General features: G+C 44.2%; 2 protein-coding genes across 2 annotated transcripts; both read right to left on the bottom strand.

Annotated features, from left to right (window-relative positions):
• Nucleotides 1-13,207: 13,207 nt before the first annotated feature.
• LOC142590429 (uncharacterized) lies at nt 13,208-25,683 on the bottom strand. The gene is made up of 3 exons (XM_075702529.1): nt 25,390-25,683; nt 14,537-14,698; nt 13,208-13,392 (listed from the first exon to the last, which is right to left on the bottom strand). The coding sequence occupies exons 1-3, from the start codon at nt 25,530-25,532 to the stop codon at nt 13,332-13,334; spliced, it is 366 nt and encodes a 121-aa protein (XP_075558644.1). The 5' UTR covers nt 25,533-25,683; the 3' UTR covers nt 13,208-13,331.
• Nucleotides 25,684-30,158: 4,475 nt separating this feature from the next.
• Tbc1d8-9 (TBC1 domain family member 8/9) lies at nt 30,159-143,369 on the bottom strand. Its single transcript, XM_075702528.1, has 29 exons — nt 143,157-143,369; nt 133,289-133,400; nt 129,339-129,390; nt 127,022-127,099; nt 126,180-126,356; nt 124,609-124,742; nt 121,461-121,526; nt 120,223-120,299; nt 115,690-115,815; nt 113,602-113,734; nt 102,361-102,471; nt 101,034-101,122; nt 97,164-97,207; nt 94,391-94,520; nt 93,495-93,603; nt 92,032-92,232; nt 83,950-84,085; nt 83,296-83,407; nt 77,282-77,342; nt 73,958-74,128; nt 69,996-70,106; nt 68,308-68,418; nt 64,242-64,380; nt 62,075-62,311; nt 60,678-60,893; nt 56,561-56,631; nt 52,810-52,900; nt 49,279-49,376; nt 30,159-41,920 (listed from the first exon to the last, which is right to left on the bottom strand). The coding sequence occupies exons 1-29, from the start codon at nt 143,198-143,200 to the stop codon at nt 41,687-41,689; spliced, it is 3,471 nt and encodes a 1,156-aa protein (XP_075558643.1). The 5' UTR covers nt 143,201-143,369; the 3' UTR covers nt 30,159-41,686.
• Between the last annotated feature and the right edge of the window lie 810 nt (nt 143,370-144,179).

Genomic DNA, 144,179 nt, shown 5'->3' with positions numbered 1-144,179 from the left:
AAGCTGCCAAGATCTTCTAAGTCCTGCAATCCGGTTAAAATTAATATCGGCACGCTTTTTGCGCCATCGCTACCGTTTGACAGGGCGCCAAACACGCAGCGCGAGCTGCTGACGCCGTGAGTAATCCTACCACATTCGTGCAACTATTCGTCAGATGGCGCTACAGGTCGGAAAGACAGGGCGCCGCCTTGCAACGCATTTTTAGCACTTGCAACGTGCCCATGGGCACGTTGCAAGTGCTAGGCGGCGCCCTGTCTTTCCGACCCCTCAACGACACTAATGAACAATGGCGCATCGGCACCATGTAATGCTTTGCCACTAAAGTCATCCGAGAAGACACCTCACTTCCAAACGTATCTCCCTGCGACTATAAAAATTTAATATGCTACCGGCGCAACAAATAGCAACAGACACACTTTGGACACGGCTTCTTCGCCTTGCCGGCCACGCATTCTGTCGATTGTGTTGCCAGCTCGGTTAGGGACGAATGGAGCTAACAACTTTCTTCTCCGTAGTACCTAGGCGAAGAGAAATCTCAAGGACCCAAAGTCCCCACATTTCTCTCATAGAGTTACTATACTGACTCTTGAGGACAAGCTACCTATAGGGCTCATGCATTGAAATCGGGAACCGCAAGAGCGCCGCCATGTTGCTACACGCCGAGGTTGCCAGCTCCTGAGACGCTTGCTAGACTTGGTGACAGTAGTCAGTTTTAATCCGGCAACAGTAGCAGCGTAGCAGCCTATGGCGCCCCGGTGCGCACCGGTGCGGGTGATCGAGGACGCTATTAAGGAATACAGACAGGAAAGGCGCTACTTGCAACTGTTTATTGAAGTCACAGGTGGCTGATTATATAGCCATGAGGAGCGGGGAACGAAAAGAAGAGGGACACTGACTATGTGAATGCACACGTGCGCGAACAATGAAGATATATATGAAGGGAATCACGCTTAATCTAAATCTAAAACTTATCTAAAAACATGCTTTCATCCGTGTATATATTCAGAGACACGGTGCTGACACAGTTTTCCCCTCTTTTCTTAATCTCGTTGGCCTCCAACAATTCACGCGCCACAGAATCTTTACTTTTAAACATGATTGTTGTGTCATAAAGCCTTGCTTGACATACTTGTTTACAGCTTACCAGCAAGTATGCGGCCTGTATGGTGTGCAACACAGCGGAAAGTCCGACAGGCTGAAATAATCTCGTGGGTGGTGAATGGAAAAGAAACCTGCCATGAGTAGCTACTAAGAGAAGAAGAAAAAAGAACGACATCAGGAAAGAAACAATTTATAATAACTCAAAGGGAAGCTCATTACTTCACCAGAATGCCCACAGAATACGCACCTGTAAAGCGAGATATAAGGAAGAAGATGCATGTGCTTGTTGTGGTAAAGCTGGGGAAACGATGGAGCATGTTTTATTAGAATGTGAAGACACCTGCCCAGCGGTCAATTTAGGCACCACTGGCCTCCTTGAAGCCCTTGGATTCAGCGAAAGCTGTGGAAAAGTAAACAGGTCCGCAATAGAGATTGATAAGAGGCGATTGAAAGATTGGTGGGAGTAGGGAAACAACAAAAAACCGAGACGTACAAAAGCAAAGTTCGCAATAGGGGATAAAAAAATTTGGTTGTGGGAGTTATAATAGTGCTTTTTCTTTCCTTCTTTAACCTAGTTAGGACATTAAGCAATATACTAGCAAGAGCTTAGGCGCGCAACCCACCGCCCCGTTCCACAGGGGACGCTCATAACATCCACCCATCCATTTATGAGATATGTATTCTGGAAGGGGAAGGCTTAGGTGACGATTGTCTACAGCTTTTGAGAGAGATTTACCTAGAAAATACCGTTTGCGTTGAATGGGAAGGGATGAGGAGCGAGGAGAAAGTTGATATAAACAAGGGACTGAGGCAGGGGTGCCATTTATCCCCACTGCTGTACATGGTGAGGATGGACACGGCCGGTCTCTAGGGGAGCGCGCTTGCGCGCCCACCCCTCGAGCCCGGCCGTGGCATAGAGTTTCTCACTATAACACCTAGAGGGTAATCTGGCGCCACCGTCTATGGGAGTTTCTTAAGGGGGCACCGTGCCGTCATGGGAATGACGGTATATGTGTCTGCGAGGCTCGTGTTGGCTGGTGTTGTAAGAGGCTTCGTCTAAAACGTGGATATGGCTACGCAAATAACGCGTTCTCAAAGTAAAATATTCATAAAATGTTTCCAATCACGCATATTACATCTTCACTCACCCACGATGCATGACCAAGCGAAGAAAAGCAAGAACAGACGACCAACTGTTTCAAAGCGAGCGCGAACCTTGTCGTCTTTCCTCCAACTTTAGCGGCCCGCTGATACTTTTTACGTAACATGTAGTCGTACACACAATAACAAGTTCTCATAGTTAAACAAAACATGTTTTCGCGTAATAATAAAGCTAAAACAGCTTTTCACGTGCTGCTTTAGTAGAAAGTGAATCATTGTGACAGACGGAACGGTGCTTGCCAAGCGCGTCTTCATGGTGTCCTGTCTCTACGAGAATGATGCCAATCCCAGTCCACAATATACTGGCATTCCCATGCATACCACTAGAGTTACTGTATGTGCTACCGCAGGTAGCAGAGTTGCGCGTCTGTTTTATCTAGGCTTACTGTATATGCTACCGTAGGTAGCTACGGTAGCATATACAGTAACTCTACATACCACAGCGCAGCAGCGCCAGATTTCCCTCTAGATAATGTAGTGAGCAACTCTATGGGCCGTGGGATGGAGAAGGTGCTATTGGCCTCGAGCTCCACCACTGGAAAAGCTGGCGCCACCGTCGGCGTGACGTGCTAGGAGGGATCACGTGGACAAAGCGGCCGCGTCGACTGCTTCGAGAGCGCCGAAGCGAGCTGAAAACGAGAGTTTAAATTCCCTCGTACGCTGCGGTCCTCATTTAGTGGCGAGACTTTCCCGCTTCGAGTGTCTCCCTTACAACGCTTAAAAGCACTGGAACAGGTAGTGGCTGCCTTTGAAGGCGCGCAACATGGTAGACTACTGCTCGGTGCCGCAGTGCCGGACGTACGCGACGGAGCCCCGTGTCAGCCTTATTCACACGTAGCCGCAGGACAAGAAGCTGCGTGAAGCTTGGCTCGCGAAATATAAAACCGGCAAACAGTCATCGGCTACAACTCGGGTATGCAGCAAGTACAGACGCGAGGAAGATTTCTGCTACGGCGCCGGGTCTGCGATGTTCGGAAAACGCGCGCTGAGACGCTCGCCCGAGGCCGCTGCCCGAACAATGTCATGACGGTCTGGTCTATGAACTTGTCGATGCTATAGATACTGGCAAGTTCACTGGAATGGAAAGGGAGCAGTAAGACGCACATTAAAAGAAAGGCTTGGCATATGGTCATGTTTGTGTTATGAATTAATGCACTGGATTACAAAAAAGGAGCAGCGGGAAATTGCACGCTGACAACACCGATAAACATACAGTGCGACGCAACTCGAGAAATAATATGGAAACGTCCAAGAATTTAGAAGGAAAAAAAAATATTGAATCGTCGCGATGGCACGTCACAGTCCCCGTAGGCGTCGAAGTCTCTACAATAAAATTATTTTGAACAGCTCTGATAGCACCCACGCAACAATGGTTGCTTGCATACCGTCAAATGCTCACATTCTGCAGCCTAAAGCTCATGGCACGGTGCGAAAACGCGCTCACAGCGAAAGCAAAACATTGTGCGCGGACATGCATGCAGACGCGCAGTCGGTCGCTGCGAACCCGTGCGATCGCTGCATTGAGGCTCCATTCTGTTATGTCCCATTTGGTTATACAGACAGCCCACTCTAACTACATATTTCACATAGTTTACCCTCAGCGTTTGGCTACCTTTCACGCAAGAAGCCGGTTCGGGAGACTTCGTCGCGGCGACCGTGCGCAGTGGCGTTCACTGTACGTATTCGGTAAAGTATTCGGTATTCGGTAAACGATTCTGTGCTTTCAGTTTGCCCAAGATTATTAGACAGTAAAAAACTTCTCTCGTTTCGAAAGTACTTGCAGAAATGTCCGGGAGAGCTCGCGCGTGGTGTTTTCAGTGAGCGCTGACAGCGAAACCTATGAGGAGCGCGCCGCGCGATCCCTCATACTACGCCAGCGAGGCGCTTCCGATAGATGGCGACTCCGTAACTCCTCACCGCCAATAAAAGGAAGTAATATCAGGTGTATTCTCTCAAACAGACGGGTACAGTATTAGAGCAGCAGCTTCTATGTTTATTTTGTGCGGACATCGTGTTGCTCGCTAACAAGCAAAGTGACTTGCAACATCTGGCTAATATCTAGGGGCAGGAAGGCAACAATTTAGGTTTGAAATTTAGTGTTAGAAAATCAGGTGTTATGGAATTCAATGAAAACAGTGAAGAGACAATGGCAATACAGGGCCAGGAAATACCTCGGGTTAGAGAATATGAATAGCCTCGTGTATGTATATATATATATATATATATATATATATATATATATATATATATATATAAATGAAGGCAATAGATATATAGAAAAACAGGAAAAAACAATAACAGCGAAGGGGAAGAGAAATGCAGCCATAATGGAAGCACAACGTGCTATGGGGATACAATAGGTATGGAGTGCTCCGGGGTATGTGGAAAGGTGTAATGGTTCCAGGACTCTTTTTTTTTTTTTTTGGAAATGCGGTTGTTTGCTTTAAGTGAGGGGTACAATCAGGACTCGACAGGAATCAAAGGTCAGTGGGCCGCCTCGCGTTGGGCGCTCACGGGAAGACCACAAATGAAGATGTGCAGGGTGATATGGGCTGGACTAGTTTTGAAGTGAGGGAAGTTCGCAGTAAAATTGATTACGAAGAACGGCTGAGGAATATGGAAGAATGTAAATTGGCTGGGAAAGTGTTGAGTTATTTGTACAGGAGAAACATTGATTCACAGCGGAGTAAAAAGAACTAGGAAGCTTGCCAGCAAGTATGCGGCCTGTAGGGTGGGCAACACGGCAACAAGGAACGTCAAGCGGAAAGTCAGAGAGGCTGAAATAATCTCATGGGTGGCGGCAATGGAAAAGAAACCTGCCATGAGTAACCACTTAAGAGGAAATAACGAAATCTGGAAAGAAACAATTTATGATAACTCAAAGGGAAGCTCATTACTTTTCAATGCGAGGTCGGGATGCCTTAGAACACGCTCCTATAAAGCGAGATATAAGAAGGAAAAAGAAGCATGTGCTTGCTGCGGTAAAGCTAGGGAAACGACGGAGCATGTTTTATTAGAATGTGAAGACGTCTGCCCAGCGATTGATTCAGGCACTACTGGCCTCCTTGAAACCCTTGGGTTCCGCGAGAGCAGGGGAAAAGTAAACATGTTCGCAACAGCGATTGGAAGGAGTAGAGAAACGACAAAAAACGGAGACGTACAAAAGCGAAGTTCGCAATAGGGAGTCAGAAAATTTGGTTGAGTGTGTTCAGTGTTCTTTTTTTTTAAAACCTAGGTACATGCCTAGGTAGGACATTAAGCCGTGTAATAGCAAGAGCTTGGTAGCGCAACACATCGCCCCGTTCCAAAGGGGACGGTCATAACGTCCATCCACCCATCCATTTTTTTTGTTACGAACTTTCTCCTACAATTATACAGAAGCACTTTTATTGCATAAGAAGGAACACAAAATTTTCATTGCTAATTAGATATTGTACTCTTTATTAGTAAGTTTGTTGTTCTTTGTCATTATAAATGCAAATAGCGCTCAGCATCATAGATCTTCCGGACCATGTGACCTCAGGCACGAATTTTAAAATTTTGCCGGTATTTCCGAGTGCAGGGTAGCATGGATTCATTCGTTCGTACACTAGACTGGCGATTCTTTGTTGCTAAAACTAGTTTATTGTGCTTCAATGTATCGCATTATTTAACTTGGGGTGAAGTGATGCATTTGCCAGCGGACATGCAAGCCCGAAAGCTACGTTTCAGTCGTGAGCCATGCGTCTGCATCGAAACGAAAACTGTATTCTGTGACTGAGGACAGCAGTACCGGCGAGTCGTTTATTAATCGCTGCACGAATCCTTATGTAATATTGCTCTCGTTAACCTATAGGCGGAGACAAGAACGAACTAGATGCTGCATTACATATGGGCAGTCAGGACCCTCCGTTGCCGCTTCCAAAATAAACATTATTTGCGAGGCCATCATTATGCACACACGCACGAAAGAGAAAGAGACATTGGAACGCGCGTCACATTTTTCATCTCGTACCGTAGCTATGGGTGACTGAGTGACCTTATCAATATTTTTCGAGTCCACCTGCAATTTCTTTCGCCCGCAGAACCTAATAACCCTTTGATTAACCGAACCTAAGGTACTGAATTTAATGTATTAAACAGTTGGACGCTTAATTCACCCATATTTCGTACCTATCGGTTCCAAATGTTATTGCTGTTCAGTTTGGTTTACCTGGGGGCATTTATTTTTTGTAGTAGTGAAGCGGTGCACCACGTTCATGCAGAGAAAGAATGCAGCATTTGTAATAGCTTCATGCTTTTCATGCATTTGCTTGTGAAACCAGCGGCGATTTCTTCTAGTGTATGAATGAGCGCACAAATGTTCTCATTTGTGATCTTAATAATACTTAGGCTGTTGACATGCATTGTAGTTAGGCAGACATCAATTTTATGGAGTAGCAATATTTACTTACCATGCTGCTGAAGCACCCTAGAAGTGCACATTTGCATGTGTTCTGTAGTCGCACCTTTTCGCATTTCATATTGCAAAATTGTGCTTATTCAATTTCTGTTGCAGCCAAAATCTGTTCCAGACATGCAGTAATGAGGACGGCACCAGTATAAAGCAACACACTCCACGTACTAAAGAGAAGCTGCTGCCTGCTACAAGGCCATTGTGTGGACTTTGGCTGCCACAAGGTAAACAAAACCTGGTTCAGAAATAAATCTGCTTGATATATATTGCATTGGCTTGGTAGCCTTGAGATACATGTCGTTTGTTTGTAGCAGATGATATAAACGTTTGTTCATATTTACAGTTCAACATAATTGTTTCGAACATGAAAAAAACAAAAACACTACATGAGTTTGGATAATCTCTGCTGTATCTCATGTCACTGTTCTGCCCCAACAGTCCGTGCCAAGCACATCTTGGTTATCACAGGAGCCCCCATCTACACCAACAGAAAGGGGCTGCAGCCAAATTCGCAAGGCTTTACACCACGAACGAAGATGCCATTTTAGAAGTATTTAGATCAAGAGTGAGAAGAGCCTCTGCCATCATTAAACCAGCACGGATATAGGCCGAGTCATCCAGCTACCTCAGCAACGAAAATTCTGCGTCTTCAGATGTACCTACAACCTCTGAGCAAGCACAGACGACGCTGGCCAAGAGTTCAGTCAGCTTGCCCTTCCTCAATGAGCTTTCTGGCCTTGCCAAATACCATTTGTGCCAATTATAAAATTTTTTTCAATGGATGCAAGCTTTTTCATTCCATATTCTTGTTAGAGATCATTCCTCTTTCTCATCCAAACACTACAAGTCACCAGATTCTTTGCTCATACATAATACCAGTGACTACCTTGTAGCATAACATTGCTGTAGCAGTATTTTCTAGTGTACATGGCCATATGCAATTCCTCTCCTGAAATAGCTGATATGGCATTGGTGTGCGCCTTTGCACCGTGTGCTATGTAGCCTTGAACTTTTCTTAAATGTTTGACTTTCAGTACTTGCAAGGTAGAATGGATTCTTTCTTGAATGCAAGCTTTCTCATTCCCATATTTAATTCCTAGTCACAATCAGGATTGCTATTCTTGCTTGACAGCATGCGTTTTTGCACAACCTACATTGAAGCGATTGATTGCGGAATCTGGTTTCTCTGCCGACTTGCTACATGTCACTGTGTTACATTTCCCGGATGTGGTGGCCTGGTCAGTTGCACTGGGTAACAGCCTCCCTGTTCCTACCTGCCAGCCCTCCAGATTTGTCCAGGAGACTCCCGATTTTTTTACTGAACTTTCCAAATGTACATCACTGTCTTATATCTCCCGAAAAGTGGTCTCTGTCCGCACAATAATGATTCTTGCGAAACCGGCACCACAGAATCCACAGCGTCTTAATCGTCAGCATCACCAACAATGGCCGCACTAGCACCATCGGTATCGACTAAGCAGCCGACTACGGTGCCTAGTAAGCCGACCAAAGCCAGAGCCAACGTAGCTCTTGTATTTCATACATGCCTTCCTCCATGGTGCATCTTGTTGCAGCTGCTTGGTTCTTTATTCTATGCTGCTTGTGTGTATTAGTGTTGGCTAGGCCGTGTGTGTGCAATGCACCGTGTGAAGTTACAATCCTCGTGTGCTTGATGCCATGGCGCTATCAAAGCCCAGGAAAAGGTATTCGCACAAGTTTTTGTGATCTTATACATCTGAATTGCCTTGCTTTTTGACATCAAGAACATTTTGCATTTTGTACAACGTGTGGATGCGACGTCAGCATGTCTCACAGTGGCAAAGGCAGCTTGAAACTGCACGTTTCCATGGCGAAGCATCAAAGCTATGCTCGCACAGCTGAGCAGCAAGACAGCATAGTGAACTTTCTCCGGAACAACTGCGACGACAGTGTCATACGTGTGGAGTGCCTGTGTACGGGATTGTTCATCGAACACGACTTGCCCCTTAGTGTCAGCGACCACGTTGGGCCTCTTCTACGTAAAATGTTTCCGAAATGCGATGAGCGAAGCGTTATGGATGTGGACGCAACTCTGAAGAATGTGGAGGTGGCCAACTTGAAATTTATTTCACAGGCATCGCTCTCGAGTCTTGGTTTCTTTATTCAGAGTTTCCCTCAGCTGCTGCCCAGAGATTGCTCTCGAAGCTGAGTTTACCACACTACAGGTGTATTCTTCAACAGGACATTCTGAATGGATAAAGGTGGGATGTGCAATGGTCTATGGTTGGAAAAATGAGAAACATGTTTCGGCGATTTACTCGCGATACTGCACAGTGCGAGAGGATCTTTAGCACAGCGCGAACTAGGACTGAATTCCGCTCGTCAACGTGCAACACAACCCTCCAACACAGGCTGCTAGTAAAGGGCCATCAGTCTGGACCATGTTTTGAGCAAAGCTACTCGGGCAAATTTTTGAAGTGAGCAGTCTGCTACAAGGTCCCTGCAAAAGGACTCAAACACCGCCTGTAAGTTTGAATGCACCCCCCCCCCCCATTGGCACGAATAAAGTCTCCCGAATTTTGATCTTGCCAGGTGGGCAGGTATGCCTGTTTACACAAACCATGATTGGTGCTCCCCGTTCAGTCCATTCCTGTTACAGCCACGTGCAAATTTTTCTTGTGGCCTTCCTCGTGCATGATTTGGCATCAACCGAGACTATCGTACGTGATTACATGGTCCAAAGTGCCTGCAAAATTGAGATCCCCACAGAACAGGCCATGTCCATATTGAGAGCAGGTGGGTGCCCCACCTGTGTGAGCGACACATTAGCAGCCACTGAAAGAACAAAAACATGCAGGTTGGAAAGGAGGTAACGCTAAAATGCCGGGTAGTTCATGTCGCTCTGTTGCCTATGGCAGCAGATGCGTGCATCACTTGATTGCTTCGGAATGCAAGCTGCTCATTTTTAATGGCGACTGTCGCTGCAACCAGGTGGGACACTGTCCAGTCTGTTTCAGATTCTGGTCGTCGCTCACTACCAAACCACCATGTACGACTTCTCAGAAGCACTCTCACTTGTGCGTGCTTTCCTCCATAGAAACAGAAAGCTGTCCGCGAGTACAGTCGCGTGGCAGGAACGATGCTATCCGGCAATCCTGTCAGTGACGTAGAACAGGCAACTTGTCATATGGCAAGAGTCACCGGCAGCCATCAGTGACTCTGTGGCATGTTTCCCTGCTGCAAAGGGAATGGCACTGACGTGCACTGGCACCGAATTTTTTGAGATACTAGCAGTATGCACCGCGACGAGGGCCAGTATGGAAGCTGAACCAAGGAGGGAATCTGGAACGGCAATCTCAGTCATGCTTGTGACAATGGAGCGATGACCGTAGTGCAGCGATGGTCTCAGCAAGTTCGTCGACCATTTTCTCAAGGCGAGACTGCTGATCTTCGAGGTGCGACAGCAGAACGGTCGTCGTTGCCACGGTACCTCTTGCTGAATAGTCAGCAATGCGGTCGGCCAGCTTGGCAAGATTGCAGGGCCACGTCTTCTGGTGTGGTAGTCAAGGTGACCACCAGATCCTGCAGCAGTTCCTGCTGCAGCGGGCTATTTGCACTGAATCTACAGCCACCAAGAAGCCACCGCATGCGACGTAGAAGTTCCAACAGTTGATGGTTACCGAGCTCCTCTTTGTTGAGAAGCTGCTGGAGGCACCTGCGCACAGACAGAAACTTGCAGCACTGTTGTTTTGGGTGGTGTCATGGGGTACATCCACAGCGTCTTGGAACTCTCCGACTACCTCTGCATATAGTGCCATGACAGCGTGGAAGAACCTCCCATGCTGCGAGGTAATGCACCAAAGGTCAGAGATCGCCCCCGCATAAATAAACCAGGCTGCAGGATTTTGTGGTCAATAGGAGAGCAGGTGAATTTGCACCGTGGCAAGGCCTTCTGTGCTGGCCGTCAGTCTTTCATTCATGGCCTCATCCATGACATCACGCTCTCCGTACAATCACGTCCGGGTCACCACATTATAGGAACCAAGGTTAGGCAGACTCCAACAATGTGCAAGTCAGCAAGCGAAAGACCCAGACCCGAGAACCGTTCGGACCGATGACAGGAGCCAAAAATGTGGTTTATTCAATTCTCTCACAGCACAAGGCACATGCACCAGTGCACGCCGTATATAAAAGGCAGCCGAGGAAGCGGACAGTGGCTGCTAGAGTACCATCATCTAATGCACCCCTGCAAGAGAATGAATGCTAACAGAGCTACATTTTGTTGTTCCTTGAAAAGTGTGCACGATTTCACCACGGTCCGTAATTTGGGCTTGTCAGTTCCATTTGATCACGCAGTTTATAAGCCACTTCACAGTGCTATGCCATGCCACCTTGTTTTATTCATTTTTGTACTTCCCTGCCTTGGATGGTGTGAATTGATACAAGAAACGTCTTAATTTCCCAATTTTGTGTGCATAGCAGCAGCGCAGTGTTGCTGCTCAATGACCTCTTCTGTGGGCATGCACTTCCTCTTGGGGTACTGAGGCATCTTGCTTATGTGTGGTTTTGCATTTCTTTTTAATTCGAGGGGCAAAATATTTGGCCTTATACTGTATTTAAAAAGAAAATCCAGGGAAAAATCGGGATTATATTGCCAGCAGCCAAAAACTTCAAGAATTTTCTGGTAACTCCCGAAAACAGCTAATGCAGACAGTGACCTCACTCTCTGGAACATATGATAAGGAGAGCTGCTCGCAAGTCGTGCAATGTAAGCATCTACGCAAATCCTCACGCTTTTCAAAGAAATGACATAAGCAAAAACAACAAACATCTGGGTGATCCCTTGGTTCTTTGCACTTTCTCGAACAGAAAAGAAAAAAAAAAATTGATCAACCTTCCACTACTGCGAAGAGGGGTGCAAGCGAAGCTCGGGATCCGTGGCTCTGTTGTCCTAACGCCTCAGCTCCGCGCTCCCTCACAGCGAGGCCGGCACGTCGACGAGCCCTTTCTCAAGCGAGTTCCCGATGGCGTTTATCAAATGCTGCCTCTTTGGCCGAACGCACACGCAAAGCCCACTCCTTCAACGCGGCCTGCTCTTCGGCAGAACGCACCAAATGTGACCTCCCCATCTATCCGACTGCCAGGCTTGAACTGGCGGGAAACGGCGACCGAACGCGCAGGACGCCTGCGATTGGCTCGCATCTTGTGCCGCGTCTAATTCTTCATGCATATAGAGCCCTGCTTTAAAGGGCGCCTATGATGAACCAACAGTGACTGAATAGGTAGCGTGGTAGTCTCGCAACCTGGAGGTTGCACGTCGACAAGAAATCTATTTTGCGCTGCTTGGGTTTTTTCGTACGGCAACACTAACATGAGTGAGGCAATACAAGCTTCGCTTGAATAGTGCACACCAGTATGCTGTGCACTACGAGTGGTTTTTCCTTTATCTTACAAGCCCTTAAGCCTTTGTTGATGTTTGTGTATATTTTCAGCATTTCTGCATCTCTAATACACCTGTCTGGCTTTTGGAAACTTCTCATAGCAACTATTTACAATAATTTCCCTCCATTCACGACCCCCCCCCTCCCCACTTCTCTTTCTGTAGTGTCGCGGCAGCCCTGGCTAACATGTTGCAGCTCATATTGAAGCTCACACAGACTAAGGCTAGCCTGTTAGGCAGAAAATTGGATGCAAGCTCTGCGCCAAGCCACCTGTGGCTTTGCATGGAACTTGTACAGACAGTTCCCATAGCAGTTGAACTGAAGCAGCTGTACTGTCACATTCAATATGAGCTGCGAGATGGTGCCCATGGTTGAAAGGGCCCTCAAGACGACACTAGAAAAATTGAGCTCTACATAGTATTAATTACTGGTATTTGTCAAACCCAATTTTGGCTACGTCGGCGCCACCATGCAATCATGAAGATCCTTTGAGCACAGGCAGTGTAGCCGCTCATATTGAATGCGACTGCACACTGCATTTTCTCTACATTTTGTGCAAAATTACTGCCGCCGACAATCTTGCATCACTTTTTCCCCTCCGACCATGCTTTCAAAAGAAAGTGCCACGCCATGATACTACATCGTCCTTTGTTCCTGCTCCAATACGGCATAACACTTGCCGATTATCACCGTTGACTGAAGACATTCAGCCAGAAACTTCATACTCTAAACAATCTGCAAGAAAAAGAAGAGCTTTCCGCTGCCACTTTCTGCAACAGTGAACAGCGCTTTCGGTTTCTTCTTACAACATTTCAAGAAACAACGGTTTCTTGGAACTGACACTGAATCAGTGTAGCTTCCACATGCAGCAGCAGTTTTGCATTTGGCCAAATGCAGAATAGAAAAACAGAAAAATAAGTCGTCAGGTTCAACCCTCGGCCATCCATTTTGCCATTGTAAAAGCAAGATCTAGATGCCTTCTGTTCCACAGCGTAAGCTAATGAGGATGCGAGACTTTTCCCAGGAGTGTTCGTGCAAGTATGGGCTTCTCACAATCGAGCACTATCCACTTTCCAGACAATAGCCACCATTCTACACAGTTTCTCAGCAAGTTTAATGCATACCACAAACAGGGGCCGGCGCTTACAGAATCCCATGATGAAACGTACAGACAGGTGGAAACAACAACTGTCCCATGATCTCAGCTGGCTTGCTCACATCCCGTTGATGGCCAAAATCTGGATCTCAAACTGCAGGTCTGCATTAGGTGGGATCGTGGAGGGAAATGGGTTAAGGACAAACATCCGGACATGCACACTGGGGCAAGCAGTACACTGATCGAAATTACTTTACCTGCTCGAGTCTAATGCACTGTCGATTGCAATAGCACACAAATTTTAATAGAAAGGGAAAACTGTAATTCACCCGACATCAGCAAGACACTACAAAGGACAACCATACGGGCTGCACAGAAAGCTTCACAGTTGAAAAATTCATCCCAGTTCAAGAATCATGCCCAGGACCGATGCGTTTCTGGGGTGCTCACTCTGCCGTGCGATTTAAACAAGAGGCCAGGTGACAGAGTGAGGGCAAATTAAGCAGCACCACGAAGCACATGGACACCAAATATGGCAAATCCATTCTGCAGACAAGTTGAACAGATTTTAATAAAAGGGAATATTGGCATCTGCCACAAAGTGGCATGTTGCTACAAAGGAAGTCTGTTTCTCAGAGAAAGCTCTCCATTTGAAACCTTTGTCCTAGTCTGGGGATCAAACTAGGGAACTTGACTACAAGTAAATCAGCACTGCTACACTAGAAAAAAAAAAAAAGAAAAAGTTAGGCCACACCTCTTGAGGTGCATCCAGTCCCCAAACAATATTGGTCTTGTCTTGCTTGCATTCAATTTCTTGAATACTTTACACTCGCTACTTTCCCGTTGAGAATGCTACGTCACACTGATACTGCGCACCCTGTTCGCGACCTGGGAGTGCTGCGAGCACAGTACTAAAGAAAGGAAAGGAACGCAAGATCGACGACTGTAGTGGGTGCAAACTTAAATTGGCGGCAAACCACCAGACCTTCGAGGCTATGCTCTATAGCGCCTAGAACGACGTGGCCACGTGGTGAAAACTAGGTGGTGGCCAAACCGCATCCTTGAATTAAAGTCAACCCTCAACTTGACTACACTTCTCGTTTAGAAAGAAACATGTCCCTGTCTGCATTAAAATAATTACGGTACTGCACTTACGTCGTCGTGGCTTGCTCCAAAAAGCTATAGGTGAAATTTATGTTGCCAACCAAAAACTTGCAGTCTGCCTAGGAGATTGTATCTGTTCTAGACAAGCTCGTTAAATGAGACAGAGGGGGAGCATTCAAGGAAAGGGCTCCATTGCGTACACAGCAACAAAAAGGATATCCCCATGCTGGAAATCCCTGTGCGCCGTATGCCTTGAGGCCGCAGATGGTGAGGCGCGACAGCTCGTGCTTCTGCATCGACAGGCAGCCTTCGTCCCAGCCGCGGATCACCTCGCCAACGCCCACACGGAATGAGAATGGTTGCTGCCCTGGGTCACGTGTGCTGTGCGCCAAAAAAGGAAGCAAGGGAACGCTTCAAGGGGTGCAAGAATACACTCGCATAGACTTGCCAAGGTAGCAGCATGGGCTTAACATTACAAAAGCCAGCAGCAATGAAGTATTGGGCTACACAGAACGACTACCTTCAGCATAGAGGGGGAGCTGAGGGGGCAGACTGTTGTTCGCAACCATGTAAGGCCGTCATACAATGAAGCCAGGGAAGGCATAGGGAAAATTAACAGTGCTTTTAATTTAAATGTACATTATATAGGAATGTATAGAATTATATAAATATTATTCCACCGAGATCAATTTCCCTCTCCTGCTTCCTTTCATATTTTCCTTTGCTTCATTGTCTGTTGGCTTTACATGGCTGCGAGTAACAAAAAACGTGTGGCGTCACTAGCACATAGCAACAGGGGTCGTTACTCGTCCAGTTCTGAATACCTAACCATTGTGTACTTGCCCTGCTGCCCTAACCATTCGCCTACGTGTGCGGCACTTGTGGCATAAAGGCAATATTGACAAGCACCATTTTAACTATAGAGTTCTTGGCTTCTTTTTATGTCCCTGTGTTGCATTGTTATATCTTTATGACCTTTGTTTTTATTATCTACCTTGTATAGGCTCCCCCTTATGTAATACCCCGACAGGGGCCTTTAAGGGTCAATAAATTATGATAATGAAACCACTGGATTTTTTGCAGGTACTGCAAGCTGCCACTTCAACCTGCTGACAGGCGTACATTAGCCATTGCCCCAATTCATCCTGAACGAACTATTACCAATATATGGCTTGAGAATGCCAATGGACTGGGTAAAACCAATTAGAGTACTAGAAATGAAATTTATGAGGCCTATCTGACAGATCTAGATAGAGGCACCACTGCTACTTAATGCGTTGTAGCCTGCTCAATATCCATGTATGCTCCATTGGATCCCTTGTACGATATTACATTCTACTACTGTCATTTTTAATATTGCAGAATACATTAACTTTTTTTTAAGCCCGTGCTACAACAAAGGCAGAAACTCCATTGCAGCTAACCAGCCAACGGGCGACAATGCAAGCTCCATGCACGTTAAAATTACCCCTGCGAACAGCACATGAACAAAAAGATTGGCAAGTTGGTACGGATTCATAGCTACGCTAGGGCAGTGCGATAAAACAGAAAAGACGAATGTCTCTTGTTTGCTGCATCTTTTGTCTGCTGCATCACTGCCCAAGCACAGATACGTGTCCATGTGAATACAAAGCACTGCAGGAACACTTCAGGTAAGTATATATATATTTCAGAGAATTTAGGCGGTACAACAAGGTGGCATTACAGAACTATAGAAATATTAAAATTTTCTACAGTTGAACAAACCTCAATATAAGGAACTGTTGGACATGACGAAGCAAATTCGAAATGTCTCACCAAATGAGCATGTAATCGGATGAAATTTTTAAGGTGGGCACAATTTCCTTCTCACAAGCTTCAACCCTACTTAAAAATTAAAATTTCCAAATAATTGCAGTGGACTAGAGATGGACACTTGATTACACAATTCTCATTCTGCAACAGAGAACCAGAATATTAAACATGGGTTGCCACATTAATGCAATAATGTGCCTCTTGCAAGATGCTTGCAGAAGCCAAGCTACCTAAGGGATGCAATCTGGCTCAGAGCTGCCGAGACGAAAAATATAAAAAAAAAATAAATAGCTTTGTGAAAGTGAATTTGTTGAAATATGCATTTTTCAGAATCTACAGCTACTCTTGCACACATAAGACTAATTTTATACTTGCAAGATTACTGCATTTTGCAGTATTACTTGCAAGATTACTGCATATTTTAGCTACAATTTTATGTTACATATACGAGTTGAATCTGAGCCAAAGTTGCTTTGAAATGGCACTTTTTCTCAAAACATTCTTTGTCACTTCACTAGCTTACTGGAGCGATATATCTCGTGATCTAGAACAGCTGCTGAAACTACAATTCCTTTCTTCTAACAAAGTCCGATCAGTGCATCATAGTGCTGGAAGCACATTCATTTTCTGCCAATATATATTAAATATTAGATTTTTTTCCTCTCCATAGTCGTGGTACAAACTATAGAATGACAATGATTTGAAAGCCGATTCCAGCTGCATAGACTGCATTTTTTCGTACCGTATTTACACGATTGTAAGGCGACCCCTTTTTTAAAATTTGAAAGGCTGAAGTTGGGGGGGGGGGGGGGCGACTTACAATCGAAACCAAAACATGGCCCCGCCAAAAAAAAAAGCGATACTAACGAAAGCTACAACGTAGGTACAATTTTATGTTTGCTCTATGGCCCTACCCGTATCTTTTCGCTATCCCGCGTGTTTGTTCGCTTTTCGGAAGGGTTTTTCAACATTTTTGAGAGTCTTACAGTGCATGCAACACTCATGGGGGGTGGCGATAGTTGATGGAAGCGCCGCTGTTCCCATTTGCGGCGGCACCCTCAGAACGGCGGCGCTTGCGGGGAGTATCGGTAGTTCATGGAAGAGCAGACACCGATCGCGGTTTTATCTCTGTTTAAGGGCATTGGTATTGGTTAGACGAACTTTTTGACGCGTTCCACTTGACTGCCGGCTACGCGCTACTTCTATGCTTTCCGAGTCGTCATGAGTGCTGCAGGCCCACTAATCGTTCGGCACTCGTTCACAGTAGCGTTCAAGAGGGCTGCCATCCTTTACGCCGAAGAAACAAATCACTGCGCAGCGGGCCGCAATTTCGATGTTTCTAAACGGGTAGTGCGAGAGTGGCGACTGCAGCGAAGCGAAATTTTCACCTTGTGACGGCAAGTGAGAAATTTCCCACGTGCCGAAGTCTGGACGCTGTCCGGAGCTGTAGGCTAAGCTTGCGGCGTACGTCGCTGAAATGCGTGATCGGTCCCTGCCATTGAAGTGTGACGTGGTCATGAAACAAGCCCGGACCTTCGCCTTAATTTTAAGGTTCTGCTCCGCCGTGAGTACAACGAGTGGCTGGCGGCAGAAGACTGCGAAATTACGCCAACCGGACCTGTCAAAAGAGCCTCCCTGACGGCTGCGTGTGGTTGGATGCATTTGGCGTGGGCTGCTGTTCTGCAATATGTCCTGGTGCGGTCGTTGGCCAAATTTGAAATTTCGCTGGACCACGACGCGCTGTGGGACCGCAGCAACGATGACAGCACTAGTGAAGACGAGTAGTCCAGTGACCATGTCAGCTACTAATAAATTTTCGTTATCGAATGCGCGCTAGGGTATGCTCTTTTTTTTCCAGTCAAGCGATATGGGGGGGGGGGGGGGTCGACTTACATTCGAGTCGACTTACAATCGTGTAAATACGGTATATCCACATATCCAATATTAGCTTTATGCTTAGGACTTTTTCTACAGTCTCCAGAAAATACCGTGGTAGCTTTATCTCCTGAGCTAGTTGACGAACAAGAATAATCGTTGCATATTTGAAGTCAATATGAACTAAAGCAGTCGATTTTCACCATGTTTGGCCAGAAAACAGGAAATATCACAACCCACGTCCTCCCTTAATGGCACCAGGGAAGCTACATACGATTGCCTATAGCTAGGAGACGAACGGGAGGGAAACCATCATTGCCTCCAGTTTGATAATAGACTTCACAGCCAACAAATTGCCGAGGCATGCTTGCCCCTCTAAATAGATCACCATGCTCAACAGTACATGAATAAGGCAACACATCAAAAGCAAAACACTGCCGATAAACATAATTTTTTAAGTTTTATCCCCATGACGAGTAAAAAAATTGCACCGTGTCGAAGTGCACACAATTATACAGGCAATGATTCAGCAATGGCCTTCCCAGTCTGCTGCCAACACATTGTGTTGTTGAGATGTGGTGGGAGCTATGAAAAACTCCCGATGACAACTGAACATCTTGCTCAAGCAAGGCTGCGTTCAAAGGTTCGCAAAGAATTATCAGGCTCGGCTCGGAACGATAGGCGACAACTTGCACTTTTCTAACTGCTCTCGAGGTCCGGTCAATCAGACGCCATTCCCGCTCACCTTTTTATGTTCGTGTGGCACACTGGTTATATAGTGCAAGCAGGGTGCCCAGTAACTTCCATAACTCAAGAGACTGGTATTACCTTCGCTATAGCATTGGAAGAGGATGCCTACATTATTCAACCAACAAGGCAATAGTGTGTAGACAGTAAACATGCAAATGCAAGCCTGAGGGTCTTGAACAGCAAACACATTCACTTCTACGATTAGATTTAAAAAGCCGAGAAATGTGCAAATGCCTGTTAATCTGAAAGACATGAAGAGAGGAAGAACAAAAAGAGTCTGTTCGAGTCTGTTCATGCAACATGCAAAAGAAAAGGCTGTATTGTACTACTGTATGCCTAACTTAGAGAACTTCAGTCTGACAGCTGTACTTGCAATCACAACTGCAGTGCCCACTTAGTACAGCAATTGAAAGCACAGAAAAATGGCTGCAGATTCTTGCAATACAGGGGAATACTTTTTCTCGCTCTTTCCCTCATATCCCTGGAAGATTTTTTTTTTTTTGCTAAGTAGCAATAAAATGCTGCATCTAACCTTTACAATTCACAGGTGCACTGAGAGTGACAACGCTTTATTAAAATACTTAAAGAGGTGATAAACAACAAAATAAATAGTTATACTACCCTTGCCTTACCGTCCTCTACCCGCCTTCCGAATTTTCTTTCATGCAATAACTTCGGTGTACGTTCTAGAAAAGAACTTGCACTGGGTCTTCAAATCTGACAGTGTTTCGATATGCATCCAGCAGTCTACATCTTACCAATTACCCCACTTAGTTTTGCACAGAAAGCAAGCATCTTTTTTCCTGCCCACCTCTCGTTTCCAAGAGCTTCTCTGTACACACGAGATCTATACATCTCGCCAACTCAGCTGTTTAGCGAAACCTAGGGGTTGTGCCAGCCAACCAAAAAGAACCAGAAGAAGGGGTCATCCATTGTCCAATGCTCACTGCACTCTGCATGACTTGAACAGAATGGAAGCTTCAGAAGTAGTGCACAATGGACAAGCCCTCCTCTTCCATTCTCTGGAACATGCAGCTGGCTATAGTTATCGACTGGCTGACACAAGCCCTCGGTACTAGAAGAGGGCCACAAAGTAACACGAAGTAGACAGGACGAGCGCCATCGCTCCGAGTGTTCATTGTGCCTCGTAACCCCAGTAGCGATGCTTCACTAACTAGACCACTCTTGCAAGCCCCATGCTACGCTCTGCTGCACAGATTTACCGAGGTGGAGTACATCGCCAACCCCAATTTTTATTTTTTGCTGGTCGAACACGACTGCTATTAAACACAAGTACCATGGCCCCTATATTTTCTTAAAATAAAATAAAGCCATTCACTGTCAAACACATGCACTCCGGCAGTAACAACGCGAAGGAAACAGCACTGCAAGTTGAACTTAAGAGCACGGCAAGTGTCGTTAGCAGCGAGCAAGTCTAAGCCATCTGTTTAGTGCTTCCGACCCCCTATAGACAATTTCAGAGAACTGCCACAATTGCTTAATTTTTTACTGAAGTCCGGGACAAACACCTGGGCTCAGAAAGATATTGTGAGCGACTCTGGATAAATTTTGATTACATTTGTGCATAATTATATTTTGCCCAACCTGAAACAGTCACACCCGAGGATCAAACGTACGAACTATAGCCCCTGAGCTACACTAGAGTCTTCACGAGCTCTTAATAAGGGCATCTTCTTCATTGGAGATCAACAATGTCATGAACATAAGCATGCACACGTACTGAGCATTACAAATATGCCTCACACCGTACTGAAGTAAAATGTGCACGTACTACAGCCCAGGACGGCAGAACCAGCGTCATCAAAAACTGAACACATTCTATGGAGGGCCGAAGCTAAACAAGCAGTCCAAGGCCATGCAGGGCAACGATACTTACCCGCTCCCAAAACACCACCGAGCATTAGCAATATTTCACAGCCGTCACAGGGAACGGGCCCCTATAACCTTCAAAAAACCCTCTGAAGAAAGGAAAAAAGGGGGAAAAGAAAGGAAAAGAAAACAGGAAGGCCATTGACAGGCAACTCACAGGCAACTACACATTGAAGGCAATTTCATGCAAGCCCAAACGAGGGCCAACAGCAATACATACTTGCGCAACCTGGAAACATACACTCTGCTGTGAGCAGTGCTAGCCGAAATTTAGTGGGCTTCAAATTTTCGGCTACAGGCACATGGCAACAGTGACCGGTCGAGGAGCTGAAGTGACATTTCTTCCACAGTGAGAAAATTTCCCCATGCCCCCAACAGCTGGAACTGCCACTTTAGACATATGCCGCAAAAAGCGCAGCAGAATACATTTAAAATTTTGCTACAGCCTAGGAACAAAAAAGAAGTGTGCCCAGAAGCTCTGGAAGCACGCTCCTGTACTTTGGGTGCAGCCACATTACGATATGCCAATGCAACATGTCCTGTGGTTTGCCATCTCTGCCAGTCTTTTGCACTGAAGCTTGAAGGGCCCCATACTAGACCCCTTTGGAAATGTTACACCAAAAGTTGTAAAGCGTAATTAAAGAATTTGTTTAAATGGCTTAGTATGGATGAAGACAAGGGCCAAATAAAATGCTGGAAATTTTGTCGGTTGCACCTGCCTATTTGGCATAGTTACCTATGCTACCTTGGCCGTATTTTGTTCCTTAAGTGGGAGGAAACACCACAGCGCTTACACACACACTTTTTTTTTTTAACTGTGGTGGAAGCATGCAAGCATACTCTGACTGAGGACAGTGGTGAGGATTCGGCAGTAGAAAATAAAAGCGATGGCGATTTGAGAGGTTACGAGCATTCAACTCCTTTCAGCTGACAGCTGCTCGAATCAGCGGTATCGGGAGCACATTGTCACCCTCAGCAATACCAGTCAGCAGTATTTAATTACTCTGAAAGATGCACGAAAAAAAAAAATCAGATGAAAATAGCTTAGCATTGTCTGAATTAAGCGATTTGTTTCATCAGGTCTAATTTTAAGATTCTGCTCTCGGAACACGACATTTGTAATGAAGTGGTCTGCATAAAGATATTCCAGATCCCAGCAACTTTGTTATGAAGGTAACTGACTATTTGCTGAAATATTACCACACATCAGAAGTATCAGTGCTTCTGGTTCCAAGTTTTCATAGCAATACTGAAGGTGCCATTTTACTTTACCAGCTCGAGCTTAATTTGACAAAATTGGACAAGTACGCTCAATGACACGACTGCTTTAAATAGGCATATCAATACGTTTTAACTATATTGCTGGCACTTTCAACCAATAAGCAGTGCTTTTTTTATTTTGTGTGGAAACCTCGCCGCAAACTTTCCACATTGACAGCAGACATTTCCATCGTGCTATTTAATGAAAAATACGCGTGGCAATGGCTTCAGAAATGACGGCAGTAATTAAGGAGCCAAAGGCCTTAGTCTTCCAAATATCTGGCCCACCTGATCATGTGTTGTGGCGCAACAGCTTTACGCACTTCACAGTGACACCTATGCCTGCACTATACACCGTAAGAAAAGGCTATCACTAACACAAAGTTTTCATCATCACGTTAGGTGCATGCCATAAGGGCAGTTTGCAACACTGCCTTCTGCAACGTAACGATGCCAGAGCTGAAGTTTGCTTGAGGAATGTATAGTCTTGTGAAGAAAGCTTGAGCACCACACGCCGGACCATGCCACACGATGCAACAAAGTGTGCAGTAAAAGCTGCAAATTTGCAGGAGTGTTAGCGTAAGTGCACAGGTCAACAAAGTTCTACCACCAACATTGGGAACTGGCTGTCCCGAACTATGGCACACCTGAAAACACTGGCAACATAGATTAGACAAACTTTTACAGTTAGGCAAAAATATTCACACAATTGTCAGGCTCATCACGGCACCTAGGCGCCACCTATGGCATTGGATCTACCTTAAACATACTGAAATCAGTGGACTGCTAGCGGCGTCAAATACTTGCATGACGATTTCGCTGATAATAAATTACACCTGCACGCAACTAATATACCATGCAACAGAGTTATACCAAGCAACTAACCAAATTTGTCAGCATGACTGTATCAACACCTACACTGGCAAATTATCACCATCACAGGCTACCTTGCACTTCATCATAAAGATACGTTGTCAACTAGAGTTCTTTTCATACTTCGCAGTAATTTCTTGCTTACACTGATTTCTACGGAATACTAGAACTCCACGTAAGGCTATGTCAATTAATGCATTATTTTTTGCTTCCAGTATACGACATACTATGTTCTAGTCACCAGCGCAAACGGTGCACTGTGGCCACAAGAAAGTGCAACTGCTCGTTTGGCGGTAAATTTAGGTGCACAGACTGTTCCATGTTATTGCGCCCCATTTTGAAACATCAAAGGCATCAACAATAATTTTCCATTTGGCCGAAAAGTGCTCCCTCATTAGCAGAGAAAATGAGAAAAGTTAATACAGTGTCACAGGTTTTAAGGTACTTTCACAGGTGTGGGCCTGTTTGTGTTAAGAAGCTTCTCAAAGCTAAACAGGTTAAGATTGTATTTAACTCGAGTTTCTTGTCCTGAAATCGCGATACGATTATAGGGCACGTCATAGCAGGCGACATTATTTGATTTGAACCAGCTGGGGTTCTTTAATGTGCACCTAAATCAAAGTACACAAGCATTTTCTTTTCTTTTATGCATTTCGCTGCCAGAGCCAGGATCAAACCCATGACCTCGACCTAATACACCTTAGCCACTAGGTTGGGATGGAAAGTAAAAAGTCCCAAGCAAACAGCCTAAACTTGATATAACAAGGAGCCGGCACAGGAATTTCAAGCCTTTAGGATGGTGAGATGGCATGAGCTGGTCCAAGTTCATGGCATGAATGGAGCGCGCAAAGCACGAAAGTATGGGAAGATGGATGTGTGGTTAACGAAAAGCAGTACAAACACAGCACTTGTGTTTCCGCCTTTCCGCTGGCCACACACTTATCTCGCTGCACTTTGGTGCTCTGTGCTGAATTCATGCCATTAATTTTACGCCTCTCTTGCACATCTCTTTTGGAAAATGACTGCAGCTGGACAAGCCATTTTCTTTGCATTTTGTTTCCAATAAACTTCAGTTAAGACTGCTTTCCTAGTAAATTTCCAGGTGTGCATAATTTTTTCAATTTTATTCACACTGCAACTAACATTGACATTGGGGAAGCTAGATAAGGCGAACAATCTTTAGTACATGCCAAAGAAAGCCACTGTACTTTATATACATGAAGGATTACAAGAGTTGCTAACGAACTTAAATTATGCAGAAACAAGTGCTACTACTATTTTCATAGAGTAAGATTGAAACTGGCTAGCTGGTTTGACTTCATTGTGACTTCATAAACTGACATGGTTGAATTGGACTATTCATTCCTTGCTTGCCTTCCTTGCTAATATTTTTTCTTACTTCGTTACCTGAAGCCCCGTGTCCACATCCCATCACGCCTAACAAATAACTCATAGAAAAGTTTATTATGTGAATGCTAAGAGGCAGTATGGTGTATTGGTCACAACGTTAAGAGAAACAGTAGAAGACAAAGGCTAACACCGAGTGTGACCTTCCACTAGCATTTAAGCCTCAGTGGCGTGTTCTGCAACTAGAGAAGTGTCCGGAGATAAGGGTCTGTAAACAACGCAAGAAAACAAACCGATGTTTAAAGTCGATGACGAGGCATGCTAGTTAAAATATATTAACAAATACATTGAGTAGCGCTTGACGTCCCAAATAAGGCTACAAGCGCAGTGCCAATAGGCCCCGTAGTAGAGAGCTACATTCGGGTAAATTCTGACCACGTAGGGGGTTCCTTAAGTGCACCGAAGCGTCAGCACGCGAGCGTTTTTCGCAATCCGGCACCGCTGGAATGTGGCCGTCGCAGCCGGTAACCAGAACCAGCGACCTCGTGCAACGACACGCGAAGCGGAGAAAACAGCGCTACGATTTTAAAGCGCATTTGCGGCACAATTCACACCTCACCACACTGGGGTTGTGAAAACTAATCGCTTCGCAAATAACGCCCGAGTTTGTACTACCGAATATGACTCCGCGTTTTGACACCGCCTAGGCCTGTTTCGTCGAACCGCGCCGGTAGCAATTTTATAAGCAAGCGACGCAAAATTAGTCGAAATAATTGTTGCATCGAAAAACTAGAACTGTTACAAGCAAACGTACGCCGACGATAACGGCGGTCTCGAGGAAAAACAAGGTCATTTCCTCTGAGCGAACTTCGAATGACAATGCAATTCGCGCGCACTAGATCCAAGGGTTTATCTCGCTCACACGGCAAACTCATGTGGCACTAGACCGACGATTGCGCAGATTAGCACGAATAGCCGCCGTTTAACCAAGCTAAGCGTGCCCGAAGAACGGCTGCGGTTAACGAGCTCAGCAAAGCCGCTACGGCGAGGCAAGCGCGAAGCCTCGTTTGACGCCTCGCCGGCCTCGCAAGAGTTCACTCCCCCGCTGCCACCCCCCCTCCTTTTTTTTTTCTCTCATAACAAGCTCTACGTAACCAAAGGCCGTGAAGACTGCGATGTTTCCTCGTTCAGATCTGCGTCGCCGCATATCGAAAATACTAGGGTCGAGCGTTCGGCTCAACTTGAAAATGAGGCCGCAGGCGACGCGAATGGCAGAGACATACCTCCAGAATTTCCTGGGCGGATTCGTTAGCAGGCCGGTGCAGTGGACGGTGATGCTGTCGCCGACGTTTGGTCGAGGCCCTATGCCCGGCTGTATGACTGTTTTGAGGACACCAGGCGTAACCTGGTACGACTGGGCCATCATGTTGGCGTACAGTTTTAGGCCGTGCGGGGGTCGAAGTCACGAAAGATAAGTTCCCGGGCGCGGGAACAAAAAGCAATGGAGGCTGACAGGCAAGAACCGCGCTGGCGTTTGCGATGCGTGCGAGGGGACGGCTGCGGCTGGATTCACCGTGCGGTTGGATTGGGCTGGAACGATCGTACTGACGATGGTGACTGCTAGCGCCGCTGCTGCAGGCGCGATATTTGAAAGCAGACAGTGCGCCGTTACGAGGGCAATTGCTGAACTATATTTTTATCGCCGCTAGATCTTGTAGATGATCAGCATAGCCGAAATCTGACTAGTGTAGATGCCCAGTGACCAGCGTCTTTATCCTAGCAACTTTTAAACATACTTTTGAGCTTCCCGCCACTGCTATATGTCGTTGCACAAGTCTGAATTCTGGGTTATTACGAGCAAAAACCACAATTTGATTATGAGGCGCGCCGTAGTGGTGAACTCCGGATTAATTCTGACCGCCAGGAGATCTTTAACGTGCCCCCAATGCGCGGTACACGGTTGTTTTTGCAAGATTGCATTAAAACGCAAGTCGCTACATGGATGCCAGAACCACGTACGAAGAGTATCATAGTGTCTTCTAAACATATCACTTACGATACATATAGGTGGGCCAGTAGCGCGCTGCTGAAGGAATCACAGAAATTTCGTATTCCGTTAAAAGACCGACTAACAGCTAGGCTGAAAACCTATAGCTGTTCTCGTTGCCGGTGCCTCGCAGCTTTCCCGATGGCGCAAATGGGTTAGTTGCATTGCGCATTTCGCTATAAGTGGATTACATTGTTTTTGTTTTTACGGAGGGAAAAGGGGCTGGGGTATAGTTGGAATTGAGCACGCGCACATGTGCATCTCATCTAATCCTGCCCCATTTCACCATGTCGCTCCCCCATTTCCACTAGCCCCTTTTCAAATCGAGACAAATGGATTCAGTGGAATTTCGTTATGACGAAGTTGCATATCGCATATGAAAATACCTTTTTTACAACCGATACTTGTTATAAGCATACACGTTGATATTGGCGAAAAAAAAAAAATCGCGATCCCATATCTTGCGAAAGAAGCGCAAACGTCAGCGAGAAAAAAACAAAATGGCGAAAGTCATCGAGACGAGCAAGCCAGAAATGATTTTGATGGTCCGTCCGCGGCTCGCCGTGGCGACACGTGTGCATGAACATTAGCTTACGTCGCGTTTTGCGCCATGCGTTGGTTTGGCCACTGCGGGCCTGCGGTCCACCAGCCACCCGGCCGCTTGCGAAAATGCACATGCCCATCTTGGATGTCATTTGAAATTGATGTAGCCGAGTAGCCACCGACCGATTTTCGGACACGGCAACTCATATTTCCGCAGGCGTTTTTCGGCCGCACCCGGAGCCGAACTCTGCTACTGCTGCCGTCTGTCTAGCCTATGCGCGTGAGCTCACGCTTGCTTTGACGGCGAGCTTCCCGTGTCACGTGTCGCAGGCAGTCCGTCGGTGACATCTTTCACCGCTAGGCCTAATTCCATCTCCGCTTCGTCGGTATGGTGCCATGTCGACGTGGCGGCAAATTCGTTCACGGCCGCTATGTTTGCGCCATCGCAAGCACGGATCATGTACAAAAAATCCAGCGGCACCACCTTCATAGCGACGCTCGAAATTTCAATTGTCGTTAGTGAAGACGGGGACATGTGGCGGTGCCAAATGTCTGAAAAACGAGACGTATTAAACCTTGGTCGGCCACTGTATTTGACATTTTTGCTATCGGAATACATATTTTGAGATAACTTAAAAAAAAAATTTTATAACCGACAGTATCCGATCGCACACTTTTGGTTTCGTTATAGCGGGAGAATACTCCACTGAAGCAAAGTATGACCAACGAGATTTTGTATTTATTTCATTGTAACCTACAATTAACTACACGCGTCTTCTATCCGCATATCTGTACAAGAGGCTCAACTGTGCAACAAAGTAAATTGAACATGTTTGTACATCACTTGCGCAACAAATATACACTTATATAAAATATTGGATACAATGATGGTATTTTTGTATCAGATGTTTTACTTGTCCTTGTGAATGAGTATGCTTAACTTTCGATGAGACGGTGTCACTTAACTGATCTGACCTACGTAGACACCAATCAGTGAATACAAGCCTGTGGACATTCAACATGATGCTGCTGCCACATGATTGCAGCCACCAATGAAACATTCAGACGAGGTGGAAGAAGTCGACAATGAATGGCACTACTTAAATTTAGTAATAAGAAGTGCTCAGAACAGGTCAGAATGCAGTGCATGTTGTAGTCCTTGATTCGCTACACTTTCTTCTTGCTTACTGCAAGACTTTCAAGTAAAAAAGAATGCTTGCATTCTTCTGGCTTAGTTGCAGTTTTTTTATAACTATGTTGCATAACATTAGAAGGCAGGATAACAGTGGTGTTGATAGAGAGCAAACGGGGTAGCCAACATTTTAACGCAAGAGTGTTAAGGGCCCCTTGTCGCAGAAGATCCGGCATCTCAAGTCCAGCATCAGATGTTTCGGCGAAAATATTTTCTAATCATCCATACCCAGGCCCTCCATGTGGCGCAAGGCAGTTACTGAATTGAATTTCTCAAGCTAGAGTAAGTGGAAAAATCGTACAGGATGATTTACACACAACCTACAGACATGATAATGTTGCATTGTAATTTGACAATACGGGAAAACATAATTATGTTACATGAAAAGAAGCCCCTTTTCCAGAGTTTCTACCATTCATAGACCGGCCACAGTGTCTGCCATTTGCGTGTGGCGGCGCACACGTTTTCTTGCAACACCTCCAGATGGTGCTCGCCTTCGCTGCATTGCGGCCCATGCAAGAGGCGGCGTTTCTACCAGAAAGCCCGCCTTCGTGCATAGTGTTCACCGCCAGCGCTTCCTGGCAAACATAACGGTTACATATGCTGCAGTTGCCGGAAAGCTTGAGAGGCAGTCGGGGATCTTTGAATGCTGCCATGTTCCACTCTTAAAGGCGAAGCTTTAGTGTCCTCCATATCTTTAGTTCAGATTAAGATGATTATAAAAACTTTATATTTTAAGACGAAGAAAAAAGTTGGGCAGACCATTTGGGCAGCTGCAAATCACAGGGTCATTCCCTTATCTTCTTTGTGCGAGTTAAAAGTATGTGGACAGGAAGAGTTGCCAAACAAAGATAAAAAACAAAACTACTGGAAAAAAACGCCAATACTTCGTATAGCTGCGCAGAAAAGCACTCAATACATTGCCTTGCCTTGGAGATGCTGTAGCTTTAAGGTGCAGCAACATTGAAATGCCTGTTAGCAATACACTATCATAATATCAGAGTTGCCAAGTTGAAAAAAAAAGATAACTGAAAATAATCATTGAAGTGCTCCACGATAATTTGCCTTCCAACAATGACATTGCCTCTTGTCAATAATTTGCTCAATTGAGCTTTTTTTTATTTGTACAGAAAAGCCCAACATTTTCGCAGTGCAATTTGCAAAACATTTGGTAAATGTATATGCTAAATGAGGTACATAACTGCTGCAGTGCAGCAGCAGCAGCCTCTTTCAATCAAGGGTGTGGCTGTTCCTCGTACACAGAGATATCTGCTGTAGCCTCTGCTGCGCCCCCATACCCAACAGTTTCCTTTCTGCCAATCTCTTGCTCGGCTGGTCTCTTAGGTCGATTGTATCAGAACAATATAAAGACTGTAAAAGCTGCACGGTAATGGCTTACATGGGTATGAGCACATGGTGGCTGTACACACTGAATATGCACTTAATTGGGCTGACTTGCGATGATTAATTGCAGTCCTCGGGACGAAAAGTTTAAGAAGATTTTCCTGCAGCATTTCTCTGGTCTTTAGACAAAACTCACATTGGTGCCATCTGTCTCAACGTTGGTCACACCGTCGCATACAATAGTGATCTCTGTTAGCCTACAAGAGGTAGTTCCACGGCATCTTCACGATACATTTTGCAGTTCGTCAATCTCGCAATAGCAATATATTCCTTCTTCAACATGACATGGTGCTAGGTTCTGAACAGATGTAATTAACTGTGATAAAAAAATTGATCAGGAACCATCAGGAGATGACTGTCAAAACCAAGGGATAGCTTCGCAGTAGATCTGTCAAGATATGCCACTGGGTCACTTAACGGCCAACTTTATTGGTTTTAATGGGTGCTGTGACCTGTGGATATGTTGGAGTGCACTTGGCAGGTAGTCTTCAGCCTCGCCATGTGACGGGACTGGACACGTGCTAATGTACATACCATTCTTTTTCCCTGCACCCATCGTTATACCATCTGACATGCTGAGGCCAGCATCTCGTGAAGCACACTGGCCATGCTGCAAAGTGTTCTTTGGATCCCGCGTTCAGGTGCCAATGCTCCAGCATAGCGCGTCATGTTCAAAAGATGAACGCTGTGAGTAATGCATGTACAGTGCCAGTTCTGCAAATTGCCTTTTGCTACCCGAGGCGAGCTGCAGTCAACCCGCAGATGACGTTGATGCCACGGGTACAGCTGTAGTGTCCCTGTAATTGCTATGGCAATAAAAAGGCGCAAACAACTTGTGCCATAAGAGAATGGGGGCAAGACAAAAATAAGGTGCATGACTTTATTGGCCACCAACAGCTCTGTTCAGACAAAAGTGCAGTCGACAACATCCGACCTGCGTCATAAGCAACAAGTGCACAGCCTGACAGCTACTGCTTGTGCGATTAATTTAATCCTGCACATTAGTCGCAGTGCAGCCTGGGTTTTCCTAGGACATGTAAATCTCATACCCTGTGCACAACAGTTCTTCCAAACCGTAGAAAAATACACATTGGTTTCTGTGTCCGTGGCTGCCCTACGACAGTTTAACAGACATGGAAAGTACGAGGTGAGCCCTACTAATCAAGACGCTCCCTTCTCACTCGCATAACGTCCCGACAGTGACCTTTGTTTTTATTCTAACAACTTTAAGGGGACACTATAAAGAGAAAGACCAAATCATGTTTAGACCATTAATTATTCTTTCAAAACTCTTTCATTGATTTTACGGTAAATGGCTGGCTACTCAAAGAGAAAATGAAGGCTAAACTTCAATTTCTTGAATTTAACGTTACAACACCAGTGCAGGTACGTCAGTATGATGTCACAAATTTCAAATTATTTTCCTGCATTTGAGCCATTGTGGCACAGTCACAAGTTCCCAAAACTTGCCAACTTCAGTCCCTGGCTCCCTTACAATACAATGTAGTTAGTCTTTTCTGATAGAAAATTAACTGGGCCCTAGGATATGCTGTCAAAATCCTTGACATCATGGTGAGCTGGTGCAGAAACTTCCAAGGTGGCGCCGCCTCCAGTCTTTTGCATCTGGCTTACCAGGCCTCCTGGCACGGTAAGAGTCACGTTTTCGGAACAGTACAAGGATCAATTTACTGATAATAAGGAGAATTTACTAATATGGCTGAACTTACTTTCCCTTTAGTGCCCTTTTAAAGAGGCATTTGCACATATCACTGTTTTCATTGCACCTAAATTTCACGAGGAAACTGCACTTTGTGGGCCACATTGTTCAACAGAACTCATGGCATTGTTTTCTTGCCTGGTTCCCCTTGAAAAAAAAAAGGAAACCACCAGTGCAGTGACACGAGCAAGCTGCTGCATAGACATGGACAAGTTTCAAGTGTTGGCAACTAAACAAAACAGTGTAGATGGCAGGTCGGACTGGACAACATTGCAGGCTCGCATTGGCGCAAATATTTCATTTTGTCTTCCCGCTTTGACAAGATTACAAGACAGTTTCGCGTTATTGATATAGGATAGACATGAAAGAGCTCAGGTTGCAATGTTACCCCTGTTGCACCCCACTATCCAGTTGGCAAAACCGGATGGAACTGGCAGCTCGCTTACGTGTGTATGATGGTCTTCAATTTTTTTTCCTCCCAATGAACTGGGCAAGCAATAAAACAAAGTATCTTGTTGAACGATGTGGACCATGAAATCCTATCTCATTGTAAAACTTCAGTGCATATGAAGTAGCAGTAAGCATAATAAATTAAAAGAGAATGTTAGAATAAAAATACAAGTCACTGTGCACGAGTCGTTACTTTCTACAGCAGGCAGTGAAACACACTACAATGTCAACATTTCACACTGCATACGCACACGGTGCAAAGTCGGTAAAAACATCCACATGCCTCACAGCGCTGACTTTACAGGTGTTGGCACTAAAATGTACGTCTCCTACAAAAATCTCTACAGCAAACTCTTGCACTTGCGTCTGTGGGAGCTGTAAGCATGCCGGTTTATCCCCCAAGGGAATGTCAAGTACTACATGTACTTGCCTAAACTTCGTCCTCCTGGCTCAAAATGACATAGTGACTTTGCAAGTTGATTGCATTTGACAAACCTTCCATTATAAATGCAACAACATAGAAGGAATATGCAGATGCGCCGAGTCTTATTGCCTTTTGCTATTAGAAAGACGAGGCTCTTAAATTTCAAAAGATAAACTGTTACAAATAATGCCGTGGGAACATCTGGAGCCACAAGCTTAAAGATTAGACAAATCCGTGTACCACACTTCATTCCCATGGCCGCTGATGAATGATCGCAGCGCCAGAGTTGCCTCGACTAAATTTCCCAGGTAACTACGTAAAAATATGCGGGAAAGGCAAATGAGAACAATGAGCACAGAATAACCAAAGAATTGCACAGAATTCTTGTTTGTCTCATTACGATGTCTTTAGAAACTTTAGCAGTGAAATACCCATGCAGTTATGACAAACATTAGCCACGCTTTGTTAGACTATATGCAAAACTGGCGCATTTTCAAGTACAGCGGACTTGCAATAATTTCAAGTCCGATAATTCAGAACTCCGGTTAATTAATATACATAGAAAAGTTGCGGATGGTTCGCTGCATCTTTATGCATTTCCATTTTTCACTTCGTGAAGTCTAATGTCCTAAAGCAACACTATGGCTACGAGAGGCAACCTAGTTGAAAGGTTCACACTAACTAAGATGAGCAGTGGGTTTTTAAACTGCACCCAAATTTGAACGCACTAGCATTTATTTGCATTTTACCTACACTGAAATGTGGCCACATCACTTTCTGGCTGCCTGGCCAGAGCAATTCAGTTGAAGAGCAGTGGATTAGACGTCATTCATAAAGGCATAAAAAGCCGCAACTTGCTGATGTTTGATATTCAGGCTTATGTGCATATGAAATGATGCTGCCGACCCAGTTACTACAAATTACGCTGGGTATTGTGTATATCTGTTTGTATTAGTTCTAACAGTAATACATCTGTTCCAACACGACCAGATGTGCACATCAAATAATATACTTGTTCTGGACTGCATTTTATTCAACTTCAGATAAATGATTCAGATACTTCTAGTTCCTAGGAGCAAGTTGAATAAGTTGTATAAATAACAGAGGTTCGAGGTGCCAAAAGAAAAGCAAAAAAAAAAAAAAAAAAAACCAGGGCAGCCAATCTTGACTAGCATATTTGTCACAAAGAGAGAATTTTGACAAATGTTGTAAAGCTTAAATGCAGAAAAATACAATGACACAAGCAGGGACAGAAACGATAATTTTGAAAAAAAAATCAGTTTAAAGTGTGTTATTGAGTAGCCTGCATCACCAGTTGTGTCATCATTTGCTAGTGCATTTTAGTTTTAAAATACTTAGCTAGAGACACTTTGATGTTTCTTCCAAAAATCGGAGTGAAGTAATACCAGTAATACGGGTATGGTGGCACTGCAATGATAGCATTTCCAGAATATGTAGACCAATGTCATCGGGAAGGCCACAGAACTGGCTGAGCACTACAAACGACTAGTAAAAGCTGCATTGCAAGGCATACAATGTTCAATGCGCCACATCCTGCAGAAAATAATGTCAGCAGTGCTCCTCAAGGTGTGATCGTTATTTTTCTGCTACCCGTTTGGTATGCTCCCTTCAAGGAATGCACTGCTGTTCACTTTCGCTAACAAGCAATAAACCAGCCAGTTTCAGCGTTGCAGATACTACTCATTGTACATGCAAGCAGAAACAAACTTATCTTAATAACCATGCTAGAGTTGTACAAACAGTATATTTTCACCCGTTTAGGAGGACTGAAGAAAAACATGACACAGATATAACAGAGCACATGCTTGACCAAGAAAAAAAATCCGATCATTGCTCGCGAAACCAAAAGTGGCTTTTAGTGGTCCCATCGTCACCCATAACAGTTCCCAAACTCGTTTGCATTATGATGTAGTGCTAGCAGCTTACTATTTATGCAATCAAAAATGCTTCACAAGGAAAAACCAACATATATTCAAGAAAGACTGCGTGAGAACATGTACAGAAAGTAGACCACTGTAAGAAGAGAGGTGATCAGCAGTATGGAAAGTGCCAGTAACATGAAAATAGCATCTCAGTGTTAATCAACTGTTCCCTCTCGCACTGCTTGCCTCACAAAGCACAACAAACAAGGGCATCAACAACACTGCTAAACATGCAAAGTATCACTGTCAACAAGTGCAGTGCACATGCCTGCAGTGAAAACATCATGCACAAATGCTGCGTGGAATGCTCAAACCTTCCTATATGTGACACCACCTCTGAGAATTTCCTCATCCCTCCAGTGAAAGTGAGGAGGCGAAGCAGGGGACAGTCACATGCGTATATTTGTTCTTGTATGTACAGTGATCCACATAAGTTTACGGGACACAGGTTTTATGACAAATACAAATTTCAGTTTTGTAAATGCATGGCGCTTCTAATTTTTAATGGATCACTGTACAGGTTGCAAGAATTATATACTACAGGTTGACACTTTGAATTAAGGGCTACGAGCCTGGGCTTCGTGGGAATCAAGCTTCTTTGAAAATCCCGTGCACCTGTAAACGTTTCTGGCTGACTGTACAGTCTGGCCTGATATAACAGGAAACACCCATTTTTAAATTCAAAAGCAAGAAAACCTTGTTGCTGCACCAAACTATTAGGAAAATGCTGCTTCATCGGAGAAAGTATTTAGCATACAAAAAACAACCACCCGAGGTTGATTGTAGCAGCATACACTTGCAGCGTTACAGGCGATAATTGTGCATGCATCTGAGCATGCTCTCTCTCTCATCGCTGCTGTCACACACAATTTGTCATGGCACTACTGAATGTTGTGTCAACAAGGGAACACACTGTAAGCATAGGCTGTAGTCCCTGTCAATCCCTTTTGCGAGACTTTGTGCGACTAGCACTGGACGCACTGGAGTGGCCTACCTGGATGGGCGACAGCTTTTACTGCACTGTTCAGAACGACAACATTCTTGGCATCGTGCCAGAAATGCTGTTGCTCGTGGATGCTAGTGCATTCACTGATAGTCATGCAATATCTGATGAAAGGTGATTAAATCCCCGAAAGCAAACAACCTAGAATACGACTTCTGTTCTTCAAAATTAAACCCCCGACTCGTCTGTACTCTAATCTTGCACTGTGCGCTGAATTTTGCATAACATGTTTCAATGTAGTATACGCCGCTTGTTCTATCCGGAATGAGTCAAGAGGTATGTGCTGCTTGTGGCAATGTTGCACCAAAAACATAACTTTTCGAGTGAGAGGAACGGTGTTCAGCCCTGTTCCACAGGACAAAACACTCACGATAGGGAACTTGGAGTGAGAAGGACAGTGAGCTCCTGATGGCGCCCCTGTCCCTTCTGATGAGAAAATCGCTATTTCAAACTTTCTGGTACGGTCACAAATGATGTGAACACCTGGTCTAAAGTGAATGAGGCCGACCACTACTGCATTACTAAGCAACCACCAAATGCTGCCTGTGGGAAAAATTTAGAGGAATGAAGCCAGTGATTTAGCTGGAAGAGGTTTTTACATGGAGCTCCCTCATCAAAGCGTTATTCCATGGAATGCCCCACCGTCATACGTTGTAGCCACTGGAATGCGGTGCGGTACAGTGCACGCAAACAGTGCACTGAATTACCAAAGATTGAATGGTCTTGGTGCATGCTAAGATGTCCCGATTATGCAACTGGTGCAACGTCAGGATCAAAAGCAAGAGGGCCCGGATTTCATCCCCACTGAAGCACTTTTATTATGTACTCGTAACGATCATGCTCCCATAAAATTTTCCTTTATTAAAGAGTAAAACATAACTTTATGGAAATTCCATTGAACAAAAATTACAGTTGAACAAATTCATCTAAAATCCATCATGAGTGCTACACTGAATCCAACGAAAAAATGTTAGGAAGAATGAACTAAGTTCGAAAAAACCGAGTTCTACAGATCTCTTTCAGGAGCACACCCAATCTACTAAGTCATCGTTTGGCAATTTTGCCCAGTGACAACCTTTTTTACCCTGCTGTACTTTCCAAACCTCAAAATATGCAGCCCGTTCATGAATACTGTCCTGTTGAAAGATACATTCTTTTTTTTACACAAATGTACAGGTAATTGAAACGTACCCTAAATGCTCTGTAATTTTCACAAAACGGCCAATAAATAACCACATATTTCATTTTATTGTTCCACACAAGCTTTGGTTGGTTCCTCATATCAGTCTGTTATGCTTCAGTACGTGTTTTACAAGTCCCCAGGCCGCAGGAGTGCACTGGAAGCATTTCTATGGTTCTGTTGGGGCACCTCTGCTTCCAACAAAGTACAGTTTATAACGAATGTCACTTCCTGTCCAGATGAATTCACTATAATGAGGGGTTAATTTAGTTCCAATATCCAGGCTACACGCATAAAAAGTAACATTCTAACTCAATTGTGGAGCAATCATCAATTATATGCAGTCCAACTTCGATATAGTAAACATGGATATGTAATTTATTAGATTTAGCGAATCATTCCATATAATGAAGTCCATCTAGAATGTTTTGCTACTATCGATGTGCAACAAATACATGCTTGTAGCGAATGCCAGATAAAATGAAGGTATTTTTTAGTATATTGTAACTGTCATAACAAGGTTTCACTGTGGTTAGCTGCAATTAGACATTCATTGACAATGCTCACACGGATATTCAGAGATGAACCGCCGCAAAGGTTTCTTCATGTGGAGAGTTTAATTTTTTTAAACGAGACTGTGTTTGAAGGTGTTGAAAGCGTGCTCACTGGGACAGCTTGCAGAGTTGCAGAAGGTTGAACAGAAATCCAGATCAATACCCAGACAAAAAAATAACAGTAATAAGAAGAGATGTGCTGGAGCAGAACATTATTGATTATGACTAGATTCCCAAAATTCTAGATTAAAATGGGTGCTACAAGATTTACATCAACTTTGTTAACATGGCAATGCTGGTTGCCATGCATTAGACATGTTCTTCCTAATGCAGTACACATTAGATAAAAGACCGCTTATGCATGATCAAAGTTTAATAACTGTTAATATATGTGGTTTAGTTTCTAGGATACCTTTGCTTATGCCCACCGGACCTAAGTGAGCACTGTACTTGTCGTCCTGTTAAAATTCCTGCACAAGAACACAGATGACATGTTCAGTGTATCGTGTAACAAAATATATGCCTATAAACATGTCTTTTACTACAGTGCACAGACCGTGCTAGTCTTTTTGATAAAATATTTGATGTGAGCTATAACAGGTGCGTGCCTAAAAAGCCAAATGCATGCATGGCAAGACATCTTTGATCTTGCTTTCACCATAGAAAGCAACATCTTGGTTATAACCAGTTAACATGATACTCGCACCTACGTAATGCACGCAACTTTACGAGGCTTGTTTGCTGTAACCACACATTCATATGCAAAGGCAAGGTCAAGTACGGCTTCTGCTGATGCTTTTAAACAAGCAAACGCCTCTTAACCTGTGCTACCAAACATGCGAAAAGCACGCAGCTAGGCTTCATCAACACATGCAGCATCACAAACAGGCACTGTCACAAAAAGCGGTGGCTTTTGCCAGCTTTGCAGCGCAGGTTAGGATTTGCGCTTCGGTCAAAATGCAAGCCCAGAATCTGCCGGTAAAACAGCTGCGTTGAAACCATGCCCTTCTGAGCCGTAACAGAATGAAAACAACTAACATTAACTGGAAACTTGCACGCCACTTGTGGTTCTGCATTTCCACATGTAAGCAAGTGGTGCAATTCTTTCTTTTGTGGTGTGATGTGCAATGACGGAAACATGTTCAGGAAATGATTGTGGAACAATGTCATGCCACACATCAGAGTAATAATGCAAAGTATGTCCCTGGCATTATCTTCCAACCTGGCAATATATAGGCAAGCAATAAGTGTTCAAGAAACAGGCACATGATAATAAATAAGCCGCGGGCAAGGACAGTTCCAAGCGAGAGTGAGTCATGTACTGAGCACTGCCGAACAAATTGACAACCTGGTTAAAATAAAACTGATTTGAGCTCAAAACTTACAGACATAGCATTTGGCATTGAGTTTTGTTTAACACCCTACCCAAACAGTTAATTTCAGCAAATTTACCTGCTCGACCTGCGAGAGTTCAATCAGTGCTTAGTGGCCAAAATACACTTTCAATGGACAGCAAATTCTTTGGTGCTTTGAATGAAATCTTGATCAGCTAAACTGTGAAAGATGTAGTGGGTTGTAGCAGGTGTTGAATTTCATTTTTGTATAAGCTTTGTCGAAAAAAAAAGAAAAAGAAAAAAAAAGAAAAAAAGAGCCTGTCACGCTCTGCCAGTCAAGCCCAATGTGGCTTTGGCAGGCCTGATGAATGTATTTGGTTTAATAGAAATAATAAAAGAGTTTATTATTATTATTATTATTAAAAAATTGCAACACTGACTGCCACTGCTGTTATATTGAAATGAGCGTTATGCAATGTAAACACTGCACTTTATTCCACAAAGCACGAGCCTCTTTTTGAAAAGCTCATCCCATGACAACTTTGCTGTTGTCATCAACAAATGCCACCCCATAAAAAACATTTCTCTTCTCAGATTTGCCTGTAAAGCACAGGAAACATTGCTATCATATTATTTGATGTTTTAGCTAGCATCACTATTTGTGCAAATATATTGCACATTTTCTTCCTGTGAAACCACCTATCACTATATTCAGAACTATGCTTTGAAGATAACTAGATTCCTGCACTATGCGTTACTTGTTTACATCATATACGTTTTATTCTTTTTTAAAAGCTTTCTAATCCATCAAGAGCCTTTCTTCTTGTTACATCCGTGAATATTAAAAGGATCCGCAAAATATTTAGTGCATTCTAGCAGATATTAAATTACAGTTAACAGCACGTAAACAGAATTGAGCAACACTCTTGGAGAGACGAGGACACCACCATACTTGCCTCTTTTGTTTCAAAGTGTCTTTTCATGCCGTTAATTGTAATAATTCCATACCAACCAACGAGTCCTAATCTGCACTTTGCCAACAATGCATGTCTGTGTGTGCTATCTACCCGTCTTACCCAGAAAACATAAAAAGCGCACATCTGCAACGCGTCTAGATCAAGATATATTTTTTTATCAGTGCAACCAATGGTGGTGCAATCCATTAGCTGCGCTCAGCAACAGCCGTATTGCCCTTGCGCCTGTAGATGGTGCCGCTCTTCTTTCCGCCGATTCATTTTTCTTGCCAGGTCTAGCACTGCCATGACAGTACATACATTGCATTATATCCTGGACAAGATGGGAGAGTACTTGCCCCCATATGTAGCACTGGTAACATGACATTAGGTAACATGGCACAAGACTTGCTGTCAAATGCTACGCCGCGGTGCAACAATTAGGAGAGTGAACAAGGGAGCGGAATAACTAGTAGTGCTGTGTCTATCCATCTTTTAAGAAGACCGCAGCGCTCTGTACGTGACCACGAGCTCCTCAAATTTGGGTTGCCTTTCACCTTGGCCACCCCCCCCCCCTCAATCAACGGATACAGACAGGGTGTGCAACCAAAAATACGGATGCAATGACACGCATTTATGACACCACTGACAAACTTCACACGTACATGAGCAAAATCATTCAGCGTACGTCGAATTCTAGATGTGCGAAATTGAGCAGCGTACGCGTACCTGCCGTATTGGAGGCAACAGATAGGGCAGTATGAGCGAGTAAACATTGCGGAACGGCCCGTGAGTGATGTAGGAAGCCAAAACAGACATTTGTGGCTCCCGGTCAATTATGGTTTATGGAAACACAATAAGATTTTAAAAAAGAAATGAGAAGTAGGAAAGAAAATTACAAGAAAACCCTTCAGCTCCTCCGGCAGAAGACAAGTATTCATGCAGCGGCTATGCAGAGTTCATGTCTTCTGAATTATGGAGCAACTAAAGGAGCCTTCAAAATTCATGTGCTCATTTCCAAGTTCAAAGAGTTCTGTCAATCGGGATTCTAGGTCATGCAACAATTAGCAGGCGCAAGCACTGCAGAAGTGATAATGGCTTTGGCTTGTTGGCAAATGCATGCCGGTTAAGATTCCAATAAAGTGCGAGCAGACATCGTGCAGATAAAACCCCACATGCCGATATAAATCAAGAATGTGACTTCCACACAGTGCATTGTGTGAAAGCTTGCACCCTCCGGGACACAATTTTCACCACGCAACAATATTGTCATTCATGCACGCGTTTCCCCCCATCAACGCTGTTTGCCCGTCACTTTCCTGCAAGTAGTGCTATGCATCTCGTGAGCATCCCACTGTCTCCTCAAGAAGAAAGTACAAGGCAAGAAGCGTTTAAAGAGAACAAAAAAGCAAACACACTCAGAAATGGTCATTATCACTGCACGGCAATGTTTCAACACGAAAGGCACAATTTTACAATGTAGAAGGGATAACATCGCAAAGGGTGTAATTTCACACAAGGGTGGAAAATAGGTGCAGTTTTACACCACACAGGGTGTAAGTCTTTAAAAGAGTGTACCAGTGCGGCCTAGGGTGGCCTATTCCGAAATGCGAGCTGCTATGTGCAGGCAGCCCAATACTGGTCAGAGCTTCAATAAACATGGTCAGGCCACGCAACGCAAAACGGTACCTTTTCATACAGGCACTCTTTCTCGTGGTGCATAAAAAAATTAGAACTTCAATCGAAGGACGGCACCAGCAGAGCACCAGCTCACACAAATTACACTGCGAAATCACTTCTTGGTCCATGGCACTTTCTCCAGCTGCTGCAAGAGCACATCCGCACAATGTTCATCCGGCAAACGGCGCAATGGTGCGTGATGCAGAGGCGCCGCAGTCCACTTCCAGCAGCGCAATGCAGTAACAATTTCTGAAAAATTTTAACTTGGTTCAGCATTGAACAGGTTAACAATCATATGAGAAAGGATTTCCAGTTTTGCGATTTCTTGCCCCTTTTACTTGGCTCGTGCCTCTGGAGTTGGCCACAAAAGGAATATCAGAAGCAGGAGCTTAAGTTTAGAATGATAAGTCTCACTGAACTTCCAAGGGTGCCACAGCACAGAGCTTGCCTCAGCGAAGAAGCTGTCCGAGGTGTACAGACAACTGGAGCTCACAGTGATCTTGGCTCTAGTGAAGCATGCACCTCTTAGCATTGCTGGACAGCCATGCCGAAATCAAACTGTTATGCATCATCCTCTCCAACTGCTAATTTCACCAGCGCCCTGCAGTTTTGTTCCACAGAAAGCGCCAGCCTGTCCATAGGGTGTGGATGCATGCATATTTATCTTCCAGATGCTTCTGAAACACATGTTCTCTGCAGGGACGTTTTGCAGTTATGTTCCAATACTCAGATTCTTCAGCTATGCAAGGACGTCCATAATGAACAGCCATCTGCTTTCTTCTTCAACACTTGCTGCAGCACGGCGTTTCAGAGCATCTTGCAAGTGGGAGCTAGATTGTCACCTGCTGCAAGGCCTTCCTTTCTCATACGAGACTTGCGGCGCTGGGACTCCTACAGCTCCAGGAGACGCTGCAGTATTTGGGTTGTGCTGTATAAAGGTTGCAACATGTCAACAATGTCATAGCCACCAACAATTTACAAACAATGTTTGCTGCTGTACAGACGAATATTTATAGACCCTTTCTCTTTAAGTAGCATGCGCATCATGGCACACTGGCAGCACTCGCTTGCAGATCAGTCCCCACTATAGCGTTCAAATCATCAAATCTCCTCGGCACAGTACCGACACAACTTGGCACTCCGGGACGTAGCCTCTTCAGACCTTGACAGCACCCGTAAGCGGAGGCGTGGTGGAGGCTCGCTGCTGGAGTCGGCTGCTGCGAAGCGCCTCCAGTGCTCCGGACACAGCTGTCTTGGAGTCGAAAAAGTGTGCCAGGTGTTCGTCTTTGTGCAGGCACGCACGGAACTGCTGGAAACTGATGTGCCAGTGCTGGTCCCATATATCCGACGACACGGTCGCCGCCGTAACACTGCCATCTCGGGGAGTCTCCTGCAAGGAGGAAAAAAAAAAATCATGCGACACTGTGGCAATCAATGTTATGCAAAGCATTAGCAATGAGGACGCTGGGCCATGCTAGCCCCTAAATCGGCGACCAATTGCAACTGAATCCTGCCACCTGCCCTACCCAGCGATGTTAACGAGTGTCTTAAAGAGACACTAAAGGCAATTACTAGGTAACATGGACTGTTAAAATACCATTCCAGAAAACTTGGAGCACATGCTCCGTGCCAAGAAAAGAGTTAGGTTAAGAGAAAATCGTGTTAGAAGGGTCCGCACCCCTATAGCATAATTCCAAGCACAAAACGCCATAGAGAAACTGAGCAGAGAGAGAGCATTAGATTCACCGCTGCAGCTCTCTTGGTCAAGTGGCACAGACCGTTTGGGCATTCCATGACAGCACATAGACGTGGCATGTTCTGCTACTTGCCGTTTGTGCGAGTTTCGCGAGCCAGCGAAACCAGCGCAACACTACGTAATAATGAGTAGCATTGCTTCTGTCTTATAATGCAATGCAAGGATCTTTCTATTACGAGTGGTTGACTACTAGTGACAGAATGAGGAGCACTTACGTCATTGGGCTAGTGCTCGAATGTCCTGGGGGAGTCTCAAATTCTGTCATGTACATCAATTTCTCAATTACTAAAGCTTTGTCCGCGATAATATTGATGCTTAGACGTTCTCGAGTATTAATCTATCACTTTGGCTTGACTTAATATTTGCCTTTAGTGTCCCTTTAAGCACTGGGCCATGACGCACAACCCAACGGACAGGTTTGAGAAAGTGGATATAAGAGATATTGTTACGTGAAGGATGAGTGTGATTGAGGTGCTCCGTGAGGCCATTTGTTTGCGGATGGTATGACGTGGCTAGCTTGTGCCTCGTGGCACAGGACAGCAGGATGTCTGTGATAACTTTTGATAGGAATGCCCGGCCACAGTCTGAGAAGTTGTCGTGGAGCTCCATGTAATAAAATCACGTCGTGTAGAGGAAAATCGGCGACATCTGTGGCGCAGCTTGTAGGAAGCGCTTGAGTGATGGCATAGCATGTGGTATAATCCATGGCCACAGCTATCCACCTGTTCCCAGAGGTAGAAAGAGGAAAAGGGCCAAGTAAGTCCAAACCAACCCGAAAGAATGGTTCCGCGGGAATGTAGAGTGGCTGAAGGTACCCAGCAGGGAGCGTCGATGGTGTCTTGTGTCGCTGGCATTTCTCACACGCAGCTATGTATCTTCGAATGGAGTGAGCAAGCCCTGGCCAAAAGAAGCGTCGGCGGATCCGGTCATAGGTAGGTACGTGACACACCCAGGTGACCAGCAGTGGGGAGGTCGTGAAGTTCGTGGAGAACAGCCGAGCAAAGGTGTTTAGGGATCAAAAGGAGTAATGCAGGGTCGTCGAGGTGAATGTTGTGGCTGTAGAGTACGCCATCTTGAAGTGTGAATAAGCGAAGGGAACTGGCAGCAAGTGACGATTCCAGGCGGTCAATGATGAAACGCAAGGACAGGTCACGGCGCTGCTCGCCGGCGACATGGAGCAGTTGAAAAGCAGAGAGAACACAGGCGTCGGTGTTAGTATCAGATGTAGAGGTTACGCCTTCGATTGGGTTGCGAGAAAGGCAATCTGTGTCCTGATGTTGCGTCCCAACTTGTAAGTCACTGTGTAGGGATATTCTTGCAGTCAGAGGACCCAATGACCGAGCCGGCCAGTAGGATCCTTGAGCGATGAAAGCCAACAGAGCGCGTGATGGTCTGTGATTACTGAGAAGGGCTTCCCATATAAATATGGGCGGAACTTTGAAACAGCCCAGACGAGAGCAAGACATTCGTGCTTGGTATCGAATAGTTGTGCTCTGCAGTTGTCAGGAGCCGGCTAGCGTAGGCTATAATGCGGTCGTGTCGGTGTTGGCGTTGCAATAAGATGGCGCCGATCCCGTAACCACTGGCATCGGATCGGACCTCTGTAGGTGCGGACGGATCAAAGTGGTCCAAGACCGGTGGATTGGTGAGAATCGTGATAAGGCATGAAAATGCCTGAAAAGCCTGAGGGGATATGCCTGAGGGGATGTGGCTCACCTTGTCAACCTCGGTCATGTGCTCGGCGACTTTCCGGCAAAGCGCGAGCACTTCCTGTATGTAGGAGACATGATTCAGTTGACGACTGGACATGGGTGGGAAGCTCTTCTTGCGCAGCCTGTTGGCGACCTGACGGGTTACCAAATAGGTCACGAAGCCGCTCTTTGAAAACGTCCCAGCTGGAGAGCTCAATCTTATGGGTGCGAAACCAGACACGCGGTGTCCCGTCCAGATAAAAGATCACATTGGCAAGCATGATGGTAGGGTCCCAGTGGTGGCTTTGGCTAACATGCTCATACATGCTGAGCCTGTCGTCGATGTCAACGTCATTTTGGGCGGAGAATGTCCAGGATCATGGAGACTAGGAACCATAATGTATGTTGTGGTTGGCGCCGGAGGTGTAGGTGGCGACGGGGTGGTTCCATTGGAAGCCATGGCTGAGACGACAACTGTGCGGCCGCTTCGGAGCTCCGTGGCAAGGATGGGGAACGTTCCACCTCCACCACAATGTTATGTGAAGGACGAGTCAGTAAGACGAGCAACTATTTACAGGTTATATTTCCAACAGCGGTTGCAGCGTTGACCAGTTAGATTCACAGCGCGAGCCCAGTTCGTTCTTCTTCCTCTTCTCTTGAGTGATGGCACCCACGCGCCTCATTCAAACATTCAAATACCACACAGTTGTAGCAATATAAACCACATTCACCTCAGATAATGCTAGATAACACTGTATGCAGGGCGCCCCAGAAATAGTTAATTCGGGTTTAATGGCGCAAAAGCAACTACGGCCATGCTGCGCCAGTCACAGGACAGTATAAGATCTAATGTTAAGGCAGCAATAGCTGCGTTACATTAAAGTCAATGTAGATAACCGGTTTCATCTAAAAACTCGAACAAGTTAGTGAATGGCACTAGTGGATCATCACCCAATATTAAGGCAGGGTGTAAAGGTATATGCAAGTGATACAATTTTTTTAAATATTTCCTCCTCTGTGTTTCAGTGTGTGGACATGATATAATGATGTGGGTTACTGTAAGCATTTCATGACATTTATTGCATGTTGGTGGGTATTCGTTTCGAAGTAGAAAATTGTGTGTTAGATGCATGTGTCTAATCCGAAGTTGACATAACATTACCTCATAGAACCGTTCTTAGTGAATGCATGATTTCCACTCGCGAAGCAGGGGTTTAGTCATATGTAACTTGTTATTTACGCACGAGTTCCATTCTTGTTGCCATTTTGATGCTAGGGCCTTACGAATCGCTCGGATACTGTCTTTGTATGGAAGTGTTATGTGTGTTACGCTTCCATGCGCTGCCATGGATGCGCTTCTATCTGCAGCTTCATTCCCTGATATCCCAACATGGCTTGGGACCCAGCAGAATCGGATGGTTCCTCCATATTTCTTGTTAAATACTGTGTTTAAGATATCGCCAAGCATGGGTTCAGACGCGGAGTTTAAGTTTAGAGCTCTTAGGCCACTTAACGAGTCGGTATAAATAACGGCATTCTTCTGCTTGCGGTAGTCATGTTCTTAACTGCCATCCATATCGCATAAACTTCGGCGGTAAACACTGAAGAAAAATCATTTATCCAAATGCTATTTTCCCAATTTTTCGTTACGATCCCGACACCTACGTATTCTTGTGTTTTAGAGCCATCAGTGTAAAATTCCGTGTAGTTTTTATATTTTTCTTGCATAGCTCAGAACTCTTGTATTATGTGTTCTTGTGGAATGTCTTTTTTCTTTACATGTGTTAGCGTCCAGTCACATAGCTGTGTAAAACTGCACCACGGGGGCAATCTTGGTGGCCTTTCGGTAACCTGCAGGGCTTCAGGAGGAACATCATAAGTCTGACAGTATTCTTTGTGTCGTAAGATGAGTGGCCGAATCATGTTCGGTTTATTTGTGTAGTGTACTCGTGATCTGCCCTGTGTTACGATGTTGTAGCATATATGTTGTGGTGATGACCGAATTCTTAATACATACTAAAGTGTAAGTTGTGCTCTGCGGTGCTGTAATGAAGGCTCATTGGAGTCGATGTATAAACTTTGTACAGGCGATGTCCTGTAGGCACCACTTGCCAGTCGTAGGCCGAGATTATGTACTGGATCAAGTCGCTTAATGTAGGACTGCCTAGCTGCACCATAAAATATACTGCCGTAGTCGAGGATGCTACGTACAAGGGACCAGTATATACGTAGTAGACATGTTCGGTCAGATCCCCAGTGCTTATGCTATAAAACCTTGAGGATATTCAGCGCTTTATTTGCTTTAACTTTTGTTGCATTAATGTGGGCCAGGAAGTTCAGTTTAGTGTCAAACGTTACACCTAGAAATTTGTAGTGTCCTTTGACCGGCAGCGTTGTACCATGCAATGTGAGAGCTGGAGTGCAGTGTAACCCTCACTTCTGGGAAAAGAGAACTGTAACAGTTTTGTGTGTTGAGAACCGGAAACCATTTTTGTCAGCCCATTGTGTAAGATTATTTATCGTTATTTGTAGTTGTCGTTAGCAGGTGGGTAAGTTTGAGGCGCGGCAAGCCATTTGCAAATCGTTGACATATATTGAGTGCATAACAGATGGTGGGATGATCTTATTTACAGAGTTCATTTTGACTGTGAAGGGCGTCGTGCTCAGAATGCAACGTTGTGGAACGCCATTTTCTTGTGTGAATGTGCGCGAAAGTATTGTGCCGAGACGTACTTGAAATGTTCGGTTTGACATGAAATCACATAGACAATTTAGCATTCTTCCGCGAATTCCTATGTCAGCCAGGTCTCTCAAAATTCCATATCGCCATGTGATATAATAAGAAGCCAGCAGACCCTGACACCAAGGATAACATAGGGGAAATTACTTGTGCTTAATAAATGAAATAAAGAAACGATAAATTAATGGAAATTAAAGTGGACGAAACCACCTGCGGCAAGTTATTTTTTCATCCACTTTAATTTCCATTAATTTATTGTTTCTTTATTTCATTTATTAAGCACAAGTAATTTCCCCTATGTTGTCCTTGGTGTCAGGGTCTGCTGGCTTCTTATGATATGACTAATAAACATCGGGCCCCTCGGTTAACCCCCTTTCTTCTTGTTGATATCACCACATGGTATCATATGCCTTTTCAAAATCAAACAAAACCGCGAGGCAGTATTGCTTGTGAAGAAACGCGTCACATATTTCATGCTCTAGTCGCACGAGATGGTCAGTTCTGGGGCAGCCCTTTTTGTATCCGCACTGGTGTTTGTCTATTAGGCTTCTTGTTTCAAGGATGAATGCGAGTCTTATGTTTATAATGCTCTCGTAGGATTTGGCTAGACAACTTGTGAGTGCAATGGGTCTATAGCTGCTAGGGGATGTTGCGCGTTTACCAGGTTTTAGAAAAGGCACTACTACCACTTTTTTCCAATCTGTAGGCATTACCCCAGAATCCCATACCTTGTTGAAGAAATTAAGAAGTGCCTCAACCGATGCTTGAGATAGGTGTGCCAGCATTGTGTAGTGGACACGGTCAAGACCTGTTGCCGTTTTTATACCAGCAGAAAGAACTCTGTTTAATTCATGTATTGTGAGGGGATTATTATACATTTCAGCTGGAGCCCCAGTGGTGGGGAGTTTCTTTTTCTCCGCCGACTCTTTATATTTTAAGAATGTGTTTGAATAGTTTGCTGAGCTGGATATGTTATAAAAGTGTTCACTTAATAAGAAGATTGTTATAAGTGGGGTACCTCCATAGGATTCCCCAGGCCTTATTTTGTTCTTTTTTGGCTTCAGTACAATCGTTTGTCTACCAAGGATTTAGCTTTTTGCGCAAAAAAATCCCCAGAAATCATGCATGAAGCTTTAAAAAAAGAACACTGTTTATTCTACGCCAATATGACCAAGTGTGTATTGTTCGAAGACTTGTTGAGAAACTGTCAATAATTTTTTTTAGTCCTTGACATTCAATTAGTGAATGAAAAGTAATTAGCAAACATTTTAGTTGTTCTAACTGCTAAGAAGTCCAGGTTAGGGAGTTACAAAGAATCGCAAGAGATATTAGAGTAATATGTTTCCAACAAAGTACACATTGTAAGAGCTTACTTTTTCTAAAGAAGAAAGAAAACCTGCAATATATCAAGAATACCATGTAACTGCACACTTGTCCATGGGAAAGCAGTGCCATCAAATAGTGTAAGTGGAAAAACAAGCTATTCATCTCAGGCTCACTGTGTAGGGCAGCAAATTTTCACCAGGAGGCGTTGGTGCATCATGGAAGGTACGCATGCTGGCATTATGCAATGTTACGACACAACTGGAGGGCAGAAAAAAAGTTAGTCAGGAAACAGCCAATAAGAAAAACCAACTAGCCACCAACAAGTGTTGATATGTTACATTTCTTCTACAGTGGGCCCTTCTACGGATCCATCTCTACTAATTGCATCTATTGCCTCTCCGACATTGAAGTTCCAGCCTTCTTTGGAAGTGTCAAGCCCTCTGTTGGACATGTAAAGAGGCTCTGTCGCCTATGAAAAATGGAATTGCAGAGGCAAATTCGGCTCATATGTATGCAGGTGTTTCGCTACCAAAACAACACTGGATGGATCGCTGAACAAAAATTCAAGGTCTTCAAGCAGGTGGCTTCCAAAACTGCCGAGTTTTGGTGGTGGTGCATGCTTAATCACCTGCCAAGGGAATCCAGGAGGGAAGCGTTGAAGCCCACTTGGCTTCTTGTCCTGGGCGATCATATGTTACCTGAAGACATTTCAAACACATCGAAGAAAGGACCCAAATATTCTGTGTCTCTTGGAGTACAGGTGCATGACTTGCTGGAGCTCAATAGGAGTGTAGCCAACGATGCGGAAAGCGATGACCATGAACGATGCCTTTTGGATGGTGTGGACTGTCTTTTGAAAATCGTTCAACGTACTCATCTACGCCCTAAAGACTCAACCTATAATGCCATCAAAGACGCTCTTTCCTGTCTTGAATTTCTTTTCGCCCTCGGTTGCGTTTTAAAATTGCGTAATAAGAAGAACCAACTAGCCCAGCAACAAGTATTGATGCGCTGTTATTCTTGTTGCTTGGCCCAGTAACTGATGAACAGCTTGGTTTCCCAGCAAGACAATTGATGACGCTGCTGTCTTGCAGTAGTGCAGTCCCAGCACAATGCAGTGTCATCCCATTGCACTGTGTTATTTGTGGTAAAATAATCTCAGCCATTTCTGGTCAGAAGTCAGGATAATAGCATGACACGATAGAGGTTAAAATAAGCACTGTGGCTGAACTCACCTGATGCGTCCCATCACCGCCAGAATGCTCACCCGCTGAGCCTTCTGGCTTGGTCTTGGCTTCATGGTTCATCTCTCCCATTTGCAGCAGCTCGGTTCCTGCCCATGCAGTTGTATGGAGGGAGAGGTACAACAGTTATAGGGGCCATGACACGGTCATTCAGCTATTGTCAATTGATCATTATAACTGAGAGTAGAGAGGCCTTTGCGGTTATAGACACACAATAAACTAGGCTCTCAAGAGAACATGTGAACTCGAAATTTCAATTTGAAATTGCTGCCTCCAAGCCACTGTAGTGACCGCCATTTTGGCATGGATTGTGTGAGGTCAGAAAATGCGGGCCAACCGCAGTGTTTTCTGCTCAAAAACATTCCGAAACCACATTGCACGTCTCGCCCTGCATGCTCTGGCACCTAGTGGTGCCAAATACAAATTTCCTACTAACCAAAATGTGTTCAAATGTTGCCAGTTTGCTTTGGGATGTGTGCGGTTTAACATGCAATACACAATTCAAGCTGAATAATTTGGTGTCATGGTATCCTTTGCACACTTAAAATGCAATGGCCAAGTTCACCTTCCTTATAAATTAAGTGATTCGTTAACTAAATGAACATCGATTGCGTTTGCCTTAACATACGCTTTTGAGTTGCTTTTGACGATACAGATTTCGGATGATGCAAACATTACATGCAACCTAACATGGTTACTTTCATACTGATACTACTGCAATCTGTGTGAACAAGGAAACATCGGTGCAGTCATCTGAACGAGCAATTTAATGTTCATTACACCATTCTCAGCTGAGGGACCAGGTAAAGGAACACCTGCATGACATTTTCAACTCATCATTGTTTTTCTTTTTTGCATTAAATGAAGGGCCAAGCCTACCAAACCCTAGAATAAACAGTGGCAAGCCTCAAGGTGCCCGTGTATATCATGTTTACTACATTCTAACATGCAGCTTCTTTCAGGATAATTTACTAAAAAAATTACAAGCATGTTAGGCTCCAGTATAACACAAGAACTGTTATGGTGATAAGCTATTGTTGTTGGCATGCAGTAATACATGCTGTAATCCAAACCAATTCACAAGACGACTGAAGCTTTACAAGCGACGACATTTCTTGTGCCCACTTTGTAAGTTTGTTAGGCTGCCATAGTATGCAAGGCATTCATTAATATTAATCGTGTTTCCTCAACCGCCATTGAGGGCACCCAAGATTGGCTGTTGTTATACAGTCGCCGACCAATTTTCCGGACTCCAAAAATTCGGACATGCCCGATTATTCGGTCAGCTCCATGGTGCATGGTCAGAACCATGCACCGACTCTGACCGGTGCATGGTTCGACTTGCTGAACGCCATTTTTGTTTTGAACGGAGCTTCCTTGCTGCCCCACGAAGTGGCGCTACTGGAAATCCCCACTCATCATCATCGTTTCTGCCTGGTTCAATAGAGTGGTTTTGCAGCAGTTCCGGTTTCAGCTTAGTAAGCCATGTCAAGACAATCCAGCAGCTGATTTGTTTCTTCGCCCACGACGCTGCGAGCAGGCCACGTTTTTTCATTTGTGTGACTGGTGTCGGCACGGTGGTGTTTGCTTTGTGTGCTGTGTCGAGGTTTCGGTGATCCAACGCGGCATACGGAAACATCGCGTCAGGTCTCTAATGGTGCCGACAGTGCCCGCGCAAACTGCGCTGGGGAATGCCGGCAAGCGGGTGCCGGGAGGCTAGGATTTGTCGCCTTCCGATGTGCACGCTACTGACGCCAAAAATGTTCTGCCGAGACCTGTGCAGTGGTTCCGAACACCGTCTCATTTGACAGTTTTACAGGTGCTCACACTGCTGTACTGACATGTGCAGAACTTGATGACGGCGAGATCATTCGTCAGGTTTCTGCTGCACCGCCGGACGATGACGCTTGAGTCGGAAGATGACACACCACGTGCTACGCTGCCGTCGCATGCGGAGCGTGTACAAGCAGTGACTGTGCTTTCAGCTGCCTATAGTGACCGTACGACCCTCTCCGAGATTCAGGCTTATCTGATTGCGCGTAAACGGAACAGCGTGCAACGGCGCATTCACGATTTCTTCAAGCCTACTGCCGAGCCCGAATAGGTGCGTGGAAATAAAGGATTTCATTTTTTTTTTCTTAATCTGCTTTTTCAGACACCTGTTTATTCGGACATTTCCGCAGTCCCCGTGAGGTCCGAATAAACGGTCGGCGACTGTAGTGATAATGTGGCTTCCCACAGCGGCAGTAATGCCCAGTCTGCTTGCTACCTGTTCTTTGGATGCAATAAACTTTTTGTCCAAATGAGCACAAATTGTACAATGGAAATATGATAAGTTAACACTCAGGGCTATTGCAGTTTTCATTCTTTGTCTTGAAATTCAGGTGCATATTACATTTGAGAGTGCCTTTGAACTGAGTAAATCTAGCAATTTACTACAGCTCAGGCTACTTATAACATAACTGCTTATAGTGCAGGACTAGACATAATGCACATTTTTCTGTCTCATTTGTTATCCACAGATCTCAACGTACAGTGCGTCCGTAAAGTCATGGTGTACTTTTGACTGGTCATAGGAAATCAACAAAACAAGCTAGAAATGTGAAATCTTTACCAAAGAAAAGGAAAGCTCTTGATGTTTCACACCTGCTCAGTGCAGTTCGATGTGGCCTCCATTTGCTGCCTTATACACATCTAAATGATATTCAAGTTCTTCCCACACACGGTTAAGGATGTCTGGTGTAACAGAGTGAATAACGTTTCTGATTCTCCGTTTTAAATGATTAATGTCATTTATATGTTTGCTGTACATATGTTGCTTCACATAACCCCACAAGTAAAAGTGTAATGGCATCAGAGCTGGGGATCGTGGTGGCCATGGATTGTGATTCTGTGTCATCACCTGCTTGTGCACCCCCTTGCACATCATACTATGGAAACTTGGTGTAACGTTAAGGGATAAGAAAAGAGCAGATTGGGTCAGGGAACAAACGCGAGTTAATGACATCTTAGTTGAAATCAAGAAAAAGAAATGGGCATGGGCAGGACAGGTAATGAGGAGGGAAGACAACCGATGGTCACTAAGGGTTGCGGACTGGATTCCAAGGGAAGGGAAGCGTAGCAGGGGACGGCAGAAAGTTAGGTGGGTGGATGAGATTAAGAAGTTCACAGGGACAACATGGCCACAATTAGTACATGACCGGGGTAGTTGGACAAGTATGGGAGAAGCCTTTGCCCTGCAGTGGGCGTAACCAGGCTGATTATGATGATGATAGCCACTAAGCTATCATGGTGGGTGATGTCACAATAATGCTGATGACTCCAGGTCCTCCGTTTCGACACCAACTGTAGTGTTAAATCAATATCTCTTACAAGTGTTTTCCAACATTTACGCTTGCTAAGTGCCATCCTATTATGTGCGAGAAACATGTGGCACAGTTTCTACAACTTAAAAGATACGTGTCCACACTCCTTCAGATGCTGTAGAAGCACGAAGTGCAGTACTACAGTGTGGTGGGGTACCTGTGCAAGCGAGAGCATGGTAAAAGTCCTGCTCGTCTGGGTGGCCCACAAACAGGTTGTACACGGTCTGCCACATCTGGACAAACTGTTCCTGCACACATAAAGGAAAACAGGTAAGTAAAGAGGAGCAACGAGTTGACTAAGAATGTACTTCAACAAGAACTGCATACTGGCTTATTTGGTACTAGCCAAAGTACATATCTGCGCTAAAGAATCACCTGACAGTCCCAAGTGTGAAACACAAATGCTTGAGTATCAGCTGTGGTATGGGCTAGGCATTTTCAATCCCGATCTTGAGCTCGCCGTATCACTGAAGGTCCTACATCCTCCATGAGATTTCAGAGTTGCAATGTGGCAGCAAATGCTTGTACCGCCACTGACTCGCTAAGGGAAAGGTGAGGCGTGATTGTGCTGCAGCAAAACTTCCACGATAGTGCGGGCGCAACCAGTGAGTTCTGCCAACCCTGATGCATGGAGGGCAACATCACCTGGTGGTGATGTTGCCCGAGCTTTGCGTCGCATAACTGAACTCTTCCCTCTGCTTCCTGCAAGCACGCATGGCAGCGCATGCTTTTACACCAATGGAAGCAGCTTCTACTTGCACTGATATCCAATGATCTTGGTGCACTGCAAGCTCATATCTGTTTTGTCAACAGTGCAGAGCCACGAGAGCTGTGCCAATTTTGACTGACGCTTGTGCGCATGTGTGAGTTGCGAAACAGAAATCTGGGGACTGCGCCTAGGTACATACTATGGAGGAGTACGTGGTTTGCGCTGCTTGTCCCTAGCCGATGGCAATGCACATTACGCTTAACTTCCGTTCAAACGGGATCACAGTGGCCAATGCATAGTCTGTTATGGGGAACAACAAATTAACAGTAAGAATGTGTCATTATTCATTGGTTTGCGGCCACTAAACTGACATCTACTTAAGAGCCCGCTACTGTGCTTCGCGCCAGGTCACTTTGCTCCCTTTGGCAGAAACCCTCCGTGTCAAGCCTAGTGGTGAAGCCTAGGTAAAAAAAGCAACTACTGCAGACTTGAAAGAGGGAAACGATATAATAATGCAGATTAACCCTTTGAGGGTCAATGACGTAAATATACGGCGCCGCGAACAAGTCCGAAAATGGTCGATGCTGTATACTTACGGCGCCGTCTGTGCGTTTAAAAAGCGCGCTAATTTCCTAACTTTTTCTTTTCTGTCATGTGCTGCCACTACGGTATGTGGGAATACAGGGAATTTTCTTTGCGCGCCTTCCTCTTACAATTTTCTTTGCATGGTTTGTTTAAGAGCTGGTTTGCTCCCGCACGTCTATATACTACAGCTCGCGCACTGGTGCGCAGGCGGGCGGCGGTTCGGGTTTTGTTCCGCGGGCGGTTACGGCTTCTTGTGCTTACAAAACTGATGGCTATCTCGTTACTAATCACTCAAAGGGCAACCGCCTCTTTCTCGCTCGTTTAGCGCTCACAGCGGTGCGCATAGGATGGATGCCGCCGTGCATGCGTTTCCGTTGCTTTTTAAAAATTTTTTTGACGCTCGTGAAAACTAAATGCCTCTCGTTGGCGATAAAATGAAGATTAGCGGAAGTTTGTCACACATGCTTTTCTGGTGGGCACACAACCACACAGTTTTCTTGAGTACACGCACCTACGCAGTTCGATTACGCTATGGATGTACATATTAGATATTAGTGTAAGAGCAGGAAAATTTCAGCCTTGCGAAATATTCTCGTGTGTGCACATTCAAGGCCTTGAACTATGTGTATAAGAATGCATCAAATGTTTAATTCTTATAAGTTTATTTCCTTTTTCATTGTTGTTATTCATGAATGAAGAGTATGTATACACTAATGCAAAATATTTTTTTCTCACTTTACGGTCACCCTAGAAAAATTGCGGTAAATTTTTTTCGAACTAGGTCCCTAAGAAGAAATTGGAATCTGCAATAAAAAAATCTACCCTGGGTGGTCGCATAAGGCGAAAAAAATCGACCCTCAAAGGGTTAAGAAAAATATAAAGGGGAAAAAATGTTTTAACATGCATTTGAATGACTGACCTCCCAATCACGAGGGCAGCTCTGTGACCGCTATTCCATGAAAGACGAACAGAGGGAGAGCTTATTCCAGACTATTTATCTATGGTAGCATAGTGCAGCTCGGCCAGGGATAAACAGGTAAAAGACTGCATCCGCAGTACCTAGTGCAGTCCCCACATTCTTTTATTGCAACTCCCGCATGCCCGCATGCGCCAGGAAAACACGGCCTATCTCTCTCATGTCCGCGCCGCTGACCAAACCAAAACACATGAGCTGCAAAGGTCTGTGCTGCGGACGACAACGGCCAACGATGATGGCACAAAACTGAGGAAAAAAGCTACTGCTTTCAAAGGCACCCAGAGAAAGCTACAAACACTGATCAAGTTCATCAGTGTTACTACTTCTTAGTGTGTTGTGTCTTACAGCAGCAAGTACAGTTGAACCATAACCTAACGAAGACGAATATGATGAAGTAAATAAGTTGTACCTTGATATAACAAACACAAATATCATCATATATATCAAGTATGTCTAAAATGTTTCTCGCTGATATAAGCACATAAAGAATTTGAGCTTATAACGAATATCAAACATTCTAATGGTATTTACGTGTCAAATGCAGCTTTGTTATAACAATGTTCAAATGCATATAATGCATACGTATTTTAGTGGACTAAGTGCTTTGAGGAGTAGAAGAAAAACACCTTTATTGCAACACCCATTTCAGTGCTCCCATTGGCACAGGATCCAGGTTCAGGATTAGATGCCACAGGTAGAAATCAACTTTGCAAAGCTGCTCGAACTGCTGATCACAAAGCATTTCACCATTCATGCAGACACTGCTCATGTGGAGTGCGTGTCGGGAAGCATAGTTGCTGAGCAGATGCACCAGTTTTCAAGCTAATGTAAATTGAATTAATTGTGAACTCTGTTACTACAGCTAACTGGAAGTCGTGGGGACATTCGACCCTCAAGTGTCCCCTGACATCTGCCTTGCCTGCACGACTATCGCGTCACCTGGTGTGTGGCTTCCCCACACGACATGAGCACCATGGTGGTAGCCACTATAAGTAGGTGCACTGCTATGTCAAGAGATGGAGCGAGTGCTCCTATGCTAGTACTATCTGGGAGCGTCTACTTCATCAAGCGTGAAGGAGCAGAGGGGAACCAGGACCTGTAGCAGCTTTCGTAGATAAAAGTTGGGAGCGTTTTCGATGCATTCCGAGGCTCGGACAAAGCATTTTCAAGGATCAAAGCGCAACGACGCCTGAAAGCTTGAAAGAAAAACGCTCTTAAAAATGAGCAAACATTTTTTTATTGCACAGAGATGCTTGCTAGGCTATTTGCGGACAAATTATCACCGGCCACCAAAAACAAGATGGCTCCCTATCAAGAAGACGCTAATCAGATAGGATTAGCTTGACATTTGGCTCGCGTAAACCTTGTTGTCAGATATACAAATAAAATCCTCTAATCTTAGGTGAAAGCAACACTCAAGAATTTTCAAGCACTCCATGAAGGTTAAGGGCTTTCAAGGCCTTGTAAATAGAAATGTCAGTTCTACATTCAAGGGTTTTCAAAGGTCGAAAGGACCGCTACGAACCCTGAGTAGCAGTGAAATATGTCTGGAAATCTCACAATTTTTTATTTGTCACAACTTCCTTGTTTATGTAACTTACTGCAGTCCTTACAGACCATGCAGTCATGACAACCTACCTGGTTCATGTCAGGAAGAGTCATGTCTGACGACTTGCTGGAAGACCTAGAGGGATCTCCACTGCTTCCACCTGGTGAGAACAAGGAACGAAAAAAAAAGCAAATAAGCGCTGGTTACAGTGAACAAAGAGCATTGACAAGACAGAACAGGAATGAAGGTAATGAGAACATTAGAGCAACTCTTGCTTAAGCCAAAACTAAGCAGCAAAGAACAGGAAAAATGATGCTAAACAAGTAAGGTATACAAGAACTAAGCTGGAATAGAGAAGTAACTTTGTTAGCATACGCCACAAAACTGACCCTAGCATTTTATGCCGTAGCATATTGTTTTTTTTTATTCACAAATACTGCTCTCTCTATTTCGAGATATAGCAGGAGTGAGTACAGATTTTGGGATTGTACAGGAAAGCTAGTCTTAATTAGTGGAGTTTCTGAACTGATGAGAGTAAAAAACAAGAATTTACGGCATCAGTGCTTCCAAATGGCAGTATCAAATAACTTTTCATTGAGGTAGCAAATATATGAACACGCTAGGTGAATTCTTTTGCCGTTGGCATTGGTGTCGTTGCAAGGTTCCATATAGAGCCCAAGTGCCGTAAGGACCTATCGTGCCCCTTACGTCGTACGCTGTGGGTGCGAGGGGAAGTGTGCGAAGGTGAGCAGAGAAGGATGGTGGCTTGATGTGCATCATCCTTCTGTGTGCCCAGTGTTGGAGGTCACGTGATCAAAAGTGTGCTAGAGTTATGCAGTTATTCACTACTTAGGCAGCAGTACAGGGGACAGGTCTTCTCCCCTATCCTGGTTGTGGCCACACATGGCTGCCCGTGTGGGTGAGCCCGCGCCGCATCTCGGAGGCAATACCTGGCGAGAGCAGAGGCTGGGCGAGCCGAGGTACCTGGCAGCTGCATCTGCGCTGTCTTCCCGTGCGCCTTGTGCGGGAAGTCGCATAATCTTTAGTTTCGGAGACGTGTCGAAGGGAGTGGCAGCAGAAGCATTCGCTCTTCTCCGTTTGCGCTCCTCATGCCAGCGTTGTGACAGCAAGTGTTCGAGGTCATCGAGTGAAAGCTGTTAATGTTTGCCTCTGAGCACGTGATACTGTGCTTGTTAATTGAGTTGGTAAGTGAATGTTTATTTCAGTTTGTACGACCGATAAAACATCCGTTTACTTCATGTAGTGGCGTTTTGCTATCGTTGCTATATGTATCAATGCTTTGCCTTTCGGGTGACACTGCGGCTTTTCATTGTTCACAAACGAAAACCAAAAACATCCTGAAAGATGTCTGGCCTTATCTGCTCAGCTTAGCGATGGTCCATTAAAGTGAGATGCCTCACCACCAATTTTGTAGTGTGACTAGTAGTGACCTTAAACCCTTTGAATGTCATGCCCATATACATTTGCGTCACCGTCAATGCCCGCCTCTGAGAGGGTCCCGAATTGATTCATGGACATATATGTGGAACATGCATAGTAGCACCATCTACTCAGAAGTTGCTTAAACTAAAAATCTATTGTAAGCTTTGTTTTCATAAGACAGATGATGAAGAAAAAGCTTATTGACTGTCGGTGCAGCTTGAATCTCATTTTCTTACGTAGTGGACTGGTGCAAATAGCCTGAGTGTCTTTTAACAATGCACAACTTCAGGAACTTGAAACAATGCAGAAGTACAAGAGCTTACGAACTCTTATTCAGAGCACTTCAACGTTGATTACGAGGTAGGTTCGAGGGACAACGGAATGCAATTGTCATAATTAAAATCTACGATCAGCGTAATTCTCAATTTATGTTTGAATTTTCAGACTGGGAAATTTGCAATATGTTCACCAAAATATCCACGATTTTAGCTTGCTGCACTTTGGAAAAGCACCCTGCACCCAAAGGAGGTTAAGAATAGTTAGGCCACAGAAGAAACAGAACATGCTAAGCAGCTAATGCCACAGCTAAGCATGGCACACGCCTTCCTCACCACAAACTCCAGAGCTGGAGACCTCGTAATGGCAGTTTGTCATGAAATGCAAGCGAGCTGCTATGGGGAAAGAAAACATCAGTTAAGCTGACTGCAGCATAATGTTACCATCATACAATGATATTAAATAACTCACTTCTGTCAAGATTACAGGGCTCCGAGTTGTCAAACACTTGAGCCTCACGATGCCACCGCTAGTCCCAGAGTTCATTCATGTGACAGAGCGTGATTGTGCCGCGAGAATGGTCATTTCAGGTTTGACCCTGAACCGGGACGAATCTTTCAACCGCAAAGTTAGCTTTTCGAAAATACCAAGAAGGGTCCCTTTGTAGCATTCTGCTAAAGCCCCGCTTATGGCAATTAAAAGATTTTCCCTCACATTAAGGTTCCCCCAGCTTGCTGATTTTTGCATAAGTTATTTCAGTAAAGGGGACAGCTGGGTGAGGTAATAATTTGGTGCTGTACTCGGTGATTAATGCTGAGTACAAGGCAGAATTATGTGTACACAAAAGCAGATTAGGATAGAGAACGAACATTAACAAATTGTTGAAATTCTACTTGAAAAAGCAAAGCAAGGCAAAAAAATAAAGACATCATGTATGCATACAATCGCAACAAAACATTCAATGTCTCACTGATGTCTCCTTGGAAGTGTGAAACTGAATTGCATGCAAATGCTTAATTGTGAGTGGATAGGCGCATAGGTAGCCCTTTTTTGTAATTATTTCAAGGAAAATGGGCCGAGAAATGGCAAAGAACCAAGCACCTTTTATTTGGTTTTCTGTGCCATTTTGCAATGGCAGCAAACACAACTTGGGCTCATGCACCCGGGTGCATTGTGCTTGACCACTGAGGTCGCTGCTCCAAGGTAGAAGTTGCAATATATTCTTCGAGCGAGAAGAATAAGGGGATGCAAGTGGTTCAATCTTGTGTTAGTTACAACAACAACAACAAGGACAACGAAGCCAGAGAAAGAATGGGGGAATCTAATTGCTGTGTCCAATTGAAATTTTGAATTCACAAGGGGTATTAAAGTGGACGGGAAGATAACTTGCCACAGGTGGGAACCGCACCTACATCTTCTGCATTACGTGTGTGGTGCTTTATCGATTAAGCCAAAATTAAGCCAATCGTGGCAGCCACCCTCCCGTCGAGTTTCTTGAGTGTTCGTGTATGCCTGCAAGACTAGACCTGGAAGTGATGGACAGTGCCACCCTAAACCATGGCAGTGAATGTAGAACGTACTTTTAGCAGCTGGTGCTAGAAATTTAGGAACATGTCAATAACTTCCCACCAATAACCCCTCCTATGCTAACTCATGACCCCTAAGGCTGCCAAAGTTGAGGCCCTCGAATTTGGCAGCCATCTTTGTGTTTTTTGAAATCAACTTACGCTAAAATTTTGCTCATTAGCGCATGTTCTGTGTCACACTCCACTCGTGCATACATTTCGTGCGCTGTACTCAACGGGGAGCTCGTTTTGATGAGCCATGCTGCTAATAGCACTACAATAGAATCTCGTTCATTCGAACTCCAAGGGGACAGGAAACTTATTCAAATAAAACGGGAGCTCGAACTAAGGAGGGCCAAACTAAGGAGAGCCCCTTTAATGAGCCAGGATGGGGCTTGATGCGCTTTATCCTCCACATGTCCAGTTGTAAGAGATGACGTGATTGAGCGTGCACTAAGAGTTGGGGGGAGGCATAGGTGAGCGCACAGTAAGGTGATCAAGCATGTGCATTAGGGCACTCTTTCCTGCTCCTTTTAAGCCAGATAGGAAAAGAAGGCACGGGCCACCTTGCTTGCTTCGATTCTGTCTCGGCGCGCATCTTTCCTCCTAATTTTACGGCACGCAGCATTATGATAGTTAGCGGCGATGTCAAACCCGAGCCTTTCAGTTGGGTTTGTCCAAAAAGCGGTCCACGAGAGCGAGAAATTTTATTTGAATTATCCGTTGAGCTGTTCTTGGAGTTCGAATTCGCAGGAGCTCTTCTCTATTCAAATACACAGGATCTTGCCGGGACCAACAGTGCAGTTCGAATTATCTATCAATTCGAATTAAAGAGATTTCGAATCATCAGGATTTGATTGTTTGTGGGGCAAAATGGTTTACGCTTCTTAGTGGCCAAGGGGGGAGGTACTACCACACTCACAGCTGCTGCTCAGCGAGGTCGAGCCAAAGAATGAGTCAGTGTCTCGGTTGCGCTGGAGCACTGCGTCGAGAAGCTCCACGCGTTGCTGTAGCTGCTGCCGCTGCGAAACATGCGTGCCGCCCTCCGGGGCAGACGAAGACAGGACCTGGTCGATGGAGGATCCCTCCTCCAGGGAGCTGAAGTACTCCTCGGCCTCGGTAGCAACTTCGGTGCTCTCTGCGGTCGAGACAAAGGAAAGAGAGTTGGCAGAAACGGCTGAACAATGTCCAAATGATTGTCCTATTTGGGAAACTACTCTTGTTTGGAGGCAATGGCTCCAACAAGCATGCTGGAGGAGTCACAGATTTGCTTTAGTGTTTGCTTCCCCTGTACAGCAAGCTCGAAGACTGTGAGGGGCAGGGAATTAGGAGAAGACGTGACAGATAATGACTGCAAGTTTTTCATTTGTTGATTTCTGTGTTAACCCTTTTTGAATGGCTACAACTGAGACACTCGTAAACTTTGCTGCCAGCTAGCGGTGGCTTCGCCTAGCTATCTTGGGCTGGTGAAGGCATCAATAGGCAGGACTATGAAAGAGCCACCGCTGGGAGGCCACACCTTTTTTTCCCTCCCTTTCACTGATATTGCCTGCGAGCATTTCATGTTCAGACCTGTCCACCTCACCAACTTTCCCCAATTTACACACCGTACCTGTTCATATAGGTTTTGGTTTCTACGGGTGCCTAGGTGTAGCAGGGAAGTGCAAGCAAAAAAATAATACATCACCCATAGAAGCCGGTTATCTAAGTAAGTGAACAGCTTCTTGATCCACTGAATAAACAAAAAAACATGGTGGATAACTGAAATACATTGGACAAACAAACAAGACTATGCAATGGTGTTTTGATGATTAAAGTATAATGTAGTGTTGTGTAATGCTTTTGGACAAGTAAAGCAAATATATATAGTGGGTCAGTCAAGGATTTCATTTTGTTCTATTTAGAAGCTTTTCTATGGTTGTGCTTTAGATGTTCTCAAAGATGCACTAAATTACACAATACTGCCTGTGTTTTTTCACTACCGCGTAAATGACGCAACGCTTCTCTCTCCAGCCGTTGCGGACTGGATGTGAGAAGGAACGCTATCATCCTTGTTATGCAGTGACGAACCCTCTCATGCATGCGCACCAAGCGGAGAGGCCCCTGCAAGCAAGCGACGCCTCTTCGCAGCTCCTTGTGAAGCTACATGACCAACCCGCCACACACAAATGGGAATGCCAAAGCGCGCGCACATTTGGCCACATAAGGACAAAAAATGCATCTGGCTCCCAAAGAAAGCTATTTGCTTTGAAATTGCCGCACAGCCTGAAAAACACGCAACCTGAAACTAAGTTTAGCTCCACAGTGCTGCATACTGACCCTGCTCGGGACTGTCGTCTGCAGAGTCTCGTTGAGAATCTTCGACATCGCCTGGCTGGCAGACAGCTAAGTGAGCGCCATAGAGGAGCCGCAGCCGGTCGTCCATATCGCCACGTGAAGACATAGCAAGAATCCGGCAGAAGTCAGCCAGGCTCACCCAGCCGTCACAGTCGGCATCGGCTAGACGGAACAGACGCACGCCCAGACGACGTGGATGCTCGCCATTACTCCATGGGCCTGCCACAAAACAAGTCATATTGCTTCAGTCCCTGGAAGAATGCAGTGTTACTTTGACCTGTCCATCATATTCACACCTTCTAACCTGTATGCCTTAAAATCCAAAAAAAAGAGGAAAAAAACAAAATAACCATGGACGCAACACCAAGATCGCAGTTGCAGGGCATATTACGCATTTATTTTTCAAAGCTTGCCCTGAGAACACACGTTTTGTGGTATACATGTGAACTTTATTACCTGTGATTTGCCTCTAGGTACAGCATACAAGCAGCATGAAACTTGGAATAGCACAAATTGACAATCAACAAAGTTTTTTTAATAACAGTGACTCTTTCAGCGACTACGCTATTGCAGGTTTCGTCGGCTTCATGAACTTCTCTGAATTAACTAGCTCCAAGCGATAACTCATCTGGCATCACTTCACCATCAGAAGACCTCCAAGAGAAGCTTCAGAGACTGACAGGTGAAATGTTCTCGTGAAGAGAGCACATTTTCCAAAAAACTTGACGCAACACTCGTAAAATTGTAAAATGTGCCCAAATTTATAAACATTACGAAAAATCAAGGAGAGTTGGCAGGTATGCATAGTGCATGCTTGAAACTCTCTTGCCGTGAACAAGTGCTTCTCAAAGTCCTTTGTCCCTCGAAGGGGACAATGGACAGAGGACTTGCCACTGTATCATGCTAAGTTACTGTTGGTGCTTACCATTGTAATGCAGCACACTCGGCATTTCATAGAAGTTCTTCAACAATTATTACACACAGTGCAGCAGAAATTAGTCTTCCACAACACATCACTTCACTGATCCAGCTTGATTCCGGGACAAGGATAAATTTTCATTCAGCTGCAATCCTTCTTTTTCCGAGGTACATGCGTGAGTTTTCTTTGTAGCTTCGTAATATACTCTCAGGTTGACGCACACATTTGCTTTACAATCTTCCTCCTCTTGGTTGATTCCCACAAGACTCATTTGCCTAAGAGGGTACGTGGTTCTTAGAAAAAGGAAATGTTATTCTTTGAGATATGGTGCTGAAAACTTGTACATATATGCAATGTTAAGTGCTTATTTTAAACATGCAGTTATTTTTGTTTATCTCCTCTGGTTCTAATTTTATGCAAGCTTCCTGTAAATAACTTTCTGCAAAGATTTGCAAAATATCAGTTCCTGAAATTTCACTAAACAGGGTACCAGTGGCTTCTGCATGATTCAAGGAATGCAATAAAACCAACCTTATTGCTCTGCCATACCTGAAACAGGAGTTGCGAGACTTGAAAATTTATCACTAGAAAAACACTTTTTTGAGTTCCAGATGCAATACCTCACAACTTGTGTTCTAGGTAAGGCAGAGCAATAAGGCTGCTCTTATTGCATTCCTTCAATCACACAGGAGCCATTGATAACTTATTTAGAGATATTTAAGTTATATATGTAGTGACTTGGCAAATTCATCATAAAACATGACATGTGCTAGAGTTGAGTGCAAAACCAAAACTGTCATAGACAGTGTCGAAATTGCAGTCCCCAAATCTCGAAAGCCATGCTTTCTTGCACTGCAGATGGCAGAAGTTTGTCATCATTGATCACTACCTATAGCTGGTGCCCAAATTGCAACTCCAGCGACCTCATTTAAAAAATTTTCTTTTCTTTTTTCAAGTGAAAACAAACTGATATTTATCTCTCTCACCCTGATAATCTGGTGAGGAAACAAACAAGGGTATCATATTTCTGCATTTTATTTTTCAGGATATAAAATATACGTGGGCATTACAGCTGACGGCACATTGGAATCGAGTAGATATGGTAATTGAAGATCGCTGGGACACACTGGAACAGTTCATGTCCTGCAGCCGGCTTTTCCTGCAGACCACTGTTGACGGCAACGATGGCCATGCAACCTAACCACCTGCTCCCACCACTTTCGGACTCACCCATGGCGCCTAGGAAGCTGAGGAACTGGTCCATGTCCAGGTGGAACAGCTGCTCGCCATACGGGGCGCCAGTGTCGACGTTGGGCGGAGCCACGCCTGGCGGTCCCGTACCCCAGCTGTGCTGGCTCAGTTGCTGCTCCTGCAGGATATCAAAGGCCAGTTTCAATGAGGTCCACGGTTCCAGAAAGCCCATCCATCGTGGGTTAAATTTCTTGTTGTCCATGCATGTCAAATGGTTCTGGCAACATAACATTGCAGGTGAGGTTGAAAGCAGAAGAAAGTAACCAGAACAACAGTGTTCTTGTTCACCATTTCTGTTGACCCCACGTAACGTTATGACGGTGAAACCAATTACCCTGCGCTCTGTAAAGCGCAATGTAATGGACAAAGAACAATAATAAAAATGTTTTGGCAGAACCCATCTCATGATGAATGTCAACATTATTGCAATTAGCGTTGAAGCAACATGGCAACACACCATATTGCCACCGCAGAGATGCATCATGTGTGTGCGGCCGGGCTCTTTTATCACGCTTCCCTCTGGATACACTGTGCCACCTAGTGGCGTAGCCGCAAATTCTGTGCAGGGCGTGTGTGTGTGAATAATTACTGAGACAAGATCGTCTGAATATACATGATGCAGGTTTTGATTCCGCCCCGCACCAGAGAAATGTTTCATTATTTTTTGTCGTTGAAGAGCGGTACACTCAGTTGGTATGAAAGAGGTTCACCGAAAAGCGGCCCATACCTTGCGTGACATACCCAGTGGTCTGACGGTTGGTTTTTAGGCCTAGTTCCCTCAGCACAGCAGCCCAATGCTGTACCCATTAGACAATGGACAGTGGCCCAATTTGATGGGATAACGGTTAGAGACATAGACAGGTAAGTAGGCACAAGAAAGTGCGTGAAGTGTTCCAAGAATGCTGACTGCACTAAAGAGACATATCATATAATGAGTACAATGGCTGACACATCAGCAGTCATGTTGGGGTGGCAAAACCTTGGCACAAGCTCAACGGTCAAAGCTGCCTATTAGGGTGCACATTCAATGGCACGTACCCAGTGCCACTAACTGCTTTTGTCCTGCTTGTCTCGTTGCGTACTGTGGGGGCACTAGACTCTCACGCATCCCCTGATGTTGTTTTCCATGCATGGCTCTCGCGTTTTCTGTAATTTGGCTTCCTGTGTGCCGCCGCCGGTTGGCGTAGTTGCACAATCGTACGATAGGCGGTGAAAGTGTTGCCCTGCAAACGCCACCTAACGGCGGGGTTATTCGTGCGCCTCTTCTTTTCTGGCTTAGGGTCGGCGGGGTGCATGGACGTCTAGCACGCTGACTGGCACACTTCGTGGGACCGTCCCGAGAAAGGCTTCAGAGCGGGGCACTGGGATGGACTAACAGAAACATCCGAATGTGCCATCGTTCTCCTGACTGTACAGGTGAACAATTAGATGTTGGTGTCCGGCATGAGGCAAACATATTTGCTCAATATCCTGTAGGGGTGAGTTGGATCTCGCGTGATCTCTTTCGGAACAAGGTTCGACTAGGCCGATGGAATTGATCAAAACAATTAACAAAAGAAAAAAAAGCAGTGCCTATGAAAAGCACAAAAGCATGTGTGAAGATGGGGTCAATCAGCCACTGGAAGGCACGTAAACTGTATCAGATAATGCGCATTCAGTGTTTACGCATACACATTTGTGCAGTTTGGATGGAGCTTTCTGTCCTGGACAGACAAACTTGGCATGCGTGCTTCCAGTAGTGGTCGGCTGGTCGCTTGCAGACCTGAACGCTGAACACCACTTTGCCGGTCATCAACTTCACCCGTACGCATGATCTCACAACCGATGACCGTGTGAAGTGGTGCCGAGTCACGCGATTCGCAGTCCCTGCTTTTATCTGTGTCACACAGATTGGCCTCAACAAGCTGATGACAACCCACAGAAACCAGTTTCCATAAAGATGGAAACTCTGCCGTCTTCTGGAAGAAAAATGAAAAGCAAAACTTTCTAAGCAATAGAACATTGCCATTAAGTACAATGTGGCCCAGTACTAAACTGAAAACATCATTCATATTTAGGGCAATATAACTTCTGTATATCTTCAGCTTGAGAGATAAAAAAGCACTTGATCTTATTCAAGAGACATTCTATCAATAAAAATAATTTCCAGACCTTCATATACGAACTGAATTGTTATCAGTGCTGGCAAACTAATTTTATGTTTCTTTTTAATTAATAAGTTTAGACCATACTATACATCTTGATTCCTAGGTATCTAAGTTACTGATAGCTAGCAACATTCTCGTTGTGTAATGTGAGAATCATAAAGCCTTGTGTTAAAATTTTCCGATATTTGATTTTCGTTTGATATTCAGCTTCCTTTTCAAAAAAAGAAAAATTTTTTTCGGCTAGCAATTGCGCAGTGAGATCAGATGTTGGGATAGCAGTGTTTTTGGATAACACCAAAAAAGGCATGCGACTTTAAAGGTATTTCGAGACAGATGAGGAGGAGGGTTGCAGAGTCGGCAGAAGTGGAGGGTTCAGAAGAAGCACTCAGCCAGCTGTTCAACACGAGATGGTGGCGTGGCGCCATCTCTTAATCCCTCTTGTAACACACACTCGTACATGGTGCGCTCGCTGACACTGGTTAAGTGCAGCTGTTTTCTTGATTAGGATTCATGCACGTTTGCCACACTTCTACCATACTGCTGGAAGAGTGTTCAATGCCAACTTGTTTGTTCCTTTCGCGTAAAGGAGCAGCTTGGAACGATACCACACAAGCAAGTTTGCGGACGCCGTTTTTGCACAGGGTGAAGCTCTACCCAGGAGGGATTCATCCACGATGTTGTGGCTGCGCAGACTAAACGCATAAATTTAGCCACTGTCAAAGCAATGTACTTTTTAAATGCAAATTAGCATCTGTACAGTAGCGTTCCACTAATCTCTTTTTATTCTTTGCACATTTTCATAACAAATGGAGAACTTTATTTTCAGTATCATACAGCCTCAATCAATATTTTATTAAAGAAAAAAGCAAAATCGCACAATAAACCACCTTGCCACCTGCAAAGAAGCTTCCATTTGCCAACAAGACCACTTGTCAAGGCTGTCTAGTCATCTATCAGGTTCCAAACTGTGGCATTACATCTCGCTGCACAAGAATCCATGCTCTTGAATTGCACAGCCTTGGTTCTGCTGCACGAAACTACTGAAACAGAGTACAGAAGCGCTGTCAATAGCTCAATATCAAGTGATGTCTGCCAAGGTGTTTAGCCAGGAGCTGCCAGGAGGGAGTGTGCGCTGGCAAGTGTATGCGAGGTCTGAGCTTAAGTTTCACATGGTTTGAGTGGGAGTTCAAAACTAATCTAAATTAGTGAGAGAGACCTGACAGCTATGACTCTGATATGCAATGTGGCCAACGTTTCATTCATGCGCAGGTGGGCACAGCTGAGCCTGTGCAGATGATAGTCGGCTTCTTCCTGAAGTGCGTCATTCTTGTCAAAACTCGAAATGCAGATTTTTGCTTACTTCAGCCTGCTTAGTAAACTGTGTTGATAAACGTACACTGTAACAGCAGGAAGAAGCACACTGATTCAAACACCCTTTTTTTATTGATGTCGGCTATTGGCCAATGGCAGCTCTCTATAGAAATCTGTCCACTGAGGTCAAGGGGGCAGCCGCCAGTAGTCCCAAAAGGGTGAGGAGATGGCCTCGGATGAAAAGAAAGTGTTCGAGAAAAAGGAGACTTCGTGCTTTGCTTGCGAACCCCCCGCACAGCGCACGAGTGCAATATTTTGCTGAGATACTCACAGCAGTGTATGCTACCAGCAGAATGTGTTTTTTCACTAAGCACTAGGGGTGGTTAAGAACTCCTTTAAGAGGCCATGACTTCCAAATGATTTGTAAACACCTGCCAGAGCCAAAGCTGTTCTGGAGCAGCGTGGCATAATTTTGACCATTTTTTTTCGGCACAGCGGTCCAACCTCTGTGAATTCGGCCTCTGGTTTGGTGGCTCTTTACGCTTTATGCTGAAAAACACGTCAACATGCTTCAGCTGTGACCCTACCCTGATGAGTGCCACCAGATCGCTGAGCTCATTCTGCGTCAGGAGCGCCGAGATGCGGGGGTCCAAGCTCAGGCTCCTCAGCACGTTCTTCACACTGGCGTCTTGCAGACCCTGCACAGGACATTGTGCATGACGAGTGTTGCCATCACTTTTAGCAAGGATTACACTAAAGTGCAATTCCTTCCCCTCCCCCCCACCCAACATCTGCTAGATACTCCAACAAATTTACTAAATATATGCTATGAAGCTTGATTGAGTGATAGGGTTAAACCTCCAAATAGGACATAAGAGCTATTAGAAGTGACATAGTGAAGGGGTCCAGATTAATTTTGACCAGCTGGGGTTCACCTTAATCTATGTACATGAACATTTTTGCATTCTGCCTTCAGTGAAATGTGACCACTGTGGCTGGGAATTGAGCTCACAACCTTGCACACTGCAAGAGAATGCCTCAGTCGCATAGCAACCATGACAGGCCTGCAATGGCAAAATTTAATGAGAAAGGTATATTACGGCACAGCTTATTGACTACATATAGAAAAGTGCTCTATGTTTTAAAATACAGGGTGTGATGAAAAATTTTGATGAACAATAATTTCATTGCAATGTGTACATAATAAAAGACGAGCACTGCAGGTCACTTTGCCATGTTGTTAAAGCAAAAATTCCACTGGAAACACGAAGGGAAAAAAAGAAAATCAGACTCTGTTACAGTTTTCTAGATGTCCTTACATATACACTAAATATGAGCGCAGAAGAAATTCCTGCATAAAGGACCAAAATATTTGCCATCTTCTAAAAGCCCAATTTGCTACAAAACAAACCAGAAACTCCACTAGACTGAGAAATCTACTACAATGGCAACACTCTGTGGAGCATGTACAGATGGTGTGAAAAGCTGTTGAACAGCGGGATCTGCGAAAATGTTGAATTTCTGAGCAATTTGCGACCGTAGCCAGTAACACCACACAATACTACTATGTTGTTTGCAAATGCTAGCAGTAGAGGCTGGAAATATGAACAGCATGTGCAGAAATCTTCAGCTTTTTTTTCTGATCTCATGGCCTGTAAACTTTTGCCGCTCATTGTACTTTCCATTGTCTGTAGAGAGCAGACGAGCCCGTGGTTGGTAACGCCAAAGATTGACCTGCTCGATTCTGCATCACTCAATATGTAACAGCGCGACCTCGAACAAGGACATAAACCAAAGAGCCAACAAAGACAAGCGTTGTGGCTGGGGATATATAGATGGTTTCGCATGTGCGATAACAGCAGCTAGCCTGCGAGCCTAAGAAACTTTCGGCCATGTACCTTATCAAGCTACTACAACAAAATAAAAAGTTGTTTTCAAGTTGTTTCAATGTATGGAAAGTGTCTTTTTACATATTCAGATAAAAAAAAAGGGGGGGGGGGGTGCATAATGTCTTAAGACCAACATTTATCATTTTCCGTGTTATCTACTGCAAATGTGGTTCATAACACTGTTATTATGTACAGGAGACAAACGTTCAACATCTGCAGGCTTCACTTTTAACGCACTCCTGCTACTTGCCATTGCCTTTTTTTGTCCACTAAATTTGGTTGGCACCACCCACGGCCTGCCCATGTTTGTAAACAGCGAAAGGGTTAATAAGCTGCTGTAAAGAAAATGTCAAAACATGTATGCGTGCTGACATGTGCCGACTCACTTGGACGACACTGAGCCTGTGTTTGAGGCGAAGCTTCTCTATCATGGTCGACGTGAGGAAGCCGTACTTGCTGTACGAGTCATAGACTAGAGTCGAAATATCCACGGCTGCCTGCAGGAAATCAGAAGAGAGAGAATGTAACATTAAAGGAACACTAAAGAGAAATATATTTTGCACTTTATCAGTAAGTTATCCATTCTACAATACTCCCTAAAAAAAAAAGCCATTCTCACTGTGAGAGGAAGCTTGGAAAGCCGGAAAAGACACAAAAGAAAAAGATGGCTGGAAACGCCACCTCTATTTAAGTTCTGCCACCAACTCGTCATAACGTCATGAATTGCTACGGCGTCCGCTAGGGCCTAGTTAAAGTTCTATCAGTTAATATGGGCGCAATTCTATTCTAAAGAAGCCAAAGACTGAATTTAGCATGTTTTTAAAAAGTTTCACTGTGACACAAGAGGCCAAAATATAAGGAAATACTTTGAAATTTATGACATTCCACTGATATACAGGCGCTGATGTCTTTGGACAAAATTCTAGAAATAAATGCTTAAACCTCATTTGCTGTCCTAGCAACCAACCTGTTTCTGCAAAATGAGTGAAAATAAAGCTACGTGAAACCACTTTACTAAACTCAGCTGATGTGGTGTTTCTGTTTAGTGTTCCTTTAATTACGAGTAGTGGTAATAGGGCTGTACCAAACAGTTGTAGTTGACTTCATTGCAGTTGACTTCCATTAACTCGGCATCAGATGATCCGCATTACCGGTTAATTTGACCCTGTCTGAAAGCCTTTGTAGTTTATTATGCAGCCAAAGACTAGTAACTTCCCACATAGTACAGTCGAATCTCAATATAACAAAAAGGTACACAACAATTTATTAGATATAACAAAGTAAATCTAAAATGTTTATCGCCTATATCAGCATGTAACAAATGTATGCTTATAACGAGTATCAAATAAAATGAAGGTATTTTTGTGCTGGATACGACTTTGTTACAATGAGGTTTGACTCTATGTCAAACATTGAATAATTTGTACTGGTGGCAAGTGGCAATTAGTAGATTACGAGTATTGCACATCCACTTCCTGTCCAAGCTGCATGGCATCTGTCACCGATACCGAAAGCACGCCTCCCGACACACCCACATTGAAGTAAAAGAACTTAGAAATCACTGGACTTTAGTGACTCCTTTGGCTCTGATCTCTTTTACTGCTACCGCAGCAGGCTCTCACAATGTACACCATCGTCTTTTCAAAAACAACAACTTTGCAATGCGCGCAATGTTGTCTTTATATGTTACAATACTGTTTTCAATATCAAACCACGGTACTTAAAGAATGGCTGTTCAACGTTGGTGACATACCAGTCCATCTTGAAAGCTGTTTCCATGTGCTGTTTCTATTCTAAGTACAGTAGAACCTCGTTTGAATGAATGAAAGTTTCATTCAGATGAAAGATATATGCAGTAGAGTTGAACATTCTATCCCTTAGCGTAACTGCTAGTCACGGGCTCATGCACAGTTTATAGAAGTATAAATAACTCAAGCAAACTTTTGTAGAAAATGTTTCATCATCATCATCATCATCATCATCATCATCATCAGCCTGGTTACGCCCACTGCAGGGCAAAGGCCTCTCCCATATTTCTCCAACAACCCCGGTCATGTACTAATTGTGGCCATGCCGTCCCTGCAAACTTCTTAATCTCATCCGCCCACCTAACTTTCTGCCGCCCCCTGCTGCGCTTCCCTTCCCTTGGAATCCAGTCCGTGACCCTTAATGACCATCGGTTATCTTCCCTCCTCATTACATGTCCTGCCCAGGCCCATTTCTTCTTCTTGATTTCAACTAAGATGTCATTAACTCGCGTTTGTTCCCTCACCCAATCTGCTCTTTTCTTATCCCTTAACGTTACACCTATCATTCTTCTTTCCATAGCTCGTTGCGTCGTCCTCAATTTGAGTAGAACCCTTTTCGTAAGCCTCCAGGTTTCTGCCCCGTAGGTGAGTACTGGTAAGACACAGCTATTATACACTTTTCTCTTGAGGGATAATGGCAACCTGCTGTTCATGATCTGAGAATGCCTGCCAAACGCACCCCAGCCCATTCTTATTCTTCTGATTATTTCCGTCTCATGATCCGGATCCGCAGTCACTACCTGCCCTAAGTAGATGTATTCCCTTACGACTTCCAGTGCCTCGCTACCTATTGTAAATTGCTGTTCTCTTCCGAGACTGTTAAGCATTACTTTAGTTTTCTGCAGATTAATTTTTAGACCCACTCTTCTGCTTTGCCTTTCCAGGTCAGTGAGCATGCATTGCAGTTGGTCCCCTGAGTTACTAAGCAAGGCAATATCATCAGCGAATCTCAAGTTACTAAGGTATTCTCCATTAACTTTTATCCCCAATTCTTCCCAATCCAGGTCTCTGAATACCTCCTGTAAACAGGCTGTGAATAGCATTGGGGAGATCGTATCTCCCTGCCTGACGCCTTTCTTTATTGGGGTTTTGTTGCTTTCTTTATGGAGGACTACGGTGGCTGTGGAGCCGCTATAGATATCTTTCAGTATTTTTACATACGGCTCGTCTACACCCTGATTCCGCAATGCCTCCATGACTGCCGAGGTTTCGACAGAATCAAACGCTTTCTCGTAATCAATGAAAGCTATATATAAGAAAATGTTTAGACTTGAACAAATATAAGAAAAGAAAGAAAGAAGAAAAAAAAGAAGCAATGATAATTTTCATATATGTACTTATACATACATTCTAAAATTGAAGTTGGTTGATAGGATCTTGTTTCATATGATAAACATGACACAATACATTTACACTTATTTTTTGCCAGTTACTACATTCTGGGAAAGCATGACCATTTAGCATCAATGTTCAGTATATCGGCAAACTGCGATTCTATGATATGTTTCTTGGCTGCTAGATCCCACGTAAACAAGAAAACGTGCGAGGCATGCATGAACGAGAGCCGTCGGCACAGCAACGGCAGCTTCCATGCAGTACTTGCCTGCCATGTAAAGTGAAAGCGTCACCACGCACTTGGTTTCGGACAGCTACCGGTATCAGAAGATCTCCTCCTGGGTCATCGCACGTCGTCTTCCACAGCTATCGCCGCCAAATCATTGCAATAAGCATCTTCAACTACTTCAACCTGTTTCATAGCACGTGCGGCGTAAGAAGTGTACTGTATGCTTTTAATAAGGGATAACCCAAACGCAATGTCGCTTTCTGCTGCATGCGGCGTGAAGCGAGAGCTATTATTTACTCTGGCGGCATCGTGGCATCGTATTGCAGTGTTGCCGACCAGCTCGGTTTTGTTTAGATTTCCCATCACGGTATTCAAATGACAATGTGCCTAACTGGTTGCTCGAGCTCCACAAGTTTGTCGCACGTCAGTGTTGCGTGGCTGCTATGAATCTTGCTGAGAGGGCACGTCAAAACTTCCCGTCACAATGCTCCGCCCGAAGAACCTGCTGACACAGGCCGAATTACAGCAGCAGGAACGTAAGCTTGCCGAGGCCGCAGAAACCACAATGTGTGTCTCGGACCGCTTAGGCTGTACTAGATCGGGGTGTGTTGGCGTCCTGCGCTGCAACGATTTGCATAACGCTTCGCATTACATAGATTCAACTACAGGCAAGTCTGCCGAATTTTTTGCTGACTTTGGATTGTATGTTTTCCCGGTTAGAATGTTTCTGCTTGCATTTTTTTTCAATGCATTTGAATGAGGTTCTACTGTACCATGTACTAGCTAGCCGAGCAGCAAACCTCTTAAAGTTCTAAAGTGTTCTTATGTTCCTTTTTGGTTTGTATGCCTGACTCTTCAGTCGAAAAGGGAAACGTAAGTACTGATTTGAAAAGCGCTTATGTCCCTGAGCTATCTTTGGGTCTGAGGGAGGTATGCAGCCACCTGCTGGAAAATTTGAATCGCTGCAGCGTTGTACCTTGGACTCGGTCGCAGGTTGAGACGCTGACCGAGAGCAGATGCCCGCCTGAGGGTTGTGCACATTCTCGAGGTAGCTGCAGAGCACCATCATGGCCTCGCCGTCGTCCTTGCAGCTCAGCAGCCGCTCCTGGTTGGCCTCGAGCACAGCCAGCGCCACTTGGAACACCACCTACGGCCACATGGAGCAGTGCAAATGCTCGACCGGTCGATGGTTTGAGAAGTACTCGTCATGCTTGTCTGATAGCGAAGTAAGAAAAAAAAACCGCACCAATGCTGCGCTGTTCGCATTACATTCCCACTGACAGCTCCAGCCATAATGAAACAAACACTTGCAGTCTTGCTTTGACTTATCACATTTGCTTGGCTACCATGTAATCATAGTCTCAATGCTGTTTTTGCCGAATGCTAAAACAATATTTGTGCAAAGCATTATTTGCCTCAAACTAAAGTCAAGGAGGGGGCTATTAGATGGAAGCACACTGTGGGATAGAAGTTGTATAAACCGTGATAAAGTGCCTCAGATGGGCTGCTCAAAATTTCGATAGGTAGACCTATCTTTGTCAAAAATAGGTTAAATGTTGGCCAGCCCATCTGAGGCACTTTTATCCCTGTTCACACAATTTCTATCCTACTTTCATACCAGGCACTTTGTGGTAGGTAGCTTCTTGTCACGCCTCATTGTGGGCCTCATAAAAAAATATATATATATATTGTGTGTCCAACGGTGGAATTTGAACCCGGATCCGCCAGAAGACGATGCTCTACCTATTGGACCCCAGACACACCTCCTCTTGTGCAAACACCAACTAGCTATTTAAGACAAATGGCACGTGTGCCAGGTCACACAGAAAAAAAATTGCTTAGAAAAGCGAGACCACGTGCGCATGTGCCAGTTTCCATTGGGCTACAGATGCAGGAATGAAATGCACGAGTAACTGCCAACTTTACTCGAGTCCCTTGCATGTGATATATCGCAATAGCAACAAGTCGCTTATAAAAGAAAGAGCACCGAAGTTTTCCCCAACATTTTTTTTTATGGCAGCTAGCACCTTGAGACGCTATGTGACAAGGCAGCGCCTTCAGGGTCGACTAATGTCGCAAATGAAACAGGTTGTGACATTTCTTTGCCAGAGCACCATAAATCACTCGTAATGCCGTCATTGCTGCCCTTGTCATTGTCATCACAAGCACACTTGTATCACACCAGTGCACACCTTACACAGACACATTGCACCATTTGGTAACATTTTCTGGAGCTCCAAACGACGCTAGATAGCTAGCTACATGAGTGGTGGCATTTGTTCGCAACCGCCATGTTTGTGACACTGTGCATGAAGATCGTGTCCGAAAAGTTCAGGGAGGCACCATACGGTGTGTGAAGTTTGAGTCCCTGTTATAGACTGGTCCTGTGGATTTTGTGGCAGTGTTGCAGGGAAGTCCGAATAATTGAGCAGGTCTAAAAATATCGCTCGGTGGCTGTACTTGAATAAGCTTGAACTTGAGATTGAAAGTCAGGTCACAGAGAGATGCGAGAAGAGCACGGATGGCCGAGTAGAAAATTGGGTAATGTTCGTGTGAGCAGTATGTTTCACAGAATGCATGGGAAGCCACGGTGACAATGCATCGTTTTTCTCTATTTACGTGTTTCGTGTATGGTACAGTACTCACGGAATGAAACGCGATAGGGACCATTTGGTAGAAGCCTGCATACATGCACAGTACTTGAGAGTACCATGTGACCTTTGCTGACCGCTAGGAATCTGGTCACCAAAGGTGACGTGGCCCTCGATCTAAGTCTGTGCGGAAAAACTACGCCGATTTAACACAAGCTGCAGCCGGTGGAAATGAAAGTATACGCATTAGTTAGCCATAAATCGACGCGTTTCAGTCTGTGAGCACTGTACATTAAAGGCGTGCGTGAGGTCGGCTATGAACAACCTAGACTGCCACATAAGTATGAGAAGAGCCCACAACAGCTATTGCTGTATATAAAAGAAAGTACAGCCTAAAGTACAAACTTATTGCTGAGATTCCATTAAAACTTTCAAAACAACAACTGCAGACAGTCAGTCACAAAACAAGCTCAACGAAGCAAGTTTTGTTCTGCTGGCTTGGTTTTAAACGTGTGTAATTGCGATTTCTCTTCAAACAGAAGGTTACAACCTGCCAGTTGTAAGCTAGCTCCAGCATTCTTTCTCTGTCATTGTTTATTTTATGTCTTACAATGCAGCATTGACAAGTGCCACAACCAAAGCATAGAGCATGAATTAGGCTCACATTTGAGGTCTTGCAAGAGTTGAAAATGCTGTTAACATCTTTTGAACCCACTCCGTCACTATTTGTACACTTCAATAAGGCACAAATATTTACAGCTTTGTTGAACCTTCTGCAATACTGTAAAGTTAATTTACCCTCTTAGAACCAAATAGAAAAAGAAATCATGCTGATTCCATTCATTGTGAGAATCGGTGTAAGCGAAGCTAAGGTGAGCTAGTAAAATGAACTGGTGCGTCACAATAACAGATGTGCAGCACATTTTGGTGAAAAATGCATTCCACAACCATCCTCAGTCACAACAACTGATTTTGGAGAAACGCAACACAATACCGTCACCAACAAAAGCACGTAACCTTCTACACCACAAAGAAACCTACACTAAACACCAGTATCTCAAAGTCGCCTTATTTACCCAACAGTTTTCCATCCATCCCCAGATAACGCTAGCTAGGCGATGCAGGAACTGCCCAACTCCACTACTGGGTTATGCCAGCCTTCCGTGCACGTTGATGTTGGTTTTTCACTCAACAGTCAAAGATGCCACCATGTGCAACAAGTTACTTTTGTGCTTGCGTGTTCTGTCCGCTTCCAGGTGACGCCACTCAAGCGACGCAAAAGCCTCTTAACTCCACCACTAGGTGACGTCACCCTTCTGTGCACGTTGGGATTTTGCTCAGCTGATGAAGAGACCACCGCGTGCAACGAGCCCCTTTGGTGCCTGCGGCTGTGGCCCAATGGGTAGAGCACTGAGCTACTATGCTGAAATAACCATGGTTATAAACACAATGCCAGACATGCTTCTTTTTTCAGTGAAGAAGCATCAACTTGAGTAGCTTCTTCTTGTGACTGACCCATGTCAAACTACAGAGTGGCGGGCTAAGAAATCTTCGCTTTAAGACTAAATTATGTGACAGTGGCTGAGCCCCATTGTGTAGTGACCCTATGTTTTGGCAAGTCATTTCAGGCAAATGTGCAGCCACTAATAATGTTGGTATCCTGTATCACATGACAGAAGCCATACCATGGAAACATGAAGAAGCCTCACCTTGGCACCATCATAGAAAAAGCAGTCAACAATGTTGACAGCTGACTCGAACGGGATCACGCTGCACAACAAAGAAATGCAAGGCAGTGGTCGTATTAACATTTTGAGCTGCAGGCAGCATGTAAAAATAAGACAGCAATGTTTATGTACAAGCTCTAAAAAGGTGTGCCTGAATATGAGTAGATCAATAAAAAAGAAAAAAAAAGGGACAGCAATAACAAAGCATATTATATTCACGTTGTGTTTATACAAGTCATTATAATTAGCACAGTCAAAACCAGTGATAATGAAATCCCGTGACAATGAAATATTTTCGTATCCCCAGCGAAGCTCCATAGGATTCAGTGTATTTCGCACCTCTCAACAATGAAATGTTGCTGAACTGTAATCTTGCATGAATGTAATTTGCTGGAATGTGACCCTGTGCATTGACTACTCGCGCAACCCTATTAGACTCCAAAATGTACTTGCATGAGTTTGCTTTAGACTTAAATTGCCTAAAGTACCCCCACATCACGCTTGTGTGGGCACCACCACTTTTGCTTATGAATACAACCAAGCGCCGGAAGCGATCGCATGCGCTGGAAATGCGTCGCAGCCGCCATCTTGTTTGTTGATCGCCTGCTTGAAGTGGCACATATGTGCTACTTCAGGCAGGTGATCAACAAGGCAAGGCTGAAATGCGGCTCCAAACCAATGAGCAGCAACATTAATTATGGTCATGTGACTGAAGTGCGACTGCATCTCGCAAGAAAAAACGCTAGCTGATGAAAATCATGCATCCAATACATACGTTGCCAATGGAAACACTTGAAAAAGTACAGACAATGTCATTAGAATGAAAAATTCACAGGCTGTTTGCTTACATTATGAATAATTATGAGTACGAAACAACGCAGGCTTTCTGAAGTTTGCTTGTGCTGATGCATGCTGAGATATGCAGAGATTGTATTACCGTATTGAATACTGTAATGTTGCCAAAACCCTCTTGTGCATAGCCATGAAAAGTAATGGCTATACAGTCGAACCCACTTATAACAATATTCAAGTGCCACAAAAATTCCATTGTTATAACCGATAATTGTTATAACCGGGTTGCATGAAAAAGTCAAAACAGGGGGATGGCAGAGCTCGATGTGAGAAAACTAATGGTGGGGAGGCCAGTGCCCCTCCCCACCACCTTCCTCCATCCGGCTGCGCATTGTGCTCACTCGTTTAAATGCTTCCTGGGCGCTTCAATCGCATGTAACAAGCCGTGGCTGTCGGCATTAAATAATGGCACTGCTATAACAACTGCAAAGAGGGGTCACGGGTGACAAGCAATTTGCAAGCACCGCCGAGGCATCGCTTTGGTGGCCCTAAAAGGAGCCTTTTAAAAATTGCGAGAAGGCTGCCACGGCAACCTGTAAGCTTGAGAAATCCAGAAGAAATGCTGAGGCGAGATTGCCACAAGCATTTTGCCACGTACTTCTCGCTGGCTTGCATGAGAAGACCCTACGCCTGTCAGCCTTGCATGCTCTACGTGAAGCTTGCCAGCATCCTGCTTCAAGGCATCCACATGCTCCACGTAGTGCAGTGGAAGGCTCCTTGCGAAAACGAAGCCCCGGAGGGACTGAATCCTCTGCCAGGCCTCCTGTGAGGACAACGTTGAGGAAGCTCGCTCTACCACATCATCGCTGCCGGCGTCGCCGGCGCTATCTGATGCAAGCACGTTCGCGACGATCGCCTCATCGGTTAGAAGCACCTAGTTTCCAAATCTACAGACGCTTTCTTTTCACTGGCAACGTCGTGCATTGTCGATGATCAGCGGGCGCATCAGCCATCTTCCGCTTTAGTGGTGAGTCAAACCAACCGTTGGTCATACAGGACTGAGAAACTGCGCAGCCAGGAACAATTTCGATGCAACCAGCAAAGACGAATGCGAACTGCGCTGAATGAGGAGCCAGTGAGCAATCTGCGAGCAGCACAGGCGCAGCCCATTCGTGTTCGAAGGGGTGGAAGGACGACGGGAGAGAGGCGCATAGATTGCTGGAAAATGAGTGTGCGGCGGCTGTTGAAGTAGTGGCCCATCGTGCAGCGGCTCGAATTTCTCATTTTCTCTTTTCTTTTCAAGGATTTCGTATTTCATTACGTTTAGGCTCAGACGCCCAGCAGCCACATTTCATCGTTATAACCGATAATGCAGCATCGGGGTATTGTAGTAAGCGGGCTATTTCACTATGGAAAACATACAAAAGTTGACGGAGCAGCAGCTTCTAATCGTTAAAACTAATATACTTTTAAAACCGGTATCGTTATAAGTGGGTTCAACTGTATATATACAGTATGAACCTTATAAGATTTGACCAGTAACTTTATTCTTTAACTGCCCTTTCGTTAAATACAGTCAAACCTCAATATATCGAAAACAGATATATCAAATTATTGCATATATTGAACACTTTCTATATCACCTAGAAAATTGCATGCATTTTTTATTTTTTAATTCGAATGGAGTCAAGCATAAAATGGATGTATCGAACTCCACCACCCCAGATCACGTGTGCTCTGTCGACAGGTGGTCAGCTTTCTTGCAAGACTCTCAAAGATATCGGTGGTGCGATGGGCGTTCCCGACTGCTGCACACTATAGCTGCACACATCGATTGCGCTCTCGGCACAATTGATGTGTGCAGTCGACGTCCCCATATATCACCGATTTGAACGTAGCGGCGTAGAATGCAGCGTAGCTTGGCTAGTTCGACAACGTCAATGACGCATTGCATTTGCCGCACTAACTTTTCCTCAGTGCCGTGCTCTGCGCCTGCCGCGCCTCGCAAGGACTGGCGGTTTGCATCCACAAAGACCGCAACAATGCGCGCTTGCAGGGATCACTCAGAAACATCTGCCTTGGCAGACTCCACTTAATACTTTGTTATTGACAGTGTTTCAAAATCCTTCGATTGACGGATATGGAGATCGCAGCAGAAGTAGTGGCCAAATGAAGACGCTGCCGAGGTTGATCCCGCAAGCGCTGATGTTGCCCAACTCCCGACTTCAACTGGGGCTGCAGCTGCTTTGGCCCTTCTACGCCACTACTGTGGCACAATAGAGGGCACCGGACTATCGCGTGTGGATCATTTAGAGTATGTTGAGGGCTCTGTTTTTAAGCATGTGCTATAGAAGCTGGCTACACGGCTGCAGTACCTTCAGCCAAATATATATATACTTTGTGTGAAGCTTCAAGTGAGTATTTACTGTGCCATGATTGGGGCGTAATCAGGGATCGTTCAGAGCGCGTGTTTGCGCCGTGCGCAATTGGCCTAGGCTAATTGCATGCGGTGCAATTGACCATGCGCACTTGGCTGACGAAGTCGGCACGGCCTAGGCTAATTGCACGTGGTGCAACTGAATGCACGCTCTAAACAACGATCCCCGATCGTGCCCTTGGTTCATTGGTTTTTTTATATATAGAATTCTGGCTATATCAAACTATTTCAGAATCACTGTGTTGTTCAATATATCGAGGTTCGACTGCGTTATGTTATAGCTATGTCTTCAGTCCCAGAGAAAAACTACAGGTGGCATACATGCTGTGTTAGTGAAGATTAAAGAGTGGCTTTTGTAAATTATTTCAATGTAATGTTTATTTTATCTTAACACGGAATTAACAGATGTGCATTCATACTAAGAACACATGCATATGGTACTTTGTTCAAAATCTGGGTGAAACCATTGCTCTGAATTCATGCAAAACAATCAAGACTCACCAGTGCAATGTGAGCCATTATAGAATGAGGGCTATAAATACAAATGGGTGTATCAGATTAGATTGTGATGTGATGTTGTGGCGAATATTCTCACTTGCACTTCATTTATACTGTTGTGCGCTCTGTGATGTGAGCTGGCACAGTAGATGACTTGGCGCAACAGCAAACATTTTTTTTTTCTCCACCGAGAAGTTCGCCCCACAAAATGTAAATGGCGCTACCATGCCTCCACAAGTTACCATTGCAGGACATATGAGCTTCCACGGCAGCTTCGCTACCATGCGTACATGTACCTTGCGCATGTTGTTAATGACACGTGACATGTGAGGTGCGGGGCCAGATGCCCCACATCTGGTCGTGATTGAGCGATCGCCTGAGAATATGCGTCCCTTGCTTCAAGAACGCTAGTTTCTGCCCCACTCAACAGGCATCATTAAAAATTCGCCGCCTGGTGTAGATCTGCGTGAAGGGGCAGCAATCTCGATCGATCGCTTTGGGGACAGGGGATACGATTACTTTCGAGGTCGGCACCGGATGCGTTGACACCTACAGGCGACAGCAGAAACGCTGCTGCTACACGCCCGGTGCCGAGTTAAGTAAAATCTTGTAAAAGTGATCTTATCTCCGAAAGTGACCGACCAAGAATACCACTCCATGGCAGTGCAACCACCACTGACCTACACAAGTAGGCTAATGAAATTTTGACAGTAACATTTCATTCCGTGACGCATTCTTCATCTGTGCTGTCTCATTTTTGCAACAACGAAATTGTCGAAAAAGCACATTTTTTTACATTTCTCGCCAATTTCATTTCTGTGAGTTTCAACCATATTTCTTTACATCCATTAATATGCCTTTATCAAATCTAATGTATTTCTTTAGTTCAATACGAAATTCTTGCGTGAAGAACCACTTCAATGAAAAACATGCATAAATTGATGGTATTGCAACAAAGAGCCATATGCCTAGTCTTTAAAGCACCATGTCAGTGCCAGACAGCCTCTCTGTTTACAAACCTCTGGGTTATGAAAACTGAATCCTTGTTCAGCTATGCGCTTTGTTGCTTACACAGAGTTTGAAAAATTAACAACAATAATGCATTACCAAAACTGTCATGCTCACAGCAGTATATCCCCATTTACAATGTACATTAGCCAGAACCTTGGAGTGTCAACAGGAGCACAACTAGCTACAGCCACCAAATGTTAAAGTTTTGTTCACCGACACTGTTAACCGACACCGTTAAACCAAATGTACAGAGAAATTAATCTCAATGTATCTATTCTGCCTCTAAAAAAGCGATGCAATAGATTTGTATCATGGATTCTGTTGCCATCACAAGTTCGTGTTTGTTCTCTTTTGTTTCATTACTATAATACCCGTTTAAAAAAGATGACTTAAATCTTTCCACAACAATTTTGTTTATATAATCTGATTGTGGTTTTTATGTCTTTCAGTATAAAGTGTTCTCTTTTTTGTTTTCTTCTTAACTGCATTATGTAAAGCGTGTACCTTCGATCTACTGCTATGAAGCTGTCCTGCGTATTAGGTGGCCAGGTTGCTCTCAAGTTGCAACATGCAGCTTCTTTGCCTGGTCATTATCGCAAATTTTTTGCAGAACAAAATTCAATTCTATGTTTGCCACTTTTGTGGTTGTCAGAGCAACAGTGCCAACCATGGCTATGATGCTACTATCCTGGATCTAGATTGTTTCCGGAGTCATTCCTGTTTTTGGAAAGGCCCAGATAGAATGAGACTGGAATGGTGACCAATTCAGCGGGAACAGGGTTGAGCCTCTTTTAGTTGCAGTCGAGCAGTTTCATTTGCACAGGTGTTCCCATAGTGTTCATCCCCGAAGTACCACATGCACACAGCAGTGTTCAGGCATTTCTACCATGCCGCCTGAACAGGAAAAGCACGCTGTTACCTTGCGGTACTCTGAAATAAATAAAGGAAAGGAATGACAAAGTGAAGGAACGGAACGACAACGTGCAGCCATTGTCCAGCCAGAACCAATGTGCAGCGTGGAATGGGAATCGTCTTGGGACTTTCAGTGCCACTAAATCGAAGCGAATACAATTACTCCACCAGTTCATTCAACTGAATGAAATAGAATTGTCAGCTCCATTCCACAACTTGGCTGCTAATGTACCACTACAAGCTAAGCACTTCTGTTGCGCAGAAATGAGAGGCTGGCCTCTAGTCCTGCTCATTCAAGGTGTGCACCCAGGGATCACTGAACTCCACCCAGTTGCAATGTCCGCACCTGAGGAAGATAGTGAGGAACCAGGAGAGTGAGATCATGGACAGCACGCCCAGTGAGTCCAGCTTGGTGTACAGCTCCGGAATGTGGTCCCTTGCCAGATCCTCCAGCACACCTGTAGGCGACGGTGTAGCAATGTGCATTTATGCACATAAGTCTGGGACGAAAAATTCTGGATTAAATTTAAGTACAAAAAATGAGAGTGATAGCAATTTGCAAATTTCGCCTTAGATGCGGCTTTGCAGCAATGCTCTCAACATTTCTGTAAAGCTGTACTTGAAAGCAATATTTGCCTGGAGGTGCGCAGTGTACAGCCATACAACCGCTTCAGTAGAGAAGACATGCAAAATTGCTGATGATTGATTATTGATTGGCTGACTGATTGGGGGTTAACATCTCGAAGCAATGCATGGTCTAACGAGAGACAAATTGAAGGGGGGGGGGGTGTTCTGGATTAGTTTTGACAATCTGGGGTTCTTTAACATGCAAGCAAAGAATGGTACACGAGCACTTTGCATTTGGCGCCCATCTGCATGCAACTGCCATAGCAGAGGACCGAACCCGTGGCCTTGCGTTCGTCAGCAGAATGCCACAGTCCCTGAAATGGCCAAAGGTGCACAGCAACACACTGGTGAAGCATGGAGCAGTCCAACGCACCCTGGTCGATGAGGGCACCAACCACCTTGGTGTTGTAGTAGTCGGGGAGTAGTCGCTCGCACAGGGCCACCAGGAGCCAGAAGGCCTCCTCCTCTGAAGCATACAGCAGCAGCACCGAGGCCACAATGTTCATCGCCTGCCAACCACAAGAGTGACAGCATACAAAGGCAAAGAAATTAAGACCATCCTGTGGAATAGTCTGAATATTGCAACACCTGCTCAAGAAATAGCAGTTAGTTACAATGACTCGCTTCCAAGTGGACTTCCCGTTCTTGTTCTGTTCTTAGCGTGTTAACATAAAAAAAATTTATAACACATTCACCTTCTGTCAAGTTTTCTTTGTCTATGTTTTGATGAAGTGACTTCATTTTCATTGTCTTTGCTACTGCTGACATTATCGACTCTTTTTGTAAAGATTAGAAATTGAGCCCATTCAGATTTTATTTGCTGAAAATGCGGATGACAAACTGAACAACTCATCCAAGAAAGCTTAGGCTTTTGACACCGTCCAAATGTTGGCTTGAGCATGTCTCCTGCTCTGCCTTTTTCTGTAACAGCACCAGATGGCATAGAAAGATTGGTGACGGGCAATTCTCAAATGGAGGCATTCCTTCAAATTCAACCATTCAGCTTCACATGTCCTCTCTTGCAAAACCATTTTTGTTGCTCAAGCTTGTATACAATTTAAAAATAAATAAATAAATAAAAATGTTCAAGAAAATGCGAGAAGGATGGGATATATATAAAACCGAATGATAGTTCCTCTGGCACACATCTTTTAGCCTAACTTTGTTGGTAGAAAGGATCATAAAGCACGAAACAGGATTAATTTCTCCAGAGCAGAAAGTACCTCACTTGAAGTTCTTGCAAACAGATAAATACACTCAGCTAAAACAAATACTATTGCGGACACTTTGATGATGAGAACCTATAAAGAATACAATGTAGCTTAACTTCAAGGGCATAAGAAAGCGTGCCCATGTTTTCTTGTGTGCAAGTGACCGTTCCACTGGGTTTCTAAGCAGGGCCGCTCAGTCGCCAACATTATTGCACGGCAAAGTGGCCCACATAATTTTTCACTTCTACGCTATCTTCACAAAGCTGTATTTCTTACTGGCTTCATCAGAACTGGAACAAGGCTTCAAATGGCCGCAGTTAACTTTGCTGTCTATTTAGGCATCTACAGCAAGTATCGGAACACACCCGCAGAAACCAAACTGGCCAGGATGAAAACACCAGTTTATGTGGCAGATGACAAAAGCATGGCCAGGGTCCTTCAATACTTTTCGTCTGATCATGAAACTTCCCCGAAAATTTCATATAGGGACAGAAGGCGGCACCAGAGGCACTGGCGTGAGTAGAAGGTGAAGAATCTGCCACGCCAGATGGCCGGGCTGTGCGATCATGTAAACCTTTCACGAGGAAAGGCGCCTCTCCCACATTTAATTCCCCGTGTTTGTAGAGTGAACATGCAACAGGAACTTTTGACAAAATAATTTAATGTGCGACGCGTTTGTTTTCAAATTATACATGGCACCATTTTATGACTGATGTTGCCCCCTACCCCGAGTAACCTTCCTTGCACAAGCTGTTTCGTTTGGCTGTCTCCATTGCACTTTGTCTAGTTAGTTGCATAAGTCAGTTATATTTCGTTAGCTAGTTAAGTGTGTTCGTTATTAGTTGATTAGTTAGTAAGTTAACTATATTTGCTTAGCTTTTATAGTTAGGTAGGTTATCAATGAATATTTCATTTCAGTTTGGTAACCTAGTTAATCAGTTGGTTAGCTTTGTTAGTTTAATTAGTTTTGTTAGTTACCTTATTTATTTACTTATTTAGTTGGTTTATTAGATATTAATATGTAATTAGTTTATTGGTTGAGTTGGTTTTGCTCCTGTAGTTTGTTGCATTACTTATTATTGAGTTTAGTTATTTAATGTAGTTGTTAGATTAGTAAGTTAGGCTAGTTATAAGTTTGATAATTAGTTTAGTAATGACCTATTTGTTTGGTTAATCAGTTAGCTGGCTCTGTTAATATTGTAATGAGCTTGTACTTAGTAACTATATAGCAGTAGTAATTAATTTAGTAATTAGTTCAGCAATCAGTTGGTTAGCTTTGTTAGTTTGAAACACAGGTTTTTTTTGCACACAGTTACATAAAAGTATGACGTGAACATGCTCTTTAGTCGGTTTCTAACTATCAAGTAGTCCAAGTGTACAATTTGAATTATGAATTAAGCTGCTGTTGCGAACGCAGCTGAACCTGGAAATGAAACAAGGCATTGTAGTTGTTTCGAAATTGCTCGGATTTAAGCTTCTGAACACCGTACAGAAACATGGCGGCAACTTGCATGTTATGTGGACTATATTCACACACCGACAAAAGCAGTCAACCAGAACACCTGTGGCGCCTATTCAGTGTCTGCTACAGTCCACCTTCTACTTGCACCAGCGATGCGGTGTGCCCACTGCGGGCGATATACAGGGCTGGGTAGAGATGCTTTGCAATTGTATCATGATACGATACAAGATACTATGGCAACAAGTATTTGAGATACAGATATAAGATACCACAGCAATTACTGTATCCAATATGATACATTCCATTTGTATCCTAAGATACCCCAATACACTCGAAAATTTCTTATTATAGGTCTACATAATGTAGCATCAAACGCATATGCGCAAAAATGTATTGCAACGCTCCTGCCACATTTGAGCACATGATAGACAACGTACTTCGTGGTATAAAATGAAAGACCTGCCTCTGTTATCTCGACGATATTGTCATCTTTTCGTCTGACTTCAGCCAACCTCTTCATCAATTAGACGAAGTTCTCAAATGCCTTGAATATGCTGGTCTCCAGATCAATACAAAAAAAATGCAAATTTGCAAGCAAGACAATAAAAGTATTGGGCCACGTCGTCTCAAAAGATGGCATCCAGCTAGACCCCGAAAAGATTAGTGCTGTTCTTCAGTTTCCTCGCCCCCAGCAACAGAAAGATCTACGTAGTTTCCTTGGCTTAGCGTCATATTTTCGTCGATTTATATGCGACTTCACTGCAATAGCAGCTCCTCTACACAAGCTACTGGTTACCGGTACCTCTTTCACATGGACTAGCGACTGCGAGTCGGCTTTTCAAGCTCCTAAGCAACACCTTACTTCCGGACGAGTGCTTTGCCACTTCGATAATTGAGCCCCCACCATACTCCATACTGACGCAAGCGCACAAGGTATTGGCGCAGTACTTCTGCAACGTAATGCAGCCTTTAAAGAGCAAGTCATAGCGTATGCCAGCTGAACACTTTCTCCAGCTGAGCGGAACTACACCATTACAGAGCAAGAGTGCCTAGCTATCGTTTGGTCGATTCAGAAGTTTCGCCCATACCTTTACGGCCCTCACTTCACCATCGTCACCGACCATCATTTCTTAAAATTCTTAACTCCGACCAACCTTGTTTTATATGAATGAAATGTTTGTTACTATCTCAAACTTTTTCATCTTTCTTGCTCAAAGTATAATACCGTATTTATTCGAATCTAGGCCGATATTTTTTTTCAAATAATTATATTCCAAACTCCAGGGTCAGCCTAGATTCGATGATTTTAAAAAACGCGCCAGTTTTTCATTGAAACTGCTAAATATGGTGCATAGCTAGCGCCATCTAGAAAAGTGAGTATTGCAGCCGCTACTAGCTGTGCCAGTAGCCAACCGTACACAAGCGAGGTTGCCATTTTGACCTGTGTCGAGTTGGCCGTATCGGTCTGCGGTGTGGTGTTATCGCGATGGCACCAAGCAGGAGATACCACTACAGTGCCGCTTTCAAGCGAAAAGTTGTGATAGCCGCATAAGCATCGTCGAACCTTCAAGCCGGGCGGGAATTCGGTGTCGACGAGAAAAACGTCCATCGTTGGAGGGGATAACGACAGCAGCTGTTTGCATGCGCCACAACGAGGATGGCATTTAGCGGACCAAAGAAAGGCCGTCACCACGAAGTGGAGACAGTTTTGGCCGACTTTGTTCGGACGCAGAGAGCAGCTGCCCTTCCAGTGACAACAGAAGTGCTCCAAACGAAAGCTAGCGAACTTTCGAGGAAGCGAGGCCCAACGCTAAAGGATTTCAAAGCCAGCCGGGGCTGGCTTCAGAAATTCATGAAGTGCTTCGGCTTCAGCCTCCGACATCGCACTTCAATCACCCAGAAGCTGCCAAGCAATTTCGAAGAAAATCTAATAGCTTTTCAGCGCTACATGCTGCGAAAGCCACTTGATGTCTGCATCAACAAACTTTTCAAGGATCGTCTGCGGAAATATTACACGGACTGGTTGACTAACGAAGATCACATGCTAACAGCAATGGGCCGCATCAGACGTGCATCGCTATCGCTGGCGGGCTGGGTAGCTGCAGCATGGGACGACATCCCAGGTACTTTGATCGTGCGCGCCTATAAAAGTGCAGCATATTATCTAATGCGCTTGACGGTACCGAAGACAGTGCACTGTTTGAAGGTGACAGTGACAAGGAACACAGCGAAGAGTTTAGCAGCAACGACGATGTTGAATGAGCTCTGCACGTTCAGATTCAATAAATGCTGTTTGCATTTTGTGAACGCTGTCCTTGCTTTTTTTGTTCGGCCTACATTCGAGGTAATATATATTTTTTTTTGTTCACTTCGGATTTTAGGGGGTCGGCTTAGAATCGGGGTCGGCCTAGATTCGAGTAAATACGGTATTTTCATTCCGGAACAATGTGTGAAACTTGCAGGCTGTCAGAACGAAATGTTTTCCGTTCCGGTTCTGCTCCAGAACGAAAAAAATAAATATACGTGTAACAGTTCATAATGGTTTCTTGCATGCAAAGTATTATTTTTCTCAATAAATGAATTATGAATTTTGAGATCATGCTCAGTGCCATGAGCCAAGGCATCGGGCAAGATCTTAGAAGCAGCATGCCTTTGTATACACTCGCTGAACTGAGAGACCGCTGTTCTAATAAAACCAACTTAAATGAACATAAACGAACGACAAAACTTCAATAACAAAGCGTTGCGCCCATAGAAAACAAAACGATAAGCTCTTCTGTGCACAAGCCCCGAGTTTTTCTATGATGCTGTTCCGCTAGCGTACAGAGCGACAGGCTTAGGTTTGTGGAGCGCTCGACCTGCTATCGCTCGCACTATCCCTGCCTGAAATGCGCATCAACGCTGACGCTGCCTGATACAATACAATACAATACAATACAATACAATACAATCTTTATTGTGCATAAAGAAAACAAAGTACGTATAGCAGGCCTACCAAAGCCTCAGAGGGCTTGACTGGCAGTGCCTGACAGTCAGGTCACAGAAAATTGCACAGGGTTAATGGTTAATAGCAGAGTTAGCTATTAGCGGGTCGGAGCAAAATGTTGAACAGTTATACAAAATGTTACATCAAACATAGACAATTCTAAGTTGTTTCTTAATCTTACGTCTTGTGTTTGCTTCTAACACAGGCGTTGGAAATTTATTAAATATGGCTGGAACATAGTATTGCCGCGTTCTCCTTCTGTACTTTGTCGCAGTCTTGGGGATGACGTAGGGTTCCTTTGGTCTTAAGGAGCGGACAGGTGTATATTGTGTTTTAAAATCATTATTCCAGAATTGTTTAATTACAACACTTTCGATAATCAGAGAAGTGAAGTTTGGCAAATTCAACAACCTAAAGACGTCTGCATTTTTGGTCACAAATCGTAAGCCACTGTTGACAGCAGTGAATGTAAAATTGAATTAATTCTTGAGCTCCACCTAAGAGTACAATGACCATACACAGTCAAGCCATAACGTAGCACACTGTAGACTAAAGCATGCACAATAATTTTTCGAACGGAGATCGGCATAAGACATCGCATATTGTATAATACACAGGAGACCGCGCGCAGCCTTTTACAGATGTGGGATAATTGCGAGTTCCATAAAAGATCACAGTCAAAAAGCAACCCAAGATACTTAACAGAAGATGCATTTTTAACAGGTTGACATGTACATCCAAAACAGTCTGATGTGTGTAAGAATAATGATGTCGTAGGCAGGATTTTTTTCATGTGGTTATCGAAACAGACAAGTCGCGTTTTAGAAGGGTTGATGCTTATTAAATTAGCCGCAAACCAGTCCATAGCTTTAGTTGCCTCATTCTGTAAGGAGCTGATTGCATCAGAGCAATTAGGTTGTAGGTTGTTACAAATTACAGACTTTCCTCTTGAACCAAAAACCGATAAAAGATATTTTAGTCTCCCTCCGAAACAAAATAAGACATAACATTCCAGTTATGTTTTCGTTCAGGTAAAAAAAATTGTTTTCTTTTTCGTTTTTGTTTTCGTAGCGTTCAGACACACTGTATGAAAGATGCTAGATGCCAGGCAACCACACTCTTGCAATCTGCAGACTTCGTGACAAAGCACCACCAGAGAGAAACTTCAACAACGACACTATAGCGGCATGAGAATTTATGCAAAAGACGCCACACGCATTGGCACACGCAGCACACCACGGTGATTACAAGCAAGTGGCACCGACGCTACTAAAAACAAAAAATCTAGGAAACAAGAGGTTGGCTGCACACAGACGTTCGTACACTTGTTTTTGTCGAGACAGCATGAGCTCCACCACATGACTCTACTCCACCAATAGGGACGCAAAGACCTCATCGCCTGGCCTCGCTGGAGGGTTCTGGCGGAAAGGTAAATGAATGTCACTGCCTTTAGTTTTATTTAAGTGGCTTAGTGGCAGCAGTATCAGTTCGTGAAGTGGAGTTTAGCCAACGTTTATGGCTTCGCATGGTGGTGTTGCGACAGCAGTATCTTGTATTTTAATATACACGACTCCTTTTTTTCATGTATCGGAAATACAGATACTGATACATGTCTTGCCAGATGTATCATGATACAGATACAAAATACCCAAAGAGTACTGCATTTACTCAATTCTAATGCACCCTTGATTGTAACGTGCACCTGTTTGCCATGATTTAAAAAAAAAAAGAGAAGCCCTTTACAGTACCATGCAACTCATTCTTTCTTTCGGAAGTCCTTTACAGCACCGTGCAACTGATTCTTTCATAGAGAAATACAACTTCCTCTCATTTGGAAAAACAAAGAGTTACTCCAAATGCACTAAAGTTGCAATAAATAAAAAAAGACGCAGTTTTGCCCAAAAGGCGAAGCATTGATTTCGATAGCAAATTAGTAGACAGTCAAACTAAAAGTAAGGTTAGTAGGTAGTTTTATCGGCCATATAAACTTTTAAACATTCGCTTACTAAGTAAATTAACAAGCAAGGTGCCACACAAGTACAAGCAAGCATGAACACGTCTCACTCAGTGCTGCGGAAACTTTTTCTCAAAACACTGGAGTGATGAAGTGCAGCAGCAGGAGTGAGCAAACTGCCCTCTGTGCAGCCTCTTGCTTCAACGCGAACTAGGCGACGAGAACACAGCACGATGCGCCTAGACGCATAGACCTGCCTACATAGCAGATCACTTTCAAGGTAGGGGCCGTGCAGCCACCGGTGTAGAACGCCTCTCCTGTTTGGGCCAGTCCTGCACGCAAGTTTTGGGAACTCCGAACGCTCGTGATGCGGTCTGATTTCTGTCCATCTCCACACATGTGATCACTTTCCTTTTAATTGCGACATCGTGATGAACTTGGAGAGCCTTCGCAGTCGACACTTCCATGCTGACAGAGCAAACATAGAAAATAGGAAGACTGACGGTGGACTAATCTAAGCCACGGCCTACAGCAGCTAGGCTCGAAGTACGTACGAGGGGGCCATTTTGAAATGCCGATGGTGATAGGCAATGCAATTTAGGGTCGTACTTAATTCTAACGCGCACGCAATTTATGGACCCATTTTATTGGAAAAAAAGTGCACGTTAGATTCGAGTAAATACGTTATCTAAGATAGTATCTAAGATACATGTATCTTCGATACTGCCCACCACTGGCGCTATATGAAGCTCTCCCTTAGCGCTACGTGGAACTTTTGTGACCGGATACAAAGTATTGAAGGACCCTGGTACAACTTTCAGTACTGGAAATGAAGTGCATACCTGGCAGTACCCAATGGCTGGATTGCGCCATGCATAGGCGTTGAGAAGCCTCCGCAGGGCATTGATGCCTTGGGGGCTCTGGAAGGCCGGGTGCTCAGGCAGCGAGCGGTGTAGGTCACGCTCGATCTCATCGCTGGTCACGCTGTGCTTGCCCATACTCTCAGACACTGCCCGTCGGTAGTAGCCGGGATGGGTCTCCAGCTGTAGCCAACGGGATGAGGATGGTGTATCAAAAGAATATCACAAACCTGAATATCATACGAGGGGCCAACTTTTGCACCACAAAAAGAAGAAAAAAGAAAACGCATTTGATATTGCCAATTTCTTAAAGGCCTGCATGCCAAGTGTGTTGAAGTAATGAGAAGCTGGCGCAGCTTATAAAATTAAAGTGGGTAATACAGTGACAACTGGCCTTAGGTGTGCATCACGATGCTGTGACGCTTTAAGTGAACGAGCCCGACAAAAGTGTAGTAAAAAATATGGCAGTAACGCATGCATTCCATGCTGTATGTACTAGAGAAGCGCTCGAAGTAGCTCGCTTAAAATCAACAAAAGGAAGCCACAAGGTGCTGTTGGAGAAGATTAAGTTGGGCGACGTTGCCTCATCGTGTATACAGCATTGTTCTATGCATGGCCAATGTAAATTGCAGCCAGTGTTCACCTCCAATGAAATTTGCAAACTACAGTGAAACCTCGTTGAACCGTAGTTGGCCGGAGCTCAGAAAAAATATGTACTAAACGGTAGTACTGCTTAACCAAAATAGCGTGAAATCACCCCCTTACTTGTCAAAACCACAATATTATGAGGCATGCCGTAGTGAGGGGCTCCGGAAATTTGGACCACCTGGGGTTCTTTAACGCGCGCCTAAATCTAAGTACATGGGCGTTTTCGCGTTTCATCCCCATCGAAATGCGACCGCCGCGGCTGAGATTCAATCCCGCGACCTTGTGCTCAGCAGCCCAATACCCATAGCCACTAAGCAACCACGGTGGGTTAAGAATATGTCTATGGACTGTAATGCCGAATCTAAGCAGTAATTAAAGGCAGAATATCAACTGTGTGTTTCCCGATAACAGTAGACCAAACGCCTCTTCTTTTGTGTCTTGTAGCTTTATGCTCTTATAAAAAAGATTGGCAAGACTCAACAGGAGCTTGGCCAAAAGACCAACTGATTTATCTACGGAGTTTAATGTCTTGACACAATACGGGGGAAATAAGAAGTGCTATATTAAAGTGCTTTAAGCTACTTTTGGCGACCATGGTTTCTCTGATGTGTGCTCAATGCTCAGCAGATACTCCATTTTGTATTCGGCCCCCACTGGAATGTGTCCATCGCAGTTTGAAACATGCTTTGTAGCAGAATGCCACAGCCACCCAGAGCGGGCCTCGGCCAGAAGACCAAACACATGCTCAGTCCAGAAGAATTTGAAGCTTTGGGAGAAACTAAACTAATTTCATGTACCTCGTGAATGGCCCCCGAGTACAGCATCCAGAGCTCGCCCCTGAGGCTGTCTGGGATGCCCATCAAGACCAGCTCCTGTGCCTTGCTGGTACGATAGGTACACAGGCCCCTGGGCAATATGAGGAGAGCAAAAGCATTAGAAAAAAAAAAAACTGTAACAAGAACAGCAATGACAACAGCAGCAAGAACAATGATGGGGACAGTCACAACAAGAATGACAGCTACTGCCACAATCACGATGCCAACAATAACAACAAAAACAGTGATCACAATGCGAACGACAACAACAAGAACAACAATGACAACAATAATGATGGCATCGACAAGAACAACAACAATGGAAGCAATGACAATAACCACAACAAAGTCTGCACTTAAAGGTGAATCTGTTACAATGCTGGCTAGCAAAAATTACATGACATCAGAATTAGCACCATTTTTCTCAGCATCACAAGCTGTGAACAAGCACAGCGACATGTCGAATGTCTGTGCACACGCCACTTGCTTCGGGCTGAAGTGTGGCTTTGCATCATAAAGCAACAGTGATGGGGACAGGAAAGAATGCAGGCAGAACAATGAATGCGTAAAAGGTTGGAACACATTTTCTTGGACAAAGTTGTGGCCCACAAAAGAAAACTACATGGCTGCAATAGCAGTAAGAGTGATAGCATGAGCGGTGGTGGGTGGATCAAGTGCTTCTACTACAATTGGCCCCCTATCTATCGTCCCCTAACCCAGAACCCTAATGGCCCTCTAACCCAGAACACTTGAGGCTCCACAAGAATGCGACATAGCACAGACACCCCAAGGAACACAAAGGGGCGTTAAGTGCCAAAACAAGTGAAGTGAGTGGCCGAAGTGCCTCAACCTGAATTCAAAGAGCAAAGTGAGCCCACCGTCCATATTCGGCAAAGTGCTCCTCCCACTGCTTCTCTTTCTGGGTCTCGGCTTCCTGGGCCTCCAGTGAACGGGGCAGCTCAAAGCGTGACGCCAGCGACGCTTCCGGCTCCCACGATGCCGACGAACCTGTGGCAGCATTGTATAACATGGCAAATAAGTAGTGCGCAAATACACAAAGTGGAGCAAGATGCCATTTACCAGACAGCAGTCCCAAGCTGCTAAGGAAAGCCATACGAGTTTCTCAGAAAGAAACCTTATCAGTTGATCAAACAAAAATTACAGTGATGTTTCACTTTGTGAACGTGGGTTACACGCAAGTGCATGGGTGCTCTTCCGGAGTTTCTAAGCTATGTCGCCTTGCCTGACACACCCGCATTGTTGCAAGCTACCTAGCACGTCCTTTGGGAGTCTCCTGGGTAGGCCTAGCCTACACCTCTTGCTGGTCTTGATCAGCTCCTGCCTGGCACTTCCAGACGACTTCGGGGTCGGTCGAATTGTGCTTGGCCTGCCATTGCTTGCGTTGCTGCTCCGTCCTTCTCGCTTGGCGCACAGCTTCTCGATTGCCAGAGGAACCCGATACATCCATAGTGTACATAGAGTTTCTAGCAACTGCCAGAGATGGCAAACCCAGTGCGCCCCTGCCTACCCTTCTCTGCGACGTTCCGCCTCCTTCCTCCTTCCTCGGTCCACTGCACACCCCTCTGTACCTTCCCTGGCGTGTGCTCCCCCTCTCCACCTCCAGGCACCCTGCTCCGGCATTCGCTTTACAATCCCAGCTCAGTGGCCGCCGACTTAGACTCGCCGATTCCACAGAGGGGCATATATGCTTCAGTGTAAAAAAAATTCTTTACATACAAATGCCAATCTGCAAGTGTTACACGAAAGATAGCAATGCCATATAAGCAAGTTGGCACACCTATTGGAAGTACTAGGGGTCTGTTTGCTACTTTCAAACACGGTCGTGGCTGGCTGTGCTTAGGGAGGGCTCCCACACTAGTTGCGTTGCAGCATCACGGCTTCTGCTTCCACTGCCACAGCTGTATAAACACCTGGCTGACGTGGAACCGGTATAATGTGACATGAGAAATAAAAATTACGGATTACTGGTAAAAAAAATTGGATATATAAGTTGTCGTTTAGTTGAAAATACTACATTGAAGGTAAGATTTATTTTATAGTCATTGATCATTACATTTCAAAGAGAATTCAGGGTGCCGAAGCATGTTGCATTGCCTTTACGTTTGACATGAACCATGCCGTCGCATGCCAGCCTCCAACCCTACGTGAAAACCACTATGAAACTCCCCTTAAGAGCTTCACTGCAAAATTTATACAGGTCCAGGGACAAGACCTGGAAACAATGTTTTTCCAGAGTGGTTGCTCTATTATCTGAACTAACCAGAATGACAAGGCTGAACTAAACAACAATTCGAAGCACAGGGATACTGAATATGGCAAATCAGTTATGCAGAACTTTGCGAGGTAAAGCAAGTTTCCTAAAAGGGGAAAAAAAAAATTATGGTCCCAGGTCCAATTCTTTGACAAGCCTTAATTTTTCTTCAACTGCTGAGCTTTCTGAGAAACCAGAATGGGTTTTCCTCGGTAGGAGTGTACCAGGTGGACAATACATTTTCCCTTTCAGTGCTGTACAAGTGGTATTGAATGAAACTTCACATTTAAAATGCACGAAACAATGCAACAAAAGGCAACAAACAACTGCATACTCAACACATCTAACCTCTGCCATCGTGTAGACCTCACAATTCCATGCTAAGAACGCTAGAGTGAGATTTGGCGCAAGTATTTTGTGTGCATCGTGGTTAAGACTCTCAGCCAGAACAGAAACGATGGGAAATCCGTGAATTTACCTAGACTTCGTCTTTTGGCTCTGAATGACCTCGTGGATTATTAGATTTAATTTTCTGATGACGAATTGCACCAAAATGACCAGTCTCTTTTAGCCTCAAATTTTAACCATTTTAGAATTCCCAGAACCCAACAAACAAGAATAATTGTTAGAATATAAAAAGATATAATCTAAGCTGGTGTTAGCTTCCAAACAATCTATAAAGCAACACGCATACTTGATGAAAGAAGGTATCTTATATATTTGTGATGCTATATTTAATGTTACCCTTTAAAACTATTTTATGAATTAGGAGAATAAGGTTATAGTAATGCAACTTTTCTCTCCGGTAATCGCAAAACAGTTGTTGGGTAGTTGAGGAGGGTTTGTGTCACAGCTAAGGGTGGTTCTTGGTTCAAACCTACCTGGTGATGATTCTTTATTTACTTTGCCAAATTGTTCGTGCATGATGTTATATATATAGCCCTATTCTTAGCAGACAATTGCTTGGTGCAGTAAAAGCAGCTCACATTTCTTGCAGTGTTTGGCCAGACAGTTGCCAGAAATACCCTTTAGCAAGAACAAATGTTAATCTTTTGTTATAATATTAGCGCATTTGGCCAATGTAACAATGCCTGCAAGAAATTCCTTGTCTTCAACATCCTCTTGTTATGTCCACTGCAAGACAAAGGCCCCTCTGAGCGATCTTCGGTCACCCTTACCTTGTGTCAGCTGACGTATTCCCTAATCTCAGTTTAAACAAGCCACCGAACCCTTCGCCATTCACGATTACACTTACTTTTCCTTGGCACTCATTCTATCACTGTAATAGGCCACAGGTTATCTCCTCTACACACCACATGACTGACTCGGCTTGTTTCATATTTTCTTTTGTGAGGATATCAAATGAGCTGCGCACTTACTTGAAGATGCAAGGGAGGTACTGTCTTCCTCTGGACAAGGAATTCTAGATGGGGTGGAAAGAAAAATAATGGTAATGGTTTACAAACTACATGAAATAAGAGAACAAAATCTTTATAAAGTAGGACCTTGTTGATACAAATGTCCCAGGATGGCAGAAAAATTCGTATCACCCAAAATTTGTACCACCCAAAGACAAAATATTACAGCAGGACTCATGCTACAATGGCTGTTGACAGTAATGAGAATAGCAATTTAGCAATGTAGCGAGAGACCATATTCCTGCAGTCAAGTTTCTTTAATATGTGAAGTGGTAATTCTGAGACTTTCGTAGCTTCAATTATAAGCCACATACTACAATATTGTTCCAATTTCCTATGGCACTTGATGGCCTAGGTTGCACATGAGCATGGAGGCATGACAATGACTGTATGATGCCAATGCAGTGATGATGAAATGATGAAGAAGGAATGATATGAATAGAACGAAAAAGGCACACAACAATGATGGCATGACGACCATGAGATGTGGAGTCCTAAATTATGACGATAATATAATGATGATAATGTGATGACGACAACGTGAGGACAATGAGATGATGACTGTATTACGACGATGATGTGATGATGATGATGGTATGACAACTATTGGATGAAGCACAAATGACGATGCCACGACTGACCAAGATGGCATGACGATGACAGTATGACAACAAATGCATGATAGCATCTCTGTTATGAAGCAATGACAACGGAGGCGTGACAATGGTGGCATAATCACAACCGAATGATGACAGTATGATTATGATAGAGTGATGAAGAAGGAATGACGCTGATGGAATGATCAAGGTGGTATGACGACGATGGCATGACGACAATGGGATGATGATGACGATGGTGGAACAACAGCATGACGACGATGGCATGGCGACAACCGTACGACAACGGCATTATGAGAGTCAGATGTTGAAGTTACAATGATCACAATCAAATGACCGTGAAGGCATGCCGACGACGGTATCACAAGGATTGCATGACTACAATACAGTAACAATGATGGCATGACAATGGCATGAGGACAATGGGATGTTGTCAAGTGTATGATGACAATGGCGTGACAACAATAGCACGACGAGAGTCAGACAATGAAGCTATAGTGGCACAACCACAACAGCATTACAGCGACAGTCTCGCAGTGGAGCACTGGTAGTGACTGTCTGACGATGACGGCATGACAAGGGTGGCATAATGACAATTGAATGATGACAGTATGATTACAATGTAATGGTGATGAAAGACTGACATCAATAGAATGAAGAAGGCAGGATGATGAAAATGGAGTGACGACAATGGGATGACGCTACTGAAGTGACGACAGTGATAAAATCACAGTGTGATGTCGATGGCGTAATGGCGCCATGACAAGAGTTGGATGACAAAGCTGGAATGATGACGACTGATTGATCACGATGGCATCACTATGGTGGTGTGACAATGAATGTATGACAACTGTATGACAACGATTGCGTGACAACGATAGCATGACGAGTGTTGGATGACAAAGCTGGAATGACAGAGATACAACACCCACGACACCATCACGATGAGGAGCCCGTACCTAGTGGCTCAAGCTGTTAGACAACTTGAACCAGGGGGTCAAGGTAGAAGGCATGACGACGACGGCTTGACGAGAGTAAGATCACTAAGCTGGAATGACAACAATAGAAGGGCCACGACGGCATCACGATCAGGATCACATACCTACGGCCCAAGCAGACAGACAACTTGTGTCAATGGGTTGTCATAAGAGGCTAGATATACAGATGGACAGATAGGCTCAAAATGGCTGAAGTAGGCAGAGTGCTACTCGCTTTAAAGAACGGGAAATTAAGGGAGCCATGGCAATGAAATGGCCGACTTGCTCAAAATTTCCAATTTCTTACATTCTTCTTCCACGATCCTAAGACTTTCCTTCATATCATAGTGAAATATTTGGAAGAAATATGCAGCAGAATTTCAAGAAAATTGCACTTTCTTAATGCGTCATCTTCAAAATTGAGAAGAAAATCAGGCTTTGAGAGGTGCTATCGCACCGCTGATCATGTGACAGTGGCTTTTCATTGACATAGCATCACCTTCTTGGCATTGCTGTAAATACGAGAGATCGAATGTTCAGGTAGCTGGAGTGCTGTATTTCTCCATGCAGAAATAAAACCAACGAAAACGAGCGCACAAAGAGAAAACTAGTGTTGCAATTCAGTGCTACAGTCACGTGGTGCACAGGGAACGCTCCTGTTGGCTCATGCGAATTTGAGTCACTGCTGCGCTTGTTTTGCAGACATTTTGGCAGCAGCGTGCTGCACTCTTCGTGTGTTCGGAAGTTGACATTTAAAGATCTACCTGGTTATCTCGAGTTTCATCTGTTGCTGCGCCTTAGCTGCTACTTGATGGTGATAAGATAAGCACATGATTTGCGCAAGCTACGAGAATTTGCTTGCTATTCTTTGTGGCGGCGAAGCTACTTTGTATTATGTGGTCTCACGGGTGCAAAGGTAGAAAAGTTTTGAATTGTTATCGGCCACTGAATGCGAGGGATGGTGTGGAATACAGAGATAAGGCTGCTCATGAAAGTGAATAACACCGGTCTTGATGTGACAAGACTGGATAACATGTGATTGCCGGCTCCTGATAAAGCTGCAAGGTGTTTGAAAACGGCCGACAAGTAGCCTTTTTTTTTTTTTTTTTTACAAAGCTTTCTTTTTTTAATTTTGTAGCATATTTCTGGGGGGAGGGGTGGTGGCTTGATTCTTATCATCACGAATCGCACAACTCAATTGTTCATATTGTTCGCTACAGCAGGAAAAACGATTTGCAAGATTTGATATTCAGAAGGTTGTAAGCTAATGGACTTGAGCCGGCAAATTTCAAAAATTTGTATCAGGGGTGATCGTATTACCCAGATTCTGCTGCACCGGCAAGCCTTTAAATGAACGCCACCTGACTGCGAGCTCAGACAGACAAATTAAATAATGAGTCATGGTTGTAAAAACCCATGCACTTTTTTTTTACTTACTTTTATGCAAGAGTAAATGTGATGGCTACTGTCTACTCTAGAAAAAAGTAAGAGCACAGAACTTCATCACTGCTGCCCAGCCCCTGGAGTAGCATGCCAGGGGATCAGTCAGACTAATATCTTCAGCATATCATTAACGCTTGTATCTTTCTCTCTCATCACTGGTAGAGTGGCGGCACCATTTGGTGTTGGAGGACGATACCACTGTACTAATATTACTATGGCCTACAAATGGGCGGGATGACAGAGGCTATTACACCATAACATGGAGGTCCTTCCAATGCAAAAGCTCAGTACGATAATGGGCAAGAAGTGGTACGCCTTGCTCTGCGTGTGTGCCTTGCATGGCTTTCAGCACAGTTTGATAACGAAGGAGAGGTGCAAGATGGCAGGGTGTGGCAGTTTTTGTTTTTTGTTGCAAAAGGTCTGCAATGCGATGCTCTAACATCAGACAGGTTCCCCACCTTTCATGAAAGGTGCTGCATTACCCCTTCAATGGTTCAGGCCAGGAATATACGGCATGAATATAGGAGGTGAAGTGGCAGTATATCTGCACCTAAAAAAACTGCACAGTGTGGTTTAATATGCACTGAAAGGGAATGTTCAGTTTGCATCCAAAATAGTTCACTGTCCTTGTTGATGCAACGACACTGCGAAAGCAGTGTGAGAGATTAGGTGCTCGCCGCTACATGTCTTTGAACATGCTAACTGCAATTTCCACTTTAATCAGGAATGATCCAGATTTTAAACATTGACGTATCTTCGAGGAATTGAGCAGAAACAACGAGTTATCAACGTACTCCTTGTGCTGGGGAAGTTTGGCCAGGAGCTCGGAAATCTTCTCGATGAGGAAATCCCGCCCCTCGACTTGTGCAAGCAGGAAGTTTACCTGAAAGGCAAATGGCACATTTCAATTGAAACTTAAAAGAACTTGCCAAGGGCCTAGTTTCGTTTGTCTCATGTCCGCCACCCTTCTTCCTTTCATGCTGCGTTTGGTTTTTGCGCTCATTAATTACATCCCATGAAAATATACTGAGCCACAGGAAGAGAGTGACAACAGAATGTGTCAGCACAGCAGAAAGATACAGTGAACTTACGCTGTTGTTATCGTAACGACTTCAAGAAAAGGTTTTGTGCCCACCAATTCTTTCTTTCTGAACAAAATTTGCACCAAGGTCATGGTTTTTAGTACAGACTGTTCAATACCAGCATTTGACTTCACTCCTTGCCCAATTCATGAAAAGAAAGCCACACAGTCTTGTACCCACGTATGAGCTGCAGCAAAGACTGCAACCTTTGCCACCTGTTCGCAACTAAAGAAAACAGCGCAAGTAGCAGACAGGGAAGGGTTGTGGCTCAGTGCGCTGAGCTGTTTCGGTTCTATCAGGTTTCAGCAATTCGAAACGATTTTGTGATGTTAATAAAAGCAAGAAGACAAAACCGAATTTTAAAATCAAGTGCAAGCCGGCAAATTTCCTTTACCGCACCTGTTACCTATGCTGTGCAAGTTCCTGGAACAGTTTGAGTTTTGAATCTGGGAACCTCGTGTTACTATGGCTTCCCTTTCACGTTTTTAGTGTTTCGTACATAGTCCCATGTGCACACATAATACAACTAATAGAAGATGGAGTTGCCAACATTAAGCTGGCACACTGGAGAATGATGTCTGGCATGTGTAATTTAGATGCGAGCGATTCTGAAGAACGGAATAGAGTGGTTGCTCTACTCGGGCAATACTGTGGCGTCCTTTCGCAACTGCAGTAGCCATTGTCTCCTTTACCATGGAACTCTTAAGGAACTCTCGGAAATGAGAGCTTGCCCAAGCCTGACTTCAAGCCCTACTTTACTCACTAAACGCACCTCTGTGGTTCAGTGGCTACAGCATTGTGCTTCTAAACCCGCAGTTGCAGACTACATTCCTGGCTAAAGCAACCACATTCCAATGGGGGCCCATTGGAATACACATGTGACGTGCTTTGGTTGAATGTTAAAGAACCACAGCTGTTTGAAATTGTACTCTGTAGTGCCACACTCTGATGCTCTCGGTCATTAAACCACATAGCTTAATTCATTAACGATTCTACCAGTGAATATAGTGCAGAATACCCTAGGCATAGGCACACGCACCTTGTTCCTGGTGGTGAGCAGAAGTGCGTTTGAAAGTGAGTGGTGGCTGTCCACTCTCTCCGTCACCTGTAGTAGCCGCAGGGGAAGCACCAGACACACCAGGTTCTTGACCTGCACGCGAAGAGACCCCATCAGGACACCTGATTGGAGGTGGTTTATGAAGCTTCCCTTGTTTATAGACCAGGGACCAACTTGCATGAAACAAGTCCAAAAAATACATAGCCATGCAATTTTTTTTCTTTTTGTTTGCACAGCATGCCACCCAGCATATTGAACTTGCTTCCTTCAGCATGCCAATGGTATTATTATTTTTGCTCATTTGTGAACAGTGCGAGTTTGTTCAGGTTTACACCGGTGAGGGCACAAAGGTATACATAAGCATCTTCAAACACTATACTGGTGCCTGAATAATTAGAGAAAAAAAGAAGGAGAAGAAGGAAGAAATGAATAGAAGACGACAGTTATGAAAAAAAAAAGTCAATATTAAACACAGACTGCACAAACATTTCATCAGGGGAAGCCTGTTCAAAACAAGTAGCTGCACGTCAACAGTGAAAAAGACCAGGTAGAGTGGTGAGGGCAGTGGGAGTACAATACAGTGAAATCCCGATAATTCAAAATCTCTTAATTCGAACTGACGGATAATTTTTAGCTGCTCTTGTGGTCTCCAGCGAAGTTCTGTGTATTTGAATTGAGAAAAAAACGCCATGAATTGGAACTCCAGAAACCGCGCAACGATTGTTTTTGAACAAAAATGACCAACCCTTTCCCTACCGGAAAATAGGGATAAGCGAAGCTGGTCCTGCATGCACCTGACCTTCGTCACGGTTAAGTAACCCACAGGTAACGGTGCCGGATTGCTTCGGCCTCTCGCTCTCACAACTCTGGATCTTCTTCTTGTTGCTGTCGGATTGCCTGGGCTCAGGCGGCTCTAACTCCGTTCCTCGGAGGAATGCACAACACATGGCAGTCCCATCCATTTTTCAAGACTGAAACACCAGCACAGCGTGCGCAAAACCCTTTCCTGCCATTTCCCTTCCCGACGTATGCGAAACGGCTTTGAGTGGTTGCGTGCGTGGTGTGAGAGCGCACCCATGTCACTGGAATTCTTGACTTACGCTCTGGAACTGGCACAGCTGTCAACTCATCAAACCGTCCTTTCCTACAGCTGCTCTGCTCTGGGAGTAACTGAGTTTTTGCGTGACTACGACAACGCCCCTTGTGAGCCAATACAAGCTTGGCTTGATAATTTCTCACTCCCAAGGACCACTTTTTGGACAAACCTTAGCCAATGGTGCAGATTCGATGCATCGCTAGCTACTGTAATATCGTGTGCCATAAACAAATGACAAGAGGCACAGGAAACCGAGACCAAACCGAAGCAAACAGAGCGGCATGCACCCTCCTTTCACATCTGGTTTAAAAGGAGCAGGAAGGGGCCTCCAGCATGGTACACTTGCTCACGTTACTGTGTGCTCAGCTAAGCCTCCTTCCTAGTACATGCTCGATCCAATGATCTCGTCATTTCCAACACCGGGCATGTGGGAGGATGGTGCACATCAAGCCATCATCCTTCTCCGCCCAGCCTCACATGTTTTCCCTTGCATGCGTTTCCATGAGTTGAGGGAATGTGGCGTTTCTACATCCCTGCACAGTCAATAGCAGTTAAAAAATGGATAGTGTTAAGAAATGAATACCAAAGTGCAGAAAGAGGCCAAGAAAGCTTCGCTTTATAGTGGGGTTTGGTGTTTTATTGTGATAGAGAAGGAACAGGTAGGGATATAGCTGTCGGTTCCTTAAAAAAAAAAAAAGAAAACACAATTTTTATTTTTTCTGCAAGAAAATCTTTTTTACTTTACTGCTAGATTTTCACCATGATTCTTCAGAGTTTCAGTTTTCTAGGAAAACTGGGCCCACTGCATTGACAATGCCTGCTTACACATGTGGGTCCCTTTTTTTTTGTTTTTGTTACCTTCACTTCTTGAAGGAACCAATAGAAGCACCCCTGCCCATCTCCTCTCTATCACCACGAAACACCAAATCCCATTTCTCTTTCTTTTTCTTGAACACTTTGACTTCCTTCACCCTCCTCTATGCACTAGCTTATTCTCCTCGTTCTCCTCCCTCACAGAAGGTGGGTGAGAGTGAGCGATGCATGCATACACGCTGCAAAGGAAGGCAGTTGTTGCCCTGACAAAGACAAGTGCCCTTGTCGAAACATAGCCTCCAGAGACATCCCTTGTTTGACCACTAATGGTCAACTCATAATGCTGTCACATGTAAATACAGTAGAGCCATGTCCTTACATTATGGAAAAAAAAAATGCGAGAAAGAATGTACTAACTGGGAAAATGTACAACCCGAAGTCACTAAAAATTTTGGGAGAATCAACTGCATTTGACACTTACGTAAAGCAAAGCGTTGCGCGAATCGTTCTGGCACGAGACACTGACACGCGCCGAGCTGGTAGGGCTAGAACGGCCCGAGATGTGCGTTCGTGTGGGTTCAGTTGTTCTCGCCCTCCTCGAATTCGGCCTGGGTCAGAAGCATCTTCAGGCGGGGCCTTCTGATGGGCATTTTTGACGTGCAGCAGGAAACGTTGCGGCAGAAGATGCCGACGCACCTCAAGCTGGTGGGGTCCGAATGGCAAGAGATGCGCTTTGTTGTTCTCCTATTGTGTAGTTTTCTAAGACGAACCGAAACGAAATTGAGCTGGTGGGCTACAATGGAATGTGGTGCTGCCAGAACAAAACAAGAGGCTCACTTCGTGCTGCCTGCAGCAGCAAATGACAATGCATTCGGGTTGTCACCTATTAAATGGGTGCAGTACGCTTTCAATGGTACTACACCGTGCTGTGGTGTGAAGCAGATAGATGAAGATGCTTATCGCTGGTGGTGATAGCTGTAAATGGCCACGTGCGATGACCCGCAAGGAGAGTTGCTGGTACCAGAAGAGGAAACTGAGTGCGTACCCGCCATGAAGGAACGAAAAAAACTAAGGAGAGGACTCGCCCAGTCTGTAAAAAAATTAAATTATGGGGTTTTACATGCCAAAACCACTTTCTGATGATGAGGCGCGCTGTAGTGGAGGACTCCGGAAATTTAGACCACCTGGGGTTCTTTAACATGCACCTAAATCTAAGTACATGGGTGTTTTTGCATTTCGCCCCCATCGAAATGCGGCTGCCGTGGCTGGGATTCGATCCTGCGGCCTCGTGCTCAGCAGCCCAACACCATTGCCCAGTCCATGTGCTAGGAGAAAAGTATGAAGGAAGTCATGTGGTATTGTTTGCTGTAGTGGCCATGTTGTCAGGGCACAATGGCAGTTTTTTTGTGGTGGTTTGTGCTCATGTGCGTGCTGCTCAGCTCTGTAGATCTCATACATTGGTAAAGGCATCACATGTGCAGACCGTGGTAGCTAGACTGCGCTCTCCCAGTTGTTGTTGTAGCCAGGTGGGACTCGAAGATGTACCGTATTTACTTGTGTACTGAACCCACTCGCATAATGAATACACTCCCATAATGAGTGCACCCCCAGATTACTCATGAAAAATTCCCTTTTTTTTCCCCTCATGTAATGAACGCACTCCCAACTTTGCTACAGTGCAGGCCCACAATCGAACGGCAGCGCTGTTGCTTTTCGGAGGGACTACAACCTTTGACTCTCACACATGTTTAAAGCAAGCACACTTAATGCTTAACACATCCTTTCCACCAGTGCCAGCGCAAAGGCACCTCGGAGATTTGAGAGAGGAAAAACGCAACTGGCTCTTTGCAACATGTGTAGTTTACTTAATTTATGCTGATGTAATAGGAGAGTGCGTGCGTGGGATGTGCGGCCGGGCACGGCACAGTGCACGGGAGAGACGTAGTGAAGAAGTGGCGGCCGGCACTTGGTTGGCATAGTGGACATAGTGTTGAATTCGTGTGTCTGTGGCTCACTTTTCTGCCTGCCTTGGGTTTCAATGTGTGTGACGGGCCTTCAGTCGAGTTATATGCGTGGTGTCGGACATAGAGCTTATCTCTTCACAAAACAGAAACACTGATCAGATACCGATGAACTTTGACATGCCGATGAGCAGGACTGTCGAGGAAAGAGGTGCACACAGCGTGCTTGTCAAGACAGGTGTGTGCTTGAACACGATTCTTGCAACAACGGCAGGCAGCTGAAAGCAGCTGCAAGAACGAGCTGGGGCACGATCGGAGATTGCTGTTCGGAGTAAGCGTTCAGTTTCGCTGTGCACGATTGGCCCAGGCCCCACTGACTTCGTGCAGCGGACGCTTTGGTTCTTTATTCTATGGTGGAACCACAATGTGGATGAAGCAGCCAGCGACCTGAACGGGAGGTTTGGTGGTTCCGAAGTGTAGTGAAGTTTCCGTTTGCAAATGGTACACATGCATTTTTACTGCAATGATAAGTTATCTTCTGCATATTCCAAATCATTACCATCTTACTTTTCAATTTTTGCTGTTCCAAAAAATGTCTCCATAAAATTTACCCTGCATAATGAATGCACCCCCAACTTTGCTTCGGTACACTGGGAAAAAAAGTGCATTCATTACGCAGGTAAATACGGTACAAAGCGTAAAACGAGTGCACATATGAAACTGTACACCATGGACCATGCCACGGACGAAGGACAGCTTGGGAATATTGTTGCGATCTTTGGTGGATCTATGCTAATGGGCCATCACAGATTGAAACTGTTGTGCTTCAGAATGTACGATAAACTCCTCGCAGGTCAGTGACAATGTTGCAGTGTCACTGCGTTTGACAGCAGATGATGTGTTTGTGGCATGCAAAGCAGCCATGCAGAAGAATGGGAAAGAAGCAGCTGCTATAAGTAGAGGTGTGCGAATACTTGAATATACGAATACAAATCAAATTGTAACTTCGCGAATAGCTCGATTCGTGAATCGAATCTGAAATATTCAGTTACTCGAATATTCGGTATATTCGACGAGCCTGGTTGGCAGGTAATATGCAAAACACATTCCAGTTCTACTGTTCCAGCCTGATCTAGCGCACAGACTCTAAATATACAAAGTTTGAATGCCACGAACCTGATAGCACGCAGATTTAATTGTGGTCGTGACACAGCCGAACTGTGAAACTAAACTAAACAGCCTTTTGTTTGCGCTGCTCGCACAGGCTGCACCATGTCGCATTTCCTTCACAAGCAAAAGTTGTAGATACAAATGAGAGAAATCGGAGACTGTAATTCGCGAGCACAAATGAAAGCGTGCTATTGCAAACTGCGAAACCGCGCACCATGGCCCCACGGCCGCCACGGTTGGCTGCGTTGCGTCGCTGCGTGGCTGGTGCGGGCGGCACTCATGCCACCTCTCGGCCACAGAGCCAGTCAATTTCTCTCCTACTTTTCCAAGCACGATAGAGGTGGCGCCAGTTTCTCTTCCCCTGTTTCCCCTGCGCACTTCGCGTCGTTGCCCGTTGGCATTGTTCTGCTGGGCAATCCGAAACCACCAAGTCCCTCACTATCGGAAACCAAGCTGACATGCAGAATTTCATCTTTATTACCTGTCGGAAAACATAGTCCGACGATCCTGCTCTCGGTCAGGGGTGACATGACTGAACAAATGAAAAGTGCCATTTTGAAACATTTCGTAAAGAACTTGGCCCATGAGGCAACGTGCAAAAGCTGTGAAAGGAAACTTTGAATGCCACTGAGTACGACGACGGCACTTGCGAACCATCTCAAGAACAAGCATTTCTCGTTGCACAGTGTGTTTTTGAGAGACAGCGAGAAGCAAAGAAGACAGCTGTTCCTCAAAAGTTCGCTGAAGTCGGGCAAGGATTTATCGCAGCATGAGAGAACTTCGAGAACCACCAGGATTGCTCAAATGCTGGCGTTCGACCTTCAGCCTTACATCTGTGTCGAAAATGGAAGTTTCAAAAGAGCTGATAAACCACATCGAGCAATTGTACAAGATAATCAGCTGCACAACGTTTTCCAGGACAATCATCCCGGAGTTGTACAGACACAGCCACAGCTGTGAAAGAGAGAATGCATGCAGACTTCCAGGAAGGCATAGAGTCGATCTCATTTACAAGTGTGGGAATGGCGCGGTCTCTCAGTACACTCCAGTAGGCCCCTGTCCTGGCCGGCCGCGCCCAGGAGTGCCCAGCCGGGCCTCGAACCACCGCTCACGCTCACGAGTCACTTTATCCTCCACTCCTTCGACTGCTGGCTCCGATGTCGGAGTTCCCATACTGCTCTTCCCTCTGGGAAGGCAATGCTGGTACTGGCCCATGGGAGCTTGCAGCAACGGCATCACACCCCCTGCGGCGGGCAAACCTTGCAGATTGCTGCACCAAATGAGGATCACCAGAGCAGGCAACGTCCAAGTCACCAAGGTCTTCCAGGAACTCAAAAGCTCTAAACCTAGCTGGATTTCCAGACGTACACTTCACGAGGATCCGACAGATTAGGTGGTGGAACCTCCGAGTTGTCAAGGTGTTGCAGGAACCCAAAGGCCGTAAACCTGGCTGGCTTCCCAGACGTACGCTTTGCGAGAATGCGACAGACTAGGTAGTGGAACCTCCGAGTTGTCAAGGTCTTGCAGAAACCCAAATGACCTAAACCTGGCTCGCTTCCCAGACGTATGCTTTGCGAGGATGCGACAGACTAGGTCGCGGAAACTCGAGGTCTTGCAGCAACCAGGAGGCCCTAAACCATTCCCAGAGGCACTCTGGTCCAGTCTTCTTACTCGACATTGTTTTGACAAGTGCATGCAGCAGGTTGCCGGAAGTAGCACCCACCGGCTCGCTGCCATTTCACCGTACAGTGACCACACAGCACCACACCATGCAGTTAACAGGAGGCGAATTTCACAGATGATGATAATCGTTGCTTGAACGGTGCTGCTTCCACTACCGCTGGCAACTGACCTCAAGTGGCCATAAGGTTCTTGGTGTAGCCGTCGTTGAACTCCTCGTCTTCAAAATTGGCATCATGGTCTTCTTCGCTGCCGCTGCATGACAAGTGGACGTTGAAGTCTAACCAAAGTTACATCAGCCTCCCCTGCCACTACTTAACCTCCAACTTCGAGATGAGAAACTTTGCAATGGACCACTGGAGTGTGACCGAGAGCCACACTGCTTGCAACATCCAGGAGCACCTGTGAGCAATGATGGATAACTGGGAGCTGCCACGGCAAAAAGTGCCAGTCTACGTGGTGACAGACAAAGCATGAAACTTCCGTGTGGCCCTTAGGGGCATTTCTTGCATCCCAATGCATTCTATGGGCCATACACTGCAACTAGCTATAAGAGATGCCAAGGAAGAAACAGCCCGAGTTTCTGCCATTCTCAAGAAGTGTCGTGCCATTGTTGGTCATTACGAACACAGTGACCAAGCTCTCTGCGACGGACCAGTGACGATGGACCAGCGATAGATGGCGCTCTCTGTTTTGGAACTTATTCAAGATGTGGAAACAAGATGGAACAGAGAGCATGACATGCTCTCGCGTCTTCTGCAGCTGAAAGAAGCCGTCTCTTTAGAGCTTGCCACCTCTGAGACAACTGTGCCCAACCTGACACCACAGGGGTAGAAAGCAGTGGCTGAGCTCAGCAAAGCTCTTGAACAAATCGCATCAGCACCCAAAGATCTTTGTGGCCAGAAGTATGCAACTTTGTTGCCAATAGTACCATTTCTCTATGGAGCATAAATGGTCCTGAAAGACTACATTAAAGCCGATGATGACACCTCAAGAGTCTGCAAGAAACTTGCTGAAAAGCTGAGGACTAGGTTTCCAGGGCACAACGAGCAAAAGGAGTATGTGTTGGCAACCGCCTATGACCCAAGGTTTAAGAACCTCTGTTTCAGGAAACAAGGCTCATGGAGCTTGCAAGAACTGAGCTACAGAGCTCTCCAGAAGAAGCATCAAGTGACTGTACTGAAGCGTCAACATCTACAGCTCACAAGGGGCACATCAGCAGTATCTGGGACAGCATTGAGAAGCTGGCAGCATCACCAGAAAGAAGACACTCCTCTAAAACAGTCAACATCGAGGAATTTCAGCGGTACTTTTGAGAGCCCACTTGCAGTAAGGACCAAGACCCGCTAGTATTCTGGAAAGAAACAAGCAAGCAACACTTCCCAGGACTGTGCAATATGGCCATGAAGTACATGGGCATTCCAGCAACAAGTAACCAAGTGAAAAGTTGTTTTCGATGGCTGGTGACATTGTTGAGAAGACAAACCGTGACCACATACAACAGCTGCTTTTTTTGTATGAGAATCTGTAAATGTTCGAGCTTCTGTCAAAAAATTTTGTTATTCGATGTTTCATGCGGTATTCAGCTTTTTTTTTTCTCGATTCAATTCGGTATTCGATTCAAGACTTACTACTCTGTATTCGCACACTCCTGGCTATAAGTACATAATAAGGGGTTGAACCTTGTTTACCGCAGACATCTCATCTGTGAGCCCGAGGGGCACAGGGTAGTGAAGGTTGGCGGATGCCGGTGCAAGAGTGAATGAAGAAGGCTCGACAGAAGAATGTGAGCTTGCGTGCACATGAAACAGTCGATGGTTGCATGGTTGCCTGTAGCGAGCCCGGTCAACGTGCTAGCTGCACCTATATGCAGAGAACTTTGTTTCCATGAAGCCTAGCTTACCAGAAGAATACACCTCAAGACGCAGTCAGGTATCTAAATGCGTTCTCTTCTGCTGGCCTCCGTGTCAGCGCACTGTGGCTTGCCACACCTTTGTGCTGCACTGCCGCCTGAAACTTGCTCAATAAAGCAAAACGATGCCTCAAGCCACGAGTGGCATACCTGTTTGTTCTCGTAAACTGCAGATGGGCTAGCTGTAGGTCGATGTGTCATGATATAAGTTAAGTGTGCTGGCGGTCATTGCTTGTGTGTCCTTGCAGTACAGTGAGAATGTGCAGATTTCATAGAAACCAGCAAAAGTAGTGGGGATCGGCCTCATGATCTAATTTGTGGAATTCAGTATGAACTTCTTTCAACGCTAGAGCACAATACTTGGACAACATGGCTTTGGCAATGGCAATGCGATGGCACATCGCGATTGGCTTCGTTGACGGGATCGCTACGGTGCGTGTGCGTGTGCATAGCCCACTGGGGTTGCACATGGTTGCACACCGGAGGCAAGAAATGTAAACAGGAGAGGAGAATCTGCGCTGACAAAATGGCAGAGTTAATTTGACTTCAGGCGTCATGGAGGCTTCACAAAGAGTGATGTCAGGGGGCTCTCCTCAGTTTTGCTTTCTTCTGTAGTGTGGGCATTTTTCCATGACATGGGCGGGTCAGCACTTTGGGGAAGCTGCTGCAGTGGGCACCTACTACTCTCGATCGCGCATGCCTCGTGCCTGTTCTTGTTCACATGAGATGTAGTGACCAGAAAACGAGTCATACAATCGAAGTTCTTGGATTAGTTCTTGGACTGCAGCATTAGTGCCGAAAGATCTGTGTTTTCTGGCAACACATCAACCAGCAAAAAGTAAATGTAACTCTATAGAATAACTTTTGTGTTCTCGATCGCGAACGTTGGCCCTGCGAAATAGTATGAAATTGGATTATATCAATGAGGTTTTACTATATAAGTGAAGTTAATTTTGAGAACTGTGAGGAATAGTCAAAAATTATTTGAGAACACAGGCAAAGAGACAGCAAACGAAAAATGACTTTTGTGGTGCATCTAAGAAACAGCCTGATGATGTCAGAGACATTATCAACAGCGCATTCTCACACACAGGTAGTCTCTGGTAGTGTGCAATGTTTTTCCTACATAATGTCTCCAAAACAAGCAAAAACAAGAGTACTACTAAGGTTTTTGTTGAACACTGTGACAGCAGAGATATTGTGAGCGGTAACAAGTGGAGGGCAACATTACCCACTCAGCGGGCACAGGTGTAGAACGTGACCTTACATCATACTCGTGCAAGAACGAGACGCCGCACAGCTGTGAAATGTGGCTTAAAATGACTCTAACACTATGCATATTGAATGTTCTTCCGACATTTATGCACCCCAAGAAATCCATGGAGTCAGTCATTAACCTTAATTCGAAAGCAGCTCACAACAGAACACGACAACGGCCAGACATGAACAAGGGGACCAAGTAGAAATGATGACACGTGGACATTGCTGCATGCATTTCGTTTTTCTTTTCAGCCATTTCTTGGGCGCTACCAGTGTTGCAGTTGTTATTCGTGCGAGACACGCTTGCAGCCTTATATCCTTGTTACATAATGCCTGGTGCAGCCTCCCATACAAGTGCTGTGTGAATCAACACTTCTCCGAGGTTGTCGAGTGGTCAGCTATGATCTCTGCCAGCGTCACCTAGAGGTAGCTGCTGAGCTCGAGACATTTGGCTACCAGTGCCAGGCACATGCATGCGTGGTCTTATTGCAGTGCCAGCCTATACCAGCAGCAAGCAAAGTAACAACATAGATCTGGTCACCATCATTCGAGAGGAGATGCGCAATCAAAGCGATTGGCGAAAAGCCTGGGGACTCGTCTGCTATGGCAAGTTCTATGCCAAGACTTCACAAGGCACTGGTAGTGGTGCTCTGCGGAGCGCTGCCGCTGGCTCTCGTGTTCCCTGCAGCAGTGGCCGCGCCTGTACGCACCGATACTCCAATGGGATCGCGAGTGGACTTGTCACATGCGCGGTGCTGCTGCTCACAGTCGACAGGTCTCGAGCAGAACAGCTACCACTAGGCTACGCTGATAAAGATCGCAACTGGCTGTTCAATAATTCTACACAAGCGTGATTCACAATGTGCTATCAGCATGAATCAAAATGCGGACAAGTCGAAAACGACTTAGATGAGTTGCTACACTTCTGAACTTGCCTGCATTTGTAATAATGGTGTAATTAAACGACTGAAAGGTGCACTTAGAACTTCTTCATGTTTAGGAAACGGCTCCAGAGTGATAATGCACCACACTCCTGTGTTATGTGAAAGAAGCATTCTCATGGGTTACTTTTTGTTAGTGTTTCAATTTATGCTGATGGCATTTTTAAGTGGTGTGTTTTTCTTCATGCAAAAATATTTCAGATAATAAGAGGCTACAACAGAAGCCTAATGCATGCACTGCAGGCTTAATATACATGAATTTATGTGTACTTTAACTACCCCTGTCTCTATCATAATGAGCTGTGTCCTAACTATCTTAGGATAAAAGGGTGGCAGTTCCGGGCATTTCTAAAAAAATGATTTTATCTGCGAGTGAGCAAAAGAACTCACCCGACTCTCAAAGCAGATGTAGTTTGGTGACAGGTAGAGCTTCCCACGGACGGCCTGCTTGTTGTAAGGCGTCCAGAGGCAGCACTCTAGGCTTCCATCTAGCCGCTCGTCTAACGGCAGACGAAACATTGTCCTGCATGCACACAGCACCGAGTTGCACTGAAAAATTCCTAGAGGGTGTCATCGCGAAGTTGGACACTGTCTAATGCTTGCACGCACCTTACTGCAATGATTAATTTCAATTCAATTATCGATCAATTGAGCTCATGTGGCGTTGCTACACGAGTGCCTCTTCAGAGCAGCTGGCATGACTATCAATAAGCAAACGAAGTTACTATTACCACAGAATGTTAACATGCTTTCTTGCCTCCAGAGCTGGAGTTTCAATTGTAACCTGAGGACATATTCTCAGATGATCAGTTTTGGTGATTCTATCACTTTCGCGTGACGTAGTACACAGTGTGTTAGATGATCCTAGCAGTTTCGTTCAAGCAGCCAATGAACATGCACTGAAAGTGATATTTCCGCAGGTGGCTGTCCAAGAATATGTCCCCAGGTGAGCTTGATCTGTCCACTCATGCAAAATTTTGCTGACAGGAAACTGTCAATTAAAATAACATTGTTGTAACGTGAACAGGAGGACCAGCAGCGCACAGTGAATGCAGATGTTGGCAAAAACCCTACCAGTGAAAGCCAGCTCCAGACACAGTTATCAGCATGAGCATTCAGAGAGCTCAATAATACAGGTACAAAACTGCGATCAGTTGAAAATGGCCTGCAAGTTGTTTGCATTACTGGCAAAAAACAGTTCATTCAGTCCCTTCAGCGTTGAAACAGTCAGTCGTAATGCAAGTGGTTGGCCTTCTATGTGTGCACAAGAATAACAACTGCCATGGCAAATTGCCCTCTTTGTGTCTCTAACTCTGAGTACAAGGCTGCGAGTACCAACCATGGCAGCTGCTGTGGTACTAGTTGCATTCGGACAAGGTCAGAGAGTGCCAAGGTGTCCAAGTAACAAAGGTTCCCATGCACTTGAAAGGATTGTAGGCACCCAGATTTATCTAGAGGCCCATGTTTTGGGCATTGTGTAGAGACCCTTGGAACACATTCTTGGTGACTGCCCCCGTTAGTGCACAGAGGCAATCGCTCATTACTGCACTGTAGCATTCGTGTACGACAGACTACTGTATTTGCATGATTCTAACGTGTACCTTACTTGAATGAAAAGTGCATACAAATTTCCATGCATGTTACAATCATAGCTTATCATAACACAAAATCAAAAACAAAGCTGATTTGTACTAAAATAAAGCTCTCTATGCAAGGTAGCTAGCTACAGTGCCATAGAACGAATGTTGTTCTTTTATGCCTTGGTTTTGGGTTGCCGTTTTCCAGTTTACTGTACGTGTGGCACTCCTAATGCATTAGATGGAACTGAAGATGACTTTCTGTGGTCAGTAGACAGTGAAAAGGAGGTGTTGTCAGACTCCGATAGCGACTAGCCCGCTAAGATTCAGTTGTGTGCAAGTCTGTGTGCCTTTGTAGGTTTTACAAGGTTGTTTCAACACGTTACGCAATGACTCAAGTTTTGCTACTTGATGTGCACAATAGAATCGGCACTAAGTTATTTTTTAAAATAGTTTGGCGGTAATGTAACTTCGTTGCAATGGAGGCATGGTAGACATGGTAGGCATGGTGCAAACATGGTACTTTGGAACGAACACTTTTGAAGTGTTGATCTTACTAGCTGACACAGCAGAGGGTGATGAAAGCATTGCTTTGATTCTTCAGGGTAACCGACTCATATAAATGGCTTAATAACCCTCACTGATGTTAACTGATCCTGTGCTGCGATTGTGAACGGCTGCGATTGTGTGTGTGTGCTCTTGTAGCCTCTCTCCTTGTTCTCTTTTTATTTCTACAGCACCCTCCCCCATCCACCAGTGAAGGGTAGCAAACAGGATTTTCAGTTATAGTTAACCTTATAGCCTTTCTTTTGTCTCCTTTTTGGGGCAGCCATTCCAACAAATGCATGATGTCACGTCACACCAGACAAGATGAACGGAAGCAAACAAAATGGGACCTCACCGGTAGGTCTCGCTCTGGGCCCTGGCGTCCAGGTCTCTCTTCAGCAGTGGAAGCTTCTTGGGTGCATTACAGCTGAGCTTTCGCGAAAGCTGCTCATCTGCCTCAAACGTTTCCTCCGAGATGAGCCTGCATGTGGCACAGGTAGCCTCATCGAGCATATTGTGTTGCTGTTTTTGAAAGCCTAACACTTTCTATGCTACCTGATAGGTGGTCAGCACCATTGTAACATAGAGCTAGTGCATAGAGCTTTGCTTTAAAACATAATTATTAATGTGTTTTTAATTATTAAACTATGCATTTCGACTCATTCTGCAGTATTTGTCTTTTCAAGCAATCCAATTCAAGGATTAGAATTGTGCTGTTATGATTAGTTCTGTGTATATATATATATATATATATAAAAAAAAGAAAGCCTGGCATATACAGTCAAACCCGACTACATCGAACCCGCTTAAATCGAATTATTCTGTATATCAAACAATTTCTGAACATGTATAGTTACAATGAGTATATATAGCAAAAATTACGCTTACATCGAACAAGAATAGCAGCGACTCCCGATATATCGAACGTCAAGCAGTGCAAATGTGCCCTCAGAAGTTGGCTTTCCCTCGCGGCGGTGGGGAAACTCGGCGGCGTGGCTTCATCTAACCACTCTCCCTACTATGAGCACGCTGCGTCGGGCGAGCTGTTGACACCCCCCTGCTAAAAATGATCCTGGCCCACCCGCAGCGCTTGCTCAGACAGCCAATCAGAGACTCTTGTGGCCTCGTCGTGCAAGATGGTGCAAGTGCGAATCGTGTGCGAGTTGTCTCGCTGTTTTTCTGGTTCATTGTGTTTGCACCTTGTGGGCCTTCTCCCGCAGTGTTGCCGTGAGGAAGTGGCAGAATTTGCCTTTAGCTGTGAAGCTCGAGATCATAAATCGGGTTGAACATGGTGAGAAGTCGGATGTCCCCGCAGTGTGCAATATTCTGAGGAGTACTCTCAGCACGATCTTGAAGAATAAGGAGGAGATTAGAGCTTAAGGTGGACACACTCATAACCCGGTGGGGTATTTTGCTTTCTGCGGACGATTCCACACGCGAGAGAGAAAAAAAGGAGGGCGAGAAGGACGACGCTACTCCCACCGGATGCCATTGCGCACTATTGGTTCTTGCCATGAGGTTAAGTATTGCCTGCGCAGCTCTTCCCATGACTGCCGGCAATGCCCTACTAAGCAGCTGATGTGCGTACGTGGTTTTCAGACGTCAGGGCACGCCGCGCACCGTGGGTATCTTTCGATGGTGCCTCTCAGGCAAGAAGTCGTGATAGCAGCAACATATATTCTCATTTACAGAAGCTCTTTTCGCTACTTCTGGTGTGTGATGAATGCAACTCTTCAAAAGTGCCTTTTACGTTACATAACACGTGAGTGGTGTATATTCCAGTTTGACGAATGCATTACTCCACGCTAATTAATAATTTAGTTGTGTCAAGTTTCAAGTATATGGCTTTTAGTCGTGTTCCTTCGTGCCAGTCCGAGGGTTAGCTGTGAATTTAACGGTCCGGCTTTCAGGAACGTCAACACTTGCCTTCACGCCGCTTCGAGTGCCAGCTGTGAATTTAATGCCGTAAGGTTTTCAGGATTTTAACTACTGAGCAACTCACAATCGCTGATGCGCCCTTCATCGGCGTCGTTACTCGTACATTAGCTGGCGCCACAATTTGGATTGCTTTTACTGCGTTAGCTTCGACGAAGGAAGGATGCCACCGCACCACGTGCGTGAATGGTGCAGTCCTTGAGGGCGGCAAGTATGCTAGAGTCCACGATACCGGCGAATGAAGAAACGATGTGCTGTCGAGGTACGGTGTACTAGTAATGTATGTAACTGAGGAGCGTTCCGAAACTGGGAGTGACTCTGAGAGGAATCTGTTATTTTTTAAGTTTGGGGGTGTAATAAATTTAACGCTGTGCGACCATATCTCGGATTCGGGAACTGACGATCGAAGCGAGCCTATCACAGTAGACGACGTTGCTCAGATGAGTGCAGCGCACTGCACTGCTACGCACTTAGCACGGCCAAGAATTGATTAGTAGTAGCGCGATTATGATTTGGCCATCACGGGCCCTAATGCAACTGAAAAAGGAAAATGCGTGCTTAAAATTTATAAGAATTCCATGCAGCTAGAAGACCACTGGGGAATAATCAGCCTTATCTAATCGTGAATGCTGTGGAGCATGAATAGGAAGAATAAAACTTGTCCCATGTTATCAGCTGGCACGGCTCCACGGTCGGCCTCATTTGTGCGATACCAGAATAAAATTCCCAAGTTTATTAGAATATCCAACAATAAAGCGTGGTTTTTAATGAAAATTGGTAAATTGGATCGATAACGAAATGGGATCAGCATATGAACATTTTCCAGCGAATGTTCCTTTAAAATGGTGATCACAAGCGGCTTAGGTACACGAAATAGCGCTGCCAGCCTAGAGTTTAGCATGCTGCTTCTAAAATTCTGTGTATTTTGCTTACGTTGTACGGCAGATGCCCATGCAACACTTGTGGGGCCTGATATGCTAGCTGGTTGAATATTCGAGCTTTCAAGCAAATTTCCTTAGTTCCCTTTCAAGAAAATAAAACATTAACTTTCATTCAGCATATTCTTCCCAGTCGACAATTCATGTTGTATTGGTAGTCTGACTGTAGCTGGATATCCACTCGTATGCGTCTTTGGCCGCGTAGAGGTCAACACGGCGGCACTTGACGCTCGCTGGGCAGTTCGAACTGGCGTCCAGCTTGCACGTGAATGTCCTGGTGCCTGCCATGCCAGTCAGAACCACGTTGGACATAGAAACGAATAGATTTCTAATGCTTTCCATTGCAAATACAAACAACGCAGAAGGCACTTCTCTGTTCTGCAAGTATTATTGATCCACTAGCAGCGGGTGTGAAACAGGTGATGCCAAAACAGGGCATCCAGCATCCACACTCACAAACAAAATGCGCGCGCTTGAAGCCGTCGGCGAAAACCACATGCACGCATCAGCTGCTTAGTAGGGGGTTGCTGGCAGTCATGGGAAAAGCCGCGCAGGTAACACGTGATCTCATGGCGAGAACCAATACTAGTGTGCAAGGGCGTCCGTCGGGAGTTGCGCCGTTCTCCTCACCCTCCTTTTTTCTCTCTCGCGTGTGGAATCATCCGCGGAAAGCAAAATATGCGACCTGGTGCCTGTGGCACCCGACGCGTATGCATGACCGTGTACAAGTGGTTCATCCGAAATTACTTCAGATGTACCGGTTTCCGCAGGTCCAGTGACGACTTTAAATTCTGATGAGTGCAACAAAGCCGTTGCCGGTGTTGCCGAAGTTTCGAGCGAGCTGTCAGAATTTCCGGAAGCCATTGACGAATCAACGGTCGACGAGCCTGTGAATGCAGATGATGGTGTTGCGACCACGGGAGAGCCCGAAAACGAAGACCACATTGCAGACATCGTACCGAGCACAAGTGAAACTGGGCACAATGAGGAAAGCAACGACTGTCCTTTGCCCACATTCTCCGAGGTGAGTGGTGCGCTCGCACTAGTCTGGTGCTTCTACACGAATGTGGAAGGTTGTGGCCTCAGCTGCTTCGACTCTTTAGGCAATGTGGAGAATTGGGCGTGTTGCAGGCAGTGAAATTGCCCAAGCAGAAGAAAATACAGGACTATTTCATGCGAAACTAAGTTAGTTTCATCAATAAAGAGATTTTATAAATGCTCTGTGCTTTTACAACATCCAATTCTTTAGCAGGCTTGTATCACATTATATCAAATTGATAGGCAATTTTTTATGAGTTCGATATAGCCCGGTTCGACTGTACGTAAAAAGATTTCATGCCTCCAAGACAATTTTATGACTGGGCATCATGAGATTACAGTGCAGAGAGGAGAGAAAGACACAAATGTACATGCTCAATACCAGAGCTCCAAACACACGACCAGGATTGATGATGCCAACTTGTAACGCCATTCGACTCTTGTCAGCATGATTCTTATGGTGCAAAGTGAAAGTGGTGTCACCAACTTGTCATGTACAGGAGTAAGAATGTCAAACATAAGACGTGTTATGACTATTCACGTGTTGTGAACCTCTCATCATTTCTTGGTCAGGCCTTAGGGGAGCCAAGATGTCTGAATTCAAACATTTTAAATTAGCTGAAACTTTTGTCAAAATTAGGCACCCTGAGGATAGGTTCGAACTGAATGAAATTTAAATTACCCATTGTTTAAGTTATTAGGAGTTGCCAGTGCCAGTGTCACTTTTATTGCCCTTCACATTCTATAAGTTTGCCTCCAAGACTTCGGGGTCAGTTTAACGTAACCATTCTATTTGAATCATATTTCTTTAAAATGCTTTGCCCCAACTCAAGCAGTGCCCTACCAAGGTCATCACGAGTACTGACAGATTCTGAAAAAACTTGTAGCAGGACAGGCCTGGAATTTAGCTGTTAGAAATAAATGACAGATAATTGCTCAGGTTTGGCACATGAAAAAGTACAAGGAAGTGAACTTACTGTCTCATGGCAAGGTTTGCCAACTGCTCCATGAGGGCGAACGTCTCTACGATGTTGGTGAACATGGAAAAATAGTGCTGGAAAAAAAAGAAGAAAAAAAAAATGTCAGTACCTGTTGGTTTTTACACAAAGCAGTCACTTCTCATCACACCTCCAGTTTCCTTGGTTGTGCATTTAATGTACTCTAAACGATCACATTTATATTTTTTTTCCCTTGAAAGCAATGCCTTAAAAGCACGTTCCCGTCACAGTAGAGTACGAAAACGAGCCTTCACCAGCCACACATTGCCTTCATTGAAATCGATCGTGGTGTGCTACTATCATGTCCTGAATGTGGAAGCATGCTGTGCTGTCTGTGTACGGCAGGCGATTACCATCTGCACGTCCCGTGCATTGAATGCAACAGTGGCGCAATTTGGCAGACAGAGCTGCAGCATGTGCCATCGCTGTCGTTATCTACTGCTCACTTCAAGGTACGCTGATGCAGAACGAGATGAGGACAAGAAAACTACAACAGGAGTAGCGCTGCTAATTTCACTCAATTTTACATGAACTTACTTGCCTAGATCAAGTTGGTGACACCACTCTCACTTTGCACTATAAGAATCATGCTGACAAGAGTCGAATGCCTCAGCGAACAAAACGCGACAACCACAGAGTTTTCTCAATTATCAGAGAGGGAAGTCTGGCACCACTGCTATGCGAGTTTCCCAAAAGGTGTTGTTAAACTGTGGCAATATCAGGATATGAAAGGTTACACCAGTCTTCAACATCTATACAGCAACTTTCGCACCGAGCACTTTGTGCAAGGTGTTGTGGGCATATATTTCGGAGGTCGCAACAAATGATACCCTAACGAACAAGGACAACTTCGTGAGCATCAAGAAGTTTTTCTTGAGAAAATGGCAATGTCTGCTGTGAGGGTTGGCTGTTGCTGCAGTAAACAAATTCAGAGCAAGAGGAATTCCTAAATTCTGCTTAAAAAAAAAAAGGGTTTCCGACCATGATAGGCATGCAAACTACAATACAGAGTGAACACGAAGATAATTTATACTAGTAAGCAAACGCGCAAGAAAAATAACTGTGCAAGGCTCTTCACCACAAGTGATCACATGTCCACGTGTAAAACATTGTGGCACCTTTAAATGTTTCAAGTTCATTTTGATTGGTTGCATGTCACTTCACGGTACTGCGACATTCCCAGAAGTTGTTAAAAAGGAAGAAGAATTTTCATTTACTTTCTTCTGTCTGCTGGCGACCATGATGGTCTCTGGGAACAGGAAATTGTTGCTCCTCTCCAGGGTCTGGAAGACAATCAGGAGAGGACATGAGAGGCGTGCTTACGGAAAGCAGTTTTCAGGACTTCACCACCAAATACACACAGATGTTGCCATAATTTCAGTGTTTTAAAAATTTTCAGTGATTCAATGATAAAACCTTCCGAATCTCTAGATTTATGGCATCTTCCAGAAAAACAATAATGAAATTGACAACATTTTCAATAGATAACATTAAGTGATCTACTCTTACTGTGCAAAAGCAATATGCATGTTTCTTTAATTTTGGGGTTTAAGCATGGTCCAAAACACAATCAACACTTTAGACTGCAGGTACCGGGTGTCTGAGGGTATCTAAGGCCCTTCTAAGCCTGGTTTGAAAGTTGGAACAAGGCATGTTTTTAATACTTGTGGAGTTCAAGACTCTCTTGTGTGTGCTGAGTGGTTTTTCAAATCGTGCATTTCGGCAAGAATTTCGGATGTTTACTGTTTTTCCTATGGTACATAACTAACAATAAGCACTCGGCCCAACTGGGAGAAATTTCAATCGAAACACCTCTATTGTCAGCATGAAGAATCTATTAATTTCTGCTGATTTTTCAAGCAGACATCTACTAGTACTCTTTAACGACCTGTGGCAATACTGCTCGATATCGCCCTCATGCAAAGAAGTTTATGTCTACGTGGAAAGTAAATAGTATTGCTGAAAAGGATGATCAAACAAAGGAAAGAAGCAGTTCTGAATTGACTGGACACATTATTACGGGGTATGGTGATTCAACTGTTTTGGGAATATTAGTCAGACATTTTCCATAATTACTTGATTCTGGTGCACCATTCTAGAAAAATTTATCAAAATATGACGTGTGTTAAGATCGAGTATGAAACCACAACTGTAGTAGTGACCAGCTGTTGTCACTGACATTAAAAGCTACCACAGTTCAATCCAATCCAATCTGCATGCCAGCTGGAGCTGTAAAAGCTGCAGTAGCTGCAACATTGTGTATGCCCGCTGTGTGAGTTCAGGCTGCCATTGCCTCATCATCATCACGGTGGTTAAGGAATGTGGTACAGTTGCAGCTCATTTTAATGAAGTTATCTGATGCAAGGATAGCTTCATTAAATGCGGTGTACATTATAAACATATATGTATGTTAGACTAATACCAGCTAGACAATTTTTTATTTACTTTGTTATACAGTTGAACTTCGCAATAACAAAATTGGCGGGGAACGCTAAAATATTCGCTTTCGCGAAAATTTCATTGTTCCAAAATGAGACAGCGTGGATAGGTAAAGTGTTGCAGAATGAAACTTTACTGTCAAAATTCTGTTAGCTTACTTTGGCAAGCTTACTTGAGGATAGAGAACGGCGTTGCCGACAGCACAAAGTATACCTTATGCGTCGATCAACAGTGGCAGGACTGCCGTGGAGCAGTACTCTCGGTCAACGGCTTTCGGGGATATGATCACTTTTGTGAGATTATGTGTAACTCGGCATCGAACGCAGAGCAACCTCGCTTCAAGCATGCAGCAACGTTTCCCCAGTGCACGCTGTCGCCCGTAGGCACCGACGTGTCCGGTACCGAGTGCGAAAGTGATCGTATCTCATATATGGGCCACCAGATGGGCAGTGCTGTGATCAACTGGTGCACCTAGCACGATAAATTTAAATATGTTGTGCTAAAGTTTCTGCGCTTACAGACTAAAACACTCTTAAAATGCAATTGAAATCTATATAATTTGCATAGATAAATAAGAAAAACTGTTAGGACGTATCAATAACACCATCTAAGTTTGCACGTTTCTGATCACAGACCATGCAGTGTTCCTCATCGTCTGCTCAGCGTTTCAGTTGTAGAAGATAAACACTTGTCTGCTCGTTCCTTTTGGTAAGGATGCATATTTTTTTTGCTGTCAAAGTATTTCAAAAGACACGAAGATGAGACAGTCCAGAGGAGCACTTGCCCTCTGCCAGGTAGGTTGCACTGGATTCCTTTCACACTGCATCAACCAATAAAGTGATTGCTAGGTTTCACTGAAGAAAAAAAAAATGCTCTGTGACGAATGATGCCACCATCATTTGTACACTTTGCCCGGCAAAAGGGCGCCGAAGGGCAAGAATACAGCCAACCCTCCTGATCTGAAGAAGCCAGGGGTTGTTCTAATCGTTGGGCAGGAACCACTATGCACAAAAAACAACTTTCGCAAGCTCAGTGACTTCTGTGCACATAAGAAATGTGCGAACACAGCAGAAAAAAACCTCGGCAAGCAATTGGTGAGCTCTGCACAGACACGCATGACCTCCGCGACGACAATAATTGTTGATCCCAGATGCCCTGTGTTGCAACACAGGGCAGCCTTATGGCTCCACTTGCAAACAATGGCTGCAGGCTGCAGCAACAGGTGGCACTGCAGTAGACCGGAGTGCTTAAGCACTGCAGGCTATCATTGCAACAAGATCCACGTTTTGCTGCAGGGTGACACACTGTCCTATTCCAATACACCGTAATACCCGACACAAGCACAGCGACAATGTTCACTGACGTCAGTTCCAACAACGGCAAACAAAAAGTTTTGACTGCAGTAGACTCATCTATGAACTAAATCAAGATGTAAAAGTACAGGTTGCCAACGAAATGCTACAAACGGCAGGATTTAGAATATTTGTTTTAAATTCATCAGTTTTATAGTTCTTCAAATGTAACGCGAGGGTCCAGTTCAAGCAACAAAATTATGAAAGAAGCTTGCATTACAATCGAGTAAACAGGGCAATATATTTACTTAATTTTCGAACAAGAAATAATTGTCATTAGTCTCTCACTTACAGTACAGGTTTCCTAAAGACAGTGAAAGACATTAATTTTTCTTCTTGAAGTATATAACAATTGGGGCAATCATTTCTGTCTGTGAAAATCGGTCGTAAGTTACGAGCAAGGGCGTAATTGAGTAAATATGATATTTGCTTGCAGCTAACAAATTCAAGGTCATCAGCAAGAGCAAATTACTACGCTGACGCGGTTTTTCAGAGCATTATTCGATATTCGTTCCTTGAAACAAAGAACAACAATGCAGCTTCTACATGCGGCAGGGGTGGTTCACTGACTGACCGTGATGTCGGTCCATCGCAGCAGCAGTCGGGTGGTCTGTCCAAAGAGGAACGAGTGGAAGGCCAGGTGCTGCATGCTCAGGTAGAGCCAGCCCTGCTGTGGAAGACGACCCTTCCAGAAGCTGCATGAGTAGTCTGCATGCAAGACGACAAATGATGAGCAGGTGTGCCACTTTGATGCTCTACGCTCCCCTGCAGAAGATAGTCTGGCCTACTACAGCATGAGTTGGGTGTTGCATATCATCATTGTCATATTACGTCCACTGCCAAACAAAAGTATCTCCCAGCGATCTCCAATAACGCGTGCCTGGCACCGGCTGACCTCCTATGCCAGAAACTTTGGTAATTTCGTCGCTCCACCTAACATTCTGCCGCCCTCAACTGCACTTCCCTCCTGTAGGCACCCAATTCTGTGGCTCTAAAAGATCACAGGTTATGTGACCTATGCCTTACATGGCATGCCCAGGTCCATTTTTTCCCTCTTAATATCAGCAAGAATATTGGCTACCCCCGTTTGCTCTCTAAATCACACTGCTGCTTTCCTGTTGCTTAATGTTACACCTACCATTTTTCAATGCCTAAATAATCATGTCCAACATCTTTATGGCACAAGAAAAAGACAGAACGCCGATCGAAAGGCATTGTGAATAAGTAATAGACGTTACAGCTTCTGTACAGAAACCTTGTTCACAGTACGGAAATCGAAATGTCTAATACTTATTCACAACACTTTCTGGTTGGTGTCCTCTCTTGCTTCATGGATTTAGTACCCGATTAGACAAGATGTCGTCAAATGATATATTTCACATCGAACAACCACATATGCGTACACTGTACATGCATATGTATTCACATATGCAACATATACAGATGCTTTTTGTCAATGAACTCCTGAAAGATTCTATGCAGAGAAATACACTGATGGTGGCTTGGATGTAGCTCTGCCTTGAACAGGCAGTGGTGTTTTGATGAATGCAGTCTAAGGCAGCATCATGCGAGGTTAACGGAATCGAATTTATTTGCAACAATGTTTCAAGTGTTTACGGGAAAGGTATTTAGACAGCTAAAACTGTACTTCACCATTTCACGCTAGTGGCTATGCAAGATGAAAGATGAAGGACAAGTTGCTTAATTGATCCCAACAGAGGATTTGTGGGCAGACGACAATTCTACTTGGCAAATGCTTTCAATTTCAAAGGCTGCTTAACTTTTCATGAGTTTGTTTATGCAAACAAGGCCATGCCCCTTTACCTTTTATACACCTGCAGAATGGTGACAGCAGAGTACATCTTGTGGCAAGTACAGCATTGAATAAAACATTAACGCCCAAGACACGAAAATGGGACACTGCATATGTTGCGACATTTGCTAAGTTTACAGATTTATCATAATGACAGGAAGTAACTGTGGCCTATCCTTGAATTCCCATATCATTTCTATTGCGCAGTGGTGATGTACTTCAGTGCAGCAATATTTGCAATGCCTTTCTCTTCATCACTGAGGATTACTTATGCAAAACATAACTGCTACCTAGGCTCCACAAATGCGGCTGCCACAGGTGTGTGCACTCACAGTTGACTAGTTTCTCCTGTGGGGGCAGGTGGAAGATGGAGGCAAAGCGGCTGGCGTTGAGTCGGAACTGCGCATTGTCCTGGTCCACCTCCAGCAGGGAGACCTCACGCTGCGCCACCAGGCTGCGAATCTTGCAGCACACAAACTCCGTTGCCTCGTCCTCGGAGTCGAAGGACTCTGCGTAACAACGGCAGTTGAGTGTTTGCAGGCGTGCCGGAGACCTTCCCTGGTGGCATATTGACAGCACAGCAACTCGTGTCTGCTAACAAAATATTAGCACAAATTGGCAGCAATGACAGCGACAGCATAACTGGTGGTTATTGAGTTTAATTACCTGTCCTACAATTGACCCTGCTTGTAAAGCGTCACTGAGCAGTCTATCACTTGTCACTGGAAGTAACAATGTGCGTCGTGTGCAGTCTGATAAGACGGACACCAACATTTGTGACGCAACAATGAACTGATGCTGCAAGTTCATCTTTTACAGGTACGAAAACATATTGCTGACATCCCTAAGGAAATGATAGTGGGAAGGAAAACCATTCACATGTGACAAAATTAACACGACGAGATGACATGGTAAAGAGCTCCAGATTAATGTTGACTACCACACTAACATTCACTCTAAGCACTCTATACCTGCTTTTCCACAGTCCAGCACCATCGGAATGCAGCGGGTGTGGTAGGGAACTCAGCCTGTGACTTTGTGCTGGGCAGTACAATGCCTCATTTACTACGCCACTGCAGCGAGCAAACGCCTTACTCTCTGAGAACACTGCAACATTGACCCACAAACGGGATGCGATAGATGCAGCTGTGACCCGACAACAGCAGCAACTTACTGAGTGTCTCGAGGAGGTTCTGCTCAATCCAGGCCCAGTTCTGGAAGATCTCCTCACGTGACAGCGAGGTGGCCACAACTGGAAAAACAAGAGACGGGTCATGATCACTTGTTTATGCACTGTCAAAACCCTAGTAGCCACACGAGCTTCTCAGTACAGTTTTGAGAGTGATTTGCTAGATATTGCACTCTTTATCACAATATTTTCATTGGCATTAATGACTTAATGACAATGTATATTGCGCTTATGCTTAGGCAACAACTTGTGGATGGAAGCCTGTTCACAGGTTTCTTAGAGTATAAATATGGAGATGCAAGCCTAGTAAAGTACGCTTTTATGTAATCCAATCTGGCAATTTGTTTCTAGGTATGGAGGATTTTCATATGCAACAAGAAAATAGAACTTAAAAAATTGTGGCTGACTTATGAATCCATACCAGCAAGTTTTACGCACAAATGGAGGGCAAAAACACACGAACTGACAGATGCAAACAAAAGCTTTTAACTGAAGTTTATTAATAGGGCTGGGTGAGGTTTATGTACAGACATGATATATGATGTACGTCTTGCCGAGTTACTGCGGAGTGACAGGAAAAAGAAACCACAAAACAAAATGAGTTGAAGGCGTGTGATGCTGACAATTGAGGAACGCACTGAAGACCTAGAAATGCTTAACACAGAGAAACAGATGACAGATTAGAGCTGTAGCCCGTGTGGCACAAAAAAAAAAAATAGACATAGACTACAGACATGTTATGTGCTCAAACCACAATCTGATTATGAGGAACACTGTAGCGGGGGGCTCTGGATTAATTCGGACCACCTGAGGTACTTCAACATGCACCCAATGCATGACACATGGACATTTTTGCTTTCCACCCCCACCGAAATGCAGCCACTGCGGCCGGCAACCGGGAATTCAACAGTGTGATGTCATAGCCACTGGATTAATGCGGTGCGTGGCCAATTTGACAGATAATCCCTGCTTTATTGTGGCAACTCTATTGATGCAGCACTAACACACTGGATACCAAGGAGATTCATTTCTGCGGCTTCAATTGTTTCCCTTGCTGCATGGTTTGGATGCTTCGAGAATATCGGCAATCTTAGACCTGTCCTCGACAACCACAGTCTCGGCAGTGAATTCTTAAGAGGCCTTACACAGGCTTTTGCACTTTATAATTGTGCTTCACGAAGGATTACAGTTAACAACTCGCCCAAACCAGTACCATACTTGGCTATCGCATATGCAATAAAATGACAGACAATAGCCGAAGCAACAACAAGAAAGTAAGAGATAAACGACAACAACGAAGCAATAACTTTTACTTCACAGCATGAAGATCCTTGGCAGGCAAACTGAACACAAATTAATTTACATGAACTTACTTTAGCTATGAAGGTGTTACAATCTGCAAAAGCCTCTGTTTATTGCGGCAGTGTTGTTATTATGCTCAGAGGTTGATGCAATCAGAAGTTATTGTGACTGCTATAGTGAAAAAGATTTTGATAGCTTTAGCATTTCTCACAATGCAAATAATGTGATGCACTGTACATATGGTGAACCCTACAGCTTGAACAAACATTTGTTATTTTGAGGCTTATAAAAAAAATTAAAAAAACAAATGCTTCGGTACGCACAATATAAATACAGCAGGCAGCTTGAACAAGCTGTGAGTCACTGTGGTGTCATTAGCGGGTGACAAGGTACTCGAGAACATAACGATGACTTTGGGAATAGCCACGGTATTTTAGACAATATCCAATATATTTGCTTTATTTTCTTACATTGTCTGTCTTGCGTCTGTTTTCAAAAACTGTTTAACCACCTTCAGACTCGTTAAATGACTGAATTCGCCTTCAATAATGGCTGCATGCTTCGATCACATGGTACATGTTCATGTTGGCCAGTGTTCCAACACTAGCAGCTTTTGCTCTATTTTTAGTATAGTGTGGCTGTTTGTTAGTCTTTCAAGACAATGTTAACGTCCCTCACCTGGCTCTCTCTTCACAAATCTTTTTTTTTTTCTTTCCATGTTGCAAATATTTACTCCCCAAATACTAAATGCGCAATTCAGAGTAGCTTTACTGATGTCACTTGTGCTACATAACTAATGACAATAATTTATTCATAAATGATTACAGAATAACATTCACTTTACATAAGCATCAGTACATATTTGCTCCAATGGACTATACAAGGCGCTCTATGCTGTTGTGTCCAGATTGTTCGTAAATCATTTACATGCTGAAAGCTTTCTCATTTAACATTGTACAGAAACTCATAGAATGCAGCATACTGCGAAATTTGCGCTCACCATAGCTGACTTCAGAAAGGGGTGTCCGGTGCAGTATTCTATATGGGGCAGGCTGTGGGAAGAAGGGAAAAGCTTGTGATTACGGTTTCCTTGCATAGTTGTGGTAGATATAAGGTGATGGGTCAGTGGGCATAACTGATTCTATGTAGCAATTACAAGCCGTCCAGAATAACACTTGCACACCTGAGTGGCAATCACATGAAAGGAGTTTCTCGCATATTTTTGGTCCAGCATACCCCTTCCATCTGTGCGAGCATCATGATACTTAGCACGGTATATCCACTCCTTCTGCTAAGTGCACAAAACGCATTTTGGCCACTATCGCAATGCAGTGATTACGCAGAGCGAAATACATGAGCTGTCGCTGGCTGAAACTATGTGACAAACATCCTATGCCTGTTTCGGCGGGAACAATCAGGGGAACCAAGCGCCTTGATTTTCTTGTTAGCAACAACCGTACATATCCAAGAAAAGCATAGGGAAAACTAGCTGTATTCTTTTTTTTTAATTAAAATGTTGAATTAGAAAGATGAAAGTGGAAGAAAAGACAGTTTGCCACCAGTGAGAGTCGAGATCGCAACTTATTAATTCTACATTTCAATTTAAAAAAAAGTTCATAGTCACTTTTGCATATGTTAAAGAGTATGAAAGTGAAAGCCTCTGTACTCACGAGACATTCACTAAATTACTTGACATTCTCATTCGAATGCATTGTTACTTCCTATTACTGTATTTGCATGATTGTACCATGCCGCTGATTGTAACGCACAGTTGTATTACAGTCCAAATATAAAAAAAATAACTTGGTGCCGATTCTGCCATGCACTTCTTGGGAAAGTGATTGTGTTGTATACTTTTTTACGCTTCTGTATGTCGAATAATACTCCTAGGATCTGATTTTCGTGTTTATACTTTATTGTTATTACTTTGTTTATTAATACTTTCTGTTCCTAGGATTGCTACTGCTGTTGTTAACCGCATTAAGTATACTTTTTCTATGTATTTATTGTTGGAGGTCCCTCCCCAGTCTTTGACTATGGGACCTCCTAGAGTTACTTTTTCTGTAAAACATTTCAAGCGCATCAATAAACAAACTGAAACTGAAACATCAGATAACGAAACTTGAGTCGAAGCGTACCCTGTTGAAACGATATTATGGAACATACAAACACAGACAGATATGCATACAGCTGAATCTTAGCAGCTGGTGGCTATCGGAGTCCAGCGACACCTTTTTTTCGCTGTCCACTGACCACAGAAAGTCATCTTCAGTTCCATTTAATGCATTAGAAATGCCACACTTCTAGAGGTTCGCTTCACCATCATCTCTGGGAGGGCATTCCACACACCATGGATTTGCCGTGCGATGTCTTTGAGCATCGCAAGGTTTCATTTTTTATTTTGAGTAGAATTAGTTGCAATTGTAACATGCATGCAAACTTGAACGCACCTTTTATTAAAAAATGTGTGCATTAGAATGGTGCAAATACTGTACTTTTTTTCTCTTCGCAAAGGTGATGGACTCGACTCCCATCAGTGGTTGCAGGTTCGACCATCCATTCATGTGCCGCTGAATTTTGGTCTCACCAAAGGTCGAGGGTAAGACTCCCACTACAGGTTGTAAGTTCAAGTGCCTTAACTACTAACTTTGCCTTAATTAACACCAAAGGTTGTGGGTACGAGCCCCAGCAATGGTTGTAGGTGACACCATCAATTTTGGTGCCATTGAATTTTGATGCCATAACGCCGGAAGGTCATTTTTTTTATGACGCCGGACAATGGATTTTTTGACCCATGAGGCACTTAAGGCTTCTGTCGTAGAAAGTAAACATTCCCTATGCTTTCCTTGGGTTCACTGTCTGTTGGCTTAGTGCAGTTGCCTCTGCATGATGGCTCTTTTAAATAATCATGCAGCTGTAACAAAACAAGCTACTGACTTCAGTATATTGTGGAGAACGGGGTATCCGGACAAAACAGCCACACCTTTCTGAATGTGATCACAACGGTTCGTTATACTACAGATGCGTCCAAGGTGAGCTGCAACACAGTGTCCATGGTTGAAAGGGCTCCAAGACTGCACGGCAGCACCGACATACAAAAATGAGAGAACTAAGCAACATTCCAATTTATTAAGCAAATTTCTTTTCATGTCAGCGCTGCCATGCAGTCTAGGAACCCCTTCAAGCTTGGGCACTGTGTTGAAGCTCAGTATTGAACGAGGCTGTAAATATGTGCAGATGCCCACACATGCATACAAAGACTCTAAGGCACTTGTGCATGTAAAGCTAAACCCTTTTTCTTTTCCCTTTCAAGCACTGTGTTTACCGTTATACACACCAGGATGCTGCATAGGAATCAAAATCCATAACAAGAACAATGGCAATTAAGGCTCATAGCATACATCTTGATACACTTCATCACCAGCCGTGGTGGCTTAATTGGTAAAGTACTGTATGCATAATGTGGAATATGTGGATTCAGCAAGTTATCTTTTTGTGCAGTTCCATTTTCCTTTATAGCATTACTTCTGCATTTCAATTAAATGCTGCAACTTACTTCCCCTATGCCTTTCCTGGCTTCAGCATCTGGTGGCCAATTACAGATGGTACTTGCATAAAGAACTTCAGGACACATTTCTTGACACAACGAAACCTCAGTGACAAGTTTAAAATCTTCAATTCGTGCTGCTGCTGCCCAGTTTTAATGATGGTAAAGAAGAAATGTGCTAAATGTAAATTTTTTAACACAGAGAATTTGACAGAGCCTCTGTTTATGTCATGAAACATTGTCCCCACCATGACTCCTTAGCTCTCAATTTAGTGTACTTTTGGTGAGAGCAGAGCTCAGGCACCCAACCACAACCTGAGCACACCTCCAAAGTGTACTCATCTTGTGTTTTCAGTGCAATCTCCGTCTCTCCAGAAGCAACTCGTGCAAAAAACAAAACTGTGTATCTGTTGAGCTATCTATGGAGAGGTCATCTAAACACACAAAGACCTTTTAAGGTGGGGCAAATCTCTCAGTGCTCTATTGCTCTGTCATAGCACGGCAGCCAAGGGGAATCAATGTGGCAGGTTTGTCCACATTTTGACAGACAGAGAAATTTATGAATACTTGCTGTATTACGAATTGAAAGAAACTGACAACAGAGAGCCAGTTTTTATATGGCATAAAATGTCTGGTGAGCCAACAAGAAAAACAAAAGATGGCCAGAACCGAGTCTTGGAAGGGCTGTTGTGGCCATGACCAGCATGGTATGTATGTCTGTCCGGACTATGACAGACGAAGAAATTTAAGAACTGTTCACAAATACTGAAATGGGAGAAAACTGGAAAAAATTAAAAATGAGGAAAGAAAAAAAATCCGGTAAGGGCTTTGTAGCAGATGGAAAAATAATTGGGCAGTAAAGGGCTAAATCGATGCTACGGGAGTAAAAATATTGCCATTTTTGTCTTCCAGACTAGGTCTACTTGTAAAATTGCATAATTCTACATGCTGCACCAGTTCTCCCTTTGCCCTTCCCTATGTTATGTTACATAATTACATTAACAATCAATAGTCTTAGCCAATAAGTTGTATCTACTATAAACATTATGTTAGGTTTCTTTAGTCCTTTGTACTCCTGCATTTTGGTGCTTCAAGTGCTGTCATGTCTTGCAGTTTTATGTTTGAACTTTTGGAAAAATTGTGTGACAGTGTTTTATTTCTCATACTTAGCTGTGATCTCTCTGCTTGAACTTATGCATGCAGTATTTTACGGCTAAATACAAACAAATCAACTAAGCAGCTTTTAGAAGCTAGACTGCGCATTTTCTGCAGATAATGGTTCTGTATGCTAGCGATTACGAAACAGTGAGTGAAACAATTAAGTTCTCCTACTATACAAGCCGAGTGGGTGAGCAGCACTGATAGGGCAGGTGCCCTAGAAAACATTAAAAAAAAGCACTAACCTTGCTGTCAAATACTGAATCGAGTGTGCCTACGAGGACCGATGATAGACCCTTGGTGCCGTGACCTTTCCGCCTCTGCAGGGTGAAGAAGGCATTCGACTGCTCTGTCACCCTGAAAAAGAAAAAGTGACCATGCAGGCAGTGAGTAAATTGTCACCAGACTATTGAAAAGTCATTAAACCACGAGGTTTAACATCCCGAAGATGCACAGTGAGCTTTGAGGGCTGCCAAAGTACAGGATTCTAAGTTAATTAGGCCACAGTGGTTTTGCTAAAGGTCAAACTGCAACAATACTTTTCACGGGGTAGAAAGATTAATTTCAAATAGTGTAGGTGGATGTGTCATGAAAAGGTAGCAAAATAGATGCTTTCGATATTAGAATGAATAAAAAACGAAAGAAAGAAAAATAAAAGAAAAAGACACTATTATCGCTTGGCAGAACTGGTACATGACCAAGAATGCTAAGAACCAGCATGGTTCCTTGGCATCCTCTCCAAGGTTCAGTGGTGCCCCTGACTACTCGTGGTGAGCTGAAACATCTCCGAGGCAACACGTTGAGATTTGTCATACCACTAACCACCAGGTGAACACGTCCTCTGCTTCGGTGCTACTTAAGGGCTGCTAATAAAAAAATTAGAAAGTTACCAGCCCTACACCTTTGCTTCAGCAGTGTATGCTACTCATTTATAACCAGTTTAGTCCAAGTGAGATTCTCCTGCAGTTGGCCTTTAAAGAAACACGAAAGAAGAATATTATGTTAAGCATTATTTGAAATTTGTGCTCCGGCAGAAGCAAAACAAGCACTGTCACCATGAGAAGAGACTTGTGAGCCAGAAAAGATGCGAAAACTAAAGACAGGTGGCACTGCCGTCTTGAAGTTTCCAGGCTAGCTCACCGCGATGTCATTGATTTTTGCCATGTCCATTCAAGCCCAGTTAATTGTTTATTGGCTAAAAAAGAACAACACTGCATTCTAGAAGAATAAAATGTTGTGCATGAACCCACTGTCTGTAATATGTTGCATTGCATTCTAGAAGAATGCAGTGTTCATTCCACCATGTTTTAAAGGAATGCAAAGTCTATGGCTGACAACCAGCCCAGGAACGACTAAAACCGCAAGACTACTAAAGCAAACGCTGACACGGTACTGTCTTCTGACCAATCTGCATGTGAATCATGGAACGCATACAGCAGTAGACACAAAGAGATCACATTTTCCATTTTTGTCTTTCAAGCTAGACTGCTCAGGAAGCTTGCCCCACATCGTACCATACTGCTGGGCTCAAAACAATGGCCTCTCAAAAACTCACTGTCACATTATTCACACCACGTGGCCTGCCATTGTCTACAAAATGTCACATGTTCCAAGAACTGTTCATAAGGACACAATATAGATGAGCCAGTACGTTACAAAATGTTCTTTCAAAGGTCTACATTCAATAATTTTGCAGTTAGAGCTTGATTACCAGAAAAGAAATTAAAATCCAACACTTCAATGTTTCAAATTTTGAGCCAAAATCCTCAGCGTTGGTCCCATCAGTATGACGTCCCACATTTCAAGGTATCTTCCCCTGTTTGAGCTGTTGTGGTGCAGTGGAAGTTTCTGAAACTTGCTAGGTTCAACCTTTGACTCCTTTAGAATACAATGTTATCTCTGTACACAGAGATGGAAAATTAACAGTGCCGAGCCAGGCGCTGTTAAAGTACCTGACGTCATGACTAGCTGGTGTGGGAAACTTCAAGGCGGTATCGCCAGGCATGTTTTGTTGTTGCGTGCTTTCTCTGGATTACCAAACCTCGTCTTGTAGTTATGAGTAGCTTAGTCTGGTGCTGTGAAAAGTTACCGATACAGCTCAAATTAATTTTATCTTTAGTGTCCTTTCAATGGTAACTGGAGGGATTAGTCAAGCAAGGCATCTGGCATGCCACTGCAGGTGTGATAATCAAGAACGAAAGGAGAGAGAAAAGAAAGAAAAATGCGTACAAATACATGCATGAAATACACTAGTAATCAGACTTGACAATATAAGCACCATGATATGAACATTGTGGAAAGCAGAACAAAATTTTATGCATTATTGCACTCTTGGTGGCAAAAGTCCATATCATGTAGGACTACACTGATAAAAGAGCAATTGACAGTTTTTATAAAAGTGAGCAATAAATTTCCCAGACGAAACAGCAATGTCATACTGTTTTGCCGACTACTGCATGAATGCTGATGGGATGCAAATTTAAGACCAACAAATTTGTTGAAACTGACCAATCGACCGAACAACCAGACAGTGATGTTAGTTAGAGAGCACAGATTTGTTGGAAGACGGTGCTGTGTCTACATCTCTCTCAGCATTCTTGTGGTTAGTGCACTTTCTGCATTGCTTACCTTGCCTTACATTGCTTATATTGCCAAGCATTTCTTATTCCAACACGTGAAAATCAGCCCATACTTTTTAAGCGATATACTCCAATTTATATGAAAGCTGGCACAGAAATTTTAGTCAAATGTTTTTTGTTTTTATGCCCTCTTACATACAAGACATCCACAGACGTCAATAAGGACACATTTACAATTCTCTTAGTGTAGTACAAGTTTACCTGTGAGGCTTAACTTGATACCTATGCGAGAATGCACTGTTGGGCTGGTCAGTTTGACATGCTGATAGTGCTCTGTCTCGTTTTGCCTTCAAGTCTTTGCATTGGAAATGTATCTTCATATCTATCTTTACTGTTACTCAGGAAAAACTCAAACATTTCCGCCTATATGCACCAAACGAAGAAGACACACGGGGTAACAATGAATATGTAGATAGCTGAGCAAGAAGTGACAGAGAAGGTGGAAAAGAAAAGAGAATGATAGCATGCAGAGATTGATGCAAAGGTTCATGTTTTCCTAAGCGCACCCTGAACCTCCAGTGCACATTCGGAACACGTGTTCAGCATGTCGGACAATGAGCAGTTTTTCTTTTCAGTCCTAAGCACATGACATTGACATCCAGCACAGCTGTTTCAATGAACAAACTTTGAGTTTGCTTAAGCAATTCTCATATTGGTGAATAATGTCTCCTTACATTCGATGTTGTTGTGTGCCATTTCATGTTGCAAAATTTACTGCTCATGAATATTTCCAGCATTTCGAATTGGGCAAAGATTGAAGTACTGAGTTTAACATGAAGTATGTATTTTGTTTATAGCAACTGCAATGTTATAGAAGATTTTTGCAGCTGGTAAATATACAAAACAAACACACAATAAAATTTACAAAGAACAATTGCAGTTGCTCAAGTACATTAAGAAAAAAGAAAAAAAAATACACATACATATGTGAACAATATCAGGAACATAGATACCTTTCAAAATGTGACAAGGAATCCAGTGTTACTGTTTGTTCAGAAAGGTTATTTCGGTCAATTATTGTTCTTGGCAAGTAGGAATATTTAAAGCAGTTTTTATGTCGTGTAACTAGGGTAACTGCTATGGAGTTCCTGTGCCTACCTGCTGGAATAGTGAACAAGGCCAAAATGCATACATTATAGTGAACATTCACTACAGTAAAGACGAACTTCATCCAGAAAACATGACTTCCTTCTTAAATGTTAGTGCAACCACATGAAGTTCACTGCCCGAAAATTAATGAATTCTACAGACATCTGTGTCTGTCTATGCTCAGTATAAGTGAACAAACTTCAGTGCATGCTAGACAATGTAAAACCACAAAATTAAGCAACAGCACACACTGCACCAAGCTAAAAGACATCTTTTGAATACTAACAGCGCCAAAACCTGAAAAATACATGTGAAAAACACAACATTTGAGTGGCCAAACTACTCTTATATGTGTTCTCCTGTGTTGTCTTTTTCTGATTTTGCATAGCTAATAGTTGAAAATTACCTGGATCTTATTTATTTATTAAGTTATGGGGTTTTACATGCCAAAACTCCGATCTGATTATGAGGCATGCCGTAGTGAGGGAACTCCAGAAATTTGTACCACCTGGGATTCTATAACGTGCACCTAAATCTAAGTACACGGGTGTTTTCGCATTTCGCCCGCATCGAAATGCGGCCACCGTGGCCAGGATATGATCCCACGACCTCATGCTTAGTAGCCCAACACCAGAGCCCCTAAACAACCACGGCGGCTCAAAGTTACCTTGAACCAACTACTCCTTCAAAATGTACTGTCAAAGCCATTTGCCAATCTCAAATGTTTGTGATGACTGTGTTGGTGTTTGGCCAAAGTAGAGATCTAGAAAAAGAAACTGCTCTAACCAAAGATAAGATATGATGCACACTGAGTCATTGTTTCTCAGGTCTCATTCAGTTGATGAGCAATTCATGAAAAATTAACTTTTTAATGTTATTGTTATGTTGCCTTTCTTTTTGAATCTCAGTGTATGTATATATTGGTACTCTTTCAATAACACAACTTGGAAGTCGGCCCAATTTGCTATGTCAATTTTGTTGTTGTCACATTTTAACAACTGCCATAAGTTTAAATTAAACATTTTTTCAGTCACATAGTATGTCATATTGTCAATTAAATCCCTATCTGAAAGCAAAGGCTTCTTTGGAATCATGTAGAAAAAAATGAAACTGTTTAAAATTAGCTAAAGTCAAACATATCCTGATTTCTCCATTCCTTCACTCACTGTGTTATATCCCATTCTCTGATTTGTTTGCAACATTTTTCTTTATTTCACTTGCACAGGAGATCCTGCCCATGGTGGAATATCTTCGGGCCACCTGCATATATGCAGGTTTCACGTATATATATTCGTATATATTCACATATCTGTATTAAATGCGAAGCATTCTTCTCCGAGTGCAGTCATTTTGTTGCAAGTGGGCGGGTGTTTGCCGATCCCGGTGACAGTGCAGTCCAAAATTACGTGCCACCGAGGCCACTGGGTATGTACACTGGGACCACTGGGTATGTCCCACTGGGTTTTAGTTTCCTTTCGATCTTATATCTTGCTGTTACAAACATTCTGTCTTACATATCATAAATATAAACAATACAGCATATACTCCCTAAATGACCACCTGCTACACAAAATATACATTATGTATACAACCGTCCCCTACAAATCGCGAATGTTTCACAGTGCGCGGACATCAACTACAGTTGAGTCTGTCCAATTTTTTAAATGTGTATTCATTGAATAAATTTGAATATGTAAATAGCAGAAAAAGCAGAAAAATTAATAAAAAAAACATAGCTACATTTTTTCTATACAGTTATCATTGTACACCCCTGCACAAGCACAAGCGGCACCTATTGGTAGCAAAAGCAACTCTTCTTGCAATGAAATTCTGTGCATTTCTCTGAAAACTACATTGTGCTATACTGTCTATGCTGTTCCTGTCACTGAATCTTCTTCTCTCACACTTTCACACTTTAGTCTTGCAAAGACAGTGTCATTCGCACTAAGCCTGAGGTTGTCGTGAGGCACTTTTTTAATGTGGCAAGTACTTTGCATGTCTGCAGACGGCGCGACTCTGTGCAGGCATTGTTATTTTCTTCCACATCATCTGTCAGTGTTCCTTTCACAGAGCACTGATGAAGCAAGAAGTATGCAAGTAGCCCTTATTTCCATTGTCCGTGGAAGAGAGAAGCTAGATGGCGAAGAAGCTTTTTCTTCTTTTCATTATGGCAATGCTTTCAACCTTGCAGATTATTCTAGTCACGTAAAGCTTTTTCTCCTTTTAGCACAAACAGTACTATCGGTTAGTATTGTGCAATTCAGCACGCCACTTGAGACCATAAAGAATGACCTTTTCAGAAGCCTATATTGGCTGGATTTCGTACTTCGCCCTTAAGCCTTAAAAATCTAGCTGTGGGATTGAGCTACATTTACAAGACTTTCCGTGGGCTTCCTTAAGCTATGCCAAATTGTTTAGACATGTAAATTTAACACAACTCTGCACCTATTGCTGCTTATTTTTTGAACTCCGCATATATTGGTGACGGCTGATGCTCTGCATATAAACTATGTGTTACCTGTGTTAATGTGTTAATTTGTGTGTTAACATGTGTAAGGTTAATTAGGTTAGGTTAAGATGTGTTAGGTCAAACACATGTTAATTTGCTGCATGCAGCATTTTCTTGATGCAACTGTTACCTTCTGTTCATTGTTTCACTTGCCGATACTGTACCATCGTGCAGCAAAGTGCATTCTCATTCAAACAAGTTCTAGAAGAAAGAAGATTTTGCATTTACCTCTGCTTCGTTTGTGCTCAGATAACACTTCAACACATTTCTTTGTACGTTTCATTTAATATGACACTCGGCATCACTGTGTGCCTGGTTTATCGGGAATAATTTAGAGAGTGCCATCGTATGAGCATAAGCAAGCTGCTGCTCGAGTGGGGACTGGTGTAGCTGCCTGATGGTAACTAAAGAAAACAGTGCAGACATCAAGTGCAGCAAGTCGACTTTGGAGGATTGTGGTTGACGTAAAATCCTGTGACATGTTCTCCCTTCAGTTATAATCACACAGTGGTTTCGCACTACTGAAACACAAAGCCAGGGCCCTGCCTGAAGGTCACAGTGTTGCCCGAGTTGTCTGGTATGCTGTTTTCTCTAGTTGACAAAACCAATCCAGTCCAAGCAGCAGCTCACTTCTGCTCAAATGACATCCCTTGTAAATGTTCTTTTTTTTCCTCAAATCAGGCAAGCAGCAATTTTTGTTTGTAAACAGATGAACACAAAAAGAACATACACAAAGACGGGACAAGAGCTGGGCCGTGTTCTTCTTGTGGTTAAGACACAGATGTCACTGCGTTAGACTTTTCAAGTGCTGGTGACAGGGTCTGTCATGTGAAACTCGTATGGAAGCTTTATGACACCGGTCATAGTTCGAAAGCTGTGTGATGGGTGCAGGCCTATTTAAAGAATAGACAGCAGTTGGTGGAAATTTCCAATCAGCGATTGTCGACATTGCTGGTTAAATCTGGTGTTCCACAGGGGTTGGTATGAGGACCGGCACTGTTTATAGCCGTGAATATCAGCCCTCTGGTTGAACTATGTCTGTTTGCAGATGGCTATCTAATGTTCTGTCGAGTAAGAAACATCAGTGATCAAGTTGTATTGAATGAGTCCTTGCAGATCATTAATGATTGGTGTGTTTCATAGGACATACAAATTAATTTTACAAAGTCTTAAAAAAATTAAATTATGGGGTTTTACGTGCCAAAACCACTTTCTGATTATGAGGCACGCCGTAGTGGAGGACTCCGGAAATTTCGACCACCTGAGGTTCTTTAATGTGCACCTAAATCTAAGTACACGGGTGTTTTCGCATTTCGCCCCCATCGAAATGCGGCCGCCGCGGCTGGGATTCGATCCCGCGACCTCGTGCTCAGCAGCCCAACACCATAGCCACTGAGCAACCACGGCGGGTTTACAAAGTCTGTTTGCATGACTATATGAAATAAAAATTGCCCTCACCTTTTTCATGTGCTATTGGTGGTGACATATTAGGACGTACAAAAGAAATTAAGCGCCTTGGTATAACAGTAACAAATGATTTAAACTGGAGCTGCCATGTAGCAAATGTTTGTGGATCAGTGCAAGGGAAGCTTGGCTTGCTATAAAGAAAATTGAAGTATGCCAGCAACGACGTGAAACTAAGTGAGTATTTGGCAACTGTTCGCCGTAGCCTGAAGTGCGCATGTATGGTTTCAGATCCTTACTAACAGAACCTCATTGATAAGTTGGAGAGAGTACAACGCCTTGCGGCAAGGTTTGTCTTCTCCTGCTATAACCAAATGCAATCTGTTACAGACTTACTTCATAGAGTAAACCTTCCGACCCTTGCGACGTGTAGGAAGGTTGCGAGGTTAAAATTTCTGTTCCAACTGTATACGAGAGACCTATAAATGTGGATCCCAGTCAGCATCTGCGACCTCCTCCCGGCAGAGTATTGAACCGGATAAATCATAATTATGCCTTAATGCCTTATTCATACAGAGTTTATATCTTTAAACTTTCTTTCTTAGTAAATAAAAACAATTGCTGATTGGAGTAGACTTAACTCAGCGGTGTTTGCAACTCTCGATTTTTTTGAAAGAAATTTGCAAGTGTTGTATCACTGAGTTTTGAATGTAGATGCATATTGTACTTTCTTAACAAACTGTTTGTAAATAAGAATAATTATTTGTGTGCATGCCATTTTTCTTAGTTTTTATTCCCAAGCTGTAACAGCCTGGAAAGGGCTCCACAGTAGGGATTAATAAATAAATAAATAAATAAATAAATAAATAAATAAATAAATAAATAAATAAATAAATAAAAAAACAAGCACTTTGTTTATGCAGGACCGTGTATGCACTTCATACTGAAAGTTAGTTGGAAGGTACACTCATTGCCATCTAACATTTGTCTTGGATTGGGAAGCCAACAACAACACGGCATGCTTCTAAATCGTTCTTACAAGCCTTCCACTATAGTTTAACATCTATTTATGCTTCTTTGAGCGCTTGGTGGATTTGCCTTCCTTGCTTGCAAGAGCCTTAGGATGAATGTCATGTACAACGGACCAACTGTCTCGTGTCAAAGATTTCAAGGAACTGCGACGGCCACGGGAAAGCGGAAAGATGCATTGTGACCAGCTGTTTGCAAAAGCAAAGTCAGCATTGTAGTGTCATTTGAAACAGCTGGACAGACATGTTAAGCGCATGGTGCTGTGTGCTGGCATAAGCTTTGTTGATGCCCACATTCTGAGCGTCAAGCTTATTACCGGGGCACTGGAACCTTGCTATCGCAGGCAAAATTCTTATGGCACGTAGAATTCTCGGCTATTCTCGGTATTCTCGGCTATGCAGTAGGCTATCACGCTTACTGCATGACAAAATGCCAGGGAGCGCTAGTGCAGCCGGCGATTTTGCCACAAAAGCTCGTGCTTTGCAAGACAAAGTGAATACTGGTGTCGCTCGCATATGCCTGGATACACAGATTGTGCGAGAGGTCTGTGGCTCAAACACGGGAAGCTTAAATGCCTGTCCTGCAAGATGCGTTATTAAACGACAAACACAAGCTAACGACGCGTCGCGCCGTCCATGAGTCCATGGTCATGCAGGCTCCATGACCTGCTAAGCCAGAACCAGAACAATCGTTCCACTGAAAGCTTCATCACTTTCCATTTTCGGCTCGACGTTACAGCCCCATGTAAGCGCTCATCGGATACTTAAGTCAGGAGACCCAAATAGACAAGACGACCGTGGACACTCAGAACGCATACACAATTACAGTTAAACACTACACAGCTACCAGATATCTCTATCTAATCGGCGACTGAAAGGCGCTATCTGAAAGAAGCAACAGTAGCGAGAATCAGGATATCGATTGTGCCGATAGGATTGTGCGCGTGGTCGCATGGACACTGTTACCTATTTGTGTTCTTGCTTGCTAGCTGTGATCGCTCTCATTCTGAAATTCTAGACACAGTCGCCCGGAACTTAGAAAGAATTCGCCGCGGACACGAAAATAAACAATCTTGCAAATTTTCTCAACAAATGCCAGGGAGCGAACGAGCATGATTCCATATATATATATATATATATATATATATATATATATATATATATATATATATATATATATATATACAACGCGTTCGTCGGAAACGCACGAGCCAAACTAAACCTTTCGATTGCGCAATGTTCGTCGCGCGAAACAGCGGGCACGGTAGTTCCGGCAAGGCGAAATACGTGAAATAAATAAAAACGCACGACGATACGACCAGAGGCGACGCGAGCAGCTCGGCTTAGCAGCAGGTGAAGAGAATGACTAAATCTCATGGTTACTCCTCGTCGCTGGCGAATATGCCAGCTGAAAGTGAGTCAAGCACCGCGGCCGATTGCTTACCATAGAGCGTTGGCCAGAAGAATCTCCTCCGGTTTCATCCACATGGTGCAGCCTTGGACGCATCAGTCACGCGCACGACAGTGTCACTGAATCCGTGCAGTTGACGCGAGAGAAAAACGCAGACCGAAACCGTCAAGGAACGTTCACATCGCCGTAATGCAAACCCGACGACCACTGTTTACAAAAATCACCTGTGGCTGCTTCGTGGACGATCGATAGACGGATGAGCGGATGTGCTCTCGGTGCTTCAACCCCTCTACTTTCGGACGCCATTGTTGCAAAGAAACAGTGCACTTAATTATCAAAATTAAATGTGCTGCAGCCGTTGCAGCAAAATATATTTTAATATGTACGTATTACAGCGAAAACAAAATAACGATAACAAGGCCTTACTTATTTATTTGCGCATACTCTGAACGACGCGTTAAAACATGAGTAGCACATCACGACACTCTTGAACAAAACACAAACTTCTTATTCTTATTTTCTCGATAGCAAAGTTTTTAATTGTCGGCATAATTTAGATTCTTGAGTTCGTAACAAAACACCACAAGGCCTTGCGCAAGGAGCGGTTGTTTTTCATAATGTGAAACAATGATGATGATAGCGCAGAGCGGGAGTTTTGATTATTTATTTTTTGCCAGCACTCCATACTGTATTACTCAAGCCTTTTGCGCTATTGTCTCTCTACTCCACACATCGCTTCCCAGTTTTTTTTTTCTTTTTTCAACCCTCTAAGTCAAACATTTCGCAGGAGTGTAATTATGCGGGCATGTCAGGCTCCGGAATGGCTAACTCTGTGGATTACCGACATCTTCACAGAGATTTTGGCGAAACAGGAAAAATTTAAGTATCCATCACGAGGCTGCGCTGCCGTATATATATACGTTAAACTTCGATCTACCCCGGTCTGGTCTGGTCCCCTCAGCATATATGCTCATTCTGTGGCGAAGTGGATACTATTTAAGTAGACCATTCTGTGTTGTACGCGTTTTTCTTGCATATAAGAACAAAAATATCGGA

This window comes from Dermacentor variabilis, chromosome 8, assembly GCF_050947875.1.
Source record: "Dermacentor variabilis isolate Ectoservices chromosome 8, ASM5094787v1, whole genome shotgun sequence".
Taxonomy (NCBI): domain Eukaryota; kingdom Metazoa; phylum Arthropoda; class Arachnida; order Ixodida; family Ixodidae; genus Dermacentor; species Dermacentor variabilis.
This window is presented reverse-complemented; position numbering and strand designations above follow the sequence as displayed.

Coding starts and splice junctions, on each gene's coding strand:
- LOC142590429 (XM_075702529.1), bottom strand. CDS start 25,532: ATGATGGCCCAGTCGTACCAGGTTACGCCTGGTGTCCTCAAAACAGTC. Junction 14,699..25,389: donor CCGCCCAGGAAATTCTGGAG/GTATGTCTCTGC, acceptor TTTGGCGCACAG/CACACGTGACCCAGGGCAGC. Junction 13,393..14,536: donor CAGGGATTTCCAGCATGGGG/ATATCCTTTTTG, acceptor ATTTCCCTCCAC/GATCCCACCTAATGCAGACC.
- Tbc1d8-9 (XM_075702528.1), bottom strand. CDS start 143,200: ATGTGGATGAAACCGGAGGAGATTCTTCTGGCCAACGCTCTATG. Junction 121,527..124,608: donor TGCGATGGACCGACATCACG/GTCAGTCAGTGA, acceptor ATTGTCTTCCAG/ACCCTGGAGAGGAGCAACAA. Junction 113,735..115,689: donor GCCCAGAGCGAGACCTACCG/GTGAGGTCCCAT, acceptor GTGTGCATGCAG/GACAATGTTTCGTCTGCCGT.